This window comes from Vipera berus, assembly GCF_964194415.1.
Source record: "Vipera berus genome assembly, chromosome: Z".
NCBI lineage: Eukaryota > Metazoa > Chordata > Lepidosauria > Squamata > Viperidae > Vipera > Vipera berus.
In genome coordinates this window covers 41,918,385-42,033,577 of record NC_138205.1, presented here as the reverse complement: position 1 = coordinate 42,033,577, position 115,193 = coordinate 41,918,385, and the positions used below count along the sequence as shown (strand labels likewise).

The 115,193-nt window shown below is 38.4% G+C and overlaps 4 protein-coding genes across 7 annotated transcripts; 3 read left to right on the top strand and 1 right to left on the bottom strand.

The window, feature by feature from the left end:
• Window positions 1-14,315: 14,315 nt before the first annotated feature.
• ODAD4 (outer dynein arm docking complex subunit 4) lies at window positions 14,316-33,520 on the top strand (the record flags this gene model as incomplete). The annotated part of the gene is made up of 12 exons (XM_081345661.1): window positions 14,316-14,429; window positions 15,397-15,528; window positions 15,914-16,067; window positions 16,889-16,950; window positions 18,010-18,163; window positions 22,347-22,571; window positions 23,949-24,156; window positions 27,249-27,335; window positions 28,080-28,276; window positions 29,443-29,543; window positions 30,800-30,878; window positions 32,992-33,520. The coding sequence occupies 12 exons, from the start codon at window positions 14,316-14,318 to the stop codon at window positions 33,285-33,287; spliced, it is 1,809 nt and encodes a 602-aa protein (XP_081201787.1). The 3' UTR covers window positions 33,288-33,520.
• Window positions 33,521-39,945: 6,425 nt separating this feature from the next.
• Window positions 39,946-60,739, top strand: CNP (2'',3''-cyclic nucleotide 3'' phosphodiesterase). The gene is made up of 4 exons (XM_081344306.1): window positions 39,946-40,061; window positions 52,910-53,579; window positions 56,352-56,494; window positions 58,555-60,739. Exons 1-4 carry the CDS (start codon window positions 40,059-40,061, stop codon window positions 59,005-59,007), a joined length of 1,269 nt encoding a protein of 422 aa, XP_081200432.1. The 5' UTR covers window positions 39,946-40,058; the 3' UTR covers window positions 59,008-60,739.
• Window positions 60,740-66,031: 5,292 nt separating this feature from the next.
• On the bottom strand, window positions 66,032-104,153 carry DNAJC7 (DnaJ heat shock protein family (Hsp40) member C7). Of its 3 annotated transcripts, XM_081344301.1 has the most exons (14): window positions 103,918-104,153; window positions 89,045-89,133; window positions 88,302-88,426; window positions 88,112-88,225; window positions 86,637-86,711; window positions 83,748-83,866; window positions 82,503-82,656; window positions 81,723-81,887; window positions 73,469-73,560; window positions 72,280-72,353; window positions 71,023-71,169; window positions 67,679-67,831; window positions 67,283-67,345; window positions 66,032-66,541 (listed from the first exon to the last, which is right to left on the bottom strand). In XM_081344301.1, the coding sequence occupies exons 1-14, from the start codon at window positions 104,031-104,033 to the stop codon at window positions 66,504-66,506; spliced, it is 1,524 nt and encodes a 507-aa protein (XP_081200427.1). In that variant the 5' UTR covers window positions 104,034-104,153; the 3' UTR covers window positions 66,032-66,503. The 3 variants fall into 3 exon arrangements, with proteins under 3 accessions (XP_081200427.1, XP_081200429.1, XP_081200428.1); XM_081344303.1 differs by lacking the exon at window positions 81,723-81,887; XM_081344302.1 differs by lacking the exon at window positions 86,637-86,711.
• NKIRAS2 (NFKB inhibitor interacting Ras like 2) lies at window positions 104,082-114,912 on the top strand. 2 transcript variants are annotated; one of them, XM_081344308.1, is made up of 5 exons: window positions 104,082-104,178; window positions 105,279-105,468; window positions 107,965-108,061; window positions 108,603-108,676; window positions 111,584-114,912. In XM_081344308.1, exons 2-5 carry the CDS (start codon window positions 105,343-105,345, stop codon window positions 111,821-111,823), a joined length of 537 nt encoding a protein of 178 aa, XP_081200434.1. In that variant the 5' UTR covers window positions 104,082-104,178; window positions 105,279-105,342; the 3' UTR covers window positions 111,824-114,912. The 2 variants fall into 2 exon arrangements, with proteins under 2 accessions (XP_081200434.1, XP_081200433.1); XM_081344307.1 differs by lacking the exon at window positions 104,082-104,178 and having other exon boundaries at window positions 105,315-105,468; window positions 108,603-108,856.
• Window positions 114,913-115,193: the final 281 nt, after the last annotated feature.

Here is a 115,193-nt window from a genome sequence, read left to right as displayed (position 1 = left end):
AGGCAAGTCATGAATCCAGCCTTAGAACAAACTTCCAGAATTTCAACTGATATGACCTGCAATTATGATCTATTTTACAGAACCATTGTAAGAATTTCTGAAGGAATGTGCTGCTCTCAAAGTGAAAGTAGTGCAAGAAACACTACTGAAACTTCCCTTATAACAGTTAGCAAAATTGCCAGACATATTTTTGTTCAGAGAGGTGACTGGCTGAGTGCTTTCAAGAACCAAATTTCATAAAATCTGTTCAATAGGATAAAAGACAGGCCATATTTGCAACTTGAATAGAACAAAAATTGTATGCTTATACTTCTACTAAATGTGTTATGGAGTTGGCACACAGTTTGGCTGTGTAATGCTTCATTAATATTTGCAATGTTCAGATCACAGGATAAACTCCTACATCAAAGAAATAATAAGATTGCAAATAACAATTCACATCTTACAAATATACTCCCACAGCACTTCACTGTTGCTGATTCTGATAAATGCAAGTTGTTTTCCACACTTTTTTTCTTTTTTAATTTCAAAAGAAAGTTACGCTGTCTAGACAGGTATCATACATGACAATATTAGGTATGCAATCCAATTTGGCAAGAGAGTGAAAAAAGCCCTTGTATTGCTCTAATTTGCACAAAGAAGAGGCACAGAAGAGTGAATAGATGGGAGTCTTGTTCCTATAACATGCTTAACTGAGTCAAGTGTGAGGATTAATCTGCTGTGGGAGCACCAAAATGGATGAATTGATTGTTAATTAACCCATAAGAGTTAGGTATAGCCCCAAACTGAAATTTCACAAAATCAATTACCTTATCAAAATGCTAAGTCAGCAAGATGCCTTTTTCCCCCTATGTCTGGTTTTCCATGAAAAAGAATTGAATAAAAAGAGAAGCTTAAAAATACATCTTTCTGTTTGAAAACTCAGGACAAAGGTCTAATGCAAGGGTGTCAAACTCAATTTCATTGAGGGCCGCATCAGCATTGCAGTTGCCCTCAGGGGGCCGGGTGGGTGTGGCCTGGGTGGGCGTGGTCTGGGTGGGCGTGGCCTACTGGGTGGGTGTGGCTAGTGCGCGTATGGCCTACTGGGTGGGCGTGGCCAGCTCTACATTGTTCGCATCAAGGGTGCCTATGGGGGCCTGGACAGGAGTGGGACAGATCTGAGGGTCTCTGGCAGAAGGAGGGTCTCTGGGCCAGGGCCAAGGCAATGGGGGCCGTTCCCTCACTGTTTCCAGGATGGCTTCGCAGGCCGCATGAAACCACTTCGCGGGCTGAATCCGGCCCCCGGGCCTTGTGTTTGACATGTCTGGTCTAATGGAACAAGACAGAGTTCTCAAATACTGACTGGCTATGGTGACTGAGCCAGGACTGCTACTGAGTATCTGACCAATAGAAAGAAGCTAGGAAAAGCAAGAACCTTTCTCAGTACTTTATTAAGTATATCCTAGATATAGTGTAAAGGGACGCGGTGGCTCAGTGGGTTAGGACGCTGAGCTTGTCGATCAGAAGGTCGGCAGTTTGGCGGGTCGAATCCCGAGTGCCGCGTAACAGAGTGAGCGCCTGTTACTCGTCCCAGCTTCTGCCCACCTAGCAGTTCGAAAGCACGTAAAAATGCAAGTAGAAAAATAGGGACCACTCCGGTGGGAAGGTAACAGCGTTCCGTGCGCCTTTGGCGTCTAGTCATGCCGGCCACATGACCACGGAGACGTCCTCGGACAAACGCTGGCTCTTCGGCTATGAAACGGAGATGAGCACCGGCCCCTAGAGTCGGAAACGACTAGCACGCATGTGCGGGGGAACCTTTACCTTTTTTAGATATAGTGTGTGATTGTAAGATCATCTGATGGGAATATGCCTGACTTGCATAAATCTGTATTGATACAACAGGAGTATTCACTGTCAAGGAAATCTAGCCAATGTACCATTAACTTATTACTTGAAATGGCATATAATGATTACATTTCCATTAAATGAAATGTCAAATATGGTCTAATAAGCTGCTTATATTTTTTTTGACTTGGCAAACAGATTTCCTCATTGTTTCTTTCCAATTTGGCTAGTATCCCAGCCATTTTTGTAATGGCCAATATGCTGACATTTTGTACATGTGTTTTTTTTTCTTAAAAGTCCAACGTAACTCTTGGAGACTATATTGACACATCTGTGTAGTTTTCTTAATAACAATGTACAGGTTCCATAATTGGAATCAGAATTTCTGTTGTATGTCAGTGCAACCAAACTGTCGTGTTAGTGAACTGACATATGAAAGCAATCCAGCACGCCCCACTATGGTCGTTAACTGAGAATCATGAGTCATTAACTAGATATTCATCCCAATCCAAGCCATTCTGGGCGGCTCTTGGGCTTTTTGGCATGCCATTCTTTTGCTCTCCAGCCCACCCTAGCAAGCCAGCCATCAGGCATTTTTTTTTATTCCTCAGTCCACCCCAGCAAGGACCAGCATCCCTTATTTCACTTCCCATCCCACCCCAAGCAAGCATTGGCAAGCAATCATTTGTCCTGCTTTCTCTCCCAGTTCCCTGTGCTAACCTTTCACCTTTTGTGCTGGGCCAAAAGGGTGCAAAAAAGGAGATAGCAAAGGCAATGAAAAAGGTCTGAAAAGGAGACAGCAAAGGCAGGTAGTTTTGCTTCAGCTGCAGTGGCTGGACACAAAGATTGAAAGATTGGTGTGGGAAGCTGGAAGAGAGGATAGCTGGAGAAGCCAGGCAGTTCTGCTTGCTGCCTGCAAAGTCAGGGTGCAGCATGGCCAAGAGGACAGAGCTGGGTGGGTGGGGGAGAGATAAGCAGGTGGGGGAGTTGAAACATCCCTATGGTTGTAAATGCAGGTGCCTAAATTTTAATCACATGATCATGAGGGTGATACAACAATCATCATTTTGGGTATGAGTCATAAACCCATTTTTTCAGCCCCTCATAATGTCAAATGATCTCTGAACAAATGGTTATAAATCAAAGGTTATCTGTAGGAGGAGTTCACCATTATCTTCTTCCAGGATATTTTCTGGTCTTCTTAGTCTAACTTACAGTCCTGGGTTTTTCTTTTCTTTTTTTAATATCTTTATTAAATTTATTATTTAAAAACATTGGACACGGTACAAACGGACTGACATACCTTCTTGTCTACAATATTCATATATATATATACACATAAAATACACTTAAGATACAAATCAATTAAATATAATACAATACTTAGGACAATCAACCAATCTGTAAGATCTAATAGAGACCTTCCTTTTGTTCCCGCCAAAGATAAAATTTATTCCAAACTTTGTAGTAACCTGATTGGTCTTTATTTTTAATTTCCAAAGTTAATTTATCCATTTCTGCGCATTCCCAAATTTTCCTTATTACCTCATTTTCTACTGGGATTTCACTCCTTTTCCAATTCTGAGCAAATGACATACCTAATAACATACCTAATAAAAATAGTTCCAGTTTAAAATCTACATGTTTTCTTAACATGCTTTCTAGCCAGAACCGTATTTTTGTCCAAATTTTTTTTGCTTTAGGGCATGTCCACCAAAGATGGTAATATGTGCTTGGTTTTTTATTATACTTCCAATAGTTACTAGACATGTTTTTAAATATTTTTGCTAATCTCGCAGGTGGTAAAATTTATATAAATTTTCTTTATAAGCAGTTTCCATTGTCAATTTATAGTTTCTTTCCCAAAGATTTTGCCATTTTTCTAATTCTATATTGTGCCCAAAAATTTTTGCCTATGTTATCATTGTTTCTTTCAGTTGTTCATCTTCCATTTTTAAATTTAATAAAAAATTGTACAGTTTCTTAATCAGCCTAATGACCACATGATTCACTTAACAACTCTAGTGATTTGCTTAACAAACATGGCAAAAAGGTAAAAAAATGGGGAATCACTCATTTAATAACTGCTTTGTTTTAGGGCTCAATTTTGATCATAAAGATTACCAGTACAGAGTAATTAAAAATTATAACATATTCTCACACAAGATTGTAAAAAAGTTTAAAATTAAATAACAAATGTACTTAGTTACAAATAATAAACTTAGATATTTCAACACATCTGGAATAACCAGTTGGGCTATTGTAAATTGAAGGTACAACTTTCCCAGCCTCAGAAGAACAAACCAAACTGGTTCTTTAGCTTAATCAATTAAGGAGTGTCAGAGTGAAGTAAACTTTCTTTTGTGATCAGATATAATGTCATATTCACAACTGCTGAAAAGTTGTCCTTGTGTCTTTGATAGTTGCACCCATAACATGGTAATTTTGTGAGAGCTTCCTAGATATAGGGGAGGCTCTTTATGCACTTGGCACATATACAACTGGTGTTTATTAACAGATTCACACACATGGACATCTCTTGATTTCTTCATTCTTTATTGCAATGTACACAAAAATCTATTCTAGATAAACAATAAAAATCAGAAGACTAATTTCTTGTCACAGTCATCTTTTGTATGTTTTGATTTTTAATTCCCTGTAAACCGCCCTGAGTCCTCAGGGAAAGGGTGGTATACAAATGTGATAAAATATAAAAATATAAATATATAAATATCTATGGTCATGTGGATTTTTGTAACCCAAGTTTGCCCTATTAATAACTTGTAGTGAAAGTGATTTTCAATTTTTCTTCTTTGAAATTTTGAGAATACTTTTTCGCAATAGTTATCTTGCCATATCTTTTGTTTCGCTTGTGATAACTGTAATATACTGCATCTTTTCCTTACACTGATCTTACAATAACTGTATCTCCTCCAGATCAAATCTGTCACACAGACATTCTCATTTATGTTTGACACTGTTAATTCATTAGCCTTTCATAATTGCATCTACTGCATTCCCCTATCTTCTATTGTTTTTATAGACTAAATTTTACCCTGATGTTTTATCATTAATGATATCTAGATATTGAGGCTACATTTTGTTGCTTGAAGCAAGTGTTGACAATGAACAACACATTTAGTTCAAAATCTTTATTAAACTATCTCCTTCTATATTACATTTATATTACATTACATATGTAGAAACTAAATCATACATCCCAGGTTCTATTTTTTCTCCAGTCTTCTACCATTTTGCATTCCAATCTCCCATTAGATATTAATATTTTTCACTTTTTGCTCAATGTCTTAAAATTGTAAAGGGTGCTATAGTTGATCATGCTTCAAACATACTTCATAAGAACTGCTTCAGATTTTGTATAAGCACAAGCCTAACTCTTTGCTATTCATTAAAACATCTTTTTCATGCTGAAAAGATGGCTCATGTGTTTGTTTAAGGAATGTCAGACAAGTATTGTGCTCTCATGAGGTCCAAATAACTTCTTTCAAACCATTTTAAAGTATGCACATTTCTAATGTATGCATCCAGTTGTATAAAATTGTTATCAATGGATAGATAGCCACTAACAGATATTATTATCCTGTGATACCAAAAGATATAGCTAGCATTGTTATTTCTGACTATCATTGTCTTGTTATATCTCATGCACTAAATAGCATAGCAGGTAATATCCAAATTAAAATGGCCCATTCCTAAATTCATTTATAAACCTTCAATGTATTATGTTTAATCTATGTTTTGATTAGTTCATTTTTTTCCTGATTCAGCCATTCTGTTATTCAACTTTATGCATCCTTAAGAAATGAAGATTACAACAGGATGGTTTAATGGTGGCTTGACTTAGTGTAAGCTGCTGCTATTGCTTTGGGCAAATTGAGGAAGGGTGTGCAGTCACATATGTCAGAGTGAACTTCTAAAAGAGGCCAAATGAGGATTGGATAAGAGTGGGGGAGGAAGGGAAGGCAGGATGTTGTTTGGCAGAAGAGATTCCTCATTATACTCCTCCTTTACAATTCCCTCTGTCCAGATTTTTACATCAGGACTACAAGGACAGACATATACAAGTTGATACTTGAATGTTCATCACAAAAACTATAAATAAACAATAAATGAATTAAATTAAAAAATCTAAATTAGGCATTTTGAAAAACCAGTGGGAGGAACAAGGAAGTGTCATAAGAGTATTTCAAAAGAGAGGTAGCACAAACAATTCATCAAATTTTATTTAATTAATTGTTTCAGATTTAAAAATCACTCCTACCATCTGATAAGCATAATCACTAGTTTTAAAAAGAAAGTGAGGCAAGTCCAAAGTCAAGAACACACAATACATTTAAAAAGCAAATGTAGGACTTTCAGCTTTTTGGACACCTCCTGCTTCTCTCTTAATTTCAGTTTTAGCTCTGAGTATATTTATTCTTATTAGTATTTATTATGGTTGCCCACTCCAAGGCTCTGGACAGCTTTCACCATCAAAATATACAATTATAATGATTTAAAACATGACAACAAAACATAGCCCAGACCAGAACGCAACCATAACAATGAAAAATATGACAGAACCTCTGCAAACACAGTAAAACCAGGCCTGGGAACAAAACCAGATCTTAAGGAGAGTAGACAACTCCAGGAGAGTAGACACCTATTCCAGGGGGCGGGGCTGCCATACAATTACTTACATGCTATACTAATTAACCATAATACAACAGAATCCTATGTATGGTTATTGAGATGGAAGACCAGTCTAGGGCTTCACTGCCTGGTTAGGAATGCAGCCTTGATAAACAGCACTGTATATTAAAAGCATTGCTAGTTCAAACCAAGATTCATTTAATTCAATGTTCTGTTGTGCAAAGTGGTCAAATGGATATCTCGTGGAAGTTTGTAAGAATAAAATTATCATGATTTGCTTTAGTTTTTTTCCTTGTTCTTGTTGCTCTCAGGGTTTGCTTTAGGCATTTCATTTCCCAATTAGGTATTGTAATGTCATCTGATATGTGAAAGTTACTTGGTATACTAGTAGAAGAAATGTATATTTATTTTTTAATTTGGGACTAGAATAAATATTTCCTAAACATCCAATTCTAAAAATATGTATGCACATATTTGAACTACACACCAATTAATATTGCCGGCGGATAACACCCAGGGGGAGAGCCTTCTCAGTGGGTGCGCCTGCCCTCTGGAACCAGCTGCCCGTGGAACTCAGGACTGCCCCCGACCTCCGTTCATTCCGCCAGGACCTGAAGACCTGGCTCTTCGAGCTCTCTGGCCCAGGCTGAGAATTTTAATTTTAATTTTAATTGGGGTTTTTACTTTTTTTCAGGGATTGATGTAATTTTTTAAATTGTTTTTAACTTTTGTATTTGTTTTAAATACCCTGTAAACCGCCCTGAGTCCTTCGGGAAAGGGTGGTATATAAATCTAATAAAATAAATAAATAAATATTGGTAGTTGATATATGTTGTGCTGCCACCATGTGGTTGTTTTGGGGAAAATAACAGCATGCTAACTCAGAGCCAGCCCCTCCCTATTCTGTCCCTATGTTATGACATATTTCCTCCTCCTGACTCTGTGCCTTCACCCCTCCCCTTTCTGGGACGGACTTCCTCCTTCTTCTTGTTCCTTTGTGTTTCATCTCCTCCTCCATAACCGGCTGATACACGTGCAGACACTGTGAGTCGTTACTGTCTTTTGACCTTGAAAATACCGTCTATGCATCATCTACCTCACCTTGTTTTGCTGTACTCTTCTCTGCATGCAAATAAAGGTCCTTCTGGATGATAAAAGGTACTTTCACGAGTTCTGCTATTTGGGAAAGGCTGTTAACAGTGATAGTATCCGCTTATACAGGCCAGCACAGGGGTCTTAGCAAGGGGATAAATCATTAAACGACAGTCTGATCCAGAATAGTCAAAAGACAGTTTGAATTCCTACTGCCTGCAATCCATATGTGTGTGTGTAATCTGCAAGCAAGCTCAGTGCAAATCTTGTGAAAGCACAAGCTTAATAAGCATTTCCTGTGCAAAGCTGAAAACTGTTTCTGTACATTGGACTTTGCTATAAACCCTATCTAAGCTACAGTTCATCTGCTTACAGAGACCCCAGAACTGCAAAGGCCTGCACCTCTTCAACACCACAACACAAGTGCGCCATCTTCTGTACTTCCTATGAACAACGCTGTCCTGACTCACCACACAGAGACCCCAGAATTGCAAAAGCCTGCACCTCTTCAACACCACAACACAAGTGCGCCAACACTTCAAACTGCATCACCTCTCACCAATGACAACATAACTTCCAGCAATAAACAACAGTTGAATCGACAGCCAGCACAAGCCTTAGGGACTATACCACAGCTAGATGCTCTTGCAATGTCATTCTATCCTGGCATACCTGACCCTTATTCACCAGAGAACTTTCACGCCCAAGGGGTCCCACAAGTTTCTTTGGCATCAAGGAGTGAGAGATCAGACCATTCTGACTGTGCCAGACACATGACTCATCGAGAGTTCATCACCATTAGCCTCTCAAGGTTTGATGACTGTCCAGAGAACTACAGATCCTGGAGATCAACCTTCAAAGCTGTTATTGCTGATCTCAACCTTACCACCAAGGAGGAACTCGATCTACTCATAAAGTGGCTGGGGCCAGAATCCGCAGATCATGTTAAAAGACTGAGATCAGTACATGTTGACTCTCCAGACGCAGATCTCGCTGCTGCGTGGGCAAGACTTGAACAAGCCTTCGGAAGCCCAGAAGCATTAGAGAATGCTCTATTCAAAAGACTACAAAACTTTCCGAAGATAGGCAACAAAGACAATCACAAGCTCCAGGAACTAAGTGATCTCCTCATAGAGATAGAATTGGCAAAAACAGACCCATGTCTGCGTGGTCTAAGCTACCTGGACACCTCCCATGGTGTCAATCCAGTGGTGTCAAAACTGCCATACGGCCTGCAGGAGAAATGGACACAGCAAGGCTCAGATTACAAAGGACGCCCTCATTCTCATATTTTTGCAGGTTCATCAGCCACCAAGCCTGGATAAGAAATGATCCCAGCTTCAACTTCGGTGAATCCAATGTGCCTGCTCCATCATCATCACCAAGGTATGTTAACACAGCAGCTCAACACAGAGACTTACGTAGAGCTGTGTTTACAAAAAAAACCGGACATCTCACCTCCTGTACCATCTCCTCCTCAACAGAGTGGTTCAGGTGGTGGAGATGAAAATCCTAATCGCCAGTGCCCTATTCACAAAAAACCTCACCCTCTTAGGAAATGTCGTGAGCTTAGAGCAAAGACTGTACAAGAGCGGAAAGAGGTTCTCCAAAAACTTGGAATATGCTACAGGTGCTGTGCTTCATATAACCATTTTGCTAAAGATTGTAAAGCCTCTGTCAAGTGCACAGAATGCAATAGCGACAAGCATGTTACAGCTATGCATCCTGCTCCAATTCCGGGCAATCCACAGCAACCACCTGCATCCAACCCTGCCTCAAATTATGGCGGGGAGCAACATGGCGGGAAGCAACAAAATCATGTTCAGTCACAAATGTCTCATCTTCACCCCAATCTCCAAGTTAGAGACCTTGTTCTGCTCAAGGACCAACAAGCTCAAGAATTGAAAGACCAAAAACTTTCATCAGACCCATCACAGAGCTTGTCTTGCTTTTGCCCCTTGAGGACTGAACTCGTCGCCTTTCCTGGTTGGATCCTGACTTCAAGAAGAAAAGTGATTTCAACTTTAATTTAGACTATTTTAGACCTGTAACGGCAATTCTTATTATTGCAATATGTATGCATGTTTATTTCTTATATCTTTCAGGCCTTGAAGACAACAAGCAAATCACAAACATGTATTTGCATTTGAATAACTACCGTTATAAGTTTATAGTGGTATTCGTAATTCCAGATGGGGAGTGTGCTGCCACCATGTGGTTGTTTTGGGGAAAATAACAGCATGCTAACTCAGAGCCAGCCCCTCCCTATTCTGTCCCTTTGTTATGACGTATTTCCTCCTTCTCCTGACTCTGTGCCTTCACCCCTCCCCTTTCTGGGATGGACTTCCTTCTTCTTCTTGTTCCTTTGTGTTTCATCTCCTCCTCCATAACCGGCAGATACATGTGCAGACACTGAGTTGTTACTGTCTTTTGACCTTGAAAATACCGTCTATGCATCATCTACCTCACCTTGTTTTGCTGTACTCTTCTCTGCATGCAAATAAAGGTCCTTCTGGATGATAAAAGGTACTTTCACGAGTTCTGCTATCTGGGAAAGGCTGTTAACAGTGATAGTATCCGCTTATACAGGCCAGCACAGGGGTCTTAGCAAGGGGATAAATCATTAAACAACAGTCTGATCCAGAATATATGTTATTAGAATAGTTATATGCTTAACTAAAATTTCCAGAAGCCTACTTTAATGACTAAGGTGTAGGCAAACTTGATATTTGAAGATACACTACCTTGCTCAGGTGAGATTTGGTTGCAACACAGTAACATAAAATCACCACTTACTCCATTTTTCTATCTCTCAAAGCTGCAATGTTTCTCTCTAGCCAGAATTACAAAAGCAGCTCTAGAATCAAACGGAGGAGAACCTTAACTATTTAATTTGTTTTTGTGCTACCCACTTTGCACCTTGAAAGACATCTTGAAGTAGTGTATGTTACCAGCAATGTGTGAAAAGCTGACATTGTATAGTATCCCTGGGAACTCTATAAAAAGCATAATGATTTTAGGCAAAGTATGAAATGCCTATGTTATTTTAATATGCTAGATTCTTTCCCTAGGTATAATGCAAAATGACAAGAACTATTTAGGCAAAGTATGTAAACAGAATCAAACCCTTCATTGAAAAGACATATCAAATTGAAAGAAGAAATTTCTTACTGAAAAAAACAAGAGAAAAAGACCAGTATTGACCTACTTGTTGCAATAAGGAAGGCTAGAATAGCATTTTAGTGGCAGTATTTTATATTTTTGCCAGTTTGCATTTTGGCATTGCATAGAATGCCTAGGAAATGTGTGAAATATTAAGCATTTCATACTTTGATGTCCCATTTTTGGAATTCTATAGATTTCCTAGGCATTCTATAAAATGCCTAATTTCACAAACTGATAGTAACATATACTACCTTTACTACAATAATAATACATTTCATGTAATACTAGAAGACAACAATATTTTGTTCAATCGTTAAGTTTATATACATACTCTCTATATAATCATCCATGTGCAACATCCACATATGGAAATTTTGATTCAGAATGGTAATTCCGTAATCTGAGAGAGAAAACATTCAGGTGAACTGACAACATCATAATGAAAGCCTTCCTCCAAATCAGGTAATCTCTGATTCATGGGAGAAACCTAGACTCTCCTCATTTGATCCTCTGATCACTTTAATGGTTGTCCAGTTTAATAATAGGTGAGATGTTCTGCCATCCAGGCCATCCCCTTACTTGAAACAGGAATCCAGAACTAGAGCAATCCCAGACAATGAGGATTTATTTATTTGACAAATTCTTCCAAAGGAAAGGCCATTACTTTTTGTAGTGGTAGGAGATTGAAATGAAGGAGTTTTTCATTATTTTATTTAATTTCTCTGATTGTGAAGAAATGCTGACATACTAAACATTATTTGTATTTATTATTTACATTTTAGGATATAGTTGAAACACATTCTCTGAATGCAGCAGGTGTAACGTATTGGCCTTATCTGTTTTAATTCACTTGCTTAATGTCTGACTTACTTTCTGTGTGTTATGTAACAGTTGCTGCTGCTGAGCTAGACTTGCTATCTCCAGGCTGTTAATTAGGTTTGGGACGGGAAACTGCTACTTTAAACCTATTGGTCGCCACCTAGAGGCCAACCATATAAATAGCTGCGCAGCAGCTATTAGCTTGCTTCTGTTCTGAGTTACAATAAACTTGTTGCTGTTTCAACACTTTGTTTCGCTTAATACCTCAAAGAACTGAATACTTAACAGCAGGTTTATATTTTAAAAAGTAAAACAGTGCACTCACCACAATAAAATATATTTGTGAAATAAAATCAAGATAATAATAATAAAATTGAGTTAAAATTAGAAAAAATAATAAAATAAATACCTAAAACACTAAATGAAATAGGCTGAGATATTTAAAGAGGGCTATCCTATCCTAAAAATATTTGATTCCTTTACTCTTTTAGCAAAGGACTTTTCCTCATTCGACTTGCCATATCTGTTGCCTATCATGGAACCCATTCTAATTGGTTTGCGCGGCCTCCTGTAGTATAATTACCCAAGGTAGATGCTCTAGTCCACCCTGTTTAATGCCAAATATTTTTTGTCAAATGTTTCTTTCCCATTCCCAGAAAATTGTGACTTTATTTATGCACCCAGAAACTGCATTCACTTTCTAAAAATCATGTTCTGTTTTGAGATTTCATGCAACTCTTACTTTTTCCCCCCCTTTCCGAAGTGTGCATCCCTCATTCTGGGATTTTCAAAGACAGGGATAAGAATTTTACTCTCTCCACAATTTCATTCTGTTACATTTGGCCTTGTTTATTATTGTTGAAAGAAAAGTCTTCATCATGGTTCAGTCCAAGCCAGGTGTTCTGTACCAGCCCTCTTCTCGTAACCCCTAATTAAAAGAAGAGTCTGGAAAGCGTCCAAGGCTAAAAGGCTTCTGCCAAGATTTAATTACGCAGTTAACAAAAACACAAGAGCTTGTCTTCTCAAGCGGAAAAGTTGCTTTCAGCAACCAGCCCCTCCCCAAACACTTCTTTTATAGAGAGCTCAGGGCGTGGTCTCCCTGTGCCTCCTCCCGAGGAGTCCCATAGTCTTTCTTTGTTTGTCCCTGCTCGTCTGCCTCCTGCGTCGGGCGTCCTTGAACAGGGCCAGCTGTGGGTCATCATCCTCCGCACTCTCGGGCTCACACAGCTGAGAAGAGGTCCCCGGCTGAGGACTCTGCAAAGCCTCCAAATCATCATCAGCCGGTTCGTTTCCCTCCTCCCCCACATCTGAGTCCTCCGATACATCGGACCCGGCTGTCGGACCCACAGGCTGGCCCTGAGTCACAACACCAGGAATAAACAACATAGTGACTGCTTTAGAAAGAAGGTTACAGTTTATTGAAGAGGAGAGCCAGACAGGAAGATGGCTCTGGAAAAAAGAGAGAATGAGCACATGTAAGGAGTGGGTTTTTATACCTTCTTGAGCCCTTGAGATTGTTTCCTGTTCCTGTTTGAGGCTTTATATTTCCTGTGTCATATATTTTGACCTGAGTCTGGGTGTGCCCTTCTGGTATTCTGATGGTGGCGGGTTAATCCTATTATGTCCCAAGGGTCATATCCTGCTTCCCTGGGGCCGTGGCTTTTGACTATTAGATTTTTGGTGTTGATTCTAGGGATCTTTCTTCCCTAGATTTGGGGCTATTAAGAAAACTGGGCATGCTTTTCTGCCTCTTTAAGATCCTTTAAGGAAATATATTTGTCTGCCCTTTTAATATTTCCTTCTCTGGGGGGCTGACTTCCCACATTATCCTACTTCACCCATTTTGAATACTGTTCAGTGGTGTTAACTACCCTTCCTATTTGACCATGAAACCAGGAAGATTATGGCAATTCATCAGCAGTACCCCTGGAAGGCTGATGTAGCATGATAAGAGCCTGAAGTCAATTGATTCTACAACGACCTGCCAACTATTTTGCTGAGAAACTAAAATACTATTTCTTCTATTTTTATTAGCCTATTGTCTGTTTTCTACTTAAGGGATCTGTGGATCTGCCAAGAAATGAATCAAATTTGACTAGAACTTACCTTATTAAAAATGGGAAGCAACAATTATCTGTCTAGTGTGCTTTAAAAGAATTTCTACTGAACCTGTTATGATGAGGCCACTTTGGACATCTCTCCATCTGAAAACAGAAAAATTGTGGTGTGCTTGGTGCTCTCTGAACTTGTTTGCTTGCAGATGTTGTGTTACCAGGTTGCAGTACACGCAGAAGCATTTTCAAGGATCTGTCCATGTAATCCCTACCAGATGAGCTTGTCTTGAAGGAGACTTTACTTTTTTCCTTTGTTAAATTATGAAGAGATGCTTAAATAAAGTCTCTGCTCAAAGATGTGATTTTTAATAGAGGAAAGGGAACAGTGACAGCCAAAGAATAAACAAAATCGGGCACAGTTTAATTTAGATTAATAGTTCTGCAAAAGGAAACCCATATGAAATAGGGATACTATATCTGGAGTACAAAAATCTATACAACAAGCCATCTAGTGATCGTTCGGAATTTTGCACGACAATCCTAATACTACATAGTTTTCTAAGCTACTGGAGAGCTTGTTCCAAAGTCTTGCAATTCTTTGATCCATTCGGCTTTCCGTCGAATCTCCGGAAGTATTGCAGTTGCTAGGCTTCAGGTTGCCAGGCAACCTGCGTCGCGTCTTTCTCGGCTTTGTCTTCTTCCAAGATGGGGGACAACGAGGGGGAAGTTTTGCGTGGGACTTTTCCCAGCCTCATGGCGGAAGGAACTATGCTTAGCCGGCGCGGGGAGCTCAGCAAAGCTCTGTCCTACTACACCTACGTGAGCATTCTCTATATGGATATTCGGAGAAGTTGCTAGATGGACGGGGAGAAATGAGTCTGCCTCCTAAGCGGGCAGGCAGATTTAACCGAAAGCTGGGAAAGGTTAATACTTGAGCGGGAATCCCATGAAGAGGAGTTCAAGAGCCTTGTTTGATCTCCTTTCCATAGCAAAGCTGCACAGAGATGGACCTCAGGTCATCCGAAGAGCTGCATGGCAGGCTGGGGACTTGCATCTGGGTCACCTGGGTAGCCAGATCAGGTCCCCAGATGTGATTAGGTCAAGTTCTGTGTGACTGGGGAATGCTGCAACAATGGGACATTGTAGCTGGAAGGAGGCAGTGAATTAGGCTATTGCATCTAAGCTCCAGTAATTATGAGGGGCAGCAAAAAGTTAGAATTTTCTGCCTGCCTTTACTGCACTCTGATTGTCCAGATATTTGCTGTTTAGATATGCTATCCGAATAGAGAAGGCAGTGTAGGAGACACTGTTCAACCCCCAGGGTCCTGCAAGTTTTCAAAGCTGGTAACAACAGCGACAAAGCAAATTTCTTGTTCATTTTTCATTTGGCTCTGTGCTCCCTACTATCTTTGAGATGAAGCTTTCTCATCAGCAAATATGCATGTTGCTGCAATATTATGTTTCCTTTATTATTAGATCTTTCTGTAAACACAAATGGAGGAAAAGGATAAAAGAAGAAAAGCTGGAGAGAAGGAATTTTTCATGGCATTCATATCAAGAATAAGATACTTAAGACAGAGAGTATAGGTACTGCAGAGAATATGATCACAACATCCAGAGTTTAGCAGTAAATAACAATGGAGTGCAGCTTATAAATCATATAATACAATATATGCATAAGAAAAATACATCTCTGTTTTCACCAGAGAAATATTGGGTATGAAATGCTCAGCTTATGGCAGTAATAATATAAGGGAGATTGAAAACAATTATTTTTATGGGTTAGGCCTTACAGCTTCAACCTGGTGACAGGAACTGCCTTGTTTCCCGTTCAAAATGCTACTTGAGACTTGGAGATACAGAAAATGCCCTAAAAGATGCAGAAGCCTCTCTGACTTCTGACAAAGAATTTACTAAGGTAAGCAGAGATAGTTGTTCCATACTCAAGAGGTTTCAAAATTTGTCAAGGGTTATCTAGTTTATTGCTAGAAGAAAGATGTCTTTTTCCCAATTCTGGGAAAAAAATACTGGGTTAGAAAATCATATTGAAAGAAATGCAAATTAGACGTGCAAAGGGATAAATTGGAAGAACATTTCTTAAAAAGAATTAAATAAAACAGTATAAAACTGGTAATGGAGAGGGAAAATATTCCTGAATTGTGCTCTAATTCCAGTTGATCATATCTGACAAATTATTGGATGTTGGGACAAATGTATGTATATTTGCTGTTCACTTGCACATACAATATATATTTCTTCCAATTGTTCTTTTTTCAGTCTCATAGTTTTCCTTTCTGTTGCAGGGATTGTATCAAAAAGCAGAAGCCTTGTATACCATGGGCGATTTTGAATTTGCTTTGGTCTTTTATCATCGAGGGCACAAACTTCGCCCTGATTTGCAGAAATTCAGACTGGGTATTCAGAAGTCCAAAGAAGCAATTGAAAATTCAGTTGGAAGTAAGCAATATGGTTTTCTTTGATATAAGGTTATTTTATTTTATCTGTCTGACTTGAATGTGATAGAAAACATATGAAAAAAAACCCCAGTCAAATATTGTGCTCTGTGACGACTGTCTATAATACATGATTTTCACTTCTGCAAAAAGTAAATGAACCAGAGAATTCATTTTGTTCTTTTCAAAACCAAATAAAGTATTAATGTAGCCTTCAAGAACAACTACCGTACTTTTGTAACTGAAAGTTTTTTTATAGCCCATCTCATTATTATTTCCCATATTTCTAAAGGAAACAAATGGGATATTTTTAAAATACTTTCTAAAAAAGATTCTGGTTCTATCTTCAGTTTGATAGATTGCCTTTCTTTCAGGAGCACAAGGGATCATACATAGTGTTCCCTCCTCCAATTTTTCCCTAAACTATCTTTTTAAGTGATTGAAAGACAGTGATTGACCCAGAGTCACCCACTGAATTTCCATGATGGAGGGTAGACTTTAAGCAGGATAGCACTGACCCTAATTCAATATTGTATTGTACACTGGTTTGTATACTACACATCCAGATAAGGCAATGGTATCTTAAGGAAAATACATTGGGGAAATAAAGATAATACGCCATTATACAAAACTGTGATTCATCCACACTTGAAATATTTTGTGATATTATAAACTATGTTTTCAAAAAAAGTATGACTATAGAGAATTGAAATGTGTGTGTGTTTTAATAAGGTTGATATTCTTTCTTGCACATATCATGGCTACTACTTGCAGTAGGTGCTTTTTAGGGCCTTCCTGACCACTTGCTACCTTCTCTGTCTGTAGGCCCATCATCCGTGAGATTGGAGAATAGAGCAGATCTCTGCTTTTTGAGTCGCCAGGCAGAGGTATAGTCTCTCCAGCTTTTCCCAAAGTGGTTATCTTGTGCCTATTCTAGGAGTAAATAGAAAAAGTGGAATGGGTTTCATGACATTGGGGCAGGTTAGATAATAAGAATGGTGGGGTTTTGCAATTCATTGACCTTTTTCAAGAAAGTAGCAATATCTTCATTCCCTGAAGACTACTTTCATCCTATCCATGTATGAATAGTTTATGAATATTAAAAAATAATTAAAATTTCTATTTGCTTTTTACTTGTTTTGCATAAGATGATATTTGATCAGTTATTTTTCCTGAGCCACTTGATCTCACCTGAAGGAAAACAACTTCCAAAGTGTTGGATACTAGTGATGATGCTGACTACAGTAATCTATTGTACTGTATCGTGTATACCTGATACGAAATATATTCCATTATTCATACAATATTTTAATGGGGCAAAAATAGAGCATGCACCATGCAGAACCCAACAATATCAGAACAGAAGGTCATGAAAATAATAATCGCACTTTAAAAGCCGTTCACTTTGCCTAGATTGTGAATGTTCCAGTCATATCCTTAAATTCCCTTCATTTAAACTGGATTTTTAAAATGCCAAATGTTTTATCTATTTCTATTTATACTTGTCAACTGTTTAAATAGCTTCATATACATTAGCTAAGCATCTAGAGAAAACCTTCTAAAATAGGGGAGTATCGTTACTGCCCTTAAATTGGTGTTTTGGAGGAAGTTGCATAGTGAAGTAATAGAATGTGTAAGACAAGGTGTTTTGTGTTTACAGTTCATACCCTGAATCACCATCTACGTGAGTTCACTGATTGACATAATTCTTGAGTTTTTAATCATATTATCCCAAACCTCTCACATTGTGGAAACCCCTTTTCCATCTCAATCTGAAATGTTCAGTTTGTTTTAATCTGTGCTCCTGGATCTATTAGTTTGAGGGACAGCATTGCTATCTCCCAGGGCTCCTTTTTTGTTTCTTTCTGAAGAAATAATGCTGCAGAGAAAGGAGAAGTAAAAAATAATTGTCCTTGTATTTTTTTTCTTTTCTTTTCTTATAACAGAGTAAAAAAGCAAAGCAAAAACTCCATATCAAGAAGGATGCAAAGTACCTAAGTAAACAACAGGCTCCTGTGAGGAATGAGAAGATGGAACGGCAGCTCCTAGGAGAGCTTTATGTTGACAAGGCTTTTCTGGAAAAACTGCTCAAGGATGAAGGTTTTAATTTAGTGCATTTGTATAGTGTGGGGCCTGGGAATCTCAGAACTACACACCTCATTAGCTTGTCTGCTCCTATGAAATTGACTTTTTCAGGAAAGTGATTTCTTGTCTAGGTTAATAATCTTTTCTGCAATGTGCACTACTAAAATTGTTCCCATGGTTAAGGAACAGACAGCTTGTGAAGGGATGATAGCAAAATGTGAAAGCTTGCTAGTGAAGTACAAGCATATTTTAACAAGTTTCAGAATCCTCTGCAATTATGCAGTTTCCTTAGTTGACAAGTCCATGGAAAGGATTGTTGAAGAGAGAGAAGTTGACTGGCTCTGTAAGATTACCTTCAGGTAGAGCTTTCTGGTGTTGGTAGGCTAAAATAGGGGGGCTCAAACACCAATCACACACTTTGATTCCTTTCTTCTAAATCTGATTTGAGGCAAGCAATAGTTATTTCATCTTAACAAGCGGACCATAGTTATATTTTCTATTTCAAAATAGAAAAGGATACAGATAAATGAAACACAAGAGCAGAAAAGAAAAATGTATGATCCCTTAGTTTCTTGCTGCATCACTCAATGTTTCCTATTATATCTGTACTGATTTTGTGTTTTCTATTTTTTTAAGGTAGTCTGTTAGGTGTGCTGATATTACCTATCAGCAATAGGATAGCTTCTTTGAAGAGGTTGGGCTCATGTATACATTAAACCATAAAGTGATTCGATTTTAGTGCTACAGAATGTTTTTGTCCAGCATTATAACCTGCAAACTGTAATGTATGATTTAGCATTATTTGTGAACCAGACAATTCTATTCAATCCTTAACATCTCCAATGAAAAACATCTGATATTGGTAGCAGACTGAGTAAAATCACTGTAAACTAATACTAGATAAATGAAAAACAAAAAGGACAAGTATAAAAAGTGGAAAGAGGGACACATAACTAGGGCACAATATCAGCTAATAGCTCGAGCATGCAAAGATGAAGTGAGGAAAGCTAAGGCTCAAAATGAACTAAGGCTTGTGACAAAAGTCAAAAGTAACAAAAAAGCTTCTTTCAACACATAAAAAGCAAGAAAAAAGTTAAGGAAATGATGGTCCATTAGCGGAGAAAGTGGCAAGAAGGTGACAAGCAACAGGGAGAAAGCAGAATAACTTGGTTTTTTTTGCATGTCTTTACACAAAGGGAGAAAACAGTCCAACCTATCAAAGAAAGTACAGTAAAAAACAGATAAGAAACATAAGTTAAGATAGGCAAGAAAATGGTAAGTGAGCACCTGTTCACCCTAGATGAGTTCAAATCACCAGGACCAAATGGATTACACCCCAAGGTTCTGAAGCAACTGGCAGATGTGATCTCAGAACCACTGAACTATCTTTCAAAGATCCTGGAGCACTGGGGAACTACTAGAGCACTGGAAAAGATCTGATGTAGTTCCCATCTTCAAAAAAGGAAAAAAATGGATCCAGGAAACTACAGACTTATCAGCCTGACCCCAATACCTGGGAAAATTCTGGAAAAGATAAACAATGAAACAGCGAACACCTAAACAAAGTCATTACCAAAAGCCAACATGGGTTTGTCAAAAACAGATCATGCCAGAGAAATCTTATTGCATTCTTTGACCAGGTGACAAAATTATTGGACCAGAGGAATGCTGTGGATATCATTTACTTGAACTTTGGTAAGACATTTGATAAAGTAGACCACAACATACTACTTGATAAGATAGAAAAATGTGGGTTAGACAGCATCACCAGCAGATGGATTCATAGTTGGCTGACCGGCTGTCCTCAGTTTGTGGTCCGCAATGGAACTGCATCTACATGGAGGGAAGTGTGCAGTGGGGTGCTCCAGGTCTCTGTTCTGGGCCCAGTGCTCTTCAACATCTTCATCAATGATTTGGATGAGGGTTAGATGGGGAACTCATCAAATTTGCAGACGACACCAAGCTGGCAGGAATAGGCAACACTCCAGATTATAGGCTTAAGATACAGAAGGATCTTGTCAGACTTGAAATTCAATGGTGAAAAATAAGGTTCTACATTTAGGCAAGAAAAAAACAAATGCACAGGTACAGTATAGGTGAGGGGTCCCCAACCCCAGGTCTGTGGACCGGCACCGGGCCACTGCATACCAGCAACCGGGCCACACAAACAAGTGAAACTTCATCCGCTGGATGCAGGCAGCACATGAAACCACCACCCCCTCTGGTCCATGGAAAAATCTTTCTCCACAGAACCAGTCCCTGGTGCCCAAAAGGTTGGGGGCCTCTGGTATAGGTGGTACCTTGCTCAATAATAGTAGCTGTGAGAGGGATCTTGGAGTCCTAGTAGAGAATCACTTAAATATGAATCAGCAGTGTGCTGCAGCTGCCAAAAAAAAGCCAAAACAGTGTTAGGCTGCATTAACAGAGGGATAGAATCAAGATCACGTGAAGTGTTAATACCACTTTATAATGGCTTGGTAAGGCCACACTTGGAATACTGCATCCAATTTTGGTCACCATTATGTAAAAAAGATGTTGAGACTATGGAAAGAGTACAGAGAAGAGCAACAAAGATGATTGGGGGACTGGAGGCTAAAACATATAGGAAACGGTTGCTGGAATTGGGTATGTCTAGTTTAATGAAGAGAAGAGTGAGGGGTGACATGATAGCAGTATTCCAATATTTCAGGGGCTGCCACAAAGAAGAGGGAGTCAAGCTATTCTCCAAAGCGCCTGAAGGCAGGACAAGAAGCAATGGATGGAAACTAATCAAAGAGAGCAGCAACCTAAAACTAAGGAGAAATTTCCTGACAGTTAGAACAATTAATCAGTGGAACAAACTGCCTCCAGAAATTGTGAACACTGGAAGTTTTTAAGAAGAGACTCACAATTTGTCTGAAATGGTATAGGGCAGGTGTGTCAAACTGCCGGCTTGTGGGCTGGATGCGTCACACTGAAACCGTGCCCACCCCATTGCTGGCAATGGGGAAAAATTCGCAATACATTGCGCGATATCACGTGACAACACAAGTTTGACATGCCTGGATAGGGTTTCCTACCTGAGCAGGGTGTTGGACTAAAAGACCTCAAAGGTGATGGTTATTATTGTTGTTAATTGGGTAAGCAATACTTGATTCATCATCTTTACTTGATGAAGTGTTCTAGTTAATTTGAAAACATCCATATTTTTATAGATTCTAACACAGCTGCTGAATATGTTGGACTTTTGTTCTCATAATCCTTAGTTAATAAAGATATTGGCTGATCAGTTGCCTCTGCTCAGGAAGATTTAAAATGACATATCCATATAAGCCCCACATATCTACAGAGGCCAGTATTATTTTAAAAGAGAGATTAGCCCCATATTATAAACTGTAAGATTTATTTAATTAAACAATCACAATTCAAACATTTTGAATTTGTATTTGCATGGATTTCTGCTTTGGTTATTTGTATTTCAATAGCATTTTTTTGCTTGAATAATTTAAAAAGTGATTGAAATATTTTTAAGGAAATTTCTTCCTCTGAAAGACTTCTTTCATCTTCATGCTTACTAGTTGTGGGGGAAAAACTGCATTTTCTTCCTACAGATCTTTTTGTCCATAGACTTACAACAGTTCATTTAGTGACCTATCAAAGTTACAAGAGCATTGAAAAAAGTGATTTATCACTGTTTTTCACATTTATAACCATTGCAGCATCCTCATGATCATGTGATCAAAATTCAGATGCTTGGCAACTGATTCATTTTTGATGGTTGCAGCATCCCAGCGGATACTGCAAACTCCATAACCCCCTTGCAACCTTCTAACAAGCAAAGCCAACGGGGAAACCAGATTCATTTAACAATCATATTTCTAACTTAACCACTGCAGTGAATCACTTAAGAACTCTGGCAAGAAAGGTTGTAAAATGGGGCAAAACTCAGTTAATAACTGTCTTACTTAGCAATAGAAATTTTGGGCCCAATTGTGGTCATTAGTCAAAGACTACCAGCATATCAACTTTTGGAAGTTTTTCTTTAAATAAGCTCTCTTTCAGAAGTGTCTGGAAAACATTTATAGAGGAAACCACATTTGAGAAGAGTACTCTTGAGTCTAGCAAATATAGTATTTTAACACCAACTGGATTGATAATATATCTATTACTTATCTACTCAAAATAACTCACCCTATTTTTGCTTCTGGCTTTCTTGCAGAGTTGATCAAAAGCGTTACCAAGCAGGGAGTAACTGTTGGAGACTTACTTCAGGAGGGTCTTTCCTACCTGGATACTCGCACAGATTTCTGGCAGCAGCAAAAGCCTATTTATGCCCGGATCAGAGATCGCAAGCTTATGTTGAAAAGATGGACCCGGGATCAAAAGCGGAAGCCCTCTGAGGTGGCAAGATACATACTAAAGAGCATGGAGGACATTGATATGCGTAGGTGGCTCAGGTGAAAATTTATTAATGGGATTGCTTGTGTGCTGCCTCAAATAAGATAGATCTGCAATATTTACAGAACAACGATTGTCCTAAATAAGAAAATGTGCTTTCAGGATCCTGCCAACTTGTTTTTTGCCAGTTGTTTGAAATAATATACTGTATGTAATATGTGTGACTTCTTAATGTATAGAATATAATATTTTGGTATGTAGGATCATATTTCTCACTAAAAAAATGTCCTCAGCACCCATTAGTAAGTTCTCTGAGTGGTACTTGTTCTTCTAAAGTATTATCTCCTGTAGCCTCAGAAAGTAGCAGATTCCAAAATCTGTTTTTGGGTATTATCTGAATGTCTTTTGATATTTTCTAGCATTGTTTTGTGAGAGAATTATTCTTTTAGATATATGTGAAATGTATCAAACTGTACAAAACTCCAGGCAAATTTAAGAATATAAGAGAAACACTGCTGCTTCATTTATACTCTAGCATTCTGTATCACTCATTACCCAATCAGGTTTGTTCATGAAGTTCTCATGCATGGAGAAATCTTGGAGGGCTTTTATTTAGAAAAATAAAAAATAAAATAGGGGAAAAAAGAAAAATAAGATAAAATAATAATACAATTTAATGCACAGGTGCAATAAATGATTCATTTTTCATTATAATTGACATATAATCTAAAACTAAAAGCAATGCATGGAAGTATCTAAGGCTTTTCTTGCTGGTATTTGAGTTAGATTGCCTGTGATTCCGGAGTTATATACTGTAGGAATCAACTTTAATGGCCATTAATTGCCCTGTCTTATGAATGTATCTTGTTTCTTTTTAACACCACCTAAATTAGCTATTAAGGGACGCGGTGGCTCAGTGGGTTAGGACACTGAGCTTGTCGATCAAATGGTCGGCAGTTTGGTGGGTCGAATCCCGAGTGCCGCGTAACAGAGTGAGCGCCTATTACTCATCCCAGTTTCTGCCAACCTAGCAGTTCGAACGCACGTAAAAAATGCAAGTAGAAAAATAGGGACCACTACGGTGGGAAGGTAACAGCGTTCCGTGCGCCTTTGGCGTCTAGTCATGCCAGCCACATGACCACGGAGACGTCCTCGGACAAGCGCTGGCTCTTCGGCTTTGAAACGGAGATGAGCACCGGCCCCTAGAGTCGGAAACGACTAGTACGCATGTGCGGGGGAACCTTTACCTTTACCTTTAAATTAGCTATTATCCTCAAACCTGCTGAGAAAAACTTGATAGTTTGTGTTAAATAAGTGTTTCATATGATTGTCCCGAAATTCTGTGCATTGTTTCAGTGCGTGCATGCTTGATTGCCGTATTTGCTCATGCAGAGGTGTTTCCCCTCCCCTTTTTCTCCTTAAGTGCTGACCAGTGGCTGCCCTGAAAGAAGTTGCCAGAAAGCTGAGCAAGTACTGAAAAAAATCCAGAGCTGGTCTGATGATGAAATCTCCAACAGGAGCGAGCTGGCTGGAAATCTTTACAGCTGCATTGGAAACGCTCACATTGAGATGGGGAATATGATGGCAGCTTTGCAGAGCCATCGGCTAGATCTGGACATTGCCAAAGAAAAGTAGGAAAGAAGCAATCACCCAGTTTTTGCCTTTCCTGGGAAAAACAAAATTACCCGAGGGATTAATATGTTTTAGTTTTTAATGATTAGAAAACAGTGTGTGGTCAACATATCAGTGTATGCACTTCTCCTGAGCTGCTTGGAAGAAAGTTTCCATTGCTAGACAAGTCTGTCCTGTCTAACTTCCCTATAATATCTCTATTATCTTGAGCTTAGAGTTATTTGCAGTGGAATGGTTAAAAAAAGATAAATGTAAGTAGAGTTTTCCACTGTACTACTTTCTCTCAATTGCTGAGGCCCTTTAATGACATTTTACGATTTAGGCACACTAATTCCAAGATTTACGATTAACCTATAGTTTCAAGATAATCATTTTACTGAATTAAATTATTTCTGCTGTGATTTCACTCTCCAATGATCACAAAAATTCAGCATTAGCCATTAAAAAAGGTTGAATTGCAATCCTTACCCTATTGCTCTCTCAAATATGTAAAAGAAAAGTTTTTTAATAGATAAGTTTTTAACAATTTAAAAAATGATCCATATCATGTAATTGTTTTCTTTAATCTTTTTAATCAGTTATTGATATAATTGATTTGTTCTTACAATACTTTAAAAAGCAGAATAATATTCCAAGCCTCCTCTGCTGTTTTGCTGGGTCCCTTTGTACTCTTTAAAGCAGAGATAGGCAACTTTGGCAGAAGCGGAAAAGATACCCATCTTTGAGGGGGGAAAAAACTTTTATTTTGATCCATGACCAGTGTAGAGTAAGAAAAATATATATAATAATATACAATACATTCTCCATATAAAATTAATAAGGAGAGTTAAATACAATGTAAAGTTACAAATATTAAATCTATAAAAACAAATTCAAATAAACCTATTCAGATAACTCTCAGGATACATCCGGTCACTTAACAGCCATTCGAAGTTACGACAGTACCCACAAAAGCTACATATGGCCCTGTTTCAAAGTGATGGTGGCTGCAGTGCACCTGCAGTCATTCACTCTTATGACCAACCACAAGGATCCCAGCCCCTTCACATCTCTGCCCCCCCATCCTGTCCTGATTGCTCTGGCCTGTTCCCCATACCTCCTGGAAGCAGCTGTCATTTTCAGCGCTTCAACCATTTCTAGCAGAAATGGCAGTTGCTTTCCGAGCTTTCTGCTCTGCTCAGCTGGCCATTGAGAGACTGCAAACCTTCCCTGGCTCTTGCTGGGCTTCTGGACATGCAACAGTGGCAGCTCCAGAACAAGCTTCCCTAAATTTTTCCCTTGCTTAAGTGTTGCCTATATGATTCCCTTTAGGACCCAGCTTTCTGCTGCGGCCATTTGTTGCACATTTGTGCTGTAGCTGCTTTTTCTTTTGAGCTGAACTTTTTTTTTCATCTCCACACAAGTTGCAGGAAGATTTTATTTTATTTTTTTTGCTTGCGTTCTTCCTTTCCTCTACTCTTCAGCCTGGCAGTCACTTGTCAAGCTAAGAACTTAATAATTTTTTCCATCAGCTTTCCAGACCTGCAGTAAATTAGCAAATGAGGTGGTTAAATGGGATTGAGATTGGAGGGCAGGGGTGGAGAGTTTAGTTTCAGCACCTTGGGACAGGAGAGAACAATCAACAAGTATGTCTGCCAGCTATTTTTGTTTGTTTGTTTGTTTGTTTATTGAAATGAGGATTTCTGGAAGAGGGAAGGGGTTAAGCAAAGGAAACATTGCTCCTCCCAATGCCCAGCTGTTAGGGCAGAGGTCCTTTTCCCACAGAGGCTTGCTTGGAAGCCTCTCTGATACTGGAATATGGCGCTAGGCTGGGCCATTTCCCCCACCCACCACGACCACCACCACCGCCCGGGATAAAGCTGGTAAAGCCTTTTATTGCTTGTCTGCCTTTAGACTGAAGCGAATGATGGGCTTCCCAGGGCCTCATCCACCCACGAGGTACTCCATGCTTGTTTAATGACCCATGCATTTGAGTAACTGGCATCAGGGAGAACGGGCTGGAAGCCATTAAATGAGTCTGTTTAACGTAATAGTTGTCACCACTTGTGATTGTAGTGGACAGCCTTCATTATGGTTGTAGGTCGAGGACTACCTGTAAACCTACCAGCTTATCAGTATAAAAAACTGAGCCTTGGTGGAGCAGTGGGCTAATGCCTCCTTAAGTAACACCAGCTGCCTGCAATTAGCGCAGGTTCGAGTCCCACCAGGCTCAAGGTTGACTCAGCCTTCCATCCTTCCGAGGTAGGTAAAATGAGGACCCAGATTGTTGGGGGCAATTAAAGCTGACTTTGTAATAATGCCGCTTGAGATGGGGCCGAAAGCCCTAATAAGCAGGCATATACATAGAATGAAGGCTATTGCTAAGCACATTGATTTGTGCTTTAAATTGTAAGCCACCCTGAGTCTTCGGAGAAGGGCAGGATATAAATGGGATTAAAATAAAATAAAATAAAAAATAAATAAATTATCCTGGTGTATTAAGTAAGGTGCAATAAAATATAGTATGTAAATTTTAATATGTAGTAATGCAATATTTAACAGGCAAAAAACATTGGGAAAAATTTTCTATATTTTTATGGACAATTGGATTTGGATATCTACAGGCAATACAGCAGTAATTAGAGACATCAAGGAGATTCTACATATCACTTCTCTCAGACGATACATATTAAAGATGAAATAAGTCTGAGTTCCCTAGACAATTTACTAACAGCAGTCTTTTTTTTTAGTCTGCAAGGGCAAAGTTACCAGAGCAAAATACTGTGTATCCTTGTTCAGGTTTGGAAGATGAGAAGGGGTATTTTCACAGGCATGTAACACATCTATTCACCTCTTCAGTTCATTATAAATAGGCAACATTGAGAAGTTTCCCCTGTTAAATTTTGGAAATGTAAATTGGGGCTGCAAAATGGAGGCAGAGGTCACACGCATACTACAAATCATAAACTGCCACTCATGTTTTCAAGTATTGTACACATTCATAGTGCACTATACAGTACATTAATGCATAGAGATAGTATCCAGGATTGGTGATAGCTGATGAGATATTTTTGTAATAGTATCAGATCATTTGCTTTTGCCTTTTTTGCAGCAACCTGACTGATGCCATCTCCAGAGCCCTTGACAACATTGGTCGGGTACATGCCCGTATGGGCAACTTTCAGGAAGCCATTGACACGTACGTGGAAGTCAAACAGTGATAAGGCCTTTGTCCTATTTTAACTTTACTTGATTATAAATGATCAAGGACAGCAATGTCAGTTAAAGAAAAGTAATGATATATTAACAGCTATTTATGCCAGGGATATACAATGGGAATCCAGGTTAGTGGGAACCTGTAGCCTCCAAATGCCAACCCATCAGTCCTAGCCAAGACACTGTTAGGTCATTGGGAGGAACAGAGACCCCTCACTTATAATCTAGTGAATGTCCCAAAGAATGAGAAGATGCATAAAATTTAATGTTAAAGGCTGAAACTACTAAATTAAGAAAATTTTATTATTATGGAAACTTGAAATTGTTTTTTTGTCCTGAAAACCGGTTTATCATATATGGATGATAGTAACTAGCACTAGATTTAGGCTAAGGATTCTTGTATAATCCCCATCTCTGACAAAAGCAAAAATTTGCCTCCTGAAGTCTTAGCTGCCAACTCTCAATGGTGACAAATATCTATCAGCTCTCCTTTAGACCTATAAGGTCCCACCATTTTAATTGTAATCTCTAATCTCTGAATCTCATCTCTGACCCACCCTTAACAGAGTTGTAATCATTTGTGACAATTATATAAAAATAGAAATCAGGAATCTGACTATACTGTCACTAATGGGCTTGGCAGAAGCTTTATGGGAGTCTAGAATAATGTTTTTAAAGGCTAAATTTATTTTCTGTAAATAAATCTTTACGTTTCTTTTTTGCAAAGCTGGGAGGAAAAGATTCCTCTTATGAAGAGTAACTTGGAGAAAACTTGGTTATTCCACGAAATTGGCAGATGTTACCTAGAACTCAACAAAGCAGCTGAAGCTCGAGACTATGGTGAAAAGTCCTTGCAGTGCGCAGAGGAAGAGGGAGACATTGAGTGGCAGCTCAATGGTGGTGTATTGGTGGCACAGGCACAGGGTAAGTTGCTTTGCATAAGCTTTACACCCAAATGATTATCTTTACTGGCTGGACTGGGTCTGTTTTACATAACAGAGTTCCTTCTTCTGTAATAATAATAATAATAATAATAATAATAATAATAATAATAATAATAATAATAATAATAATAATAATAATAAGAAGAAGAAGAAGAAGAAGAAGAAGAAGAAGAAGAAGAAGAAGTAGTAGTAGTAGTAGTAGTAGTTGGAAGGGACCTTGGAGGTCATCTAGTCCAACCCCCTGCTCAGGCAGGAAACCCTATACCATTTCAGGCAAATGGCTGTCCAGTCTCTTCTTAAAATCTTCCAGTGTAATTGTTCTAACTGTCAGGAAGTTTCCCCTTAGTTCTAGGTTGCTTCTCTCCTTGACTAGTTTCTTGTCCTGCTTTCAGGTGCTTTGGAGAATAGCTTAACTCCCTCTTCTTTGTGGCAGCCCCTGAGATATTGGAACACTGCTATCATGTCACCCCTCACCCTTCTCTTCGTTAAACTACACGTACCCAATTCCAGCAACCGTTCACTATATGTTTTAGCCTCCAGTCCCCCAATCATCTTTGTTGCCCTTCTCTGTACCCTTTCTAGAGTCTCAACATCTTTTTTACATCATGGTGCCCAAAACTGGATGCAGTATTCCAGATGTGGCCCATTTAATGAAAACCCATTTATCATTATTTGCTGTATAAGAGAATCTCCACCGATATGTTTAGTATGTTGTGGTAGAGAAAATTGCCACCTACTATTCAACTTAGCAACTTCAGTTAGCCAAGATATTGACAATCTTGTACATGCTCACTGTTAAAATGCAAATGAGTCCAACTCAGATTGCTGTTTAAAACTACAGGATTGCTTCTATATCTTGAAAGCATAGTGATCTCTTAACTTTAAAAGGATGAAGGGAGACAACTAAACATCCAGTTAACTGCTTTTAATTCCTTCATTCAAAAGGACTTGATCTAATGAACACTGTTGTTATACAAAAAGTTAAAAATGTTATTGATATTAAAAATCAAAACCAAATACTGTTCTACTCACGTCCTGGGCAGTTTTTACATTAGGTAGGTAGTATCCTGTTTCCTGTACAGTACTCAGTTTGGAAATGTGTCACATGAACACTACATGTGTCAGTTTCTCTTTATGTATTCACAGTTAAACTGGAGGATTTTCAGTCTGCAGTCACATACTTTGAAAAGGCTCTAGAGAAGGCAAAACGTATTCATAATGATGCAGCTCAGCAGGCAATCATCATTGTAAGTAACACAAAAATGGAGGGTGGAAAAAAATTGCATGAAGGATTAGGACCAATGATTTCTTTTCATGGTAAGTTGATAAGATAAATAGGGGCTTCCCAAAATGCAGCTTATGGCTGTCCTGAGTTTGAGAAAGTAAAGTAGTACATGACATGTGATGCCTCTTTACAGGAAGATAGTAAATCTAGAAGACCACAGGAGGCATAGGCAAAAGCAAAAGCATCCTTTCATTGTGCTACAATTACCTTTGATTCTGAAAATTGAAGAAAATGCAGTACTAGCTTTAATAGAGAATTAGTTATGCAGGTAATCCTCGACTTACAACAGTTCGTTTAGTGACTATTCAAAGTTAGAATGGCACCTGAAAAAAATGACTTCATGGCTATTTTTCACATTTATCATAGTTCCAGCATCTCCATGGTCATGTGATTTACATTCGAATGCTTGACAACTGGTTCATATTTATGATGGTGTCAGTGTCCAAGGGTATGTGATCACCTTTTGTGACCTAAAAAGCAAAATCAATGGGGAAGCCAGATTTACTTAACAGCCGAGTTACTAACTTACCAACTGCAGTGGTTCACTTAACAAATGTGAAAAGAAAAGTAATAAAATGTGGCAAAACTCACTTAACAAATTTCTCACTTAGCAACATAAATTTTGGGGTCAGTTGTGGTCATAGGGTGAGGACTACCTGTATTCGGGGAAAAGTCATATTTTACACATGAAACTAAACAAGATATTGGGATATACAGATGGATAAGAAGTGCCTTCATAGTTGCTTGTAGTTTTCCTGAAATTGTTGGCTGGCTATTGTTGAAGAACTCAACAGACCTCTTCACTTGTTCTAAAAAGTCAATAAAGCTGGGACCTGTGTTTGTCAAGAGCCACTACATTTTCTTTCAATTTCTAATCACATGCTGCACAATTTACCAGATCTAACAACTTAATTGTTTTCCCAGTTTTCCACTCAACAGAGTCTTGTGGCACCTTTCTGATGACTGGAAGATGCCAGATAACTGTGTTTGACTTACATATGTGAGTTTCCTTGTGCCACTCTCTTTAAAGAAACAAAACAGGGTTCCATCCCCCAATTCCTATGCTTTTCCTGGTTAATCATATCTTACAAGTACACATATTGATAACACTGTTTCAGTGTGTAAATTGACACTAAAGAAACTTAAGTATGCAAGGAGAATATCTCTTAAAATCTTTCTGAAGTTTCTTTTGGGCATTCAGACTATATTTTTTCCCAGGCTCTGGATGAAGCCAACAAAGGGTTCATCAAAGAGTTGAAAGAAGAACAGAGACTTGAGAGAATGCGTGAACTGAAAGGTTGGTATATGAACCAAGTTGATTACAGAATATTCCAGGCAAACATGTTTTGCCAGGGTTCCATTCCTTCCTTCCTGGTTTTAATCAGTTGTGGTAGGGGAACGGAGGTCAGCTTGATGGTCCTTCAGTTATGAGGGTATGATAAGGATATTCTCCCCCACCCCTTGCTTTTTAATATCTGTAAGAAATCACTAAAAGAAGTCATCCAACAATTTTGGATGTGGTGGCATTAGTGTGCTAAGAATAATTGGTATCTGAAGGCTATGAGAGTCCAAATGGAAGGCAACAGCTTAAATTTAATCCAAGCAAAATGGAGTTGCTATTTGTACATTGGGATTCTCCTTAGGTGCCAAGCGGTATCCCTGTTGAACAGGCACTACCTGTCCAGTTGTAGGTTTGTGACTGGAGGGTGGGTGGAGGGTGTTCTTCCAGACTCATGGCTTCTGCTTGAACAGCACGTAGAGGCTTCTAGTTGGGAAAACTTTTAACCAACTTTGGCCTATACACCAACTGTTTTCTTACCTGGTACAGGCAGAACTAGTGATAGTAACATTTTCACAGACTACTGCAATGTGTTTTGTATGGAGCTCTGTTTAAATAATTGTCCAGAAATCACAATTAGTCCAATCTAAGGCATCTTGTATCTTAATTGGCTCCCAATCTGGGAGCAAGTTGTACCTATATTGTCAGCTCTGCACTGGTTACAGTCAAATAGAAGTGTATGTGTTAAATCTGCAAAGTATGACTTGACAACTGAGTGCCTATGGGACTTTCTCCCTTACAGGGTTTTGTATAGCCTCTTACATAATGTAAGAAGGGCCCCCTTGTTGACCCACAGCTTTGGAACTTGGGGGAACCAAAGTTAGAAGATGCTGCTTCTCCATAGCAATTATGGGATAGTTTCTCCCTGCCCCCTCTGAGGTTTTATTAAAAATGGAGGGCTTTTGAGGAGTCTTCAGTAATATCACTTTCATCTTCTGTTATTATTTTATCTTCTACTTTGCTTTTGGTTTTGTTTGGATCATTAGATCTTGGCCACATTTCCATAGTGTAGCCTTTCTGAGATCACCAAGAATCAGCTCAGAGTTATATAATAGGATCACCTTATTCAACATAAGAAATATGATTTCAAAACTGAATAAAAAGTACTACATTCCAAATTTTAAATCTATAAACTATTAAAACAAGATCGCATAAGTACTGTTTGTAGCACTCTGTGATCTCCAAGGAAAATAAAAAGCAACGACAATGTGATAGCCATCAATTTAGCAATAACAAGAAGGCTATTTTTGAGCTCTATTTTGTAACAGACATAGAAAAAAGAGGGAACAGTCAATGGTATTTCAGATGTTCAGGGATCCGAAACAAATTAATTAAAAGAGGTAATACACTATTAATCCTATTGTGCTGAACAGAAAATAAAGAATAAAATGTGCAAATAGACAATTTTAATTAAAAGTACAAAATCTCTGATAAGTCTCTATTACCTGCATTTGTAAATAAACACTACAAATGTATTTAATACATAATAATAATGTCTCAAAAATCTATGGGCAACATTAAATGTTGGAATGCAATGATTTTGGGTTTTGGATTAAAAGTAAATGAATAAGCGTTGCAGCTGCATAGAAACGCTTGTCCTGTAGGTGGCAGTATTTCTCTTATTTTTGGTTAGTAGGTAGCACTGCATTTTTCTATTTTTGATTGACCACATTTTTATGTTTGATTTTAAGCTTATACTTCAGTGTTGGTATACATGAATTCAGCATAGTAGTCTTCATTTCTTTTCTAGAATGAATATCTGAGGATTGTTGAGTGGGCCTCCTGTCTTTTTCTATTCCTGATAAGTCAGGAATCTCCATACCTTTATGTCCACTATCAAAAAGCAATTGCATATTGTAGGTGAAGGCACAAAAGAATAATATAGCTGCTCTCTGAACAGGAAATCAAAAGCCATCCATTTATGTTTCTTTCATTTTTTTGTCCTCATTTTTTTGTGTTTTTTCCTTAGTAATCCTGCCTCTCCCATAGCTGTAAAACGGAAATATGGCTGAGAAGTCATAAACCTGAGAGTACACATGGATATAAACATTGAAATTTTATTATTTCCCAGAATTAGAAGATGAAGAGGAGGAGGAAGAAGAGTCGGAGGAGGAAGAACTCAAGAGAGATGCAGACGATACAGAAAAAAAGAAGGAAGCTGAGAAACCTGAATCTGAAGAAGTGAAAGAGGTATCACCCCAAGAAGGAGAAGAGGCGCTTGCGTCGGAGAATGGGGAGATGCAACAGATGGAGGGAGAACCAGATCAAGGAGAAACTGAGAAGAAAGGAGACGAACGGGAAGAACTTGGGCAAGAATCTGAGAAAGAACCTGACTCAGAAAAACTGAGTGAGGAAACTGAGGGATAATTGGTTTTGGTTTGTTGAAAATTGCTTTTGGTTTGTAATTTAGGAACTGTCTTGTTGTGGTAAACCATTTTGCCTCACAATATTTTCTCCTTACATTATTGCTTGTGACGTTCAGGCTACTAAATAAAATGCAAATGAAATAATTATTAAGTATATAATTTTATAAAGAGGTTGCAAGAAAATAGAAAATATATGTTCATGTAGGACTCTTTAATAAAGTTTAGTTAATTGAAATAAAGAGCAATAATTCTGAGCATATTTCATTTTATATTTTTATATTGTCTTCCACTGAATAGCTCAACCAATTAAAGTTAATCTTAGCTGCAAGATAGCTAACTGGTTGAAGGATTTCAGTTCACAATATAAATCTGAATTTAGGCAAAAGACAGCAAGCATTTGCAGAATGAAATCTTTCAGTAGTAATAATTTTGGATATTAGGTTGCACAAGAGGTCCTGTTGTACAAGCAATTTAGATGTGAGTTCTACCCAGATTTTGGAATCTTCCTTTTGCAAAAGCTGAACCATATATTTAATACTTTTCTATGTGGAAGAGAAGTTACTAAGAAATACATTTGTGAATGCATGCAAGTAAGAAAAAAAAAGCTATTCAGAACCTAATAGTAATAGACATCTGTATATGAAAATGCTGCTTGTCAGTATCATAATTCCTTGGCATGAATGGGACATTTGTATTTTTCTGGGCACTCATACATAAGAAATTCAGAAAAGGGGTGAATTGTCCCAATCAATTGTTGGGAATCAGCATTTTAGAAGTGGAGCTTTTTCTAGATTAAGATAATCCAGAACATGTCTTTCAAACATTGCAAAATTTCAAAAATCTGGCCTTAGCAACAACCTCCCTAAGTATAATGGTTTAGTGAAACGGCTTTGAGAATTAGATAAGCCGGAAAAAAATGGGAAAATGAACCTTTATTGTCAAAGTACAACTATGTGTACATTGAGATTAGCTGAGCCTCCCTTTGTGCTCCCACCCCCCAACACACAGTGACAACAAACCCTCCATCTTACTACACCATGTGAACCAACTACACCACACACCGGCCTCCCAAGTCAATTCTGCATAAAATTCACAAAAGTTCACAAAAGTTATGTCCCTAACAGCCTAACAGCCCACAGATAAAAGCTGTTTTTCAGCCTGTTGGTGCGGCTGGCTATACTCCTATATCTCCTACCCGATGGTAGGAGAGTAAAGAGATACCGTCCAGAGTGTGAGTCATCCCTGAGAATTTTCCTCACTCTTCCAAGGCAACGAGCCCTGGCGATGTCATCCAGTGGTGTCGGGACAGCCACAATGTCTTGTGCTGTACTCACCACACTCTGTAATACTTTCCTATCCGCGGCTGTCAGACCAGCATACCAAACCACAATACCATACGAGAGGACGCTCTCTATAGTATTTATTTATTTATTTATTTATTTATTTATTTTATTACATTTATATACCGCCCTATTCCCTGAGGACTCAGGGCGGTTTACAGGGAATTAAAAACCAAAAATACAAAAGTTAAAACCAGTTTAAAAAAGATTAAATTTAACCCTGTGCAACTAAAACCCCAATTAAAATAAATTAATCCTCAGCCTGGGCCAGAGAGCTCGAAGAGCCAGGTCTTCAGGCCCCGGCGGAATGAACGGAGGTCGGGGGCAGTCCTCAGCTCCACTGGCAGCTGGTTCCAGAGGGCAGGAGCCCCCACTGAGAAGGCCCTATCCCTGGGCGTTAGTAGACCGGTAAAAGAGGGTCATTAGCCGTTGTTCTACCCTGTTCTTCCGCAAGACCCTGAGAAAGTGAAGCCTCTGTTGGGCCTTTCTAGCCACTTGGGTTGTATTAACTTTCCAGGTAAGATCTTCACAGAGGTAGACTCCCAGAAATTTAAAGGAGGAAACTCTCTCCACACAGTCCTCCCCGATGTAAAGTGGAGCAGGTTCCTCCTTTTTTCTCCGGAAGTCTAGCACCATCTCTTTCGTCTTGCCAATGTTCAGGTGCAAGTTGTTGTTACTACACCATATGGATAGTTTTTGTACCTCCGCCCTGTATGCTGTCTCATCCCCACCTGTAATGAGACCCACCACAGTTGTATCATCTGCGATCATCTGGGCTCCAACTGTAGAGATAAGTTCCAGAGTCTGCTATTGTCTATATTAGGCAACATTCTCTGAAGTTTCTCAGTCATCCAAACCATGGTTGTCCCAAAGATGCTTTTTTGAAAAGGCAACTGGACTTTCTTTGTTTTTCCTTGAAGACATTTCTCTTCTCATCCAAGAAGCTTTTTCAGCTCTGACTGACTGGTAGAGAATAGAAGGATTTATATTCCTCGCAGCCATCTGGTTCATAGCACTCAAGTCCAGACGACTATGAGGAATATAAATCCTTCCATTCTCCACCATTCAGTCAGAACTGGAGAAGCGAAACATCTTCAAGAAAAAACAAAGAAAGTCCAGTTGCTTTTTGAAAAAATGCCTTTGGGACATTTCAGCAACAGCCATGCTGGGCAGCCAATTCTGAGAGCTGCAAGTCACACATCAGCAGAGCACACAAGCCCCGAAGGCTGGTCTATATAGAAAACAGGCATTCCACAGTGAGAACTGGACACAAAACCACCGATTGGTTCAAAATTAGGAAAGGAGCCCAACAAGGCTGTATACTGTCACCCTGCCTGTTTAACTTATATGCAGAGCACATCATGAGAAAGGCAGGGCTAGATGAATCGAAATTTGGAATTAAGATTGCCGGGAGAAATATCAACAACCTAAAATATACAGATGATACCACTCTAATGGCAGAAAGTGAAGAAGAATTAAAGAGCCTCTTGTTGTGGGTGAAGAAGGAGAGTGCAAAAGTTGGGTTGAAATTTAACATTAAGAAAACCCAAGATCATGGCATCCGGCTCTCTTAATTCCTGGCAAATAGATGGAGAAGAAATGGAGGTAGTGACAGATTTTATTTTCCTGGGCTCCAAGATCACCGCAGATGGGGACTGAAGCCAAGAAATTAAAAGACGCTTGCTCCTGGGGAGGAAAGCCATGGCAAATCTAGACAGCACACTAAAAAGCAGAGACATCACCCTGCCAACAAAAGTGTGTACAGTCAAGGCAATGGTCTTCCCAGCTGCAATGTATGGCTGTGAAAGGCTGAGCGCCAAAGAATTGAGGCCTTTGAACTATGGTGCTGGAGAAGAATCCGGCAAGTCCCTTGGACTGCAAGGGGATCAAACCAGTCAGTCCTAGAAGAGATCAACCCTGACTGCTCTTTAGAAGGCCAGATCCTGAAGTTGAAACTCAAATAATTTGGCCACCTAATGAGAAGGAAGGACTCACTGGAGAGGAGCCTAATGCTGGGAAAGATTGATGGCAAGAGAAGAAGGGGACAACAGAAAATGTCTGGATGGCTGGATGGAGTCACTGAAGCAGTAGGTGTGAGCTTAAATGGACTCCAGAAGATGGTAGAGGACAGGAAGGCCTGGAGGAATGTTGTCCATGGGATCGCGATGGGTCGGACACGACTTCGCAACTAACAAATTCCACTTGATTGCTCCAGTAACAGTCCAGCATTCTCAAAACTCCCTCACTGAAGTTCAAGGGATTTCCATGTAGGTAGGTAGACGGCTTCAGATAATAATAATAATAATAATAATAATAATAATAATAATAATAATAATAATAATAATAATAATAATAATAATAATAATAATAATAAGTTGGAAGGGACCTTGGAGGTCATCTAGTCCAACCCCCTGCTCAGGCAGGAAACCCTATACCATTTCAGGCAAATGGCTGTCCAGTCTCTTCTTTAAAACTTCCAGTGTTGGAGCATTCACCACCTCTGGAGACAGGTTGTTCCACTGGTTAATTGTTCTGTCAAGACGTTTCTCCTTAGTTCTAGGTTGCTTCTCTCCTTGACTAGTTTCCATCCATTGCTTCTTGTCCTGCTTTCAGGTGCTTTGGAGAATAGCTTGACTCCCTCTTTTTGTGGCAGCCCCTGAGATATTGGAACACTGCTATCATGTCACCCCTCACCCTTCTCTTCGTTAAACTACACATACCCAATTCCAGCAACTGTTCCCTATATGTTTTAGCCTCCAGTCCCCTAATCATCTTTGTTGCTCTTCTCTGTACCCTTTCTAGAGTCTCGACATCTTTTTTACATCGTGGTGACCAAAACTGGATGCAGTATTCCAGGTGTGGCCTTACCAAAGCATTGTAAAGTGGTATTAGTACTTCATGTGATCTTGATTCTATCCCTCTGTTAATGCAGCCTAGCACTGTGTTGGCTTTTTTGGCAGCTGCAGCACACTGCTGGCTCATATTGAAGTGATTGTCTACTAGGACTCCGAGATCCCTCTCACAGTTACTACTATTGAGCAAGGTACCACCTATACTATACCTGTGCATTTGATTTTTCCTGCCTAAATGTAGAACCTTACTTTTTTCACCATTGAATTTCATTTTGTTAGATAGCGCCCAGTGTTCGAGTCTGTCCAGATCCTCCTGTATTTTAAGCCTATCTTCTGGAGTATTGGCTATTCCTGCCAGCTTGGTGTCATCTGCAAATTTGATGAGTTCCCCATCTATCCCCTCATCCAAATCGTTAATGAAGATATTGAAGAGCACTGGGCCCAGAACAGAGCCCTGGAGCACCCCACTACACACTTCCCTCCATGTAGATGCAGTTCCAGTGAGGACCACACGCTGAGTACTGCCTGTCAGCTAGCTACAAATCCATCTGGTGGTGATGCTATCTAACCCACATTTTTCTATCTTATCAAGTAGTAGGTTGTGATCTACTTTATCAAATGCCTTACTGAAGTCCAAGTAAATTATATCTACAGCATTCCTCTGGTCCACTAATTTTGTCACTTGGTCAAAGAATGTAATAAGATTTGTTTGGCATGATCTGTTTTTGACAAACCCATGTTGACTTTTAGTGATGACTTTGTTTGCATCAAGGTGTTCGCTGATTTGTTGTTTGATTATCTTTTCCAGAATCTTCCCAGGTATTGAGGTCAGGCTGATAGGTCTGTAGTTTCCTGGATCTATTTTTTCCCCTTTTTTGAAGATGGGAACTACATCAGCTCTCTTCCAGTCCTCTGGTAGTTCCCCAGTGCTCCAGGATCTATGAAAAATATAGTTCAGTGGTTCTGAGATCACGTCTCCCAGTTCCTTGAGAACTTTGGGGTGTAATCCATCTGGTCCTGGTGATTTGAACTCGTCTAGGCTGGACAGGTGTTCACTTACCATTTTCTTGTCTATCTTAACTTGTGTTTCTATTCTGTTTTTTTTATGGCATTGGTTTTGGTAGGTTGGACTATTTTTTCCCCTTTGTGTAAAGACAGATGCAAAAAACGAGTTAAATAGTTCTGCTTTCTCCCTATTGCTTGTCACCTTCTTGCCCCACTAATGGACCAATGATTTCCTTAACTTTTTTCTTGTTTTTTATATGTTGAAAGAAGCTTTTTTTGTTATTTTTGACTTTGGTCGCAAGCCTTAGTTCATTTTGAGCCTATTGTACTAGACTGGGCCTTTATTATCTCACTTTTCAAAATTTCCCAAGCTTTTTGAGTTGTTTTCCCCTTTAGGATTCTCATCCATGGAATTCTTCCCAAGGTCTCTCTAAGTTTATTAAAATTAGCTCTTTTAAAGTCCAAGACTCTAGTTTGGCTGTGTTCCATTGCTTGTGCTTCCAGAATGTTGAATTCTAATATTGCATGGTCACTTCCCCCCAAGGTTCCTGTGGCTTCGACAGTTTCTATCATTTCATCTCTAACCCATAATTCTCAACAGCTTGCATTTCATCTGTTGACTGAGGTTTTTAGGACTTGTCTTTCAGGAAAATCTGAAGAATCAGTTTCCACATGTGGAATGTGCAGAATTTGGAGAGAACGCAGGACTACTTAGCCACTAGATATTTATGTGATTATGTTCCTATATATAAAGTATCCAATCTGCTTTCCATCCTTGCAAATCATCATGCAACGTTGTTACCTTCAGGAGGCAAAAACCCCAATAAGGCAATGATGACTTTTCTTAAGATGGTGATAGAGCCTTGCGGCCAATGATTATGAGCAATATAATCCCAAACCTCTGAACAAAATCTTGTTCGGGTATATTGTACACTGTCAAGACTAAAAAAAACCTGGCATTTTGCTTCTAAACATTCCTTCATCTCCCATATATCATATTTTTTCCTGACAGCGTGCTTATTTTCCGTTGTGGAGTTTATATTCCGGTGGATGTGTATTCTTACATTTTCTGTTTCACTTCCTTTTGTAAGTTTTGGGAATTCTCCAAACTTCGTTTCCTTGTTCTTTAGTGACCTCCTGCCTCGCAATTATCCGGAAGCTTTCCTCAGCAGACTTTGCTCTTAGGAGTGGGGCTTATTTTTGTTCCTTTTGGGTCCTCCCCTAAAACTGAAAAACTCCCTTCCCTCCGCTCACATTTTTTGTTTATTCTTCTAAAAAAATGCAATAGAATAAACAAAACGCGGAGCTGGCCAGGGAATAACCGCGCTATCACCCCTTGTTGCCCGGGGTGGGGGAAACCAGATGGGCAGGCCCAGAGCTTCGCCTTCCCGTCTCTGTTGTACCAGGCAGGGACTGGAGGGCGTGGCTTCTCCGCTTCCGTTCCCATTTGGGCTTATAAAAACCGCTTCGAGCGCTCTCTCTCCATCTGAATGCAAAGAAGCCCGCCGGCGGTTTTGCAGCTGCCGAAGTTCCTGATTCCGGTACCTCGCCCCATCCGCTCGGTGTGGCGTTGCCATGGTGAGTTTTGGTGGTATGAATTCTGCAAGTCCCAGAGCAGTGTTTCTCAACCTTGGCAGCTTTAAAATGTGTGGACTTCACACATTGTTGGACGGGGTATTTAGAGCTGAAGTCCATATGTCTTAAAATTGTTAAGCTTGAGAAACACTGCACTGGAGGATGCCACCTCCCACAGACATTTATTGCAGGATGAATTATTGGACGGATTGTTGTTTAGAGTGATTAAAAAAATTCTATAGAACTTGGACACAAAGAGCATAGAAAACTCGAGATTCAATGAGCGTAGATAAGAAGCGATCCTTCCTTGGTCCTAGCCTGAGTACAGTTTGTGCGAGATAATACAAGCATTCTTGTGCGAGATAACGCAAACTGTGAAACGTTGTAAACTGGAAGGGCAACGAGAAATCTCAGGTCTGCTCTGGTGGGTAGAAACAAAGGTAAGGTCTGGATGTGCCCATTCCGATTCAGCTGTCTGGATCTAGATGTTTCTTTGAGAGAGAAATGCATTATGTATCTAATGGCATTTGGTTGCACACAAGCAAAGCTAGCTATTTAACAGTTTCCTGCCGGGAGAAGATAGAAAAAATGAACATAAGGTGATCTCAATTTAAAGGGGAGGAAACATAAAGAGAGGTGTCTAGGAAGAAATTCAAATCCTAAATTGAGAGTTCTATGACCACACCTTACTTTACTTTCTCTATATTCTGGCTGACATGCTTTATGTGTGATTTCTCTGTTTTCAAGAGAATATATTTTTATCCAAGATGGAACATGTATACATTTTTGTAATGTTTGAATATTGTAAAAAATACAGCCTTAATTTGCCAGGGGGAATTCAATAATCACAAAATAAATCAACTTCAAACAGATTAACTTGGATTGATGATTGATATGCTTTATAAAATTCACAGAAAGTTGATTTATAAATCAGGAATGCTGTGAAATCTGGAGTTAATGTACTCCACAAAAGCATACTCCAATCTGTGTCCAAGTGAGTAGACTTCAATTCCCCAAATTCTCAAAACTGGCCCTGCTGGCTGGACTTTTTTGAAGTCAACATTCTGAAAAATATTCAGGTCAGTTTATATTGATGAAAGAGTTTTTATTTTATGAGAAAAAAATATTTTTAAAAAACAAAGACAACTTGGGAATTTACACTGAACGTCTGTGTCTGTGTGTGGATTTTTGATAAAAATTCAGCTGATTTTTGAAGTGTGCACTGATGTGGACTGTATAGTGCATACACACCATTTTTACTAGAACTTCCCACTCCTTTTTTGTATTTATATACATTAAATACATTTATAGTGACAATAACTTGTATTTATAGTGACAGTACTTACTTTATTATCAGCCCTGCTCCAATTTCTTGATCTGGCGCTCATGCCTGATTTTTCTCCCTTCCTCAGTGGAATTCAGAATAGACAGTGTCTCAAGTCTATGCATTCCCCCTCTATCCACCCAAGGCTTATTGCTGCATAGATGCTGCACATTTTAGTCGATGTTGCTTATATGGAGGTTTCCCCCCACCTTTATTCATGGCTAGCACAGCTGCTGTGTATTTTGAAGGAATTGATTTTCTGTTCCACATAAACAGTAAACCAGCTGTACAAGCAGACCTTGATATAAAAGGGGAGTGCCTCTTTGCAAAGACTTCTCAAACTTTTAGTGTTCTGTGTTTAGGGTTTCAAAACATTGCAAGGAAAAATGCTTACTTTCAAAATTTAATAGTTTTTTTTAAAAGACAAATCTATATATGTTAATCCTTCATTTTATATTTATAAAACATTAAATGGCCTTATCATACTTCAGGTAAACAGAAAAAAAACTTGGCAAACATTTTGGTGTCAAAAGTCAGAAAGCTTTTTAGGGGAATTCCATTATTTCTACATGTAACACCATATCTAATTCCTTTTTATTGGAAAACAAAACATGATCAAATGTAGACTCTGATTTTCTTTTGCAGTTAAAATACAAGGCACTTTAGTCATATACAGTGAACACCGATATAAATGGACTCAGATAGCAAATGGTTTAAAATTACCATTAGGAGAGTCAATTGCTTTTGCTTTTGTAATTGGAAAGAGCTTTTAAAGAGTTTATTGCCCATTTTAAGGTGGCTAATTCTTTAATTTTTTTATTTATAAAATGCCAAAATGCAAACAACATCAATGGGGAAAAAAATCCAATAGTAATTGCATATTTTAAAAATGCCTACACCTACTATAGAGATTAACACATAACTCTAAATTATAAATATAAAAGAGGGGAAATAATATATCTACATAATATCCATTTAGTATCAATATGGGATTATTTCCATTCTTAAATTTATTATTGAATCTGACCCATGTAGAAATATATTGCTTCAACTTCTTAGTTTTAGAATATTAAAAGTTTTCAAAAATAAATAACAGATATTCTGAAGCCATTACTTAATACCAGTTTCTTTACATTTATGTAAGATTGTCTGCTTTGCCAAGCCCAAGGCTTAGTAGAACTAAAGTTCCTCATAAAAAACAAAATTCTATGTTTTGCAAATATAATTTAACATCACATATATGTTTATTTCATTTCTTTCCAAAACTGTATTAATCTATTTTAGGATTTGAAATAAAAATAAAGCTATTGTTGGACAGGATCATATGGTTTGAGTTTCTTACAAATCTGGCACAAAAATCTGACATCCAGTCTTTTAAATGCCTAACTCTTAGAGAGGTCCAATGTACACACATTATTTTTTCTGATGGAATTCATTTCATTCTTAAATCAAAAGTGGATTTTGCATGTTATAATAACTGAACCTGTTGAGCTTCCAAGACTGAATACTCCAACATTTTCTTCCCATTTCAGGTATAGAATGATCATATTCATTTTAGAATAACATAGAATAGAATAACTGGAATAACAGGGTTGGAAGGAATTTTGGAGGTCTTTGAGTCCACCCCCTAGCTCAAGCGGGAGGCCTAGACCATTCTAGACAAATGGTGGTTCAATCTCTTCTTGAAAGCCTCCAGTGAAAGTGCGTCCACAATTTCTGGAGGTAAGCGGTTCCACTGATTAATTGTTCTCAGTGGTAAGGAAATTTTTCCTTAGTTAAAGGTTGGATCTCTGATGATTTTCCTCCCATCCCTAGTCCTCCTCTTTGTTAGACTAGATCAGGGGCAGGCAACCTTGGCTCTTTTATGACTTGTGGACTTCAACTCCCAGAATTCCTGAGCCACAAGTCATAAAAGAGCCAAGTTTGCCTACCCCTGGACTAGATATACCTAGTTCCCTCAACTATTCATTGTATAGTTTCAATTACATTAACGTTGCCCAAGAGACTGAATGGAAATTTTAACCACGGAGTTATTTTTACACTTAAATTATTTATGTTTTGGGTAAAACTAGGTAATTTTAATGCATCAAGTGTCTGCATCTTATGAAACTTGAGTGGCTGAAAGAAAATTCAGACAAAGAAGACTCATATAGAGGCATAACCAGGCAGCTTTTAATTGGATAGACACTCTAGTCTATCCAATGTATTTTTTAATTAGGAGTTATGTGTGATGGTGTGAATTAACACATAATATAATGAGAAACAAAACTGTTCAGAACTGCAGATGGTACCTGGAAAATGAGTTCTTGCTGCTATCCAACAACTGTAGCTTTTTCAGTCAGACTGGAGAATAGAATAGAATAGAGTAATAACTTTATTGTTATTTTGAATGTACACTAATCATTACGTTAAAATAAAATTTCATCGCTTACAACTCTCAAAGGGTCACCACCTCCAATATACACTGCATAAATATGACATACATACATACATACATAAATATGCATATGCATATGGATACTTGGATAAGCAGCGAAACGTTTCAAACCCAAAAAATGAAAAGAAGTCCAATTGCCATGACTCAATTTCCAGACAACTCTACTTGGATGATTGAGAATCTGTATCAGACATGTCAAACTTGCGACATGACGTGATGTTGCGTGACGTATCAGAGCTTTTTTGCCATTGCCGGCAATGGGGTGAGCGTGGTTTCTTTATGATGCGTCCGGCCCACAGGCCGGCAGTTTGACACCCCTGATCTATATCAACATATTGCAAATGGTAGTTTGTAATTATTGACAAAATACATTTAATTAGATGTAAGAATTAAGCAGATAATTAGATTTAGTCCAAGAGTTTATTTTTCAGAGTTTCCATGCCTAGCTAAAAGTTGTGGTGAACATAGTGTTCCAGAATCATGCAAGATATTTAGTTGAAAACTAAATGCTAAACACATTTTTAAAAGAATTTAAAACAACGCTTTTGCTTCTTGATAAGAGTAGGTATATGTTGCTGGTTAGATTCTGCTTTCTGTTTTGTTTTAGTAATATTAGATGTTCATTTGTTCTGATATCTGCTACTATACAAGAACAGATCTACAATGGACCAAAAATTTAATTTTAATAAAAGTTGCTGTTTTTGTGACATTTAATAGAAAAATATACGTGCGGACAACACAACTTTTTATATATCCTTCTTTTCAAATTAAAATTTGCATTCAATTCTATTCTGAGAAATAGACTGTATTAGAAGTTCCCCCTTTCATCTGTTCACCACAGCTACTTTCACTAATTAGGATGCTTCATGAAAGCAAGTCAGCCAGGTGAAGGACAATAAAGTTGGCTTTGTTCTGTAGACATTTCAATCTGCTGAGAAGTGAAACTGAGATGTATTTTAGTTCCTTTATTGAAGGACAATAAAGTTGGCTTCGTTCTGTAGACATTTCAATCTGTTGAGAAGTGAGAAACTGAGATGTATTTTAGTTCCCCCAGTTTAATATTTATGTAAATTCAGTGGTTTCTACTCTTACCCAAAAAGAATTTTATCCCCTTAAGCTCAGAGACAGACATTTGGCAGTGCTGCTGTGTGCCAACAATGCGACAATTCTGTCTCCTACACAGAAAAGAAAAGTTTAAGAAAAGTTTGCAGGCTTTAGCAGAATTCTTCAGGGAAGATTCTTACACTTAATTGCTCCAAGATTAAAATTATGTTTTTTTCTGGAAAACCTAGTTGCAATAAACATCAATGGCAATAGGAATTAATAAAAGTTCTACCTTTCAAATATTTTGGACTAATTTTTCAAGCCACTGAAGGTTGGCTGCAACATTTCTACCAAATTGCCTACCTATAATAGTGCCAAAAGGGACACAGTGGCTCAGTGGGTTAGGACGCTGAGCTTGTCGATCAGAAGGTTGGCAGTTTGGCGGGTCGAATCCCAAGTGCCGTGTTAGCAGAGTGAGCGCCTGTTACTCGTCCCAGCTTCTGCCAACCTAGCAGTTCGAAAGCACATAAAAATGCAAGTAGAAAAATAGGGACCACTACAGTGGGAAGGTAACAGCGCTCCATGGGCCTTTGGCGTCTAGTCATGCCGGCCAAATGACCACGGAGATGTCCTTGGCTTTGAAACGGAGATGAGCACCGGTCCCTAGAGTTGGAAACAACTAGCACACATGTGCGGGGGAACCTTTACCTTTACTTAATAGTGCCAAGGCAATAGCAATAACACTTATATACTGCCCCATAGTGCTTTACAGCATTATCTTGACAGTTTATAATGTTATCATATTGCCCCCAACAATCTGGGTCCTCATTTTATCAACCTCAGAAGAATGGGAGGCTCAATCAACCTTCAGTCCCTTCAGGATCAAACTCCAGGTTGTGGACAAATTTGCCTGCAATACTGCCTTCTAACCACTGCACTATCAGGGCTCTTCAATTACTTCAATTACTCTAAAGCTGATAGATGCATACCTGCTGCCATTAAGCTTTTTAGAGCTAGATCAAATGATCTGACTGGTGATCTAAAGATAAGTACCTACAATGATTTAAAACCCACACATGCTGTTCAGTCATGTTTTGGCAAGTACTCTTCCATGTCTTATGATCATGCGAAGTATTAATACTGCTTTATAAAACCCTTGTGAGACCACACCTGGAATACTGTAACCAGTTTTGGTCACCATACTACAAAAAAGATGTTGAAACCTTGCAAAAAGTTCAGAGAAGTTCAATTAAGATGATCTAAGGCCTGGAGACTAAAACATATAAAGAATGGCTGCAGGACTTGGGTTTGGCTAGTCTAAAGAAAAGAAGAAATAGGAGTAACATGATAGCAGTATTCCAGTATTTGAGAGGCTGCTGCAAAGAAGAGGGGGTCGAACTATTCTCCAAAGCACCAGAAGGCAGGACAAGAAACAATGATTGCAAACTGATCAAAGAGAGAAGCAACCTGGAATTAAGGAGAAACTTCCTTAACAGTGAAGACAATTAACCAGTGGAAAGGCTTGCCTCCAGAAATTGTGGGCACTCCATCACTAGAGGATTTTAAGAAGATACTAGATAGTCACTTGTCTTGAGATGGTATAGGTTCTCCTGCTTGAGCAGGGGGCTGGACTAGAAGACCTCCAATGTCCCTTCCATATTCTATTCTGTTCTGTTCTGTTCTATTCTATTTTATTCCATTCTACCAAATGTTGTAATACTATACCTATCCTAGTAGAGATCAAGTTTTCAATGGGGGAGAGATGATTTATTTTATACACTTAGACTGAAATCCTGTTGTTATGATCAGCTGGCAAGTTTTAATTGGCAGCTGTTGCATTAAAAAGACTTAAGTTACCTAATGTTATCACTAGAAAATATTTTGATCAATTTTATTTTTATTTGTTTTGTATTACCTTGCCCTGTTTTGTGTATTTTTTTTGTATATTCTTTTTCTTATGGTCAAGTTTAAGTGACAGGTCTATATGGGTTTTATTGCTCTTATGTATTCAAGTTTGTTTTTATGCACTGTTTTTTAGTGTTATAATCATTTTGAGAGTCACTGATTGTAAATAAATACAATTTCAAATTACTACATAAAAACTTGATTTTTGTGAGAAAACTTATTTGCAACGTTTGGAATATTTGTTCTGGGGATACAATTCCTGATTATGCATGAGCGGGAACCCCTGATCACTGGACACAGAGATTGGTTAATCTCAGGTTTTCCTCTAAGATAACAAACTTTACATCCAGTTGTATGGTATTCATCCATACTCCAACCTTAAATATTGTTATCAATCCCATGTAAAATACAAAGTTTTATAAAAAGATTGCTAAACAAATTTGCAAAGAAGGAGGGGATGTATCCATCTAGAAAAGCCTCAAAGACAGTTAGCATAATATGAAAACCATATTTTTAATTCTATCTCATAACCTGCTAACCTTTTTGAACAAGAGGGATATGACATCTCTCTGAATTTATATTTTGTGGAGAAAAATACTGAGGGAGAATTGATATGCAGGCAGTAACAGACAGATGAAGCACCAAATATATTCAAAGTAACAGTGTATCTTAAAAAGCTTCTATATAGTACTAATCAAATGCAATCAAATAATTTTATAAGTATATTTTGAGGAAATAGAATCAAAATACAAAGAAGTTCTGTTTCAGATAATAATTTATCTAAAAATGAATGAGATTTGAATTGATCCTAACGTGTTGTTTATTTTGATGGGATTCAAGCATGAATAGTCTCCAGTTTAGAGATAAGAAAAGAAACTAAATTTATAAGCTATTCAACCAGCAAGACACTTATTGTTATGATTGTGGAGGAGGGTGACAGGAGATAGACCTACACAATATGGTTTATGAAGTTGTTTTGACTAGAATTTCATTTATAAGACTTTGATACCACAGTGAACAGATTCCACAAAACACCTTGGGATTATATCATAACTTAAAAGATTTATCTATTAATTTATCTTTCTTCCTAACACCAAAATTGAAAAAAACCTGAGCCTAATCCATGTCCTTAGTAGATGAAAAGTGTGAATGGGTAAAATAGAAATAATTCACAATATCGTACATGAGTTAACCGTCAGTATTTCTCCAGTGGAAAGTCAACACTGCAATGTGGGCATTAATAACGCTACCAATTATATCAGCTTTCCTCAGTCTGGTGCCCTCCAGATATGTTGGACCTTATGTCTTCTACTCATTTAGTTAAATGGTCTCTGCTTTTGATAGTACAGGATTATGGATTAAAAGTCCTATATATTTGGAGGAACAAAGTTGGGACAGGCAAAGTATGTGTTTCTATAATTATTTATAGATACTGTAGTTATACTTGATTTGAGCATCAAGAGAGATGCTCAAAGATGTGAATCTATAGTTTTTTTTTGTTTTACAAGTTGAGTTGACTTCTGAGCAGTAAACTCTGCTAGTAAAAATACACATTTACTGATAGTGAATGAGAATGATTTTCAATTCATTCAATGGAGGAATTTTACCATCTGGGTTATATTTTATTTTTTTACATCACAGTGACTAAAATGTAGGAAATAAAAATATTATGGACTTATTTATAAGGCTGAAATAAACATTATAAACACTCACAGTGAAAACTGTGTAGTGCCTAAATGAAATTGTTTTATTAAAAATTGGATATATTGGGTAACAGAATAACAGAGTTGGAAGGTACCTTGGTGATCTTCTAATCTAGCCCCCTGCTCAAGCAAGAGACCCTATGCTATTCCAGACAATTGGCTGTCTAGCTTCTTCATAAAAGTCTCAGTGATGTAGCACCCACAGCTTCTGAAGACAAGCCGTTGCACTGGTTAATTGTTCTGTTAGGAAATTTCTCATCAGTTCTAGGTTGCTTCTCTCCTTGATTAGTTTCCATCCATTGTTTCTTGTCTTCCCTTCTGTTGCTTTGAAAATAGGTAATAACGATGATGATGATGATGTTGGAAGGGACTTTGAAGGTCATGTAGTCCAACCCCCTGCTCAAACCCTATACCATTTCAGACAAATGGCCGTCCAGTCTCTTCTTAAAAACTTCCAGTATTGGAGCATTCGCAGCTTTTGGAGGCAGGTTGTTCCACTGATTAATTGTTCTGACTGTCAGAAAATTTCTCCTTAGTTCCAGGTTGCTTTTCTCCTTGGTTAGTTTCCATCCATTGCTTCTTGTCCTGCCTTCAGGCACTTTGGAGAATAGCTTGACTCCCTCTTCTTTGTGGCAGCCCTTGAGATATTGGAACACTGCTATCAGGTCACTCCTATCATGTTGATCCCCTCTTCTTTCTGGCAGCCCATCAAATATTAGAACACTGCTATCATGTCACCCCCAGTCCTTCTTTTCACTAGACTATACAGATCCAATTTTTGCAATAGTTTTTCATGTTTTAGTCTCCAACCCTCTAATCATCTTTGTTGCTCTTTTCTGTAGTCTTTCCAGAGTCTCAACATCTTTTTTTATAATACAATGACCAAAATTGGATGCACTATTCAAAGTGTGGTCTTACTAAGGCTTTGTAAAGTGTTATTAGTACTTCACATGATCTTGATTCTATCCTTCTGGTAATGCAACCTAGGATTGCATTGGGGTTTTTTTTGCTGCTGCTGCACACTGCTTGCTCATATTTAAGTGGTTGTCCATTAGGACTCCAAGATCCCTCTCATAGTTATTGAGCCAAGTGTAAAACCTTAGTTTTCTCTATAGTAAATTTCCTTGTCAAGTCTGTAGAGATCCATCTGGATCTTGGCCTATTTTCTGAGGTATTGGCTATTCCTCCTAGTTTAATATTGACTGCAAATATTTTGATGAACTCCCCTTCTATTTCCTCATCTAAATCATTTAAGAAGATATTAAGGGTATTGGGTCTAAAATGGAACCTTTGGGTAGCCCACTACTTACTTTCCTCCATGTAAATGTGGTTCCATTAAAAAAAACATGAACCTCCAGAATGAATGTCAAAAAACTGACAAAAATAGTTTTGTAACAACTTATGAGAAGTCATTTACAATAAAAGAATGAAAAGTAACACTTGTTTTTGTATATGTGAAACCACATATTTTTTCTCCTCTAAATGCTATTTCTCTTATTAAACTAACTGGTGTCCTCAGTTATTCCCTTATTTTGTTTTTGCTTGCCTCTTGCAAGATAATTTTTCAGTTTACCAAATATTATAAACAAGTTCAGCCTAACTGAACTGCAGACTTGAGAATATTCTTATGGAAAGAATTCTCAGGCAGTTTGGCTGTGGCTGAGACTTTGGCTGTTGACATCCACAAATCTGGTGAAGAAAAGTAGCAAAATGTGCAATAGCAGCATTTGAATTTGAATGTGACAAAAGCTAAGAATTTTGATCTGAAGGGAAATATTTTGTCCTATAAACTGAGCTCAGATTTTTTTTAGGCAAGAGCTATGAGATCAGCTTTCAAAAGACAAAATTAAGTTCAAAGATTATGATGACATGGGTCTTTGTGGGGAGGAGCAGGGCAGATGATGACACGTATAATTATAATTATATTATAATTAATATAATCACAATGTGTTAGTTTTGTAAGAGTGTGAGTGGAACTAAACTGCTGGGTGCTGGCTATGAGTTCCTCCATGATTGCCTATTTGTGGGATAGGCAGGGCAGGGGTGGGGTTTGTGTGTTTCTGTGTGGCACAGAATGGGACAAATTGTTCTCCTGGAAATGAATCCAAGTTCTCCTCTTAAGACAGGCTTGTGTGGTACCATTGTGTGCGTCTCCTCCCACCTGTTTTAACACAAGCTTGCATTATTTCAGTCCCATTGCAAAACAATTTGTACTTACAGTGGTTTTTCCTCCCCCCTTCCATTAGTATTATTTTGATTGGTCTTTTTTTAACTATTGCAATTCTGTCCCCAGACAGTTGGCTTTTTAAATAATATTGCAATAGTATTTCAAATGCTACTTCAGAATAGCATTATTTTGGCCAAACAGCCAGGATCTTCATTGTGGTTTAGAACTCAGAGTAAATAATAACATATTTTATTTTAATATATTTTTTCCTGTTTCACAGAGATTAGGGGCCAAAGTCTTCTTCCTTCCCTCCTCCCTTCCCTTCCCTTCCCTTCCCTTCCCTTCCCTTCCCTTCCCTTCCCTTCCCTTCCCTTCCCTTCCCTTCCTTCAGAACTGTGAGCCTTTTAAACTTCTCATTTTAAAGAATGCTTTTTTAAAAAAAACTTTAATAAAACTTCATTCCTTTAAATGATGGTAAATCAAGACACGATAAAGGCATTGCCTTCTAATAATTTCAGATACATGCTGCTTCTTTCCTCTTTCTTTTCCTTTCTTAAGCACTTTCTTCAGTTTAAAGGTTATTATTATTGATCCAGCATCATCTCAGAAGCTCAAAGCAGGTAGTCTTTGACTAACAGTTCATTTAATGACTGAAATTACAGTGGCACTGAAAAATGTAATTTATGATGATTTTTCACATTTGTGACTATTGTAGCATCTCCATGTTCCAGTGAAAAATTCAGACACTTGACAACTGACTCATATTTATGATGGTTGCAATGTCCGGGGGTCATGCGATCACCCTTTGCGACCTTCTGACAAGCAAAGTCAATGGGGAAGCCAGATTCACTTAACAACCGTGTTAATAACAACTACAGTGATTCATTTAACAACTGGCAAGAAAGGTAATAAAATGAGGCAAAATTCACTTAACAACTGTCTCCCTTAGCAACCGAAATTTTGGGCCCAGTTGTCAAGGACTATCTGCACATCTGAAAGAATTTATTTCCTTGAATAAAGTCAATCTTTCCTAGTAATCTGTAGTTAAAATCCCCTTCGAACAACTATTGCTCCCCTATTTCCTTGTATCTTTTTCTGGGCATATCTAATTTCATCAGTCTTGGCAACTGCCCATTCCTTTTAACTTTTCAACAACAATAATTTTAGTGACCTTAGCAATCTTCATTGAGTGACTCCTCCCAAAATACTTATATTAAGGCTGAAAAGGTGTATAAGATCACAGACATCACCTGTCTGTTTAGGGAGTATTTGACATTACACCAGCATTGAAAAAAATGACTTAGGACAATTGCAGCCTCTCCATGGCGTGTGATCAAAATTTGGATGCCTGGCAACTGGCTCCTATTTATGATGGTTGCAGTATCCTGGGGTCATGTGATATTCCTTTACAACCCACTGACAGGCAAAGTCAATGGGGAAGCAAAATTCACTTAACAACTGTGCTATTAACAACTGCTGTGATTCACTTAACAACTATGTCCAGAAAGGTTGTAAAATGGGGCAAAACTCACTCAACAAATGTCTCACTCAGCAAATTTGGAGTTCAGTTGTGGTTGTACGTCAAGGACTACCTATACAAAATGTTGGTCTAACCCTCCTGGCAGATGGCAGCTAAGTGTATATGAATTTTGATTATGTGACCACAGGCATGCTGCAATGGTCGCAAGTTTGAAAAACTGTAATAAGTCACTTTTTTCAGTGTCGTAACTTTGAACAGTCACTAAATGAATTGTTGTAAGTTGAAGATTACCTGTACTTCATATGAAGTATATACAGAATTGGGCAAGCCCCAGTCTTACAGGACAACCTTCCCCAGCACAGCATAGCACAAGCTGGCTAGACAAATTGAACTACAGACCCCATCACCTTCTACTAGCCAATGGACAGTTAGTTATACTGACAGTGAAAACTGTAGTCCAGCATAATTGAAGGGCACCAGATTGGGGAAAGGTAGGTCTAGACTGAGTTTTGCTACAGCTAACCGAAAGGGCTGCTACTTCTGGAATGCACTGAGCTCTTCTCTGGCATAATAGTGCTATTTACAACCATCACTAGGCCATTTGTGCTCATCTGAATAACCAGCAAGAGGAGGAGCAATAACAAAAAAAAATCCCCTCTTCAGTTGAGATCGAAAACAGTGGCCTATTATTAATGAGAAAGATGGTATCTCTCTCTCTGGAATGTTCCAGTAAAACCACACAATTATTCTCTCTCTCTTTTTCTCTCTCTCTCTCTCTCTTTTGATTTCAGAACAAAGGCTTCGCCCGGAAGAGCCACGTATTCCTGCCAAAGATTTTTAAGAAAATGTCCTCCCAGCCGAAAGAGCGCCCTGAGAGTTTGCAGTTCCCCTTTCTGGATGACAGTGAAACGATTACCACCATTCAGGAATCAAAAACTTTTTTTGTTCTCCGAGGTCTACCGGGCAGTGGAAAATCCACCTTGGCGCAGGCCATCCAAGACAAGTATAAGGATGCTTGCAAAATCATTTCGGTTGACCACTACAAAATCCAGCCTGCTATCCGGAGTGCCATTCCTGATGATTACAGCAAGGTTGATGAGGATCTAGCTGACTATTGCAAGCGTGACATCAGTGTAGTGGTGGTAGATGACACCCACCATGAACGGGAGCGGCTAGAGCAGCTTTTTGACATTGCAGACAAATATCGCTACAAAGTCATCATTGTGGAACCCAAAACTTCATGGAAAATGGATTGCTTGCAGCTGAAAGATAAGAATCAATGGAAACTTTCAGCTGATGAGCTAAAGAAATTGAAGCCCAGTTTAGAAAAGGATTTCCTTCCCTTGTATTATGGATGGTTTTTAAGCAAAAGGAGCTCAGAGCACTTGCGGAAGACCGGGCAGGCATTTTTGGATGAGCTTGCTAATACTAAGGCCTTCAAAAAAGAGTCAAATAAATACTGTGGGTGCTCTCCCCCCCCAAACCCCCCCAGTAGAAAATTGGTTGTCTACTGGTTTATATGTGTAGTCTTTTTAATGCTTTTCAGGCTTTGCTAATATGCTCACTCTAACATAATTTGCTGAAGCATTCTTAAATCTCACCTTAGAAGCAAAAACCAAAACCATTCTATGCTAATTTTTTAGTTTGTATGATGAATCTGGAAAACCTGGGGATATTGTTTTAATTTCCTTTTGTATTCCACATGCTTTCTCAGAATTGTCACTAGATAATTAATGAACCTCCAAGGAGAAAGCAAGATCTATTGCACAAACCATATTTGGTAAAGAGCAAAAGCACATCTTCCCAACATCCTGTTTGCTTTAAAATAAATTGCAGATTTTTATGAGGCACCAAATAATATTGTGAGTTCCTGCCTACTATCCTAATTTCTGGATGCATCCTCCAACTGTCATTCTATTCCCCTGCTCGGCTGCCATCTGTTTCTATGCACTGAACTCATAATATATTTCCATTTCTACGTATGCTTCTGCATTCTAGTGTCCCTAAGTTTCATTAAACCCAAACTGTTCTCACGCTCTAGAATTTTGTCTTCCAGATATTGTCCAAAAATTCTTTGAATTCCATAAAATCATTGTGGCAACCTTGTCTACTCCACTTTCAGGAATCTTTGTAGTAGTCCTTGTTGCTTGCTGTCTTGGATCTAACACTGCATAGATAATAGATCCTCACAAACCTGTAGATAAAGCAGTTCTGCTAAATAACATGCATGCCAGTTCTGTTTTAAGGATTCGGTCTTCACAGTGAATTAGTGTTCCCTGACCATATTGTGCTGGAATTGTAGACTTCTTCAGTCGGTTGCTTTTTAGATGACTTGGACTAGAGTTTCATTCTCCTCAATCTGTGCTGGCTTAATATTTATAATTAATCACATTTTTAAATTGCCCATCTCAAACAAAGACTCTGAGCAATATACAATAAAATATCTAAAAATGTAAAAACAGTGTATAAAATCTTAGTCAAATTAATTTAAAGGCATAGGGAGGGTTCCCAGAGCCACATTCTCACACCTTTATGGAAAGCCAGGAGTGTGAGAGTCCACTTCACCTGTCCGAGTGGGGGGAGAGTTTTCTTTTAATATAATATGACATATCTAGAGGAACTGAATTGGGAAAGTCTAACATGAAATCTCTTATCTTCCTTCTGTTCCAAGCTATAAATGCAAGCAACAAATTCCCATCAATCCTTCCAACCATCAGTAAGCTGTTCTGAATTGATATAAATGATACATTAACATATTTAGAGCACTAGCTTAGGGAGAGCTGCAATTGACCAAATGTCACTACCTTCATTATACATACTGTATTCATTCTCCAATATTTCACAGTTGTTTGGTTAATATAGAAAAGCCAAACACTTTATTTTTTAAACAGATTTAAGAGAGACTTCCAAATTAGAACAGATTAATTTTCTGACCTACTGCACAGAAGCTGTGTGCCATTTAACACATATACTTGTGTGCAGTCTCTGCTAATAAATCACCCTTCTTTTCAACATTTTATTGAGGTGGCTGATGGTTTCTTATATGTATATAATGTCTGTAGGTGTATAGTATATTTACTGTATACATGTACACAATTGGTCCTTTTTATTGACTTTTGACAATATTTATAGGCAAAACCAAACTGGAGGATTAGGCTGGTTCGGATATACTTTTAAAACTTTTTTGTTTTTGTGAAAGATGAGCTTTATGAATGCTAAATCCTGCCTTTCCTGTGAATGTTTCTGCAAAAGCAATAACAATTCTACCCTAAGGCTCTCATTTTCCATCATTATTTATCTTTGGTATTTGACTTGAAAATGTTATCACATATTTTGCCTCTAAACTAATAAAACTAAACATATCAAATTAATGTACTCCAAATATATAACCATATTCCTATACCAAGGTTGGCTACGATTTGCAGTTAGAAAGTTTGTATCCTTAGCTAAGTAATTTCAAGTTATTTCTAAATTCTTACTATATGGCTGATGTCAGTTATTTTGTTTCTATCAGTCACAATCATGTTCTGCAATATTAGTTTAAAAGGCCATAGGTGTTGGGGAGATAGCAAATAAATCAAATTCAACAGGTTGTAGCCTGTTTTTTATTTTTATTTTTCAAATGATATGCTGGCTGGGGAATTCTGGGAGTTGTCTACACATCTTAAAGTTGCCAAGTTTGATTAATGGTGGTCTAGACTTAATGGCCACAGTTAAAGACTAAAAAGGAATTTTGTGTTTTTCCCCGTCATGGTAGTAGCGAGTGTTACCAAAGATGGGAACTGAGAGTCCTCTAAATAGCAGCTTCTTCCTATTAGTGGAAGGCAAGTAGAGGTGGATAAATTTGCCATGCCATATTTACTATTTTTCTTTTATTTCGTTTCCAGAACAGTCATAATCCAGCACTAGTGTGGGGAATGCTACATGGGGAGGTAGGAAGAGCATAGCAGGAAAATAGAGGATGCAGACATTGTTACTCCACTTTGGGCATAAAATGTTCAGTAGTGTTGAATGAAATTACATGTTGTCTTGTTTCTATGGAAACTTTCGAGGCTGTTTTCATAAGAATTCTCAACTCAAAATGGGTCTGAAATATTTCTTATCTTGTATTATCATGATCTATCTTGCCAAACTAATATTGCAAAAACACAAAAATAGTCTGGAGTGAAAAGTGCATTCAAAGAAAACCATGAATCTGAAACACTGAGGCTCCCTCTATTTCTTGTTTTACAGTTGGGCAACCCCCTGAAGAACCCAAACAGAAAATTGATCTGACCAACTACTTTGTGAAAAGGCCTCCAGGGGTTTTGCATTCTACAACTAAATTCACTGACTTTGGGAAGGCTCCAGGAGCAGATGATTATGCACAGCAAGATGTGAGAATTTTTCTTTTTATTCCGATGGAAGCATGTAATTTTTCAAGCTGATTTTAGGTGGGAAAAGTCCAACTTCCTCACCCTCCCTCAACTATTTTAAAAGAGAGAAATAGCATATTTACAAAGGAATCCGAATGCCCCTCCCAATTAAAATCAATATTGTTCACAACATTCATCACCATTTCATGCACTATGTAAGATATATTCTCTTAAAAGTATTATTTACTATAAACTTGAAAAAAATATAATTCACCTTATTTCCTAAAATTTATTGCCAGAAAGGAATAATTATATATGGTAGTACAGAATCTCTCCTGTAAAATTTACAGGAGAGATTCCTGTAAATTACTCATTATAGAAGCATCCATTTTTATAACAGCTCAATTTTAGATTTTATTAATTGTAATCTTCCTTGAATTTATTTACATAAAACTATGTCTGAGTATGTGCGGTGAGAAAATGAGAGGGAGACATACTTCCTTAAAAATCCTTGAGCATGTATTAATTCAACAAGTCTTTCAGATCTATTCATATGCCTCAAAGAATGAGTTGGGTAACTTTTCACCTAATTCCCTAGTTCTTCAGCTGTGATCCCTTTTAACCTAGAATAGATACCTGCCAGCTGATCCAGTTTGGATAGTCCAGATTGGGGCAGAAATCCACCTTGGGAAGATTATAGATTTCACTGAATATACCATCAAAGGAAAACATGTTCCTGAAGGTTTCTGTGGAAGCAGTTCCTAGTGCAGGCTTTGCTTTATGTCTGAAAGAGCAGAGACATGCCAACTGCCTGTGCTTATTTTGCTCACCAATAATGGAGTCCTGGGTAGGGTTGGGTCAAGGGAGCTGGCAGGACTCAGTATATCCTCATGCCACAACATGCTAAAAGGCTTAGTATTATCTGGGCTTTGGGTGGCACACCTGACTGAGATGAGCAAAGTCCAGGTTCTACATTTTCCAACCTGTTTATTGCTCCAGAAAAAGTCATTTCCCATACCGATCTGATGTTTATTTTCACTATATTATTATTAACATTTCCTTATTGCAAATTTAATTTCCAGCATTCTGACTAAAGCAGCTAGAAGGAAGGCATGTTGCTTGCCATAAAGTTTCCATGCCCAATTGAAGGTGCTAGTGAACACTTAAGTAACACACCTACAACATTGTTAGCCAAAATGTGACTAACTGATTTTCATCTTGGCCAATTGTGTGAACCCATTAAATGATTTTTTTTAAAAAACCATTGTTCAGCAACATACGGTATTATAGTGTCTTGCATAGCCAATTAAAGGACCATCTCTCCCCATACTAAAGAAAAATGGCTTTTTCATAGAGGCCCTAGAGGGGGGACCCACAGTGATGAGACTGTCCCAGGTGTGGAATACTTTGTGCACAGGTGTACATTTGGGACAATAACTTATTTGTTACAAATCAAGTATTTGTTATTTTCCTAGGTATTTTAATTTAGTCGATCTGTTGTCATTTGTGCCGTGTCACTTCTTTTGATCATCTGTGTTTATTTTTACCTCATATGATTTACAAGTTATGCATTTTATGCTCTTGCCCTTCTTCCTATACCTAAGGACTTTGTAGACATAAATAATAGTATGGAATGTTTAGGTAAGTTTAACATGAGGGGCTGTTAATGTTTCTGAATTTTAGAGTTCCAATTTTTTTCACGAATGAAGGCAAATATACGTGTTCCAGGATAATGTTGCAGAATCGAATCTGGGTCTGTCACCAGCACCAGAGGTTTAGTTTTCTGAACTTTTGGACTCGTGCTGGACCCACCATCCTCTTAGGGGACTTCTCTGGTCCTGGTGATCCACCCAGATTGGATCTTTTTTTTTAACACTTAAATCTTACAACCCCAATCCAGCCTTTTCCAGTATAGAACACGGATGATACATTTGAACTACAGCCCTGGCTAGGCTGGTGGGAATCCAGAGAGTAATCCTGGTTTGAAGGTGCATTAGGTATGGGGGTTGGCCAGGTTAATCTGAATTAAATACACAGCTTGTCTTTAGAGGAGTAATTTTTTAATTTATTTTTTTTTGCAGATTGTGAAGACCTCTTATGGAAAATCTTTTTTCCTAACCATATCTGCTCTATTCATCACCCCAAGAACTGCTGGTGCCCGTGTGGAAATGAGCGAACAGCAAATGCTTCTGTGGCCTGGGGATGTGGATGTGCTACCGCCAGCAGTCAGCCTCCCAAAAGGCAGCCGAGCCCATATCACTCTGGGCTGTGCCAGTGGGATAGAAGCTGTCCAAACTGGCCTTGACCTTCTTGAATTTGCAAAACTGGAAAAGGCAGGGAACAAAGGCGAGGAAGTTGGGGAGATTGGTGGCGGGAAACTTTTGTCCTTTGGGAATGGTATGTGGATGCTTTTGCTTTCAAAAAAGATTGAGGTGAGGGCCATCTTTGGTGGCTACTATGGAAAGGGAAAACTGGTGCCAACTCAAGGAGGCAGTAAACGCGGATCACCCTTTAATTCCTGTATCATCATCTAAGGGCTCTTGTGGCACTGCAACCTTGTTTTCACGATATAACGTGTAACGTTTTGTAAACTCCTCTCCCATCACAACACAAATGGCAGTATCCTACGACTAAAGCAATTTTTTAATTTTAGTGATGTCCTTTTAAAAAAGAATATTTCTTGACCTTCAGAGGCCTGGATTCCTCAAATGGAAAACAGCATTTTTTTATACCTTTAAAATTAATACAACTGAATATATTCCAGCCTTTTAAAGTTTACTTTTCTTAGTATAGAGAAATAGCCTTTCAAAGTTTGCCAGAACTGGGTCTGTTCCTGTGCTGTAAATCTACCCGGTTCCCTTACAGCTACATTACAGTTACAGCAGGAGGGGGATTGTGCCACTTCAGAGCACAGGGAAAGCACGAGGGGCAAATGGAACCAACTTTCCTCAGTGATTCCTGACATAAAAACTCCCTGAGAGTAGAAACCTAACACTGTAACCGTAAAGACAGAACTTTATCTGTTCTATTTTCAGCAAAGGTATTGGGGGGGGGGAAGGGAAAATATTTAAAGGTTCATGACCCACCTTTTGCATCCTCACATTATCTTTTCATTTGAATTCAACTTCAGGATAGACTTAGAAAGGTTGGATCAGTTATACCTCTGCTCATAGTCTGAAAACACCATGACAAAGTGAATACATATTGCAAAATCTTAGGCTTAAAATGTTCAGATTCACTTCTCAAGTTAGCCACAGAGTAAGTAGTTAGTTTCAAGGAACCTCTTCACAGTTGAGATTCAGAATCAAGGGCAGCCATCCCTGATCAATTTCAGCTTGATGTAAAGAGGAAATAGATGTTACCTTTCTGGTTTGTAATTGAATATTCAAAGGATTCACCTCTAAAATGAAGCATTAGGCCTCACTATTTTGGTTGAGCATAGTAAGATCTTGCTAGCACTCCTAAGCAAGTATCAGGTGCCTTTTCCCAGATTTTTTTAAAATGGAAAGTGTGAAGCCTCCCCCGCTTTGTAATTTTATGAGCTTTTGAAACATAAGTCCAGCATTAATAGAGGCCTATACCTTAATGAAAAGATCTTAACGTGCGACTCAGATTCCTAGCTTTTCATAATGTCTTAGTCTTGTGTCAGTCTGTGACATTGCTATTGTATGGGTTATGTCATTGAAAGCTGGCACATTAAATACTATTGCCTGCAGCCCCTCCAGCATTTCTTCTTGTACAGAACTTTAAGGGATTTATATTTTGCTTATCTATTATCTTAATTCTGAAGCATGGGCATCTACTAACGGAAGTGTAAAACTAGAGAATAGGAATCTGCCTTGCAGTCTTAGTTTTTTGTCCATCCTGTCTTGTATTGTTTTAAATGACAGGTGGTAGATTTTTAGTAGAGATCTTTATTGTCTGATTAAGATACCAATAAGTTACATTTCAACCATTGCCCATGAAAATCAGAGACTAAGACTGCCCTGACCTTTCAACAAGAATATTTGAACTAGTGTATTATCCAATAGCAAAATTAGTTGTTTTGACTGGATCTTGATCTAAATTACATGAGTTGTCCAAAGTATTGTATCTGAGAAAAGTATCTGGGTATAGAGGGAACACAAATAAGGATGTATCTATGATTTTAATTGCATTGGATAGGCAATCCACCAGAACTTCAAATTTTATGAAAACAGGGACAGTATACTAAAACATGTATCAATGAACAAGTATTTTAGACAATAAATGGTGTGTTCAATGCTTTGATATATGGCTTGGTTTTCTGAAGAATATATTTGTGGTGCAATCAAAATGCATATAAACTTAGAAGTAATTCCTTCAATGTTCCAAGACATATATTCTAAGATAATATACAAATTCCCCAACATGTTATTTATATATACTGATTCTAACTTCTATCAACTTTAGCCAGTGTAGCTGTTCCCCCTGTTGCCAATGACTGTTGTGAAAGTTGAAGTTCAATGCATCTAGTACTTGAAACTACTCACCATTTCAAAGCATACTTCAAGGAAGAAACTAATATTTTAAAACTTAAATTTTTTTATTTTTATTTTATAACATATTTATATACAGTATGGCATGAGTTAAACCTGTAAAAATAAGGGCAAGCCAAACATGTTCTAATCTCAGCTGAACCATATCCTATTGATGGTATATATTTTGTGTATACAACTGATTTAAGGTCCCCCAAGTAAGTCTAGTTGAACACATAGCCTGCTTACTTTCCTTTGAGCAGGATCTGTATAAACAGTATGTCATCAACCCAAGTGTTTACCTAGAGCAGTGATGGCGAACCTTTTAGAGATCAAGTGCCCAAACTACAACCCCAAACCCACTTATGTGTTGTCGGGTGCCGGGTGGGTGTGGCTGTGGTGGTAATGGCAGACTGGTTGGGACTAAAAAGTTCAATCAATCAATTCCAACTTTGCGAGATCTTTTTTTCCCCGTGAGAAGTTAAAATTGATTGATTGAATCTTTTTTTTTGCACACAGCGGCGGAGACCTAAAGCGAAAAGGTTTTATAAAACCCAGCTGAAGGCCTAGGACTGGGGCGACGGCGCGCGTGCCCACAGAAAAGTCTCTGTGTGCCACCTCTGGCACGCGTTCCATAGGTTCACCACCACGGACCTAGAATATTGCTCTTTCACACTATTGCAAAGCTGGGCAATACACATCTGAACTAAAACCCATTTTTGAGTTGATTTATTAATAACATTGTTAAGTCATCCATTTACCTCTAACACAGGATTTAGTCTCAATGAACATGATCCTTATTTTGAGAAAAAATTCTCCAAGGCCAGCTTTTGCAAAACTGGTGCCCTTCAATTAGGTAGAACGACAGTGTTCATTCATAATCAATATTATCTTTGCTGTGAATGACTTTAAGCCAGGTTAATTTGGGACTATAGGAAATCAAATATAGAACAAGAACGTTGGGGACTAGGACAGATTTTTTTTACCATCAATGTGAATACAGTGATAATAATATTGTCCTATGTGATTCTTGCTTAAGCTTTTGATATGCTCACATTCATTATGCTCTTAATGGGAGCTAGTGTAAAATGGGAGCTAGTTAACTATTATACAATGAAAGCTATGAAATAAATTACAAAACATGCATCACTTGAAACTTAGAATTATAGACATCCAGTATATAAAGGAAGATAGGTGGATGGTTGGGTCATTTACTTTTCTTGAATGCTTAGCTCTACAAGAAAAGCTGGTTGTGCTATTGCTCAGGAAACATAATGTAACTTGCATTTGCAAAATATTTGTGTCAGTTCTTAAATATATGTTATTTAAACATCAAATTACTGTTAATACAACTCAAATATGGTCAAAGCTTTTTAAAAAAACCCATAAGTAGCACATTTCAATGGTTTTGATGTAACTTGAAACAATAATTCTTGTTCAACTTTACAGAATAGTTAAGATTCATAGTGACTGTAAAACACACTGAAATAAATGTATTAACATACAGAAAATGTTTGTGTTGATATTTACATTAGGCTGGAACTCTACTCAAGCCTTTGCTAGCCTCAAGTTTCAGATTATATCAGAGAAGAGATTGGGCTTTTTATAGGTCTATAGATGAAGGACTGAAATTGGGTACAAGTGTTAACTAGTTTACCACATTTCTTCTTACGAAAGACTCACGGATGCTGCTTTGGAAGTACTTCTGGACACCTCCATGAGTCTCTGGGTGCCCACAAAGCAAAGCAGCCATGCACAGAAAGAGAACCAGAGCGCTTCTAAAGCAGCTATATGAGGCAAGAAAAAGGCATGGCTCCTCTAAGGTTCAAATACAGACCCGTGTGTTATGAAGCACTTTTTTAAAAGAAATTGAACAGTCATAGCACATAATCAAAACCCCTAGGTCTCTTCTCAGTTTTAACATCGGTGGTCTTCCTGTCTACTTCTCTTTCCATCAAAAAATAAAATAAAAATAAACTAGTCCCACAACTCATACAATTTAACGCTGACCATCAGATTTTTGGGATTTCCCCCCCTCCTCCCAATTATTAAACCCAGCATCATGTCACCACACTCCGTCTCAGCAGTGTCAACTCAGTTTAAAGAAGCATAAGACCAGTGAGATCTGGAGTGTTTATTTTTTGTACATCATATACATTTTATAATAAAATTAATATTAATTGCATATGGGTTTGCCAGTCTGGTTCGAAATGCTGCATATAAACATAATCCTGCTTAATGAACAGTCACTACTTTTTGTTTAAATCATCTTCCTTAGATAAGTGAAAAGGTTGAAGTGGGGCAGTATGGCTATCCAGGTGTTTGAAACTATCCACAGGAGAAAGTAAAGGGGACAGGATGCCGTTTTAAGAACAGATCATGCAACAAATGTATTATTAAGAAGTCTAGAATGATATGCTATCTATTCCTAGCCAAATAGCCTTTCTTCAGGTGGCTTGAACATTAGTCTACCTGCCTTCTGCTCAGGCATTCCTTGTAAATGTATCTGTACATCAAGAGGGCACAATGCATGCAAGAACACCTGTTCACGTGTAGGCAAAAATTGCAAAGTTTCCCTAAAATATACTGCTTTTAGACTTACATCACCAAAGAAATTGTCTCATGCATCACTACATGAGAGTCTTGGGTCTTAATTCCCTGCTTAAGAGATTTTGTCTATAAATATGGTGGGAAAAAGTGATACTTCTAAATATACTGCTCAAAAAAATAAAGGGAACACAAGATAAGACATCCTACTATTAAATACAGTACATTGTGTTGTTTAAGTGTTCCCTTTATTTTTTTGAGCAGTATAGTTAAGTGATATTACTTAACATTACCAGCAATGTATGCCTTCCTCCTGTGGCAAGCTAACTAGCAGTAAAAAGAATGTTCGAGCCCATCTCTATACCCATTCTTTATTCTCAGGGAGTTTCCATACGCGTAATATCAAAAAGGTAATGTATCATTTCACCTTATTATGATCACTGCAACATTCTGACCATGCATATCTTTATAGACAGATAGTGATTTAATCCTTTGCTCATCAGTTACACATAATTTTTGGTACCTCTTGGCTAATTAAAAAAACCAACAAAATTCGAGAGCTAAGAATCAAATTCAAATTATAAAATGATTATTACTAGGGTGGAGAATTTCTAAAGGAGGTTGTACATGGCCTAATATATAATGCAAAAATTGTTGTAACATCCTTAATGGCTGCAATGAGAAGAATTGTAGATAATCAAAAGCAAGGTAGAAAGGCAAAGTAATACAGCATTCATTACTCTTTAGGTTGCACTCAGTTTTAAGGTCCAGGAATCTTTTATCACTGACTTTTGGGTATGACAAAAAAACACCACCACCTAAAATACTTGTGTTATGGAGAAAGTAACTTTCTAAGTTATGTTTAATACTACTCCCAGCTGTGTAGATGATCAGAAAACCAGGCTGCCATTCACTGAAACTCTTAATATTCTTATAATCCTCCTTTAAAATTATTGCAAAGAGCCAGAATATCTTAAAGTAGAAAATTCACAGAATCCAGGATTGATTCTTGATACCTCAGTCGCTGTTGTTTTAACTTCTTTCCAACATAAAATGAAGAGGGAGATGGTTGATTTCATAGCTTTTTGTGCCAGTTTCTGAACAATCCTGTTTGTCATTACCTTTAATAGAGAATGGACACAACATAATTCCACCAATAACTCCTTTAAACATATACTTCAACCAAAACCAGTAATTCTGCCAGTAGAAATTGACTGCACAATGAAATCCTGAACGATTCAGTATTTACCATTTGCTGGCCAGGAATTGGCATGCAATATTGACTGAGCTCAATCTCTTGAGTTTATTCTCTTCCCTATTTAGTTTCTCATTTAATTCCTGGCCGTCTCTCAATTTCTTTATCCACTTTTTGAGTACCTCAATTTGGAACTATTAAAGGAAATGATGCAGACCAAGTCTAATTTATTGTTATTCCTAAAGTTTGTCAGAACTCATTAGCTTTAAAAATAAAGGATTACCAGGACATAATCTGGCCCCTCTTAAAACTATGCTTCATATTGGACCAATATCTGACATTTCATTGAGCAGAAATCTAGGCACTGCATAAGAAGTTTAAAAATCTTGTAAATGATTATATTTTTGAGGTTATCAACTTTTCCCCTGGTCTCATAAATAGAAAGTTGCTAAAACCTGTTTGTAATGCAAACACCACTTTTCTTATGTTGAGCAATTTCATTCATTGCAATACTGATCTTCTAAGCTAATCTTCCCCAATTTGATTTCGCTAGATGTACTGAGATTTCAGCTTCCCTCATCTGCCAGTGTAGCCTGAATTGAGGAAAACTAAGGAAGACTATACAGAGGAGTTTCACCATAAAATGATAAAAACCACCTAATATAAAGTGATTCAACTGAAATACTGCTAGAAATGATGGTCTACTTATGATATTTACTATTATGGAAAAAGGAATGAGCTAATTGTCCTCAGCAGAAATGATATTATGGATTAGGTAGTCGTCAATGTGGTACAAACATTGAGCAAAACTTTAAAAAAATATCAGGAACTTCAGTGTGGCTGGCTACTATTAAGAGTTCTCTCCACTCAAATAATGCTGAATTTCTTCTTTTAAACATTCAACATGTAGTTGGTGAATTCTGAAAAATCTCAACATCAAAAATGCTTTTTGAGATTCCAATTTAAGAAATTACAACATTTAACAGTGGACTTATGCATGCAAGTAAGAACCATGACATCACATGTTGATGTGGATGTGTGAAATATGCACTGCAGAGCCAACCACACACACACACACACACACACACACACACACACACACCCTTCATAACACGTGACAATCACCTCAGATTTTATGCGCTTTTCAATGAAATCAAGTGTACATGTTGATCTGGAAGCCATCATCAGCCCTTACCATTTTCCTGAAGAATTCAAGCAATTGGAAACAGAAACATTTCCTCAAAGAAATAGACTCGGGGAATATTAAGAGAAAGTGCTGAGAAGAGGCCATTCTTGTTCCAAAAATGACTCAGGGAATAATGCAGTAAACTTCTTTGTATTTCTCAAGTGTCTGAAATGTTTCTGGAAATAAGGTTCAATATGGCTACAGCCAGTACAATACAACCAAAGTAAAAAAACTCAATTCAATTTCCCCACATTGTGAACCCCATAAAGGCATGGCATATCCAGTTTTCAAAATGTAAGGATTCCCTGAATGAAGTCCCAGCAGCTTAGGAATCTTAAATTACTTAATGGAGAAATCCAAAGATTTTTCTCTCTCTTTTATATAAAGTTAACAATAAAACAAACAAAATGTGTATTTAACAGCTCCCTTCCCTTCAAATGCTGATTTTCTCATCACACTCTAAAGCACACAAAAAAATTGATGTTTCCAACAGAATAAATGCCACAGCCCTAAGAAATGCTGAGATGCAATGAAGGGAAGATGAAACTAAATGAAGCAGGTCAGGGAAACTGGATTTCAGTAGGTGAAATGGATCTGTTTTGCAGTTTAGCCAAACTGGAAAAAGAAATTCCCAGGTCCAGAAGCTGAAAGACAAAGACATACAGATTAGCAAATTAAGGAAGCAAATCATCAAAGCAATTGTTGCAATACTGAGATCTTTTAAACAAAGGCAGATTCTGTAGCCCACTCAGAAAAGTGATTGAACAAATTGAACAAAAAAAAATTATAATTATTATGGGAACAGATGCATTTTGGAGTGACTGGCAAGGATAGGAGGTAAGGTTTCTCAGCAAATCAAACCTTGATTAAACAAACAAATCCACAACTGATATCATGCATATAAAGCTCCCAATATCTTGTCCTTCTGCAAAGGGGTCAAACTTGGCTTTGTGGTCGTCTATCATTTTAAAACGTTTAATCCTAATTTAATGCTAATGTTCATATGTTGTTTTTTTATCAATTATATTACATTATATACCACCCAAAGCCCCTGTCTGAGGGAGATGTTTAGAAATATGAAATATCAATCAATACCTAAAACGTAAACTTTGGGCACAGCACACAAAGGCCTAAAGCACATTTGTTGGCACCTTCAGAGGGGACTAAGATCTGGAGAGTGAAATACTTTATGATCCCCTGCTGGAACTATATTTTGTATAAATGAAACAACCTCTACTGAATTCCTGGGACCAGAACTTAATAGGTTCCCCACTTGTCCTGAAATGAAGGATCGAGAGACTGCCTCAGTTGATACCGACAGGCTGCTTTTCTCTTCAAAAGCAGGACCTCTTCCCTTTTAATATACAGTGTGAAAAATGACCCACCTTCAAAACTAAAACTTCCAGGTGTTCCAAAGAAAGCTTTGAAGATATTATTAGCATCAAAATCTATTGGGAAATATAGGTGAAGGAAAAAAAAGTAGATGAGAAGAAATTCTTGTTTAAATTTACGTTTATAGTCATAAAAGTTCTGAAAAGCTATTTTGCAGCATTTTTTTCCTTATGTTTGCCTTTCCTTCAAACCTTTTGATTATGCTATTAAACATTAAATGAAAGTAGTAATCAAATTCAGTTTTATGTAATATATAACATTATATAAAAAATATATAAAACACTTTCTCTCAAAATTTTGGGTATATGCTGACCCTCCTTGTTCCCATTCCGTAACTAATCACCTATGCACAGAAAAGTAACTAATTAAAAGCCCTCTTTAGCACCTACCTCCCATATTCATGCCATCTTCCTCTAGATCCTGGCCACTGTCATAACGGGCCTTTTTCTTTGGATCAGAGAGAATGGTAAAAGCTTCACCAACTTCTTTGAATTTCTTTTCTTCCTCTTTTTGGATTTCAGCACTTGCTCCACTATGCCGATCTGCCCAAAAAAATAATATGTGGGAGTGGTGGGTGAGACAGTGAGAGAGACAGAGAGGAAAAAACTGCAATGAGAAAGAACAATTGATTCTAATAAACAGGTGAAAAGAAAGCTGTTTATCAAAGTGATACAAATTTAATTAAGTACTGAAGCAGATTTGTGTAACTAGATTTTTCTCCTCTCTTTCTATTCAACTAATTACTCAGGGCAAATATGTTAAAAAAAGGCCTTTTCTGAGTCACCTTTCATATGGATCTGAATATCCAAACAGGTGTGCAATGGAAATCATGGTTCTTCAAGTAGCTAGACTTTAAGCTATTTGGAGCTTTAAAAATTAATACCAAAGACCAAATTGTTTCCTACTAAGCAATTGGTAACTAGTGCCAATATTTTAGGGCAGGTGATATGATCTGAAAATTATTTATTGCATTTTTTAATCTGTAGATTCCAGTTAATTCCAACAAATATATGACCTTTCTGTATGTTCTCTAGAAGATTTCAGCTCTCTATTGTGGCTTAGAAACAACAAAGATAAGTGGGGTACAATTGTATAGTGGGAACTGTAACATTTATTCATAATGTTCTAAATGAAGAACTTGGAAGAGAATAAAAAAAAACCTGTTTCATTATCAAGGACAAAACACGAGTATTTGCAACTAGAAACAGTGTTACCCTAAATAACAGAAACAAAGAATGATCTATGGATTTTGAGATTAATGTATGCACATGCACTGAACTCACCCACGAACCCTTTAGAACAGCTTTAGTTTGCGTGAGTATCTCCACCCCTGGGTTCCAATCTCCCATTGTTTCTCTCATTTTTTTTTCTTACCGTGTCTGGTTTTCATGACCAGGAATAATGAATATAAACAAATTTCCAATTAGCTAATGAGCAACAGCAGAAATAAAACTGCCCTCAAAAGAACAGTGGAGAATTTGGGGTTGGTGGCAGGATTTCATGGCTGTTATAGGAAAGTTGGCAATTCCAGATGCTGAGTGGAAATGGAAAACCTCAAAATCTTGTAGCTTCAGAGAACATGCTGAAAATTGCCTTCGCATCATAAGTGATAGGGCAGTGCGTGGTAGAGTCTTATAGATATTTTTCTTCAAACCCAGATGGAGGAAAAAACAGTAGGAGAAAAGCCTATAGCTACAGAGCATTTTTGCTCTTTTTCTGTAATATTACATCATTTAGCAACTAAATTTCAGCTCTATTATCTTTCATAATGTCATCATTCCGTAACTGAAGCTTGCTCATTTTGTCATACATTGATAGGAGCCTCTGATCATTTGATGAGGCAAATGTTTTTTGGCAGAAGTCAAACTGATTTAGTCTCAGCAATGATTTTTTTTCCTTTTTAATAACAATTGGCAATAATATTTTCTACTTTGGAGCAAGTCAAGATCACAACCCTGTACAGATAATTCTCGAGGATTTGTTAATTGGATCACATTAAATGAACATGATCTCTCAGTTTTACCCAATGCATTCGTTAATTGAATGCACAGGTCATTAACTGCACATGAGATATGTCAGGGTGGGGAAGACCATGGGGGGGGCCTAGTGCTTCCGACACCCAAGGCCTCTCCTGACCCACTGAGATATCTCTTGTCCCCCCCCCCATTCTGTCCCACTGGGTCTCCACAGGCACTGGACCTGTGAAGAATCACTTATCTTTCGAAGATATCGATGATGAAGTCTCTCCAGACCCTATGGTTTCTTTCTCTTCTCCCAGCACTCGAAAAATGGAGCAGTGGGAGCTGAGGCAAAATGGGACTAGTCCACAGTGCTCAGCTTGGCTGACTCACCAAGGCTACCTGCACACAACACCTGATCCGCTTTCGAAACACCAGGCAGCTTTGGTGAGCCTGAAGGTGCCTTGAGGAAAGGGGAATGAGGCCTGCATAGGTGCAATCTCGTACCCCTGAAGTCTGCGGTCCTCTTTGCAAAAAGCTGTAAGCCTCCGTTCTTCACACACAAAGCTTTTTGCAAAGACAGGAGCTTTCAGGGGCGCGATTTCACACCTCCCCCAAGTTTCTGTCCCCTTTGCTCAAGGCTTTTGGCACAGAGAACAGAGGCCTGCAGGGGAGTGATCTTGCACCCCTGTGGGCCTCCATTCTCCTCGTCAAATGCCTTTTGCAAAGAGGACAGAAGGGTATATAAGAAGACGGCTGCTTCTTATATTTTCTATTTCCTATTTTCAAAAGGTAAGTGAGTGATGGGTGACAGGATGGGCAGGGGGAATGTTACAGCATCTCTATGGTCAGTCATAGGAGTGAATGACTGCTGTGGTGCTGCAACATTCATAACTTCGGGACTATTTTGTAAGTAGTTTTGGGGGGGGTGTCATAAATTTGAACCATCGCTAAGTGAACTATTGTAACTCAAGGACTACCTGTAGTTTCCTGGCTCCTTTGGAACTTTTATAACTTTTGGTCTGAAAGTTTATTTTAGTATTACATTTTGTGAAAATATTAGGAATTTAATTTTTGTGTTCTTTAAATGTGCTTGGATAAAGGCCATGTAGTACTAAGGGGATGGTGTGAAACCATCTGTTTTATAGTGTATTGTACATAACTGTGTTGAGAGAATGACAATGGAGCAATTATTCCATTTTAAATAAAGCTGTAAAAATTGAAATTGCATCATGCCACTTTCTAAACAAGAAAAGAAAAACAATCTTCTTCAGTACTTCTGAATATTCTCTTCTTGTTCCTATTGAAGGGACTCGTTACTGTGTACCCTCAGTTCCAGAGAAGTTGGAACTCAACAACTTAGTCAGAAGGAAAACAAAAAGAAGTCCTCAAGTCTCTTATTCTCTTCTTGGAAGTTTACTGAAAATGTAGCAGTATCAAAAAACTCATACCAATGCACCTTTTTGAATATTTGATTTGTATCACTTACCAGTTAAAACTCCTAGCACAATGATAATCACAATTACTGTAATGGCTCAAAAGTCCAGTAATGTTGTCTTCTGAGACAACTACATTCTCACCCCACCTTTTTCACCCAATCAAAGCTTTGGCAATGTTAAAAAGGGGAGAGGAGGGTCTTGCACTAAGCAGACAACAGAGGAGCCTTTGTAAGAAAGCTTACATTGTCAAGTATATTCCTTTCATGACATTCTAGTTCCCTCAGTTAAAGAATCTCTGAACAGTTAAGAGTGGAACTGGGGCAACTTTTTTTGTACCTGGGTGATGCATTAGGGCCCGTTTCCGGTATGCTTTTTTAATTTCATCTTCAGAGGCATTCTTATCCACACCCAGGATCTTGTAATAATCTTTCCTTTTGCTCTTCTTCAATTCCATCTGTGCATTCTTGAGTAGCTGTTTGTGTTCTACAATATATCAGAGGGAAATGTTTTTAGCTGCAAGAACAAATTACACAATGAATGCAATTCTCCTCCAAGCAGGCTAAATAAGGGAAAATTCAGGACTAATAAAGTACATTTTGATGCAATATACAATAGTTAAGATTTGTTGTCACTGGCTCCCAATTTAGTTTATTTTTAAAAGGGGATAAATTAGAACTACTAACAGCTGTTTGTCTGGAATCTAACTATATACTATTAAAAATCTCCTGTTTGTCTATTTGTAATATTTAATTGGGTGAAACTGTGCATCATAGGGCAATCATTTTAGAATCAAAGTACCTCAAATGAGGTAACTTAAAGAATGTGTCCAAAACCTGAGATCTATCATTCCAGTAGAACTGAAACTCAGCTGCCGCAGTCATGTGATCCATCATTTCCAATGATTCCTGCCAGCTTTCCACAAGGAAAATCATTGGGGAAGCTGGCAGGAAGTTGGAAATCTCAGGCTGCCAAGTAGGTAAGTGGCTACTGCTGGTTGGGGGAGTGAATGAGGGGGTGCACAGGGATGGTGTGTGTGTGTGAGATTGTGAGGGAAGATTAGTGCACACAGGTGCTGTGGCGAGAGTTAGGGAAGGTGCATGAGGGTGTGAGACAGTGTGAGGAAGGTGTAGAAAGGGTCAGTCAGAGAGGGTGTGCACAGAAGTGGGCAAGTGGTAAGTAAGTAAATATCTCTGAAAGGATGACCCAATAGATTTTGTGTTATCTAGTATGTCTTAAATACCAAGAAAACTCAGAGTGAAGAAGTCTGTGAGATATAATTGCTACCATCCAGGCTCCAGAGTGGCCCTAGCCATGGAAGCCTGACTTTGCTCAACTGCTCTCATTCAGACAAACCTACCTCACAGGGTTGTTGTAGTGAAAAAAAACAGGAGCAAGCACTATGCATGCTGCCTTGAGCTCCTGAGTGAAAAAAGTGTGATATAAATCAAATAGGATTGTCTGAAAATAATAATTAAGACTGGTTTTAAGCAATAGTGAGTAGTGTACCCATCATCCCTAGTTGTAGTAGCCTAGATTAGCTAATAAATATTATAAAAAACCAGTCAAGTCCAGAAGTAAATGCTCTATATTTACCTTTAGTTTTCTCTGTCTGGTAAACCTTTTCATAATCTCTCACAGCATCTTCATATTGCTCTGTGTCCATGTAACTAAGCAAAGGCATAATTAACCTTTTAAGTCTCAAAACAAGCTACAAATTACAACAGATTACCGTAAGTGAGAAAAAAAATCAGAAAATGATTTGAGCTAAAGTGAAGGAGAAACCCCTCCTAACCTATTTTTCAGCTGTGAGCCATCTCTACATACCTACCAAGTCAGGGAGGAAGTACTGTATAGAAAAGTGATTTACAGGATATCAAATTTGATATGATGAGCAATGTGGCCTAATTTCTAAACCACTTGAATCAACAGAGTACTGCAGCTGAATCTAGCAGAAATTCATGGAATAGTTTTGATCTGGTGCATTTTAACCCCAATTATCTCAAAGGTTTGGAATGAAATCTGGAGTGAGCAGAAGCAAGAATATAGTCCTAAACTTCTCAAATGTAAAAATGAGAGAATGAAAGTACATGGAAAAAAATTTCAAAAAGGAAAATAGTTGTTTTTTTTAATTGTTTAGCAACTGCCTCATTTAGCAACCATTTGCAATTATGAAGATCTCATCCTGTCCCATCCCGCTCGTTTCCTGGTTAAAAGGATTAGCTGGTGACATTATGGGGGGCTCCTTTCACGTCCCCATTAATGTGCTCACGGAAGTGGTATCTATTTATCTACTTGTGATTACTCGCTTTTGAACTGCTAGGTCAGGAGGACCTGGAGCGAATGGAGCTCGACCCACTACACAGCAACTCTTGGGTCTCGAACAAAGGCTTGCTAGTCATCAATCCAGCATCCTAATCATGTGAGCCACCATGCTCCTCAATCCTCATATTTATGACCTCAGCAGGTCTGTACAGCAAAGGAAAGTTGAACATGAACATTCAGCAACCTAGCTGAGGTTGCTAAATAAGGGTTACCTTTATATTCTTCCCAATGCAGTCAACTCACTCAGCTAATATTAGGTATCAGGACATTCTAAATCAAAGATTTAGTATCTTCACTACTTCTTAGATTATTAGACTAGTCTTTCCTAGCATTATTTGGAATTGTTCTTTTTAATGATATGCTACCCTGACACCATTTTTTGTTCTGTCTAAAAGAATTTTTTTTTTAAATTATTAAGTCAGGTATTCCCCTGCCTCCAATTTTAGTTGCCCATTCTTACCACTGTGCTCTTCTTAGATAGGCCTTGATGTATGTGTCGTCCAGTTTGATAGCATTTGTACAGTCTCCTATTGCTTCACATAACTTTCCAAGCTGGAAGGCAAACACCAAGCTTAGGAACTAAATCCTTTGGCATTATTTTTAGTCTCTAAGAGTAGAAAGCAATACATCTCAACTTCAATCTTCCTTTGCTTTAACAGGTCCCTAGGTAAGTTTAGATCATGGCTTTCTGATCCCTTAGCACATATCTAATAATAATAATAATAACATCTGAAGCTGTATGGAAAAACATCATCCGAAATAGAATCGCTGCTCAACACTGTCCGTATATATAGCCAAGATATTGGAATGGAGTTTGGCTTGGATAAATGTGCCACACTTACTCTCAAACAAGGAAAAATAGTGAAAACCGAAGGAATCAAGATGCCTCACAAAAATAACATTAAGAGTCTGGATGACGAAGATTACTACAAATACTTGAGTATCCTTCAAGCTGACAACATGAAGCACACTGAAGTCAAGAAAAAGTCCAAATTCAATGGAGGAAATACCATGAAGGCAATCAACACCTGGGCAATTCCAGTCATTAAATACACAGCTGGAATAGTGGACTGGATTCAAGCAGAACTAAAAGCAATGGATGGGAAGACCAGAAAAATAATGACAATGAATCATCCCCTTCATCCACCCAGTGACACTGACAGACTCTTATCTACCAAGACAAATAGGTGGGCGTGGAATACTGCAAGTAGACCAGATGGTTGAAGAAGAAAAAATGGCTTTGGAAGAATATCTGAAGGACAATGATGAAGATGCACTCAAATTAGTATATCAGGAAGGCTTACTGACTACTGGAGAGACCAAACTGGCCTACAAAAAAGACCAAATGAAGAACAGAATAGAGGCATGGGAAGACAAAGTACTACATAGCCAGTACATTAAAAAATAGCTGGGAAAGCAGATAATAACAAGAACTGGCAATGGCTAAGAGCAGGAAAATTGATGAAAGAGACCGAGGGACTAATTCTGGCTGCACAAGACCAAGCCTTAAGGACAAATACATACAAAGTCAAAATTGTGAAGATAGCAAGAGATAGTAAGTGCTGCCTATGCAAAGAAACTGAAGAAACAGTGGACCACCAGGTAAGCTGCTGCAGGAAGATTGCACAGACTGACTACAAGCAGCGGTATGACAAAGTAGCAACAATGGTGCATTGGAAGATCTGCAAGAAATATCATTTGCCTGTAAGCAAGAACTGGTGGGATCATAAAACAGAGAAAGTCATAGAAAATGATAAAGTTAAATTGCTCTGGGACTTCAGAATTTAAACAGACAAGCACCTGCAACATAACACCCCAGACCTAACAATTCTCGATAAGAATGACAAAAAAGTCTTGATAGTGGACGTGGCAGTGCCTGGAGACAGCAGAATAGACGAGAAAGAACTGGAGAAGATAACAAAATACAAAGACCTACAAATAGAAATAGAAAGACTGGCAAAAGCAAGCAAGAGTAGTACCAATAGTAATAGGCGCCTTGGGTGCAATCCCAAAACAACTGGAGCACCACTTGAACACCATTGGCATTGACAAATTCGCCATTAGTCAATTGCAAAAGGCGGCCTTACTAGGAACTGCTTCTATCCTGTGATGATATCTGTAATACCATCAAACATCCACATCTGCCTATCCCAGGTCCTTCGTAAGGACTTGATAGGTAGACAAAAATGCCAAATCCAGTCTGAACATCTGGCTGACTGTGTAATGATCAATAATAATGATGATGATGATGATTTAATCTTCAATTCAATTCACAGTTTGGGACTGGTAAAAACATAATAATTTAAGTCCTAACCAAGGATCTAAGTCTGAGTATATATGCAGCTCATCTAAACCAGGCACTCCAGTTCTTGACCATCTTTGCTTGTTTTTGCACCATTTCTTTTATTATGTGAACATATTTCATTCTAGTCACTTTTGCAGTACTTTCAACTTGCTTGATTCATTTTGCATTCCCATTGTGCTTCTTGTCATTTTCCCACAAGTTCTTCCAAATTTCATGGTATTTTCTTTATTTTCTTTGTTAGGTTTTTCACTTGTCATAGCACCATGTCCACTTTCAAGAGTCTTATAGAAATGATGCCAGTTCACTCAAAATTGTGAGTTTTGTTGAAACTGCATTATTCAGTTATATACTTTTTCTGTAATAGCTATAATTCTTTGTTTCAGCTATTCAACCACAACTACAATTTCCTTTTTTTCCAGGTCATATCTTGTTGTCAGGCTAATTCTGATTTTTTTTTATTCTTCAGGTTTTCTTGACTCAAATTCTTCAAATTACTTAAATCCAATCAAATTCTTATTTTTAACTCCAGATGGATTTTACACTTTGGTTTTCCCTTAAGTGCTTTATTCTTTTCAACTTTCAAGTTTAATTCTTCAGTAGTAACATAAGGTGCTGCATACATTAGCTGGTTTATTTGAGCTAATGTTTCTGTTAGAATAGTCTGGACAGCTTCGTTCACATTCTTCAATAATTTAGCCAAATTTCTCTTACTAAGAGATTAATTCAGTTTTGGCAATAAAATTCTTTCCATGTTTTCCATCTGAGTCTTAATTTTCTCAGTTATTTCAGCTCTGGCTGTTGGCTCTTCAAGATCTAATCTAGCTTGCTTCTCATTCCTCATCTCCTTCTCTAATTTCCTTCCTTCTCTCCACTACTTGTTTCTAAATTATCTCTATTATCAGTTACATTCGAGTCATGATCTTGAGCTGCTACTACTATTACTACTACTACTACTTCTATTGATTTAATCTTCAATTCGATTCACAATCCAGGACTGGTAAAAACGTAATAGTTCAAGTCCTAACCAAGGACTTAAGAACTGTTAAGGATCTGGGATAGACAGATCTGGATGTTTGATGGTGTTGCAGATATCATTGCAGAATGGAAGCTGTCAGTCATCTTTTGCAATTGACTGATGGCAAATTTGTCAATGCCAATAGTGTTCAAGTGGTGCTCCAGTTGTTTTGGGATTGCACCCAAGGCACCTATTACTATTGGTATTACTTTTGCTTATCTTTGTACAGTTGTTCTATTTCCATTTGGTTATCTTCTCCTGTTCTTTCTCTTCTCTTCTACTGTCTCCAGGTTCTGCCACATCCATTATCCAGACTTTTTTGTCATTCTTATTGACAATGGTTAAGTCTGAGGTGTTACGTGGCAGGTGCCTGTCTATTTGAATTCTAAAGTCCCAGAGCAATTTAACTACTTTGTTTTCTATGACTTTCTCTATTTAATGGTCCCACCAGTTCTTGCATGCAAGCAAATGATATTTCTTGCTGATCTTCCAATGTACTATTGTTGCTACTTTGTCATGCCGCTGCTTGTAGTCAGTTTGGGCAATCTTCTTGCAGCAGCTTACTAGGTGGTTCATTGTTTCTTCAGCTTCTTTGCTTAAGTAGCACTTACTGTCCGTTTCTGTTTTCTCAATTCTGGCTTTGAATACATTTGTCCTTAAGGCTTGGTCTTGTGCAGCCAGAATTGTCCCTTGGTCTCTTTCTTCAACTTTCCTGTTCTTAACCATTGCCAGGTCTTGTTATTATCTGCTTTTCTTGTTATTTTTTAATGTACTGGCCATGTAGTGCTTTGTCTTCCCATGCCTCCATTTTGTTCTGCATTTGGTCTTTTTTGTAGGCTAGTTTGGACTCTTCAGTACCTTCCCAGCATAGTACCGTATTTTTTGGACCATAAGACGCACTTTCCCCCCCCAAAAGTGGGGGGAAACAAGGGTGCGTCTTATGGTCCAAAGGTGATCCGTATGGCCAGCCCCAACCTCTGCAAGTGGAAAGCAAGGGAGACTGCCAGGAGCACGAATTGACACGTGCTGAGAAACGCCGATCTCGCGCACCTGCAATCTCCCTCGCTCGGTTTCAGCTTCCTTTGCTACAAGAGAAAGCAGGCTGAAACCGAAAGAGGGAGATTGCCAGGAACACGAATCTTGCGCTGCTGCAATCTCCCTCGCTCCGTTTCAGCTTGCTTTCTGGCAAGAGAAAGCCAGGCCACAGGGCCGCCTCCATGGGTACTGCTCTAACACGGAGAGGGAAGGACAAAGAGGGAGGGAAGGAAGAAAGGGACAATGGGAGAGAGAGAGAGGGAGGGAGAGAAAGAAATAGGGAGGGAGAGAAAGAAGGAGAAAGAAATAGGGAGGGAGAGAAAAAGGGAGAGAGAGAAGGAGAAAGAAAGGGGGAGAAATAGAGGGAGAGATAGAAAGAGGGAAAGAAAGAAAGGGAGAGAGGGAGAGAGACAAGGAGAAAGAAACAGAGGGAAATAGAGGAAGAGAAAGGGAGAAATAGAGGGAAAGAGAAAAATAGAGAGGGAGAAAAAGAGGGAGAGAGAGAAGGAGAAAGAGGGAAGGAAATAGAGGGAGAGAGAGAAAGAGGGAGAAATAGAGGGAAAGAGAAAAATAGGGACAGAAAGAGGGAGAGGGAGAGAAAGAGGGAGAAAGAAAGAAGGAGGGAGGGGGAGAGAGGGAGAGAAAGGGGGGGAAGAGAGAAATTAAATCAATAACATTATTGTTAAGTGAATCTGGTTTCCCCACTAACTTTGCTTGTCAGAAGGTTGCAAAAGGCGATCACATGACCCTGGAACAATGTGACCATCATAAATATGAATTGATTGCCAAGCATCCGAATGTAAATCACATGACCCTGGGGATGCTGCAATGGTCATAAGTGTGAAAAATGGTCATAAGTCACTTTTTTCAGTGCTGTTTTAACTTTGAACAGTCACTAAGTGAATTGTTGTAAGTCGAGGACTACCTGTACTTTATCTTTTTTTTCCTTTTTTGGGGGTGGGGTGTCAAGTTTTTGACACCTTGCTGGGCGACTGGTGGTACTCGGACATTGTCTTGTCCTAAAAGTGGTACAATGGATGAAAAGGTTGAAAAGCCCTGTTTTAGTATACCAGTACTATTTGGTTCAGAGTATTTTTTTTCTTGTTTTCCTGCTCTAAAAACTGGGTGTGTCTTATGGTCAGGTGCGTCTTATGGTCCGAAAAATACGGTAACTTCAGTGCATCTTCTTTATTGTCTTTCAGATATTCTTCCAAAGCTCTTTTTTTCTTCTTCAGATGTACTTGCAACAATCCATGCCCACCTATTTGCCTTGGTAGGTAGAGTCTGTCAATGTCGCTGCATGGATGGAAGGGCATTATTCATTGTCATCATTATCATTATTATTAAGATTTAGACTTCAATTCAGTTCACAGTCTGGGACTGGTAAAACCTAACAGTTCAAGTCTTAGCCAAGGATTTAAGAGCTGTTAAGGTAATGTCTGAGTATATACAGTGAGGGAAACAATTATTTGATCCCCTGCTGATTTTGTACATTTGCCCCCTGACAAAGAAATGGTCTATAATTTTAATGGTAGGTTTATTTTAGCAGTGAGAGACAGAATAACAACAAAAAAGATCCAAAAAATGCATTTCAAAAAAGATTTGCATTTTAATGAGTGAAATAAGTATTTGATCCTCTATCTATCAGCAAGATTTCTGGCTTCCAGGTATCTTTTATACAGGTAACGAGTTGAGATTAAGGGTACTCTCTTAAAGGGAGTGCTCCTAGTCTCAGCTTGTTACCTGTATAAAAGACACCTGTCCACAGAAGCAATCAATCAAACAGATTCCAAACTCTCCACCATGGCCAAGACCAAACAGCTGCCCAAGGATGTCAGGGACAAGATTGTAGACCTACACAAGGCTGGAAAGTGCTACAAGACTATCACCAAGCAGCTTGGTGAGGTGACAACAGTTGGTGCGATTATTCGCAAATGGAAGAAACACAAAATAACTGTCAATCTCCCTTGGTCTGGGGCTCCATGTAAGATCTCACCTTGTGGAGTTGCAATGAAAATAACAGGGAGGAATCAGCCCAGAACTACATGGGAAGATCTTGTCAATGATCTCAAGGCAGCTGGGACCATAGTCACCAAGAAAACAATTGGTACCATGCTACGCTGTGAAGGACTGAAATCCTGCAGCACCCGCAAGGTGTCCCTGCTCAAGAAAGCACATGTACAGGCCTGTCTGAAGTTTGTCAATGAACGTCTGAATGATTCAGAGAAGAACTAGGTGAAAGTGAGGTCAGATGTGACCAAACTCGAGTTCTTTGGCATCAACTCAACTCGCTGTTTAGAGGAGGAATGCGGCCTATGACACCAGGAACACCATCCCCACTGTCATACATGGAGGTGGAAACATTATGCTTTCGGGTGTGTGTGTGTTCTACTAAGGGGACAGGACAGTTTCGCCGTATCAAAAGGACAAAGGACGGGGCCATGTACCATCAAATCCTGGGTGAAAACCTCCTTCCCTCAACCAGGGCATTGAAAATGGGTCATGGATGGGTATTCCAGCATGCCAATGACCCCAAAACACATGGCCAAGGCAATAAAGGAGTGGCTCAAGAAGAAGCACATTATGATCTTGGAGCGGCCTAGCTAGTCTCCAGACTTTAATCCCATAGAAAATCTGTGGAGGAAGCTGAAGATTCGAGCTACCTCGAAACCTTAATGACTTGGAGAGGATCTGCAAAGAGGAATGGGACAAAATCCTTCCTGAGATATGTGCAAACTTGGTGGCCAACTACAAGAAATGTCTGACTTCTGTGATTGCCACAAGGGTTTTGCCACCAAGTAGTAAGTCATATTTTGCGAACGGTTCAAATACTTATTTCACTCATTGAAATGCAAATCAATTTATAACTTTTTTGAAATGTGTTTTTCTGGATTATTGTGTCTCTCACTGTTAAAATAAACCTAATATTAAAATTATAGGCTGATAATGTCTTTGTCAGTGGAGAAATGTACAAAATCAGCAGTTCAAATAATTTTTTCCCTTACTATAGGCAGTTCCAAGTAAGGTGGTTTTTTGCAACGTCAGAATATTCAAGTCTGATAAGTTCAAAATTTCCAAGTATCTAGGCAACCCTTTGGCTATTACTCCAAAGGCTCCTATTACTATTGGTACAACCATTGGTTTCTTCGTCCACAATTGCTCAACTTAAATTTCTATCATCATCATCATCATCATCATCATCATCATCATCATCATCATCATCATCATCATCATCTTCATGTAATTCACATAATTCTCACAGCCCTACACAATTAGTGGGACAAGGTGGATTTGGCTGCCCTATAATCTGTTTTGCTTCAAATTCTTGCTTTGAGGTATTATTCTCTCTTCAAAAAGAAAAACTAAACAATTTGGAATAACAAAATCATAATATGGTTGCATAGTGCAAAGCTTAAAAAGTATTGTTTCCTAAAAAAGAGAATGAAATTTTGAAGAGGTCATCCAAATGTACCACATTCTAGAAAAAATATATGGTGGATGGTTGGCAGCTATTTAAGCTAATTCAAGGAAATATTCATCTTGACCTCATTTGCAAAATTATCAGCATTTGTTCTTATCAGAGATTTTATTTGCTGGAACAGATTACAACAGCTATTATATTTTTCCTGCTGTTCCCAATGCTGCAGAAATGAACAGCCAAATGCATTAAACACTTGATAATTTGGGGGAGCTTTAAAATGCAAGAGGCAAAAAAAGATAATGTCCTCTATGCTTAGTGATTTTCTTTGTATCCTTGGGTGTTTGTAGAATGACTTTCTGATTTTATTCTTATTTCACCAATTCTGTTAATCTCCAAAATATTTTTCAGGTTTTTAAAAATACCGCTTGCTTAATTCAAAAAGATCACATTGTGCTACTCAGTTTCAGCATCAAACAGCACAACAGCAGAGTTAAAAATTAAAGAGACTCTATCTCCACTTTCCACATTTATTAGTAATCAAATTTCTTTTGAGCCAAACCCAAATCACTCAAGATACAGTACTTGTAAATCCAGAGATCAGCTAGAACAAATGCTATTGGCACCACTGTGGTTCAACTCTCTGACATACTGTACAATAAGATTTGTAAGGATTTAAATAAATAAGCAAACATAGAGGCACTGCTATTCCGAACAATTTCTCATGTTTGATATTTCAGGTTTCAGTGGTGAGACGACTGCTTCTAATGCTGCCTTCATGATCTTTTACACTTGAAGGTCAAAAAAATTCTTCAAGCCCTTTTGTATTACACACTGCAATAAGGAGAGATTTGAGGTAACGTCTCCCACATTTAAAACTGTGTTAAAAGGCTTCAGAGAGATTCCTGACCTAAAAAAAAAGACTCTACTTGGGCACTTACTTTGGAATTAACAGTTCCACGATTGCAATAGAGTTTGGCATTGGTTTTCCTGTTGTTTGGATCTATTGCTAGAGCCTCTGTATAAAGTGTAAAGGCCAGCTTGTAATTCCCTTCCTTGAAAGCCTTGTTACCATCATCTTTCTTTGCTTTCAGTGCTTTGGCATTCTGAAGGAAGAAGTGGGTCAAGAGATAATGAAAGTCTGAGTAATTAAAAAAACAAACAAACCTTGGGCTGTCTTAGCAAATCTTAGTTGGCTAACTCGCATAAAGATTTCTATTGAAGAATTACCCAATTCCCAATCTCAGGATCTAGCAAACAGAGAGAAGTATTTTTGGCACATCTCAATACGTTGCCAAAGTTGCGTAGTAAGAAGCAATTAATAATATTTGGAAGAAAAGAGATTATTATGCAGATGACAGCATTCCTTCTCTACTCAGTTTGAAAATACCTAATTTAGCACCTGCTTTAATAATGTAATAGCAAAAACAGATTGCTAGCTGCTACCACCATCTACCTTCCTTTGAACATGGCATGAAATTTAGGATTTCTAAAGTAATTCCTGGGAGCACTCTGGAAAAATTCGGGTAAGTCAGAGTTGAACCTCTGCATCTTTTAAGTATTTATTTAAAACATTTTTAGCAACTCTAGGATGCTGTAACTAGTAGCATCCTTCATCATTGAACACTGGAGTTCTGAATCAGCAAGATTTGGAAAGCCATCCCCCACCCAGGCCTGTCATAAAACCCATACATCTCCCCAGCATTTCTTTTGATGCTTACACGGCAGGCAAGGCAGGCTTTATCGTGGTCAGGAGCCATTTTTAGTGCCTGGACGAAGAACTGCACAGCCTTCTCGATGCAGTCCTCATAGTAAAGGCAAAGCCCTCGGACATAGAGAGCATCAGCATTTGTTGCATCTATTCGCAAGATGTCGCTAAACACAGTGCAGGAGCAGGGGAAAAAATCACAGGACAAAAACAGAGCTGGGTACATTCTTACTCTCAAATCAATACTGTAAAGAACTTGTAGCATAACAATATGTGAGTATTTCAAATCAATATGCGATGCCTCACTTCTGCAGTTTCCAGGCAAGGACAGCATCCTTTGTAGCTGTCCACTTTCTTTCCTTTCCTCTAATTCCTGACACTGGTCTTTTTTTTTTTGCTTTTATTCTAGTGGACCATTTCCATTTCCATTCCAGCTCCCTTCTGTCAATTTCAAAACAAGTATACACGTGAGTATTTTTATTTATAATCACATTTGTATAGCCCATCTCACATAACTACTCTGGGGTGGTGCACATAACCATTTTTGAAGGCTCCTATTGCATTTAATTTTGCTTTCTGCCAGGGGTCCTGTGGACACAAAGATACATCAGAACTAAAAATGTTTTAGTCAATTATGCACACTAATTGTTCACTTTTCATTAAACAATAATTTCTCCTATTTGCTGTAAATTCTGAACCTGACACAGAATGGAATGATTCGAATAGTGAACTTGTTCGGGCAGGATTGAAGTTGTCCTTATCCCTTCTTTGTGGGTCTTCTGCAAATTCAGCTTAACAGGAAAGAGCTGTGTTATGCCAAAGTGAGTTGTGAATCACACTCACTTTTTCTGTGACTGCATTTGTGAACAACAAGCTGAGTTTATTTCTCAGTACCTTTATTCATATCCTTGTTTGATTCTCCTCAAATTACTTGAGGACCTTTCCATTAGTTCATTTGATTTCCATTCCTCTCCTTTCCCATCTCTTTCTTTTCACAATACATCCCGGTTTTTAAATATTTTTTTAAACTGTGGTTTTTGCAAAAATGAAAAGAGCAAAAACAAACATAGACTCCACTGTAATTTAGAGAAATAAAAATTGTCTTGGGTGCCAATGTGTCTTCTCAATACTAGATAATGCAAAAGCAGAGTTCCAGTCTTTTTGTTAACAGTCAGGAACATGAGATATTGCCCTCAGTGTTAACTACATCATTATTTATACATATAGGCTTTCCCATCAAATCTGTTATAGTTCTTACCTTATAACAGACTGGGCATCAGAATAGCGACCTAGCAAAGCTAAACATTCTGCTTTTAGGATTTTGAACCGGTGACAGGCAGGGGCAAATTCTAGAGCACGATCCATACAAAAGACAACCTGGGAAATAGACACAAAACAGAAAAGAAACAAAAATAGAATAGAAACAAAAACTCAGATATTGGTTTGAAGGCAACCCTATGCCTGCTGAAGATATGCATGCAGCTTGAATAATCTGTAATAGTTGAGAGTTCTGCTCTGAAATTCAGGATAGGCAAAAATTAGTATCTTTTCCATTTAACACATAATTCATAAAGCATATGGATAATGTATGTATCTCTCAGCAGCTTTTGGTCCTAATAGCTAAATAAGAGTCAATAGGTTCAGAGGCAGCATAGCACAATATTGGTTACTATGGACAATGTTGACAAGGGAGGAACATACCACCGTAAGTTTGAAATCTGATTTATTTCACAGATTATGAAATAACACTACTTATAGATCTGCATAAAGAGTCTTTTGCACAGGATCCATATCTTTTGCAAATTAGCCTAAGGCCTTGAAATGGTACTAATTTTCAAACACCAAAGCTCAGCCTCTCCCAAAAGTCTTATGAACCTTTTTATGAGAGAACATAGAGAAGTTTAAGAAGCACAAATACCCTCTCCTCCCCAAGTAACTAAACTGCTACTAGTCACTGATTAAGGCCATTCACACCTAATACCTGATATCATTTTTTTCTACCTAGCAGCAGTGGGAACACCCCCCCCCAAACAGGTAAGGTGAGGGGTTTCTGCAGGTCTGATCTTCAGGATATTCCTGTGGAAAGTTACATGAATCAAGCCTTTCCAATATGCGACAATAACCTCCCATCTATTAATTACTCTTGGAAGAGCATAAGAATTTCTTTATTTTGAAAATGATCCTTGGCTGAAAATATGCACGTAGTCATTCCCAGAAGAACTAACAGGTGAAGCACATAGTCTTTATTCATAGAAATTATTGGGTGGAATTTGTTTTGAGAGCAAAATCAACCTAAACCCAAGTATGCCACAATCATAAAATGGGAGAGGGGGGTTCTGAGTACTACCTAAAGATGCAAAACATGAATATGGACAATAGATAATAGTAGATAAATCTTTGGTATTTAGAAGTTCTTCTTTAGGAATATTTCTCTTGGCGTTGGGGGGGAAGGGGCAAAAAAAAAAGCAAAAAAAAGCTATAGATTACTACCTACTTTCCACACTCTTCATCTAGACCACTTTTAATCTTTAAACTAGATACCTTTGCCCCAACTTCTATGTGACCAGGACAAATATGGCTTAATAATACACCATACTTTTTGCATACTTCTGTATTCTGGGGTAAAAGCTTTTCTAAATAATAGAGGATGGTATCTTCTCCACTATTTCCAAAGAAGTAATGAGTGCTAGAATTGAGTCCGCATAAGTCCACTAGTTTATCTGTCACAGCTTCTCTGTTCATGGGACAAGCCTGATCACTTGCCACAGCCCTGCCTCCCATCACAAAGACAGCTTGTTCACTATATTAGTCCCCACTTTCCCCCACCGGTAAAATGATTTTTGAATCACTGAAAAACTTGATTCACTGAAGTATAAGCATAATTCAAGGGAAAATGTAAATATCAACATTTAGAAAATGGATAATAGTGAATTGATCTTAAGTTAATTACCCATAATGAATTTGCATATGTACTGCTAAGTGGAATTATGGCACCACTCAAGCAACCCAAAAGAAATGCGTTGATGGGGTAGACAATGATGAGAAAAATAGGAGTTCATTGAGCTGGAGATCCACTTGCCCCTAAGTTCTCAGAATTCAGATTTCTACTGAATATAATTTTTCAGCAAATTTCTAGTAAAAATTGTTATTATGGCATGGGACATATAAGACAACTCAAAAGGTAAATACTTTTTCTGCTACAAATTTCATTTTAAAAAATTTAAGAATGGAAAAGATGGCAAGGCATACCCAAATTTTATCTTGTTCATCTGAAAGTGTTGATTCCTGTGCTCTTAAAAATGAAAGTGTGTGTTATTTAATAAGGTGGTCCTCTCATTTTTCTGAATGTTTATTTAGTGTCCTGTGATTGCAGAAATTTGGAGAAATACTGCACTAGAAACTTAAGAAGCTGAAAATGATAAAAGTGGCTTCAATGAAGGAGCAGCTATAATGCAAATGATGAACCCAAATTTCAGGCCTCAGTGAGTGTTCTCATGGTCTCTCAGCTGTATATGAAGAGGACATTGTTGTTGGTTTGAGGCTCAGCTGGATTCTCAAATTCCCTTCCCCCAATTCTTCTCACTGGTGACATCACCACTGGGTGTGTGGAAAGTGCAGAGACACTCCAGATGATGGAGCCACAAAAAAGGAGGAGCTTCTTCTCCAGAAACAAGGGACGTGTTTGATACTGCGTAAGGGACAGAGAAGCCTAGATAGAGCTCGCTCAAGACAAGGCAGATTTCTTCCTTAAGACAAACTTCTGATTGTCTCTGGTGAACCAGCTGCTGTTGGCAATTAGAAAGCAGCATAGTAAGAATTCACTAGGTCAGACAGAGGACTTAACACTGAAAGAGTGAGGCTAAGCAACAATACCATCTTGCTGAAGAGCAATTAAGAAAAAATTATTACTCAGAAGAGACAAAAAAAGAGAGGGAAATTGTGGTCTGAAAAAAAAATCAAACTTGTTTTTCCATTTATGAAAAGGATGAGATTAAGTACATGTTGAGAGCAAGAAAGGAGCCTCATGGCCCCAATTAGGCAAAATAATAAAAAAAGTTTTCTCCCTCCCTCCCTCATTACACACACACACACACACACACACACACACACACACACACACACACACACACCAATCAATGTTTATCACCTTTCGGAAGTCCCGTTTTTCAAAGTCAACTTCAGCAATTTTCTCATATTCTAGAACAGCTTTGGCACTCTTCAGCTGGAAGAGAAGGCATCATATCAGAAGGACATCAGGCATTTCACTACTGAATGAAATCCCAGGATTCTCAATCAGCTCTAAGCCAGGAATTCTGAGAGCAGTAGAGCTCACTGTATCTGATGGATAGATAGCAACACTGGGGAGTCTAATGTTTTAAATGTTATATTTATTTGAACTTCATAATGATACCTCTATTTTGATAAACAACATTTAACCATCACTTTTCAACAATCTTAATACAGGCTAATACAGGATGCACAAAGTCTTATACCCAGGATATCTTCAGGATATATGTTATGATTAAGAATCAGGTTTCTAGCATACATGACTTCTGATGTTCCTGAATATATTCAGGCAATATTTAAGATATGCTACAGCACTTCTGGGCAGAATTTCTCTCCTCTATGCTGGAGGACTCTAAGAGTTATGCTTCTCTACAAAGCAACTCTTTACATAAGCATTTATATCCCATATTTAAAGAAGTCAGCATGATAATACAACATGGCTCCTCAAACTGTGTTTTCAGACCTCAAGGATATCATGAGCAATCTACTAGGGGTGGGATTTTTAAATATCGGACTAAGCCCAACAGATAAAGCATAAGTGCTGCCAAAAGATTCCCCCCCTTTGTCTTAAACTCACATAGACATAAAAGGGGCAAAGTTTGGAGCAAGTTTTGAAACATGGCTAAAACTGAAAGTGTCTTTTATCTGTCAGAACCACCCATCATTTTTTTAAAAAAACTGTGATTGAGCAACAGATGTTGGTTTTTAGGATTTAAATAAATTCAGATAATTTCAAAAACCTGGTTAATATAACACGCTAACCTGCCATTAAGATCAATACTGTGCACTTAAGGCAAATGGAGGGGAAAAAATGGAACAATTCACACCAGAGGAGGGATCATCTTGTAGATTTTATCCTTAATAACAAAATGTTATTATATCATGTAAATATATTCTGTACATTAGCTTTTAATCATTTGGAGGAGTGGTTTAAGGACAAGCATTAATTATTCCAGTAAGAACATGAGGGGTTTTAAAGAAAATCCAGAAATTGTGTATATAAAAGGAAAAGGAAGTTTTCTCACCAAACAAAGACTGGTAGAGATACAGTATCACTTATACTCACAGGCGTATTGCCAGGACAAGGGATAAAACTTTTAATTCACTAATGTCCTATGTATAACTGAAAGACTGGAATAGCTATATACTTTCAAAACAAAATCTTAAACTTAAATTTGGTATTCAAAAGAAGTGTTAACTAAATTAATATAACCCAGTGCAACATATCTTGAGACATTTATCAGTGAAACAAGGGCTGCTGAACCAGATCAATCATCCAAGTCTGGCACCCCAAATATTCTGTTCTTCAGATAAACCTCGTATTCAATACCTTACCTCTTGCTCTGCCTGTGCGTTTTTATGATCCAATTCTAGAACTCGTTGGAAGCAGCGGCTGGCAGCCATGGCATGCCCCAGAGATAGGTGGCACTTTCCCTCTCTTAGATGTCCCTGAGAAGATAGGAAAATTATGAAAGCATGCCACTGTGCTGGAGGATCAGGAGAGCTACACATATGAGTCACATACCCTCAAAAAGCTATCGTCCATTCTGACTGATTGCTGAGCATCCCCCAGGGCCTCCCGAAATTTGCCTAACATCATGAGAGTGGCAGCACGGTTTCCATAATAACTGGCATTGCTGGGACATGTATCTGGAGGACATGAAACAAGAAGATAGTGTTCATTTAGAAGCAGAAAAGAACTCACTTGCCATATATATCAAGTGTCTCTTTTTGAAGGCATTTTCAAAAAGATAAAAAGAAAGCTATGTGCTGTTCTACAAGATTTTGAACTCGTTCTCTCCACAAAGTAGATTTTACTTTTTATTCAATATTAATAATGCTAATAATGTTTTTATTTTGATACACAGTACTAGATCCATACTGTATCTCTAGAACAGGGGTAGGCAACCTTGGCTCTTTTATGACTCGTGGACTTCAGCCATGCTGACTCAGGAATTCTGGGAGTCGAAGTCCATGAGTCATAAAAGAGCCAAGGTTGCCTACCCCTGCTCTAGAACAGCCATAAATCAGAGAATATAACATAGACTGAAATACATGAAAAAACTTTACTCTGTATGCATTTATATGGTTTTCTGCATTAAAAATGCTGGATTTGACTGCTGTAAAGAATTATCCACCTAAGCCAGTTCATACATACCAGAATAGAGACATTTCCAATTGAATGAAATAAAGGCCTTCATGACCTACACTTGGGTGTGCCCAAAGGTCAGTTTTCAGACTTCCCATCCCTTTCCTTTTCATTCTCACCTATGGCTTTTGTATAGTAGTTGTATGCTTCATTGTAGTCCTTTTTGGCATAAAATGCATTTCCTTGCTCCTTGAAGGACTCTGCTTCTCTGAAAACCCAACAAAATATTATAATCTGAAATGCAGCAGCCTTCAATCCAGGCAAGACAACAGCAAAGCGGTGATAGATCTATCTTTATCTTACCAGAAACCACACTACCTGAGCCCTGAATAACAAATGTGTTAAGTACTGGAAAATGGTTCATGCTACTGAATGCACCTTCATAAAACATTTATTCTCTCAATGATTACCATAATGAACCAATAAAATAGCCCTTAACTAATAATAAACATAATCCCATTTCTATTAAGAAGAAATGCAGTTAACATTTCTTAGTTTGCAATAGTGGCAAACTGCATAGTGTTTTGTCTAGCGACATGAATAGCAATTCTATTTCCACTCATCTCCCCCCATCTATGTGGCAATTCAGAATGAAAAAGATGGCTTCAGCCAGGTTCGTTTCAGAAGTTGAAGGTCAGACACACACACACACACCCCGCCCCCGAAAGGAAAAGGAGTTCCTGTAAAATAATAAGATAAGTACACATTAATGTGATGCTAATCTTCTGATGGTTCCCTAGACTTTTGGAGGTGTTTGTCATGAAATTTATTTATCTTTCTGCCTTTACATCCCTATTCTTTACCCAGGTAGCTTCTGACAAACGGTAGCCTTTCCACTGAACTAGATACTGTAATTTCCCCTTGTACAACTAGAGACAAGAATCTGTTTTATTTCATAATGGGTATCACCATCCACTATGTTGGTCTCTGGAGTGGTTCAACGTATTGGCCTTAAGGTTTTCTTGTAACTGGTTTCAACAAACTGCAATGGAAAATTGGATGTATTTTCCAATGAATTTGGGTTCCAGCTTCTTACAAGGCAATTTTAATCTTAAGTATTTGGTCGAGAGGTAGACCATCTCTCCTATATGAAATGGCCTCTGGGGAGATCGCCTCTTATCTGCTTGCTCCTTATAAATCTTTGCTGCTTCTTTCAAGGCTCGTTTAACATTTGCCCAAGTGCTCTGCAGTGTGTTTACCCATTTGGTTAGTGTCTGTGAGGAGGGGGGGCTTCTGAGGGTATTTTGGCATGGGTACAAATTCCCTGCTTGTGGATACTTTAAAGGGAGTAAGACCGGTGCTGGTATGCATAATATTGTTGTATGCCAATTCAGCAAAAGGCAGAAGGTCTGCCCAGTTAGTTTGCTGATAGTTAACATAGCACATCAAGTATTACTCCACCATTGCATTCGCTTGTTCAGCAGCTCCATTCGTACTCGGATGAAAAGCCGAGCTGAGCCCGAGTGGATCCAATCAGCTTCACAAACTCCCACCAGAACTTTGCAGTGAACTGGATCCCCCCAATCTGATATGATTCTTTTCAGAGCTCTGTGGAGCTGATAAGATATGCTTCAAAAACAGTTTTGCTAGTTTCTGAGCAGAGGGGTGACCAGGACAGGCTATAAAGTGAGCCTGCTTTGAAAAATGGTTGATGACAGTCCAAATCACAGTGTTCCCACTATTTTCAGGAAGTTCGATGATAAAATCCATTGCGATTTCTTCCCAGGGCTGGGAATGACTCCGCTATGTGTTGCAACAGTCCAGGGGGTTTAATGGGTCTTTCCTCCTTCCTGCCCCTGCAGGAATGACCTTGGTTCCCATGGGACTGCTCGATGTTTTGTCTAGTGACACGAATAGCAACACTACTTCCCATCTCTGCCCATCTATGTGGCAACTCAGAATGAAAAAGACTCCTTCAACCAGGTTCGTTTCAGAAATTGACAGTGGGTTGGTTTCCGGACATTTCATTAGCAGGCTAGGTAACATCTTCAGCAGAGTTTAGGGGATGTCTGTGTCAGTACTCTTCTGTTTATAAGAGCTTCAGGTGCGGGTTGTCAAGTGAAGGTCTTGTGATGGGTCAGGTGTGAGTCATCAGTGGGAGGTTTGTGATGGGTCTTGTGATGGGAGGGGGCTTGCGTGGCTTGGTTGAGGGTCGGTACTGTCTCTGGTTGGCTGTTTGGTTGATTTGGATTCTGAGGGATTCGTAGGCTGGTTGTAGGTCAATGTGTCTGTTGATGGAATTGTTTGTGGAGTGACAGGCTTTGATGAACTCATGAGTGTGGCGGCAGGTTGCATGGCCAATGGTTTTAGTGTTGCTCCAGTCAAACTGGTGTTGTTTGGTGTTGGTGTGGGTAGAGATTAAGGATTTGGGATCATGGTGTTTGATTGCCAGCCACTGTCCCTGGATCCTGGTTTTTAATTGATGTGATATTTGTCCCACGTAGAATTGGTTGCAATTGTTATTGTTGATTTTGTAGATTACATTATTTCTTTCTTTCTTCTGTGTCTTGTCTTTGGTCTTGGATAATTCCTGGCGGAGTGTGGCTATGGGTTTGTGGGCTATTGCTATCCCTAGGAGTTGGAGAATTCTGGCTATCATTTCCGACACCCCTTTTGTGTATGGTAGTAGTAGTTTTTGCATGGTGGTCGGCTGTGTGGTATGTTGTGGTTTGGGTGCTATGTGTTGGAATACAAAGTTTTTGGATAGTCATTACAGAGAAAGACATCAAGTAGCTGTTTCTCTTCTGCTTTTCTTAGTATGGGGTACTGCAGTGTATCCTGGCCCTTTTGAAGAGAGTCTGGACACAGCTTCTTTTGTGTGCAGTGGGGTGGCTGCTTGTGAAACTGAGGATCTGGTCCATGTGTGTAGGTTTGCGGCAGTTCTCCATTGTCCAGTCTCCTGATGTTGATGTCAAGGAATGGGAGTCTGTTGTTTGTTTCCTCTTTGCTTGTAAATTTGATCCCAGGGAATATGTTATTAAGTAGGTGGTGTGTTTCTTCAATTTGGGAGCGTCTGATGATGACGAAGTGTCTCCTGAATTTTGGTTTGATGGTGGGTAAAGCTATGGTTTTGAGTCATTTTATGACTTCTTCTGCTATAAGGCTTGATATGGGAGATGACAGCCAGAATTCTCCAACTCCTAGGACAGTAATAGCCCACAAATCCACAATCACACTCTACCAGGAATTATCTAGAACCAAAGACAAGACACAGAAGGTTGAAAGAAACAATGTAATCTACAAAATCAACTGTAACAATTACAACCAATTCTACATGGGACAAACATCATGTCAATTTAAAAACAGGATCTACAAACACCAGTTGGCAGTCTAACGCCACAATCCCAAATCCTTAATCTCTACCCACACCGATACCAAACAACACCAAAATTATCGGCCATGCTACCTCTCGTCACACTTGTGAGTTCATTGAAGCCTGTCACTCCACAAACAATTCCATCAAAAGACACACTGACCTACAACCTCACAGAATCCATATCAATCGCACAGCCAACCAGACAGTACTGACCCTCAACCCAGCCACTCAAGCCCCCTCTTCCACCAGTTCATTTTCCAATGACCCTGACCTGATGTAACCTCCCGATCACAAGACCCATCAAAAACCTTCCACCGATGACTCACACCTGACCCATCACAAGACACACCCGCACCTGAAGCTCTTATAAACAGAAGAGCACTGACACAGACATCCCCTAAACCAGGGGTGTCAAACTGCCGGCCTGCGGGCCAGACACATCATGTGGAAGCTGCGCCCATCCCATTGCCAGCAATGGCAAAACCGTCCCGATATGTTGCGCGATGTCATGTGATGTCGCGAGTTTGACATGTCTGCCCTAAACTCTGCTGAAGATGTTATCTTCCAGATTTTGTAACTAACAATGACTTGGTCATACAAATTCTTGAAATTGTAGGTTCAACATCTCCAGAGGCCATCAGATCGGGGCAAGCTATTACAAACTATAAGTAAGTTTACATGTAATTGATATATTAGAAATACTTAGAATGATGATGTTGTATTGATGACTTTGAGCCAATCTCTTTCAACCTACCACCTCACAGAATTGCTGTTGTGGGGAAAATAGGAGGAGGAAGGATTATTAGGTATGTTTGCCACCTTGAGTTAATGATAAAAATTATAAAAATGGAATAAAAAGAAAAAAAAAGAAAACCAATAAAAGTGAACTGTTTGAATAAAGATAAATAATCCCAGAAGCAGCAGTGGCAAACCATTTCTGTTGTTGTCAAGAAAATGCTTTTAAAAATGCTATCTTTTAAAAATGCTATGCAATTCTGGAAATTGCATAAACCACTGATTCTCCCCTACCTTAATATGGACTTTGAGGCTTGTCACTTATTTACATGTGCATGATTCTAAGTGAAGTTTGCATTCAGTTGAATTATTGAAGACAACAGCTTGTTTCTACTCTAATGGCTGGTTAGGGTCTGCCAAATTCATACAGGATATTATCAAACTATGTCAGAATGGGAATATAGCACTCTGGCAAGCAGGCTCTTTACAGAGGAATGCACTAGACCTTTTGAGCAAGCTGGGAATTCAACTCCCAAACTAGCTATTGCAACAGCCAACCATAAGAAACAAAAAGCACCTTTGAATCCAAGCTAATGGCTCTAAATTGGTTTCTTCAGTGGAATCCCACCCCCCTTAGTACTCCTGGAAACAGCTAAGTAAAGCTGTTTGGCCTTGACAATACAAGCCATTTAGGAAGAAAAAAAAATCTCAAGAGAGAAAAAGAACAATGGAGGGTTGTATTGGTATGTGTTAACATGGTTTAACCTCATTTTGACCTCAACCCACTGGCCAACCTCTCTAGACTCCTACCCTCAGGCAGTTCCCATTAGAATGGAGCAGTTTAGTAGATTAGGTTGTAAATACAATCAAATGAATCCAAAAACATTTCATTTCAAACAGGCTGATGGAGGTCAAGACTAAAATACATACTGCTCACATTCAGTGTAGACAATCGTGTTTAATTCAAGAAAGTTACAATGCCTTTGATTTGTCCTAGCCTACAAAAAATTTAAGGATTAAGAGAGGGATGGCACATGTAATCCAATAGGTATAGTAAGATCCACGTTCCTATTCCCACTATTTTTAACTGTGAATATGCGATTTGAAAATCACCAGGGATGTTTTTTTTGTGTGTGTGTGGGGGGGGGGTTGCCAAGAAGAGATTAGAGGTATCTATATTTAAGGCTCACAATTCTCCATAGCAAGCGAAGAACAATCAGAATGTAGTGAAATTATTATTGCATAACAGCAGGATATGAAATCATGGCTTGATTTTGGACTTTTTAAATGTAAACAAGTTATAACTCCCCAAAGATGTATCAGAGAGAAATGGTTCTTATTTTTTTGGAAAACAACAAAATAGAAAAAGGCCAATGCTAACAAGGACTTGATACTCAAGGTATATTTATGCTCCTTGTTAAGGTATAAAGTAAAATAATAATAAAGTAAAATGATTTTTTTAAAAAAAACAACATTTGCATTGTACCAGTGTGCTACAATAATTATAAAGACAAAGAAAAAAATAACATCAGAAATTGGAATTGTATTAGAATATCTATCACCATCCCACTGCAGATCACACACACAATTGGTAGGGGTTCCAGGCAAGTCATGTTTCAGTAAAGTTAAACTGCCTTTACTTATTAACCCATTTTAATCTCTAAGAAAACTTCAAAAAAGTTGCAGTTTCTTTAAATCTCAAACCACACAGTAGAAACTTGGGCACTAAAATCTACCCACTTTTATCCATTTAATGAATGTTCTACGTTTTAAGATGCAATTTTAGAAACAGAGTCCTTGTTTACTAAGGACCGGCTGCCAGAACAAGAGGGAAGTCAGGATCTCCTGATATCACAAATGGTTGTTTCTGCTTCCAACAGATGCCATAGTCTGAATGAGGTCATTCTGTAAAGCTTGCGCTGATGTAGGCTGCGTTCCCCACTTGCTGCTTTTGAAGCTGAAAAAAGAATCTGGTTTGGCTAAAAATACTATCTAATTTCCTGAATAGGTCTTTTTGTTGGGCAAGAAGTTGGTGTCCATCTGTGAACTCTGGGGGTGAGACACAGAGCAACAATGAAGAACTAAAAAAAGAAAAAGAAAAAAAATTCTCCCTATAGTTCTAAGCTTCTGTGAAGCAAATAGCTATGCTAGGAAAGGTGCCTCTTGAATGTGATACCATAGATTGTTATGGTAGTGAAGAGGTAAACAGTAAAAGATATCCACGAAGTTGAACAGTTAAAAAAAAGGTCTTAGATGTCAAGGTTATGGTGACATCTTGAGAGGACAACAAAATTATATAGGACATATTCTGGGCAAAGACTTCTAAGGAGCACTGGCATTCCATACATGGCAACAAAAAAGATAAGCAATGGTGTTAATAGTAGTTTTCTCTCTACTACTGATTGTTCCCTACAGTGTGCAGATGTAATTAAGGGTTGTACATCTTTTATATCAATTGGTGATTTAAATAGAGCAACAGTCTATTTCATTTGCACAAAATGTGAGATTGCATAAAGTTCTTAGGCACACTCTCAATTCATTAGGAATTCATTACACATATGCAGGAGTTCTTTAGATTAGAAAAACTAGTATACAAGGAGTATCTATGGAGATTCTCAATCATCCAGGTCATGGTTGTACTTTTCCGAAAAGACAACTGGGCATTCTTGGTTTTTTAATTTGAAAATGTTTTGCTTCTCATCGAAGAAGCTTCTTCAGTTCTAACTGAAGTTAGAACAGTTCTCTTACATGAGAAGTGAAATGTTTTCAAAGAAAAAGAAAACAAGAAAATCCAGTTGCGTTTTGTAAAAAGCATCTTTGGGATAGCCCACAAGGATTTTTATAAGAGCAAAAATTTCATAAACCAAAAATCGGCTCTGAAACAGCAATGCATAAGATCAGTAAAATCACATAAACTAGTTACTAGGGTATAAGAACTATCTCAAGTTACGTACAGGTAGTCCTCGAGCTACAAGTGTATTAGAACCTGCACATTCCGCTCATAACTCGAAAACTTGTGGGAGTGAATCTTATACCTCGAATGAGATCACTCCCTTGTTTGTTAAGACACATGCAGCTCATTAAGTGCACATGAGGTGTCTTCAGGGTGGGGAAGGCCATGGGAGACCCTAGTGATGGAACAGGCCCCCCAGGCCTAATCGACCTACTAAGATACTTCATGCTTCCCCCTCCCTTCTTCCTGCGCCCGACTCACTTACCTTGAAAAGATCTGTCTTCTTTCTGCTGCGGTTCCTGCTTTCGAGGGACAGGAGAGTCGATGGAAGCCCCTGGATGTCATAATATCGCACACATTCAGGCACCAATCCTCTTTTGCAGAGAATGGGTGCGTGAACTCTCGCGCTGTTTGCAGAGCCTGCCTCCTGTTCCCCCCAACTCCGGAGTCATGAGGCTGCCACCTCCGGAATGGAGATCCAAGGGAGGCTTCTGCATCCTGCCAGAGGTCGCATCTAGGTCTCGGAGGACTGCTCCAAGCTGATGCCGCCTGGAACGGAGCCTCTGAAGGTTGGATCCAGGTCTCGAGGACTGCTCCAAGCTGATGCCGCCTGGAACGGAGCCTCTGAAGGTTGGATCCAGGTCTCGGAGGACTGCTGCAAGCCATTTGCACCCAGAATGGAGTTTGGGGGACCCTTCTGCATGCCTCTGGATGTTGGATCCAGGCTGGATCCAACCTCCGGAGACATGCAGAAGCCTCCCTTGATCTCTGTTCCAGGCGGAAACAGCTTAGAAGATGCCTCCGACGCCTGGATCCAATCTCCAGAGGCATGCAGAAACCTCCCCTGATCTCCATTCCAGGCACAAATGGCTTGGAGGCCGCCTCTGATGTCTGGATCTGACCTCCAGAGGTACGCAGAAGCCTCCCCCAGCCTGTTTCGGGCGGCTTGGAGGAGGCCTCACTTTCTCCCCCGGCACAGCGAGCTCCGGTGGGCTGGACACAGGTATGAGGGGCCTGGCTTTCTCCCTCAGTTGAAGACTTCAGGCCTGCCCTCAGGCAGAAAGGAGTTGGGGTCAAGAGCAGGAGACAGGCACCAAAAACACCTCGTACAGAGAATGAAAGTTTCTGAGGTCTGTGATTTGGCGCAACACTTGTGCGAGATCACGGACTCCAGAAACTTCCATTCTCGGTGCGCAAAGTATTTCCAAGCCGGCTCTCCTCTCCCTCAAAGGGAAAGAAACCGTGGCAAGGTGAGTCCGGCACGGCAGGGAGGGAGGGGGAAGCAGATGTGGGGAGGGGGCGGAATAGGGTGAATGTTGCCGAGCCTCTGCCATCGTTTGTAAGGGCAGTTTTAACTTGCACGATGGAAGTGGAATTAGCATAATGCAAGTTATTGTAGCATGTGAATAAACATTCATCTGTGCACCAGTGTCGCCTAGCGTCTACTGGAAACAACTGAAGTCAAATAAGTAAAGTGCTGTATAAAATGCTGAAAAAGCACTTTTATAACATAGAGATTTGCAATTTTTTTTCCAAATTCTCATACATTTTAAGCTTATGTCTTTGGGATTTTCCTTGATCCCAAAGTGATCATACTTTGATTCAAAACCTTTAGTAAAATTTCCCTTTCCTGTGATGTATACCACACTGCTGTGCCAGATATTGTGTTGTCTTGCCAGATATTCAGTAAGCTTTGGTTTTCTTTTCCTGTAAACTAATGAGCTCCAGATATCTGAACTCTGTTATTTAGAGCTTGATTTTATTCTCTGAATAGAAAAAGAAACCCATTACTGAGACAATAGAAGTTTCCTCTACTAAAGAAGCTCAAAATTGTGAAAAACTCAAAACTGCCAAACAAATCACTTTTTAAAAAGTTAGAACAGTAACATGCCTTTATTCCTCATTATTCTATGCAGCCATAATTATCAAATAAAAGCGACATGAAAATATGTTGTTTTAGCATGTTTAAATCTTGAAGACTGTGTATTATTATACTACATCATCAGAAAATCTCAAGCTATACCTCTTTTTTATTGCTTCACAATTGTTATTGAAAATGGGATGAGGAGTATTCTTAGAGCAAAAGTAGAAGAACAATTTCATATAGGAACCTCAGCTAATCAGAACTCCTAGGCAGAGTTTAGTGTTTTATTTATTTATACATTTCCTCTTTACACCTTACAATTGCTATGAAGGAAGGGGAATCGTACAAACATCTGAAGCCTCTAATTCACTTCAGAGGCAGTCAATAGTACCTAGAAGAAATTTCCTTACAAACAAACTGATTAGAATTCTTGCACGCTCTGCCCCTCTGAAGAAAGAAAAAGAAATCTGAAGAAGTTTGAATTTCCTGAATCACAAAGACCTAGCAGTTTGGGGATTTTTTATTCCTATTTTCTGAATTGCAGTTAATGTGTAAAGTCCTTGGGACTAACTAAGCCTGCAGACATTTTCATTACCTGACTAAGTAAATCACCTGTGCTAATGAGTATGAGGTTTGCTCCCTGTTTATATACAACAGCTTGCCCTGTCAATGTTGATCGAGATGTGGTTTTCTCCTTGGTAATGCCTTGATTTAGGACATATTTTTTATTTGTCTGATGTTAATCCCTGCTTATCTGGATATAGTCTTCTGGAAAGGATGCCTTTTTGTTCTCCTTGTTAATTGTTTCCTTTGAATTGTGTATAAATGTGTGATTTGTGTCTACTGACAGCTGATTTACCTGAATTTTCCTTGTCTGAATGCCAGGCTTCCAGGAATTCCTTAGTGTTTCTGGATTTAATTTGGTCTTGGACACTCCATTTCCCAGTTGAAACTATGGTTGAGTCTCAATAAAGGAGGACATTTGTAGTTCAGAATTGAAATGAGGTATTCTTGGTGAGCGCCTGTTACTCATCCCAGTTTCTGCCAACCTAGCAGTTCGAAAGCACGTAAAAATGCAAGTAGAAAAATAGGGACCACTACGGTGGGAAGGTAACAGCGTTCCGTGCGCCTTTGGCGTCTAGTCATGCCAGCCACATGACCATGGAGACGTCCTCGGACAAGCGCTGGCTCTTCGGCTTTGAAACGGAGATGAGCACCGGCCCCTAGAGTTGGAAACGACTAGCACGCATGTGCGGGGGAACCTTTACCTTTACCTTACCTATTCTTGGTGCTCTCTGAGCTTGGTTGTTTTGTTGCAGATGTTTCACTACCCAAACTAGGTAACACCAAAGATTCAAAGAATATCCCTACAGACTTAATTTCTAATATTTATCTTGAGATAATAACTATGTGATTTTAACGATCTTATGCATTGCTGTTGCAGAGCTAGTTTGGCTGAGCCTGTCCATGTGTTGTGAGATTAAAGAATTTTCACAGTATCTTCTGTCTGCTAGTTGCTGTTCATGGATGTGCTCTGTAATCCTCTGTCCTACATAGTAGCTGTTACAATACTTACACCGTATGATGTAGATAAGAGGTCCCCAACCTTCTGGTTCCATGGAGAGAGGTTTTTCCGTGGACCGGACAGTGTGTAGTTTTGTGTGCTGCCTGCATCCCACAGATAGGGCTTTGCTTGTTTGTGCAGACTGATTGCTGGCTTGCCGCAGCCTGGTTCTGGTCCATGGACTGGGGGTTGGGGACCCCTGTTGTAGATGAGTCCTGTTTTTTTTTTCTTCTTCGGCTACTGGGTCCTTTAATTTACTTAAGATGTTCTGGAGGACTTTAGTTGGTTTGTGTGCTATGGTGATGCTATGATTGTTGTTGCTTGACGTGTTTTTGATGTACATCAATAGACACATAAATACCTTTACAAATGATGCGCCCCACACTCATTAGCACTGATAATGTTACCTAACTGGGTAATAAAATGTCTGCAAGCAAATAACCTTGTTCAGAGAGCACCAAGCATTCTGAGCTACACATATTCTTTTCAGTTGGTAATTTTGTGGGCAAATACATACAGGAAGTCCTTAATTTACAAAAGGTTACTTAACAGCCATTTGCATTTACAATGACCATGGAACTGGTGCTTTACAGCCTTTAAAACTATTATAATTGGTAGCGTTCCCCTCCCCGCCCCCAGGTGCTGGGTAACCAGTCACAGCATTAACTGCAATTAAGTGACTGCAGTCTGTGATCTTCTTTGTCAATTTCTGGCTTTCTTTACTGGTTTCTGGCAAAAAAATACCATTAGAATGTACTCAACATTTACCACTACAGGTAATTCTTGACTTACACCAATTGAGCCTAAAATTTATGTTGTTAATTGAGACATTTGTTATGTGAGTTTTGCCTTATTTTATGAACTTTCTTACCACAGTTGTTAAGTGAATCATTGCAGTTGTTAAATTGGTAACATGGTTGTTAAATGAATCTGGCTTCCCCATTGACTTTGCTTGTCAGAAAGTTGCAAAAGGTGATCACATGTTCCAGGCACACCGCAACCATGATAAGTATGAACCAGTTGCCAAGCATCTGAATTTTGATCACATGATCATGGGAATGCTGCAAAGGTCATTATTGTGAAAAATGGTTATGTCAATTATTTCAGTGCTGTTGTAACTTTGAATGGTCACTAAATGAACTGTTGTAAATCGAGGACTACCTGTATATTCCCTTAATGACCATAGCAAAAAAAATGGTAGAAAAACAATTCCACTCTCCAGCTAAGAAAAAAAAACCCTCTGCACGAGATGGAATGACTGGGTTCAGTGCTCTTTTTTGTAAATTTCCCAGTCAAAGATTTATTTTCTTTCCCACTTTGTTTTAGCAAGAGTGAAATTTTTAGGAATAAAAACTGGGGTAGCATAACTGAGTATCATACCTACACAAACCTGTTTTTTGCCCTGTTTTCTCTTGTGGTTGCAGGAAGAGGGATGAAAAGAGAGAACCAATCAGCCAAGGGCAGAGAATGCCTAGAGAACCCCCATTTTCCCCGGGGGGCTCTCTACAATGTAATTTCCATTATAATTAGGAAAAAAAGTAATTAAAACCCCACTTTGTCTAGCAAAACAACAAAGCTGACCAGGGAGCAGAAACTTTTGTCTTTTGCTCTATTTACCAAATTTTCCTGGTGTCATAACTCAAACCAGTTCAATAAGTCATATAAATAGGACATTGAAAACAATCACTCCAGACCAATCATGTGACTATATAAAAGTATACAATATTTCCCAATTTTAATATTCAAAGCTTTTAACATTTAAGATAATAATGGAGAATATTTGTAGCTCAGGGTTGAAATGAGGGGTCCTTGGTGCCCTCTGAGTTTAGTTGTTTTCTTACAGATGTTTCATTACCAAAACTAGGTCACATCTTCAGTGTTCAATCTGATGCATCAATCAGAGCACTGATGATGTTACCTAGTTTAGATAATGAAATATCTGCAAGAAAACAACCAAACTCTAAGAACACCGAGGACCCTCATTAAGAAAACTACCAATTGCTCACAATTGGGAATCAAATGCCCTGCCTTGAAATTCCAATAAGAATAGCAAATATTGTATTATTGATCTTCACGGTTAACACATGCCATATTTAGATTTTTATAACCATCACAGTTAATGAATTTACCCTGACAGTGTACATTTATGCTAGGATAAATTCTCATTTTAGATACTAGGATTATGCATTATTCCAAATAGAAATGTAGTACCTATCTGCAATATCTTAACACAATTATGTTTTCCAAGCATCATACAGTAGTTTAGGGAAAACTCTAACCCTAATCCTAATCCCAGCAGTTTTGAAGCAATTTCACTCTTGCTCCAAGCAAATAGGTTACATTTTTGTTTCCATGATCTCAAAAACATAATTACAAAATGCTGCACAATCCTACTAGAGGTTGTCCCAAAACAGAAATTCTTCCAAAACCCAGAATATGCCCTTTTTTGTGAAGCAGTATACATATTCTCAGGATGTGAGTAGGCCATTCAGGCTATGAAAGTTGTACTGGAGTGGTTTTTAAATTGGAGAAAATCCTTCCCACACAGTTGGTAAGGAATTTGTAAATATTGCAGAGGATTCTGAAACATGCTCTGGGAACAATGGTTAGTCATTATGGATGCCTGATATGCAAGATATAATATGGTCTTTTTTTCTCCTATGTAGTACATATCTTCTTTCTACCTCAGTACTGAAAGACACAACTCTACTTTTTACACTCTCAACTATTATCTAACATTGTGGTACAATAACCCATGCCTGGATTCATATATCATATTGAACTATAATTTAACTATGGTGCACTGAACAAATCACACTTAACTGCAGTTAATTGTTTAATAATCTTAAAATTATAGTTCTTTTAGGAAGTTGTTTTAATTCTCCTTCACTCCCTACTGCTGGCGTTAACTTCCCTCCGTCCTGTACGCTCCCACAGAGAGGGCCTCCTCAGGGTACCACCGGTCAGAGAATGTCGGCTGGTGACCCCCAGGGGGAGAGCATTCTCGGTGGGTGCACCAATTCTTTGGAACCACTTACCGGCTGAACTACGGATGGCCCCCGACCTTCGCTCCTTCCGGCGTGATCTAAAAACTTATCTATTCGAACAAGCCAGCCTGGTCTGATGGGTTTGGGGTTTTAACATTATTTTAACTAACTTACTACATTGGGCACAATCATTTAACTTTAAATCTTGTATCCTGTATTCTTATTTTTATTGCCCTGTACACCGCCCTGAGTCCTTCGGGAGAAGGGCGGTATATAAATCAAATAAATAAATAAATAAAATAAATAAACTAAGTTATTCAGTTTCACTATTTGAATCCAGGTTGGAAATTGTAGATCACATTGTACTCTTGGAGGAGGAAAAAAATCAATACCTTTAATTGGTGATCAACTGTCTCTAGGAAATCTAATACTTTGAATTCCATTGTGGAATATTTAGCTGGAAGACTCATTCAAACCTAGCCAAGCTTGCTAACATAAATTATGGCTCACTTATCCAATTCAGAAGGTTCCCCTGAGGATAACCCCACACTATTGCACCCTTCCAAACTGCCAATTATAAGTGTTGGCTATCATCCAATGTCCCAGGAGTACATGTGTTACAACCCAGCTATGTATGTCACAGTTTCTATTTATAAGTATAATAAGCGTTTACTGACAGGTACCTTTAGCTGTAGGACAGAAAAGACATCTGAAACAAGGTGTGATCTTTTGAATAACAGGAGAAACAGGAATTATTTTCAAATCATACATCTAATTTTGTAATCAATGACAGCCAGCAGATTCATTTTTTCTTCACCTTTTCTTTGTTTGCCCAGCCAGCCAAAGCCTGATACTACAAACTTCCAGATTAGCTATTAATTTTTGCTAGAGATTCCTCTATGATTTTTCTCACAAGAGAGGAGTCACTTGCTATAAACCAAGTGGCACCCAAACCAGTTTTTTTTAAAAAAAAGACTGCATTAGTTTTCACCTGCAACTGCCTACACTATTATGCAGTGACTGTGCATCTTGTAAATAAAGATGGGAAAATTCACTGCCGCATAATAATCCAAAATGAAATTCAAGATGTTTCCCCCCCCCCAAATAAGATTTAACACAAAATGTACAGATTAGATGTCTCACTGCCTACTGTGGCAAATCTCCAGCTTGAATCCTGTTACCTTGAACCTGGGAAATTCAGTTAAGTGTAAATATTAATCAGACTGTAGGTCTCTTTCATCCAGCAATTCATTGCCTAAGTAAAGAGTCCAGATTTATTTCTCAACGCTCTGAATTTTAGACGTCCCGAAATGTGAGAGGTTCTCTTAACTTCCCTTCATCTTGAATTTTCTCATTCATGATCCTTTGGAGGAAGAGCTAACAAATGACAATGACGCCAAATCACATAGGCCGCCTTCCAAGCTACTTTTCTAAAAGAAGCCCTATTTTTACCCACCCCTATGGCAGTGAAGCAGGCTCCGCCTCTTGTCCTCCCCCGGCTTCGAAGCAGCCCCTCCCCCTCCGCGGGGCAAAAAGTCCTTTCCAGGGGCAGAAGAAGTGGTGGAAGGCTTACCTGCGCGTCCCCTCGTCCTCTTCGCTCAACATCAGTGGTACCTCGGAATGCGAAGCCAGCGCTGGAGGAGCCGCGGGCGCCATAATCACGTCGCAATCTCCGCCCGCCGTCGCCATCTTGGTTCCTTGTTGCTGCAATCAACGGCCGGCGAGCCGGAGAAAGAAAGAGAGAGAGAAAGAGAGAGAGAGAGAGAGAGAGAGAAAATAAAAAGGAACGAGGCGGAAGTTCCTCCTTCCATATCCGGAGACAGAAGAATCACGGGTAGATAGGTCACTTCCGGTTCGGAGGAGAGTGAGGCGAAGACTCGATAGAATCCTCCCAAGATTATTTTTTTTTGTCCCGGGACTGGACGACAGGAGTTGGAAGTAATCATTTATCTTCGGACTAAAACATGTAGAAAAACGTGGAAGTCGGGACCGATCTGTTTCCAGATCTCTTTTTGATAGCATTGGGCTTCAATATTACAGAATCTGTTTATACTTAGGAAAAAGTTCTATCTGTAGATGAGCAGGTTTCTTCTGCAATAAAAATGGAAAATACGGTTTTACAGAATTTTATAAAAGTTTATTTTTTTGGCAAAGGCAACACAGCATACAGTATAAAAGAAAATGCACGTCAGTGTACTTAACACAAATAAAATCAATATTGCTTTCTAGTGCTCTATTGCTAGGCTTCTAGCAATAAAAGCAATATAGTTTTGTTGTTAGATGCCTAGCAATACACTAAAAAGCACTAGATGACAATTTCATACAGTCATATGTTTTTATTCCAGGAGAAAGAATTCATTTTTTCTTCAATAAAACGGGTCTGATTGCATGAACATGATACTAAAAACGAATCAACTGTCTTTCAGCCTAATGTATTCTGCAAAGCCAACCTGTGTATTGGATGTATTGTTCAGTGTATTATGTGAAAATCAGAAAATTGAGTTAATTCCATAAACCATAGATCAGTTAATCAAGAACGCCACGTTAACACAGCCACTGCCTCAACTGAAGGTATCCCAAACCTTAAACATTTTTCTGCATCATGTTTAGAGTCAAAATGCCCCACGTGTATTTATTCTCATGTCATTTGTACTGTAAGTGTATTTTAATTTTCCATTTTTCTGCTACCAGCACTCTTGCCAAACAAAATTTGCTTTAGTGTAAATATGTGAATTCAATCAGAGATAGGAAGGGAAAAGAGGTATGCTTTTATTACTTTCAGTTCACTATTTCCTCCGTTTTGTTTAAAGATCACTAGCCCTCGTTTGACTGTATAATTTTCATAAAATTTAAAATGAAGAAGAACCCTTTTTGGATTATAGCAAGATTGCTGAGCTCAGCTTTGTATCTCCATTCTTCTGTATTTGACTGCAGTGCGCTGCTGTTGCCTCTTAACTGGATCGCAAGAGAGTAAATCACACAGGAGACAGTGCTCTAGATGGAGCTGTGGGCTGCAGTTTCCACGTACGTCTTTTCTCTCAGTCATTCCGAGTTGTTGGTCCTCAGTTCCTTTCCTTGCTTAAGACGGCACGGAAACATCAAGAGCAGTGCCTGGGTCGGGAAGGTAAGTTGCGTTGGATTGGCTTTTTTTTTAATCGAGTTTTCAGACAAATTGCAGACTTTTAGAAGCGCAATAGTGATTGTGTGGGTTTGCATGCTAGTTGTCCCGGCGATTAATTTCATCTGTGATAGATTTGCAAATGAGCATTTTCCCCTCTCTAAGGAGCAGCAGCCAGATATTTAATTAGAGTGTTATCTGACCCACCAGAAGCTAGCAGAGCTTGGAGATTGATAAATGATGACATTGGATTTTGAGAACTTGGCTTTTATCAGATGCCAGGCAGGCCTTGTTTGACAGACCATTAATGCACAAATAAAAGAGCAAAAGTGTCATGAAATGTAAGAGTCAGCAATTTTGTCATTTGCCACTGCAGTGTGATATTTCTCTAAGCAGTCCCACACTACACAAGATTAAAGGAATAACTGTTCTCAATAGTGGAAATTTGTAACAGTGCTGCCTAATTTATTCCTCTATGTTTATAGTGTGGATAAATCCTGGCTAATTTGTAGTAAATGTGAACAGAGTAAAAATTATTGTTTTTATGTTTAAATATATTTAGCTTTAATTATATACTATACATTCATGTACATAGAAAATAAGAGTTACCTTGCAGGGGAGATGGGTAGCATAAAAATTTAGTAAGTAAAATGTGGCACAGAAGCAATACCAACTGGTAAACATAGCTTTCACTTTTTCCCCTCTAAAAAGCAAGAACATTACTTGGAGATACTGTGGCTTTCCTGTTCCATTGTAGAATTTTGGTAGAGACATAAAAATATTCCAATAAAAGAGAATATTTGTAGTTCAGGGTTGAAATGGTGCTCTCTGAACTTGTTTTCCTGCTAGCCCTGATGATGTTATCTGGTTTGGGTAATGAAACAACTGCAAGAAAACAACCAAGCTCAGAGAGTTATGAAGGACCCCTCATAAAAATATTCAGAGTAAGCAGATAATACAGGATATGTATTCAGACTGATGATTAGATAGGATACTGCATTCTCAGAGGAAACCCTTTATGATTGAAGGCAAATATATGTGTCCTAGGATAATGTTGCAGAATCCAATCTGGGTGGGTCTGGTCCTGGTGACCCACCCAGATTGAATCTTGAAACCCCTTATCACTGCTTCATTAATTTTTTTTTGGTTTACAGTTTTAATGTTAGCTGTGGATTACAAGAAAAGAAGTATATACTGGAAGCTGCTTACATGTTATTTTTATTCTTCAACTTATTCTTTTCTTTGGCCAACCTTTCTGACAGTTTTTCTAACACTAAGTAATATTGTAAAAAGCAGCCTCTTTCTAGATGTGCCTAGTTGGTTTAAAAATGACTTAGGAAAAGTAAGTGAACTTGCTTTTGGCCCAAAATGATAAACACAAGAAAATAAAAGGAAATTATCATCCTACCCATACCTAAAATTACTCAATGCTGCTGCTACTGCTAGTAAGTCTCAGCTACTTTTCTGTTCTCTCCTCATTAATGTGGGGTGATTAGAAGGGGAAAATGTTAGTGTCTCCTCCAGGGTAATCATGATTATGTCAGGAAAAAACTAATGGGATAGAAGAGTTCTCTCTGAAACTCTAAAAGCATCAGCAAACCCTGTTTGATTCAAGCACTGATTGGAATTCAGTGATGACACCAAGCATGCAGTGTAGAGAAACAAAATCTAGGAATCAGAAGAGTAAAATTAGAGTAAGAAACAGAGGTAACCTTGATTCTGTCTCCTAGAATGTATGGGATTTACTTTGTTTTGACTGTAAACTTAGGTCATTTACTTATTCTATAGTCTGCACAATACACCATATTAACTAATTCTTTTCACATATTTTTAGTATAATCATATTTTTCCTTTGTCTTAATTGTGACTCTTGTGTTTATTTGCTGGTCTATGAGTGAATAAAAAATTATTTGATTTGACTGGAAAGCAAAATCCACCACGTAAAGCCAGATCCAAAACTAAGGCAAATTATTACTGCAGACCATAAGACAAATGAGTATATTCAAATACATGAGTTACTACAGATCAGAAAGTCTCATGCAAAGAATCACAGTGGAGAAAAGAACTACACCAAGATCTGAGCAAATTCATTAATGTTCCTATATTGTCAGAGAGAAACCTTGAGATCAATATAAATGTGAATAGTACAAGGCCAACCATGGCAGGAAAAAAATCAATTCTATTTGCAAATATTAAATTATTAGACCTTAAAAACACTTTCTAATTCTTGCAAATAACAGGGCTATTAACTGTTCTTCATCTTAGTTCTGCTTGATTTTGCCCAGGCATTTGCCATTATAAAGCCCCATGAATTTCTGCTCATGTCTTACCTGTGTACCAGCACGTAAGATTGGGATAATCTGGTTATTATGTAGGACTCCCTCTCTGAACAGCCAAAGCCAGCCTTGAGCAATAGTAGTGTTTGCATATGTATCTTCATTTCGATGTTTTCACCGCTCATTTTCAGTATATCCTTGAAATTTTCCTCTTTGTACCCTCCAGATAATGGGGAAGAGTTGCAAAGTGGTAGTATGTGGGCAAGCATCAGTTGGGAAGACTTCAATCCTGGAACAGCTTCTATATGGGAATCATATTGTTGGTGAGTGTTGGAGTTACGTGGGAAATCTTATTTCTTTGCTATTTTGCCCATATCATACATTTTAGGCTTTTCTGTTTCATTGGCTGCTAAGTCATGATCTGCTTAGGAATTTTCTTTGAATAACCACAGTTGGCTGAGTGGCACAACACACTGTCTGATAAACCAGGACTAAGAAAGGAGATTGATGGGTTCAGGCATGCTAAGCCTAAAGGAAACACATCATAATATGGCTTAGTGCAACGTGAGAAAATTAAATAGCTTTATTTGGTTTTGTTATTAGTATGTACAGGTAGTCCTTGATTACCACGACCACAATTGAGCCCAAAATTTCTGTTGTTCATTGAATGAATTTTGCTCCATTTTATGTCTTATTGTAGTTAAACATTTAACAAGTGCAGTTAGCAGAAATTATTCTGGATACCTGTAGCAAATGCAGTTAGCAGAAATTATTCTGGATATCTGTGTATGTCTTTCTAGGAGCAAGATCAAGGGGTTTTTTTGGGTAGAGATTCTTATATTCCATCTGATTGATTCTCTGCAGGTTCAGAGATGATTGAAACCCAGGAAGACATTTACATGGGTTCCATTGAAACAGACCGGAATCTGCGTGAACAGGTGCGTTTCTATGATACCCGAGGCTTGAGGGATGGAGCCTCACAATGCTTGGAGCTGCCCAAGCATTGCTTCTCTTGCACGGATGGATTTGTGCTGGTTTACAGTATTGACAGCAAGGAGTCTTTCAAGAGGGTGGAGATTCTCAAGAAGGAAATAGACAAAAACAAGGATAAGAAGGAGGTAGGTGAACTTCTTTGCTGAAGCTTTTCCTATTTGGGGAGATTTGCAGAATGTTGATTGATTGCCTGTATTTTTTTACAAATAACTCAAGGCAATAAACATATCCAACAGACTTTCCTTTTTCTATTTCCTCTACAACAATTCTGTGAAGTGAATTGGGCTGAGAGAGAGTGACTCTTCTGCTTGATTTCATGGCTAAGGCAGGACTAGACCTCATGATCTTCCACTTTCTAGCCTTGTGCTTTAACCACTAGACTGAACTGGCTCTTAGCATCCCAGATACTCATGCCATAAAAGCCTTTGGGTAGCAAGAGTCCAGGGATGTTCTAGGTAGATGCTCAAATCAACTTTCAAAAAAATCTAATGTTCTTTAGAAGTAGGGATCCAGTAACAAAATGTGTCTATTAAGACAAAAATAACATAATTTGTTTGGAATTTATTGTGAGATAACCTCTATGATCTTGTTGCAACGACCCTAAAATGACAAAAATGGACTTTTCAGATTGGTTTGAATCTATTTTAACATTGATGCTTCTCATCTGTTCTTTATCTGGTAGCATAGTCTCTTCAATGTGTGTTTATCTATTTATTCTGTCTGACAGAATTTACCGTGTAGAAGGAATCATAGTAAAATGAGATAATTCTATTTTATTGTAAAGCTACGTTAACAGAATCTTGCCAGTCTGAAAAGTGCATTTCTCCTGCCATCACCTACAGTTCGACTTAGGGAGGGTCCTCTTGAGACTCTTGCTCTGCCCACTCTGCAGGAGTGGATTGCACTTATTTGACTGTTCCTTAAGCATCTTTAATGGAGTGTAGCGGGGTTGAATCCCAAGAGGAAGAAGAGCATTCCAGAGGAATAAAAGACAGATATCTTGTGTGAGAGGTGAATAATTCTAATAATTCTCAGAGTATGTGATGCAAACAGTAGAGTCCTCAGCCAGGCAAGATTCTGTTTGTAGATGTGGAAACAATAAAGAACTCAGCTCGGAAGAATCACCATTTGTCATTTGTGGGCTTGGAGCCTGACATCAGCATCTCTCTGCCCCATCTTCCAAGGTCATTCTCACATACCATTACACCTTTCATTTTTTTTAGGAAAAACAATTGTTACACCTTTATTTCACAAAAATAATACATTTTTAAGTTGTAGAAGATGTGCTATGCTGATTATCTTTAGAGGGGTACATTGATCAAACATCTTATTTTTTCGGTTTTCAAAAAGTACAGGTAGTCCTCACTTACCAGTTGTCCTGGACAATGATTGTTCACAGTTAGGATAATACTGAAGAAATAACTTTGTGACCAATTATTTTTAACATTTCGTAGGTCTGTGAAGCAAAGGAAAGCTGAAGTAAGATTTTAAGCACAATTGCTATTTCACTTGGCTTAATACTTCCATTGCTGATCCGGAATGTGGCCATTAAAAGAGGACTGTCTGTAATCTGGTTGTTTTTTGGTAGCTTAATAATTTCTTGGGGAGGGAGATTCCAGGAATAGGAGGGTTCCCCCCCCACAACTCTAGAAACTAGAGTTTCCATCCATCATTTGAAGCTCCTGGCCTCTGGCCACTTTTCATCAAGGCAGAAAATTGGCAGTTAATAATCTCTCCTGTCACAATACTTGTGTCATGTTGGTATGTGATTGTATGGCCACTTAAGTCTGTCTTTGGTCAACCTCAGCAATAATGTGGAAATGATTTGCCATTGTATTTTCATGGGATCCTTTTTCTGTTCTTTCCTTTTTTGCATTCTCAGTCGAATCCACAATCTTGGGATTTTCTAATGGTCTCCCATCCAAACATGAACTAGTCCTAACTGTACATAGGCTTCTTAAACCCACCAAGGTCAGCTAAATGCTACAGTTGCTGAGGATGAGTCAGAGAATGGGATAAATAGAAGGCCCCTCAGGCAGACAATTTGGCTGCCAGGCACTAAGAGCGGTAAGAAACAGGGATGGCATATTTTGAAAAAAAGGCATTTATTTTATTTTATTTATTTATTTATTTATTTTAATTCCATTTATATCCCGCCCTTCTCCGAAGACTCAGGGCGGCTTACAAGCTTAGCCACCAGCAAGCATGCTGGGATTGTTTTTAAGTGCACCGAAGGACCCATCCTGTTGTTTTTCTAGAAGCAACCTTCAGCTGACAAATCTAAAGGGGGAAGTATGTTTTCCCTTGACTCAGACATCCAAGTATCCTGGGTAGCCTTGTTCCACCATGTCAAGAGCATCCTGGGATTCGATTCACAAAGTGTGGGTGAAAAGGATGGAAATTGCAGAGATGGCTAAACTGACTACCTTGATTAGAGAAAAGACAACATCTACATTTATTTTGCCTGGAAACCCTTTCTGGGTTTTTCCTTGAAGGAGGGGAAAAAGTGAGCTTTTGATTTGAAGTTTAATATTAAATAATTTAACTTAACATTAAAAATATTACATGATAGAATAATTTTAATAATCATAGAGTAAGAGATAATTATGTGGTCATATTTGTATTTGCTGCAAAGGAAATTGGAAGCTTTTTCTATTTTTATCTTTTCTTTTTGCATCTTTGTCCTTCCCTTTTTCTTTTCTTTCTTTACCTTGTATTACTTTTTCATAGTTTTCTATTTTTTTTAATAAAATTTATATAAGAGCATCCTGGGATTTGGAGCATTTTGTGCATTTGACATTGTGCCATCTAGATTTCTCTCTCTCTCTCTCTCTCCCCTCCAATCTTCATAGGTGACTATTGTGGTTTTAGGCAACAAATGTGATTTGCAGGAACAACGCCGAGTGGACCACGATATAGCCCAACACTGGGCAAAGGCAGAGAAAGTAAAACTGTGGGAAACCTCAGTTGCTGACCGTCGGAGTCTCATTGACCCCTTTGTCTACTTAGCCAGCAAAATGACGCAGCCGCAGAGCAAGTCTACCTTCCCGCTCAGCCGCAAGAACAAAAGCAGTGGTTCTGTGGATGGATGAAACCCACAGGTGTTGGACCCACTATTGCTGGTAAAAATGTATGCATGTAGAGCAAGGCTGGCCTTGCCACAGAGCAGAAACCAGTAGCAGACACCCTATGAGGCACTTCTTTTGTTCCTACAGCCTCTTTCTCTATATCATTTTTTTTTATCTTGGTAGAAAGAATTTTCCAAATCCAGAGCAGAAGTGTAGAACTTTTTCTTGACTTTTCCCTTAAAATAGTATTTTTAAAAAATCAAGTAGATAGTACCTGCATATGTCCAATGCCTAGTGTATTAAATAGTCAATACAGCGCATTAAAGGTCGGATTTTTAACATTCTTTTGCTCAGACTATTTTCATTTTATTTAATGTTTAAAGAACCTGCGTTTTAAATCTGAAAATAGCTGTCAGGGGTACTAAGTTGTATTCTTGATTTGGAACCTGAAGGGTAGCATGTTAGAATTATCCCAGCCTTTCCAGAAATATATCTTACGATTGTGGAAAAGGGAGGGGTGGGCCATGGATATAGCAACATGAGGAAGAATAATAATGGAATATTCCTTCACTCAATATTGAAGCCCTCCTGGCCAAGTTAATCCACCATCTTCCATGTTCTTGAATTACAGATTCTAGAATGTTTTTTTTTAGAAACTAACTACTTTTATAAGGGTTAGAGTTTGTAGAAAAGAGGAAACATATAGATAGAAACTTGTGGGAAAGCACATTATCTGCCAACAGAAATTAGATTTGGGGATAATAGATTTTAGTGATCTTTTATATATCATTAACTCTCTTGATTTGGATTTTATTTTGATTGTTTTGTGAACGTTTCTTCCAAACACTGTGACCTTGTGTTCCTGATCTGGATAATGGATGTAACAACTCATATAACTGGTGTCATGATAAAATGGATTCAACTCAGAGTACGGCTGTTATCCCATAATGCATTGAGAAATGATTCCTATGTTGCTTATGAATTCTTGAGATGCAGATTAAAAACAGATTCTACATTGCTCTGAATTGTGTAGAATCAACTTTTATTGAATACAGTACAGAACACAGTGTTCCAGTCAGAATAGATTTTATTTATTTATTTATTAATTTAATTTATATACCGCCCTTCTCTCAAGAGACTCAGGGCGGTGAACAGGGCAATACATAAAAAAAGATAACAATAAATTAAAAAATGTATTTTAGCTTTCCCAACATCAATGTGAATATAATTATTTTCTCCAGTTTTTCCAGTGTAGATTAGTGAGCAAGAATTGGGAAGGTAATTTAAACAGAAATATTTAAATTGGACAAAAATGGCACTAAAATTAGTTTAATAAGAAAGTTATGATTATAGGCAAAATATTTGTTGTTGAAAAATTTGAAGATAATTATTTTCCATTTAAGGACTTTATGAAAGAAAACATTTTTTTAAAAAAACTTACATATTTGCAAAAGGAATATTAAAGAAGAATGTCTATTAATCTATAAATGTCACTTAATGTCAGCAAATACAACTCATTGATGGAATAAGAATAAAAATTGTATTACAGTATAATACAAGTAGTCCTCAACTTATAACCACAAGTGAGTCCAAAATTTGTTACTAAGCAATATAGCTGAGTTTTGCCCCATTTTATAACCTTTCTTGCTGTAGTTGTTAAGTGAATCACTGCAGTTGTTAGTAACATGTTTAATTGAATCTGGCTTACCCATTAACTTTATTAGGTTGCAAAAGGTGACCACGTGACTCCAGGACATTGCAACCCTCATAAATACAGGCCAGTTGCCAAGTGTCCAAATTCTGATCATGTGACCATGGGGATGTTGCAGTAGTGAAAAACGGTCATAAATCACTTTTCTCAGTGCTGAACAATCACTAAATTAATGCTTATAAATTGAGAATTACCTGTACTATATCCCATCATACTTGTAACTTACCTCGATGTAACTAAATGTTCGTAGAGAAACCATGAGAATAAATGTAATCTGCATAAGGAGACGTTGCAGAAGGAAATAGAGGGGCAGTGGGAGATACTTTATCTTCCCATTTATTATCAGTTTTATTTCATAACATTTTAGTTTTTGCAACTGATTTCTGATTGAGAAGCCAAACTGGGAAAAATGTGTGTGTGTAGACGGGAAATAATAATTAAGAGCCAAATAAAGAACTAACGTGTCCTTCCCTTCCAGCCATCATTTCTTACTTGCAAACACATGCCTCAATTAAAAAAAAGTTGGCTGAAACAACATGTCGTTTGTCCGTGTGCCAAGCTAGTTTATGAAAAGCTCAGCTGGCATACATTTGTGTGGGCACATACATAGCAAGAATACCTCTGCATGCTTATCTTCTCTTAGTGCCTCTAGAAGGTCAAAGAGGGCATGTAGGGATCTGGTTTTTCTATTCTGTAAGAAGTATAATGATTATCAATTGCAAACTTAAGCAAAGACCACAAAGAGATCATCAAGGATTCTGGAAAACACACATCTGAGCTTATAGAGACAAAATGTAGCAAACTGATGAGACCAAACATTGATCAGTGGATTGGTCCACAGTGTATTCCTTTGATAAGAATCAGTCAAGATGTTCATTGTCTGTTAATAGTAGAGATTTAAAAAGAACTCCAAACTGCCTCAGGTCCAAGTCCTGGGTTCAATAGACTAAAGTTCCTTTGTATGGTAAGGTAACTTGGTCTGGGCTAACAGGAATTATTTTTGGAGCCTAGGTTGGAAAGCTTTCTTCCCTGGTATTCATGTACACGTTAAAATAGAGCCCAGTGCACTCAAAAGCCATCCTACACAAGGCTAGTAGAAATAAATGGGAACTGTCATGTATTCTATAGTTTTCGTTCACTGCAAAAAGATTGTATAGAATTTCTACTGCATTGATAGGTCAGTTCTTTCCTACTGACCTAACTGTGAGGAAATGCAACATCCTGAGGAGTATTCAAAAGAAAACTTGTCTTTGCCTATATTCTTTTAGCTATACAGCTTAGCCTATATACTTTTAATCTACGGTTGTATTTTTTTTTGGTTGCAATATTCCAAAGTCTGTTTTGGATTGCATGTGTTGTGCAAATGCAACAAAATGTATTGCATTCAATAAAGCATGCCTCAGCTGAATGTGTCTGTAAGTTGCTCATAATAAAGATCTATCTCACCCCTCACCAAGAAAAGTCACTAAACAGATAAAACTGGGATGAAAAAGATCTTAGTGGAGAATTCTTCATTATAACTAGTTTTCAACAGCCAGAGAGATTTTATTTTATGAAGGTACAATTTTTAATGGTGCAACCCAAGAACAGTTTCATTTATCTCATCCAAGGTTTGTACATACCAGGCCTTCATCGCTACAGTATTCTTTTAGTCAAGTATTGGTTCAAGAGCCTTGTATACAT

Coding starts and splice junctions, on each gene's coding strand:
- CNP (XM_081344306.1), top strand. Junction 53,580..56,351: donor AAAAGAGTCAAATAAATACT/GTGGGTGCTCTC, acceptor CTTGTTTTACAG/TTGGGCAACCCCCTGAAGAA. Junction 56,495..58,554: donor ATGATTATGCACAGCAAGAT/GTGAGAATTTTT, acceptor TTTTTTTTGCAG/ATTGTGAAGACCTCTTATGG.
- DNAJC7 (XM_081344301.1), bottom strand. CDS start 104,033: ATGGCGACGGCGGGCGGAGATTGCGACGTGATTATGGCGCCCGCGGCT. Junction 88,226..88,301: donor TGGACGATAGCTTTTTGAGG/GTATGTGACTCA, acceptor CTATCTTCTCAG/GGACATCTAAGAGAGGGAAA. Junction 72,354..73,468: donor TATCTAAGAAGAGCACAGTG/GTAAGAATGGGC, acceptor GCCTTTGCTTAG/TTACATGGACACAGAGCAAT.
- NKIRAS2 (XM_081344307.1), top strand. CDS start 105,343: ATGGAGCTGTGGGCTGCAGTTTCCACGTACGTCTTTTCTCTCAGTCAT. Junction 105,469..107,964: donor GCAGTGCCTGGGTCGGGAAG/GTAAGTTGCGTT, acceptor TGTACCCTCCAG/ATAATGGGGAAGAGTTGCAA. Junction 108,062..108,602: donor ATATGGGAATCATATTGTTG/GTGAGTGTTGGA, acceptor GATTCTCTGCAG/GTTCAGAGATGATTGAAACC.